Below are 144,179 nucleotides of genomic sequence, written 5' to 3'. Positions count from 1 at the left end.
ACAGCAAACTTGTTTAAGTTCATTCAACACCAAAGCAGAACTTCAGTTCAGCCTGCTTTGTGTATTTAGTTTCAGGGATCAATGGGAGATTGCTATTTGTGAAAACTCATGTGAATGAATGATATGTTGGCTTGCCTTTTTAAAATGACTGCAAAAACACATATTAAATTGCAGTCAATGATAATGTTTTGGAATTCATCCTACAATGGATACATACAAAGTTATCTAAGTGGGTAGAAGAAAGCCTTTACAATCCATATTGTAGCACTACAATGTAAGCTTTTAAATTATGTATTTACAGATGTAATTTCAATTACTTTACAAAACTATTTGCAGCTCAAGCATTATTTGCTGAAGAAATTTTGCCCAAAACATGAGCCAGGTTGTTCTTGTGGGTACACAAATGAGTAGGGAGGAGCAGCGGAGCGTGTGGGGAATAAGCTGCTGGGACATGGTAGGCTGTTGTATTGTGAAGCCTCAGCCCCTAGGGCACAGAGTGTGTATGGGTAGAGGAAGAAACAACAGATAACTGAATTGTTGTGAAATGTGCATTATTTAGATATTACCTAGTGAATTGCTTTCTCTTGTGTGCCATGGAATAACCTGATATAGTGAAATTATTTGCTTTAAATAAGATCTGTTTTGATCCAGTCTTCCAGCAATGTAGTATGGAGACAGCTTCAGAACATACTGTAATAATAAACACCTAAACCACATGTATTTACCTGAGAAACACTTTCACTTCAAAAGACTCATAAATGTCTCACTGTAACATTTCTGGTTTTTACTGAAAATGTGCACACACAGTAAAATAGTATTCTAAGTGGGTTCTTTGTGTTTAGGGAGAATGCCATAAAATGTTATTTTAGGTCTCATTGTTCAAGCAGAGTGATACTGTTGCTTGGTACCTATTTGTGAACTTCTCTGAAATGTCTCTCTGTGAACAAAATTAACTAAGGACTGACTTTTGACAGTTTTCTAAGAACAAAAAAGGCTAGTATTAATTATTTATTGTTTGCTATTTACCGGTCAGATTTCTTCTCGTTTAAAACACATCCATTTTTCAGTAAGGGACGTAGTCTGTTGACAGTTTGGTTCCGTGAAGGGCTTTTACAACATTTGAGAGAAAACCCGTCCACTGGCATGCTTTCCTTGCAATGTTTGCTACCCATCCACAGCTATCAGAAAAACGGTCAAAGGAATAAATCTGTGAAAAGCAGAGAGTGCCTGTAAATGGCTCCCATAGCACAATAGGGTCCAAATCCACCAAGGGCTATATTCGGATGGGTAAATGGCTTGACTAGCTCCAAAACTGTGTGCAATCCAGAAAAAGAAACAGATGTTACCACCAGAAAAGCAAAGCCTGATCAAATATGGTGGCTGGGAAGGAGAAAGGGGAGCTGGAAGCACTCCTTCCTGACACTGTGCCTGCCAAGGCCCGAGCATGCTCACATTTCACTCTTACAGCTCCCACTCCATGCTCCTTTTGTAGGGAGCTGGCTATGGCACGGCTCCACAGCCCCTCTGCTCCTCTGGGGTCCATGTGAGAGCTGCTTACTGGCAGGAGCTGGCCTGGTGTTCCCAGGTGGGAGCAGAGCCCCATGGTGGACCCTTAGACATAGTATCCTAATGACAATCTGCCAGTATGTGGCCTAGTGTGCCCAAGGATGTGCACGTCCTCTGTCCAAATGAAGAGCTTTGCCTGATCCTCTCATCTGTTCCAAAGGGTGAATCTCATGTGTCAGGTTTCTGATAACTCACTTTGATGCTGCTGCTGAGGGATGGGATGGTGGGAGGCCTGTAATGTGCTTGAGATCTGAGCTGCCAAGGACTCAAGGGAGTTTACTTAATCAGACATCTCCACCAAAATCTGCTGCAGTCAATGGAAGACTTGCATTGACTCTAGAGCTTTTTGGATCAGGTTCCAAATGATTAATTCCTCATAAACAAAGGGGGGGAAAAAAGAGATTCCACAGTCAGGCCTGGAAGAATGACAAAATTTGGTCTTATAACTGTCATACTCATTATAAACTGAGTTACATGGTTATATAGCCTCTAATTATCTTGTAATCTTCCGTGCTGTGTGAATATTAATATTTACATACCATGTGGACATGTAGTATGATTGCCGTGTGCTATAGTTCTGTGAGTACTTGCCCTTCCAAGAAATGCCTGTTCAAGAGTGGAACAAAAAAACTCATATGGGAGAATAAAGTTTAGCCTCTAGGAGCAACTTCCAAGTGCATTGCTGAAATGCCAGAGTTGAGTATGATATAAACTGCAAAAATGCAGACTGGGAGGGGGCAAGGGAGAAGATAGAAGAAGAAGATGAGAGTGGAGAAGTGAAGGACAAGGACCTTGAGTTCAGATATGTTCACGTGCAGCTTTCAACTGAAAATTTTTAATATAGCCAGGTTTAACTATGTGCTGTTAAAACAGTGAGGGCATGGCCAGACAGAGGAAAGCCTAACAGGTAGGACATTCAGCAAGAAGAAGAGGGTATATGCATTGTCTGCTGCCAGCTTTATGCCTGTATTTTATATTACACAATTGACATGTCCTTAATTCAGCTGCTGTGTGCATTGATCCCAGACTTGTGGGATTCCTAGGAAAGGAAGCAAAGGTGCTCACTTTTGCTGTTGGTGAACGAGAGATTGTATTAGAAGGTACTGAGCTGTTGCCTGCTTAGGTAACATGAGTGTACTACCAGCAAGGGCTCTGCTGCCCCCGGTGTGCAAAGCCAGTGTGCCAAATGCATCTTGTCTATGTATAAGGGACAGTTGTTACTAGATGCAGCACAGCAGCAGGATTGAACATGGCCTGAAGGACGTTCGTTATAGTCTGAGTCCTCATGTGTGACTGAGCAGAGAAGGTCAAAGATGGGCAGGAGAAACTCACCTCTCCTCTCTTAGTCTTTCATGGATCACAGGTCGTATCAGAGTTAAAATGTGAGGTAGGGTCATTCATAAGTGAATCAGTAAAGATCCAGCTGCCAACATCTACCTGAAACTCATACAGATGCAATCACTGTTTTTACATTAGGGAACTGAGGACATGAATTGTGTTATGAGGAAACACAGCACCTTGTATTGGCATCACATCTAGAGGAAGTGGCAAGGGAAGAGAGATCCATGCAGACATGACATTGCAGCTAAGACAGTGCTATGGGAAGCAGGTTAACACAGAAAGCCTCTTGTGGAAATCAAGCGGCATTTCCTTCCAGAACAGGAGTTCCCAATGTTCAATTTTTTTGGCCACTGGAGGCCCACAAAGCCTTTTATGGGTAGTCTGTGAAGGGTTTTCAGCTGTGGATGTTTGTGATGGAACCAGCAGATCATTGGTTTCACAGTCTCTTCCACCCTCCCTGGGACTGGAGCCAATTACACCATGAACTGACCAGCTTGGAGCTGTCAGTCAGCAGATGATGTCAGTCAGCAATGTCCTGTATTATATATAACGGACCCTGGATAAAATGCAACACATTTCCAAGAAATAGAAAATTTCTTGTCCAGAAATCCAAGGCTGACCTATCTGATTGAGCACCCTTTAAAAGAAATATTCAGAAATCCCAGTATAGAGGGTTGGGCAGAACAAGTGCATGATGAGGCGGAAAGGAAAGCTCAGACTCAATGCTACCACATTAAAAATGCTTGTTTGGGGCTACCAGGATAAAAACTTCTGACTGAGCAATCTTAAAAAGGTAAAGACAGTAGTAATTTTACATGGTGGGCCTGTTGTGTAGGATTTGCACTGTCAATCAGAAAAAGCCTTTTTGCTCCGTGCATATTGCCCAGGACAGAGAACAAATGAACCAGAGATACCATGGCAGTTGTATGTGCCATGCCAGAGAAAGCTAGTTAGTGACATTTGTCCATAGTATTTCCTATCACCTTGTTGTGGTTTAACCCCAGCCAGCAGCTCAGCACCACGCAGCCACTTGCTCACTCCTGCCACGTTGGGATGGGGGAGAGAATCGAAGAGTGAAAGTGAAAAAACTCGTGGGTTGAGATAAAGACAGTTTAATAGGTAATGCAAAAGCCGCACATGCAAGCAAAGCAGGACAAGGAATTCATTCCCCACTTCCCATGGGCAGGCAGGTGTTCAGCCAACTCCAGGAGAGCAGGGTTCCATCGCACCTAACGGTGACTTGGGAAGACAAATGCCATCACTCCAAACGTCCCCCCCTTCCTTCTTCTTCCCCCAGCTTTATATGCTGAGCACAACATCATATGGTATGGAATATCCCTTTTGTCAGTTGGGGTCAGCTGTCCCAGCTGTGTCCCCTCCCAACTCCTCTGCACCCCCAGCCCACTCGCTGGAAAGGGGAGCTGAAAAGGCCTTGGCTCTGTGTAAGCACTGCTCAGCACTAATGAAAACATGCCTGTGTTATCCACACTACCCCCAAATCCAGAACATAGCTCCATGCCAGCTGCTGTGAAGAACATTAACTCTCCCAGCCAAAAACCGCACACACCTTAATGATATCGTGACTACTGCACATTTACTCGTTTGCTTAAGGCTTCTCTGTGTGGTTATCTTTGAGCCTGATCGATGGCTTGGGACCACATCTCTCATCATCAGGTGTTGTTGCTCTGAAGTTAGCATACAAACTAAGCTCTGACTGAGTCCATTCAGGTCCAGGTGCAGCCTGAGCACAGGCCATTTTTCCATAGTAGCAGTCGACGTAAAATGCCCAGAAGCAGGAGAGATTTGATTCCTACACTTCTATGCCAAGGCAGGGAACACTGTGGTGACTAAAAGTATTGGCAGGGATCTTCCAGCCTTTTGGTTAGCCCTTCTCAGCTGCGACACAGTGGCTCATGTGAGCACTTTGATTCATGGCTGAGCGGAACATGGTCACTTCTGTTGCCTGTTGATTTGAAACTGTTCCACTTTCTTCTCAAGTGGGCTGAGTGCTCACATGGCAGTTATTTCATTTTAGCTGGGAATCAGTAATGGACAGCTGGAACATAACATAGACAGCTGAGCTGACTTGCAAGTGAGCCTGTGGTTTGCCACTGTGTGTGAGCACCTTGCAATTAACATAGCGGTTGAACAGAGAGCTTAGATACTCTTCAGAGGCCTGACAGGCTTTTGGTTCCCTGGGAGGTGAGAACTTTCTGAGGTGCCTGAAAACATGACCTGGCTCAAGGCAAGAGGTTTGAGTCGTGAATAGTCAGTGGGTCTGATGTCTGGCCTCCTCCCAGGCCAGTGTGAATGTGCCCTTATTAGTGGGGTTTGACAGGAATCCAGCCCAGTCTCTGCTCTCTGGTCTGACTCTCTAGCATGAAAAGCACAGCTGCAGAAGAGCAGAATGGGTAAAAGGGATGGACAAGTGCTGACCTGTTAGTGAATAACGTTCTTGCTGTGTTCCCAGGCTCTTTTCTCTGTCCATGACAAGCAAAATAAAAGATATGGATAGCCAGAATATGAGTGGCTAATTCACACCTAATTGCTATGTTTAAAGCTAGAACATTGCTTAGGATATGCAGACTCTGGTTGACTGGAGACATAGTCGTGTTTCCCTTTGTTTCAGTTATAGCACATGGTATCCTGATTCTACAGTTAGAGAGGAGGCAAGAGATCATGCTATGTTGGCCAACGTACATGAAGTTTTATGCCGTAAATGTTTCCAGTTGCAACACTGAATGCCTCCCATCCCCTGTTCTCGTAGCTCTTGCAAGCAATCTGGAAATATCTGCAGTAAAACTATCCATGACCAGTGTTGTCCTAAGCCACCTACAGCCTCACGGTTGTGAATAAAACTCCAAGGCACAACGGGGTGAGCACCCTGGGGAGAGAAATCTTTGTGGGCAAGGGATCCTCTCTTCAAGGTGGTCTGGGGGTGCCTTTCAAAATGCGGTGGAGGAATGTCAGTTTTCTGGTTCCAAATGCTGCACTGCTGTTTTCTATCATTGGTAAAGGCAGATTCATTTTTACTCTAGAGGGTGGGCTTCCATTATTTTAATTGTAACAGTTCACATGCTGCACAGTTTTATTTTTAACATATGTTCCCCAGTATATCACTCGGAATGAATTACACTCCTTTAAAAAGTCATTTGACCCCGTACAGGATATTTCTTTTTATACTGGTTGTTTGGAAATGTTGACGCTCAAATGATCACGAGTATCCTTTGAAGTGAACACTGGCCTGGAGATCAATCGCTGAAATTAGCACCTTGGTTGTTTTTGCTTTAGTCTGTCTGCTTGAGGTCTCTGTAACACGCGAGTTGATTGTTTTACAGCTTGGAGGTTATCTTTGACATCTAAGGGGCAAAGCACTTCATTTTCTCCTCTTCCCCATTGGGGTTTGGAAGTAGAGAAGCTCTCAGTCTTGAGAGTCTCCAAAATGTCCCTATTTGACAAATTGGATTACAGCAATTTTGATTCAAACAACCAGAACAGATATTTTGGTCTTGTGCAGACAATGCAACATGGAGGAGTATCTGAAGCACCAAGGTTGTAGGTTATTTGCCACACAGTATCACTAGTAGGTTGCACTAGAAGTTGATGTAAGGGAAAGATCTAGTGAGTTTGAATGCCTCTGTGTTAGATTGGCTAACATGAGGCACCAGCAAGGCTGCTATTTTCAGGCAACACCTTAAGCCCTGGAAATCAGACCTCTTTATGGAGTCTCAAGGCACCAACAGTCATTAGTCACTTAAAAAAAATCCTGACTCTTGTTTGGATAAGGCTTAAAGGATATGCAAGGTTATTTTCTTTCTTGGTCTGTGCTCTCAGAATAGAATATGCTCCTGAGGAGCTTAATCTTATGGAAAAGCAAAGCGTTTGCTGGGTTGCAGATCGTTACTCAGACAATTCATACAAATCTTTTTGGGAAGCCAAGAAGGAATTTCACCTCCCCCAAACATTTCTCCCCTTTTGCTAAGAATATTTGCACATCTTGCCTATGTTTGTACAAGAAGAGATAAGACACACATACCTCACTGTGAAATATACATCAAGGAACTTTAGGTGTGATTTACTTCCTGAATATATAACACAATATTCCACAAGCTACATCCATTATCTCATGCTCTGAGATGATGGCAACCTGTGCACATCAAAAATGTTCATCAATAAACCTTTATTGGGAATGCAGCAGGGGAGCTGCATACAGCAGCTACAGCATTTACCACAAATCATTCTCCATGAGGTCTGAAGCCCAAAATAAAATCTGAACAGGCCATCAAAGAAAGGGGCAACTTTACCTGGGTTGAGATAGCAGGAGGGAGTGCAAATTATTCATCTAAAGTAGTATGAGAGGTTTTAAATTTCTGCTAAAGCTTCTGGAGTTTCTTGGTTTTGTCAACATCCACTTTAGTTTTTCTGTAATTGTGATGCATTGTGTCCTTGGCAACCACTAAGGAAATAAGACTCATGACTCACTCTTGCAAAGGGCTCTGATAGAGGAAGAGACTTTCTACTATGAACTGACACTGGGTTTTTTGGAGGGGAGTTTTGTAAACCTGCTTGCCATCTTTACTTCCTGGGCTTAGTGCACTACTGGAGGAAGAAGGTCATCATACTGTTGTGAAAAAAAAGTCCTGAACTGATGCTGATGTGGCCAGCTTGGGCAAAGCCAGAATTTTGAGATTCTGGTCCAGGATGTGTAATTAATCACTGGAACCCACTTCCTCGAGTTGTCACAGAAGCAAAATAAACTTCATGATCTGAAACAATTATGTTAGTTGAGATTACATAGAAATTTTGAAAGGGAAATAAGATCTCAGATGTCAATGAAGTGCCAGTCCTTAAATGGATAAGGAAGGAGCTTTTCCTGTGGTTGTGTCTCAGTAGAACGGCTTTCTTGCATTCATATGGTGGCTCTGGTCACCATTGGAAACAAGATGTGAGCAGGATGATTCACAAAGGCAAAACCTTTCCCATGTGTTGCACTGCTGTGTTTATACATAGGCTATACAAGATGTAGTGGTGGTTTGGTTTCGTTGTACAAAACCTTTGTGCAGGACCCAGCTCACTAACACCAGGCCAAAGCTCAAGAAATCTTTAATTTAGCAGTTTCCAAAAAATAAGGGAAATGATTCTCAGGTTTCAAACTTTCTGAACTGCTCTTTGATTGTTAATTGACTTTGGTGGGACTAAAACCAGGCAAACATTCAAAAATTTTGCGGAATAAGGGTCTGAGGAACGTTAAACTACCAGCTGGTTCTAATTTGAATTACTGTCTTAGTTAGTCACTCAGTTAATTTTGGCACATCTAAAAGGTGTCCTCATTTGGAGTAAACTTTCTCTTTCTTTTGACTGGCCTCTGTTTCTCAGTCCTCCTCCACAATTTAGTCTATTCTTCAAACAGCAGTACTAGCACAAGAATGAAGAGTGCTCTGCTCTTGTCAAGAGTGAACTCTCTATAATTTTCCTCCCTTCCTGAATCATCTGCTGGAAGGATGCAAATCTAGGAAGTTATTTTTAAAATATTATCTCTGTGATGGAATATGGCATCTTTGATGTGAGTGACCCATTAAAAAAAATACATTCTGCTGGTAAATTTTAAGCCTCTCATTAATGTTTAATTGTGACTTCATGATGCAGATGTCAATACATTTTATTTTTACTTAAATGTCATAGATGGTTTAGAGTTAGAAAAGTAGCTGACATTTCAATGGTCACATCTAAGTGTTCTGGAAGAATAAGGCTCCAATATTTTATTCTGCCACTGTGCGAGACGGTGGTGTAACTTATGGGTCCTGTTCCTTGAAACTCCGCGTGTACCCGTCATTCATGGGGCCAGCATGGGAAGATGTTCCCTCATAATGGGAGAGCCTGTGCCTTGTTCTCTCACTACCCTGGTGAAAATCCTATGTGATTCTTTCCGAGTTCATTTTAATTTTTGTTTCTTATGAGCACTCATATGTCCCTGAAATATTCAGAAGACAATGAAATAAATGGGATTTGTTCTGGAGCTGGGTGAAGCTATTCAGAAGACAAGGTGTAGGAGAGATAAAGCTAGCCTCTAGCAGTTTTCCTGAACTTTGTCTTAAAAAATCATAGCACATCATGGATCTATGATCTTCAGTAAAGTCATGATGACCATATGTGAGCTTCTGCTTAGCACATGTCACAGAATTTAACCAATCCCTTTTTGTCTTAAGCATGCAACTTCTGTTTCAGCCCAGGTGTACATGTCTGAAGGACCCTGGTGAAAAACTTTGAGTAGCATAGAATTCATTATTCCTACACAAGTTGTTCAGAGGGTTAATTTCAACTGCTGTTTTGGCTAAACTCCCATAGTTAATTTGGAGGAGATATTTTTGTATTATTAGGTATGCGTGAACAGTAGGCTGAGGGACCATGGCAGAGTTTCCAGTACTGTGTGGTCTTTCCTGTGTTGCCTGACCTGATAGACTGTTTCGAAGCCACTCAGTAAATTCTCTAGGTGAAATATATGGTTACAATTCATTACTAGGCTGAGTTCAGACAAGTAAATGGAACTGCACTATGAATAAATTTTACCCATTGTTTAGGTTTTAAAAACTTTACTCTTCTTTTGATTGAGCACAAAGTTCACAAGGTTGTGGCAGCTCCAGAAAGAGCAGAGCCTGAGGTTTCTTACATTGTCAAGTGCCAAGGATCCTGCAGTTGGGAGACAGCTTAATAATATATATGTTTTCCAAAAATCCATTTGTTAACTCGTTTATCATCAGTTGATCTCTACTCCAATTTGACTGAGTCTTAACTGAAACTCTTTCCTAATGTTCCCTTATCTCCATCAGCTTTGGACTTTTAGCCTTATGTGGCCAAATTTAAACAGAGAGGCTCAAAAGGAAAATAGTTTAGTTAGTAGATTAAGTTAACATGCAAGAGGAGGAGGAAGCTGTCATTTTATTTTCTATTTTTAATTTATAGTCATATCCTCAAGAATAAAACCTAGGTTTCACCAATAAACTCATCTGGAATACATGTGTAAGCAGTTAAAAAAGAATGCTGGACTTTGGTAGCACATCTGTCCTAAATAGTCAAGCTACAGACTGGGAGTTGCTTTTTATTTCTTTCACTACAAAACCTTTCATATGAGAGTCTAAAAAAAAAAAAAAAAAAAAAAAGAAAAAAGAAATATTCAAAGTTTTTACCCTTAAAAATGAATTAAACTTCTATTGTAACTTGTGGTCCCAAAAGCTAGAGGAACAGTCAGAATATAAATCATATTAAACCTCCTTTTCCCTCTGGTCACAGTGACAGCATGTTTTCCACAAAGTCACCTCCAAATGCACCATTTGAAGTAAAACTGTGTTCACCAGATACTTGGGTATTGGGAGTTGCCCTACAGAATTTCAAGTAAATGATGGTCCCCCCTTTTTTTTTCTGATAAGTTTATTATTTTTATATACCTAAAAGAATAAAATGTTCTTGATCCTGGGATAAGAATGAACCTAATAGTGTAGACTAGGCATCCACATTGAAAGACAACTTTAGTGAAAGATTGTATTTCTTTTGTCCTTTCTTACTCCAGTGGATTTTAATTGACCCAGCTCTGTGCAAGCTGCAATGTATTCTGATGGATTGTTAATGAAAAAGTAAGTTTTTATGAAGACATATGATAGTTCTCTTTGGATTACTGCTAATACTTGATAGTTAATGCTTTCTATTTCTAGTAATCTTTCCAGTGTTTTTATAGTATGTGTTTTCTAATGCTGGCTTTGGTCATGTCCCCCAGTAAGCAGGTATTACAATAGGAAATTTCTCTAGTTTGGGGCAGGAGAGATTGTACTTTTCATATGATTTTAGAAACTTTTATCCACAAAAATAAAATTACATTGACAATTCTGAAAAAATGAACATGCAACTCATATGGAATTCATTCACTTAAAAATGTATTAAAATATTGATAAACTTGAGCCAGCTCCATATAAACGCTGGTTTAGGGCCTGACCAAACTCCCTGTGGCTCACTGAGCCACTGATTTTCCTTCGTACCTGTTTCCTTTGTCCCGGTGTGCCACCATGTTTTGGGAACAGCAGAGATGTTTTGGAGGCTCTTCCATTCTGCTTGTTGTGAAGCCAGTTTTTAGTACAGCTATCTGAATATTGCAAGTGCTTATATCAACACAGCCTGTCAGGTCCCTGTGTTGGAAGACGAATGAGAAGGAAGTGACTCTGCCTTTACCTTGTTCTTTGTAAAAATGCAGAAGATTGCCACTGTGCTTCCCACGAGGTGGGTGAGGCCAGGTATTCTTTGTAATGGAGCAAAAGTATTGAAATGGCTAAAACCTTTAGAGCATGAACGCTGAAGGCACATGTGAGACAACAGTTACCTCTGTGCTTTTAGCTCTGCTAAGTGTAATTTTAAAGACTTTGGCTTTGATGAATACTGACTTTAATGAAGGTTTCCCTCTAACACGGGTTTTGTATTAGGGATGTCTTGGCTGTCATTAAAATCTCAATACCATGCTATAAAGACTTGGGTATAATTTCCTAACATCTGATAGCAGCCACCTGATCTCTACATACTGCTGATCATTCGTCCCCACTGAGACAACTTTTATCATTGCCATCTCTAACGTTTCTTCTCAAGACTGAATACTTTGCAGGCTGCGTCAAACATCAAGTAGTTTAAAGGCAAATACCGGTGGTTACGTAGCAGGTACAGTGCCTTTCAAGCCTCTACAGGTTCTACTTGTGCTCAGCATCAAACAAATCAGACTCTGTTATGCATATTGCTACAAGTACATGAACATTTTTGGACAGGATACTTAACAGGAATGTATTTGTCAACAGGTTCTCTCTCTTGTTTTAGTTACAAGAAAGCTAAGAAAGCCTTTCTTCTTTTCTTTCTTTTCTTTTTTTTTTTTTTTTTTTTTTTTTTTAATGGGACAAAACAACATGAGAAGTCACCCTTTCAAACATCTGCTTGTCTAGATAAACATCTCTGTGACTCAGGCTGCTGCTGCTTCCCTGTCTGCTGAGCCTTTGCTGCCACCCACCGTGGGTTGTGGAGGAGAAGCTCCAGGCTGTGGTCAGCTGGAAGTCTTTTGTATCCGTTCTCCAGATAAATTGCAAATGAATCACCAAACGATGGGATTTACTCAGTATGCAGAATTTTGCAATGAGAGAATTGTTTTTCTATAAACAAGTAAATCCTGAAATCTTTTAAAGGGTTATTTGCATTCAGAAGGGTTGCCAGATAATACTGCTTAAATCCTGTAGAAACACAATCTGAAACCTGTTAAACTGAGCTTGAATGATGATCTCTGGAAACACAGAGTAACTGAGGCCAGCTTTTTCTTACATTAGTCTCTGAAATAGCGTAGGCACATTTGAAAAAGTCATCCTGTGTTAAACTTCCATCAGTTGTCCCTGCTCCATGGAGAGCTGATATAAATCACCACTCTTTGCTGTGATGGGACCCAGGACTTTTCCAACTTGAACCATCACATTTGAGTAATGACTGTCAATCATTCATGACCGATAGTACTTGGACAATTACAGTACTTAATTATTAACCCAGTGGTTGACCTCAGCCAGTTCCTCAAAAGCAGCGCCTTGTTTGTTACTGGCAGGATGCTGCCTGCACCCAGCAGTGGCGGGAGGCAGCCATCACCCTGCCTGCAGTGAGGCTGGGTGAGCTGCCGGGCTGGGGCCAGGCTGCTGCACTGCTCCTGTGGGCATCACTCTCATGAGCAGGTCTCTTCAGAGCTGTTCTCATGGCAGCTTTCCCAAACAGTAAATTCCTCTGATATAAAACAGTGCCGTGCAAATTTTTTTATCCTGTGTCACTAGTACATGCCAAAACAGTGTTAGTGATGAATCAGTTAACAAAATCCTTCACCCTGTCTTTTTAGTGTCCCATCTTCCATGTAATGTTTGGTTATATGGGCTTTTTAAAGGCTCCAGTGATAACTCTCATGAGCAAAGACTTGTGAGCAGCCTTAGATATGTGTAGGCAAGAGAAGGTCACTGACATGCTGGGAAAATCCGCCATCTCTTCACAGAGGGCAGTCCAAAAATAGCATGCTAACTGGTCTGTATTAACTCTTTAATGTCCTCATCCTTTCTCTTGTGCGTGTGCTTGGACTGCCTATTTCAGGTGAGTGGACATCCCGTTTTCCCTTTCAGTATCTCAGAAACGTGTGATCTGTTGCGTCATGGATTTTAGTGTGTTTAGTCATGCACTGAAGTGCAACACTTGATAAAGAGCCATCACAGACATTACTGGGGGAAGACAGGCTCTGAAATATTCATGCTTAGAGTTCAAACACCCTCATCACAATAAGCTGTGGTCAGAGTCCTCCAGTGCCCAGAAACAGAACAAGGAGAGGAGAGCAGGGACCTGTGTCTCCTTCTCTCTCCCAGAGGACTGCTGGGTAAAGGCTGGGCCTTTGGGCAATCTCTCTTGTCCTCCTAATGTCTTGCACACCCATAGCTAGGAGCGAGGAACAGCAGTAGAGCTGCACACCATGAAGGTCCTGCTGGGAGGTGACAGTACACAACAAACATCCTGTTGAGGCTGGCACAGCTCCATGCTTTGACGGGGGTTCACTATAGGCAAAAGGAGATGCTCCAGGCTGTGCAAGGCAGGAGAGTCATATTGCAGGCCTTTCTCAGAATGATCAGCAGGCACTTGGTTCTGCCTCATGGTGCCTTGCTGGGCTGCTCCGCAAATGGTAAATGGCTTCTCTGAGGGCTAGTCCTAGGGGAAGCTGTCCAAATACAGCAGACCCAATCTAGACTCCAAGGCTGTGCTACGTCTAGCTGATAATTCATGTGTCTGGCACTGCTGATGGTCCATACCTGTGGTCAGTCTGTCTTTTATTTTCAGTATGAAAGTATTTTCCCATCAAAGATGCTGAGACAGCTTGGAGGAAGCAAAACCTTTTTCTCCCGACTCCTTTGAGGGTACAAGGGAAATGCCAAGCTCTGCTATGAGTTATGTCATTTTAGATATGATGCACAGATTTCTGGCTGCTTCCTCTTGTGAAACTCTTCCATTTGCCATTAGAATGACATAGGGCTGGGAGCCCCAAATTTCTTCTTGATGGGAGCAGGTACTTTGATTTGTAGGTGAAGGGAATAGTAAAACCAAAGTATTACAAGGTAGTACTAAGATCACAGGTTAAACTTTTCTGACAAAAGTTGATGGGAAAGTTTACCAATCATTCTAGCTGCATCCTCTTCAGCCTCTGCAGTGCAAAGCAATAAAAAGGACATGATCCACAAGGAAAGCACTTGATCATGCATTTCTCAGATTGCTGCTAACAACAGTTTTATTAAACAACAGATACATCTTGCAGCACAAGCCATTCCTGTGCAAGCTGAACTGAGAGTATGAAGGTCACTTATGTGAAAAATGCGTGGTAAATACTTATTGATAAGTTGCAGGCAACCACAGAGAAGAGCGAAAAGCTTTATGTGCTACTAGCATAAAACAGAGTTTTCAATCCAGTGACAGCATTAGCCGTTTTGAAACACCTCAGGGTCAATCCTCTGCGTCCTCATATGCCCAGGATTCATGTGTCTCTCTCCATCTGGTTCTTCTCTCAAAACAGTTTCATATTGTTCTACTGACTGCAGTGCATATATCTCCCTGCTCAGATCTCCATGAAAGTAGAACTGAATCAAAACTTCAAGATGAACCTAGTAAAGTTTTGCTCATTTGAAAATGAGCATTTTAAAGGGAGTTAGGCAAAAAGTTTGGGCAAAGAGGAAAACATTAGTAGGGCAGAGAAAAATGAATAGTTGTTTCTAGGATTCAGAATTAAGTTAGTACTGAGAAAGGTAAAATTACATCCTTAAAAATGATGCAGAGCATAAAAGCAAGTGCTTGTGGTTTACAAGCTCTAGGCAGTGAAAGGGGAGAAGGGAAGTGATTTATCTAGGATTGCTAGTGGGCTTCTGGCTGTGATCAGTGAAAATGAGCTACTATTGATCATTTTAAAAGCTGGATGGCTTTTTGGATATGTTAACCCAGCGATTGACGTACCATATGAGTGGTATGCGAGTGACAGTTTGCTGATTCCAGTCCTGGCTGTGTGTGTGACATGGTCTCTCACTGCCTTTTTACCTTTGGTCCACTGGAGTTGTTTGATCTAGATTAAAATGTGGTGTAGAGCTTATGGAGAGTTTAAGACCTGTCATATAACAGGACAACAGGAAATAGAAAGGTGCCATAAAAGCCAGTGTAATCTGTATTATGTTGGTCTACTATACCTGGGGAGTATTTGGATACAGCTCTACTGTACTGTGTTCACATACATAGACAGGGGATGCTGAATTCTGATGTTTACAATAAAAGGCTTTTTGTCCCAATGAGGAACCACCAAAATTCTGCCCAAGAGTCAGAATCTCTTGTTGTCTCCTGGCTGAAACTCAATTTTTGGGTTTTAAGGGATGAGCCCCCAGGGCCAGATCACCAGCCATGGCATTGCTATTTTACCTGTGGATGGGCAGAGTTGGCATCTCCAGGCAGGGGTGATCAAACCTTGAGGAGCAGAGGATGTGGGCTTTGATGTGTTGAAGGAGGGCACCAGAGCTGTCCTTCCTTGAGAATCAGACCACCACAAGTCTGAGCAAGAGTTGCTTTCTACCAGCTGGGTTATTAATAATTGGTGATATGTAGTTGAGTGCACTGTTTGGATCTCTCCTCCCTTTCTTCAGCTATCTGTTTTTACTGAAGGGGTGCTTATCCTCTATCAGCCCTTTGGTGCTTGTCTGCCTGTTCCTGTCTTCCAGACGGTAAGGAGCCACTCACAACTGTTGTCTTTCACTCTCTTTGAGGAGTTCTCCTTTTCCTCAAGAGAGGGCACATCCCTGTCCTACAAAGAAATGGTGGTACATAGGACACGCGCACAGGGCCGTCACGGTGTCACAGAACAGACCCTCGTGTTTGTTCATCCTTTTTTGTAATAAAGCAAATTCTGTTTGACTCTTGTAGCAGTGGTGCTTGTGTTCTCATTGCCTCCCACTTCAGCATAGCAATTCTCGGTTGGGTACAGCATCAGATTGCAGCGGGGCTAGCATGTGGTAGCAAGAATGATGCTGGGGGGCCTGAAGGAGGGAGAGCATTGCTCTAATTTTAAATCACTGAATTGGCAGCTTCATCTTAGATCAGCTTACCCAGACTCAAAGGATATCGCTATGATCTATTTAACTGAAATTAACTTCTAGTGATATGAGGCAATTACATTCCAAAATCAGCGGTGAACTTCTGTTAATCAGTCCTCGTTTGACACTGTCCCTAGGTTTAAGAGCATTACTTTCAATCTGTGAGAGCAGGTTTTTAAACCCAGCTTTGGAACTTCCTGAGTCCCAGCCAACTTGTGGGCAGCTGACTGTGTGTTGCACAGTTTTTAGTTGAATGTACTCTGCCATGAGATGGTTTTGCAAAGCAGGCTGAACCTGGCTTGTGGATGAGCTCACCTGGCTCCTGGGCACTCTTGTCCTCAGGACATAAGAGTACGGTAAGAAGCCCCCTTGTGTGTCCTCTTCTTGTATGCAGTGGCATCACCCGCTTCCCACAATCTCTTCCCTGTGTAGTGCCAGCACTAGCATGGCTTCCACAGTCCTGCCGTGAAAGAAGGCAGGAAGAGACTGGGAGAGGCCAGTTCCAGACCAATTTCTGGAAAAGGGCTAAATCAGCCATCAAAGCAATTCATGCTCATGGGTCATGAAGGAGGACAGAAATAGGAAGTCACCTTGTTGACATCTTCATTTAACAATGACTTATGGACACAGGAGAGGCAACAGCTATTGAATGGCAACAGCAGATGCCAAGTTAGGTTACTTTGCTGTCTGAATAGGTTAAACCCAGTGGCTATCTTCAGAGGGCGGTAGAGTGTCCTAGAAAAACAATATGTGGAGGAGAAGAGTAAGCAGCTCCTCTTTTCAGCCCACACGCTTTCCCACAAGCCTCTGTAAAGAGACCTTCCTGAAGAATGACCTTTAGAAATGAGGAAAACTGGTCATTTAGAATCTCAAGGGTTTTAGAAATCAGCCAAACTTATTGATATTTAACTATATCTAAATATCCAGAAGCTCTGTGTTTGAGCAGTCATCTGTGGACACATGTGATTTGGGACCCACGTGCTGGTGTCCACATGGCCTCCTGTTGTATTGTAATGGTTTTCCAGACTGGCAATTCTTCTAAAGGTACTTTTGGATTGAAGCTATGTTTACCTTTCCTAATGGTCACATTGCTGTGCTCCTTTTCTTTCTTTTAATATTCTGCGACAATCTACAAACTTTAAGGTTTCTTTATGTGGCCTTAGAGTCTGTGTAGAAGATTTCTTGTTGCATCTTGTTTTCTGATTCTAATCAGTGGTGTTTCTTAAACTGTATTTGTTGAGGGCTTAGTGCAACAAACTCTACATTCAAGTAAAGATCCTGCAAGACTATCAGGGAAGGTAAGTGGGAGGAGAAGTTAAGTATTGACTATTTAAACTTAAGCACAGCTGAGCTGCTAGGCCATCTCCAGTTCACCTCCGTGCCTAACACGTTCACTGTCACCATCAGACCTTACAGGTAATGGCGGTGGTCAGTGCTTTGCAGGGTTGTCTCTAGGCTGCTTCAAAACACTCACTCTTCTCTTTCAAGTGTCCTTGGAAGTGCCCCTACAAAGTGGGTCTGAGCAAATCTGCTTCTGCTTGTGTCATCTTGAGTCCAGGTTCAGATTGTGTCCAGAAGCAGCCAAGCATTTTGTGTGCCTCAGCCCATATATAGAGGAAACAGCTTACTGAAGTCAAGACCAATAACCAGACCTTTGTATTTCTGCTGAAATAGAAATGATGTGGGAAAAGATCAGGCATTGTTTATTCAGGGCAGAGAAAAGATCCTGTTATGGCTGAGACATAAGGCAGCAGGATATATACATCTGAATGTAATGCTACTAAGGTGCTTGTAGAAACTCAGAGCTGCCAAGCATCCTGATTGTATTCTAGTGCCTAAACCTGAGTGGAAAAGTACCTCTGTGCTTTAATGACCTTTCCTGGGGTCATGTTCTAGTCCCATTCATTTGTGGATTGAATCCTTTTTTTTCTTTCTCTCTTCAGCAAATACTTAAACATTAAGTTCATTGTGAGTCTTGGATGAATTTCTGTACCCTTCTCAATGCCCTCTGCAGCACTCCCACCTCTTTTCCCTGTCTCCTGATGCTGACCTGCTACATACCTTATTTTATGAGCTCTCAAATAATGCCTGTTTCGGGCTGCCTGCTGATGTTCCCCATAAAAAAAGCTTTAAGAATCACAAGAGCCTGGGTAAATATAGTAGTACTATTGCTCTGGTAGGACTCGGCTCCTGTGTTCTCAGCCCAGTTTGCTCATTGACTCATTGGATGAGCTTGGAGAAAGTGTACTTGAACAGGGGTCAGGCTGGTGACTAACTCATCCCAGCCTTGTAGTGATAAAAGAAGGGCTTTTGTGTCAAAGACACCCCCACCATGGGCCTATTCAGCTCTTTTCAGTGCTCGTTGGACTTTACTCTGAGTTTTCTTTGAAGAAAACAATGCCATCTTTTATGGACGAGAGGAGCAGAGTTTGTCAGAACAGAGTGATATAACAGAGAGGCTTCCATCTGCCAAAGATTCAATCCAACATTGATGGGAAAATCTAAATGAAACTCCTCCAAATGTTACTGATTGATGTTGTAATATTATTTGAAACCAGAAATATCTGCATGTTCATCTCTGTTCCTGTTCATAAAAGACTACCCCAAAAGCTCACATCTCTTACCCTCAATTATGAGAGAAATATCTAGTAGCTCTTTTCTATGCCATATTTTGATAGTAAGCTTGGGGAGTGCTTGCATTGGAAAACTGCCCAGAGAGCATTTTATTGGTCACATTCAATTTTAAAATGGTTTATATCTCCCTAAATCCCAGGTTTACAGTATTTAATATTACTAATGGGATGGTAAGACTGCCAAGCATTTGTCAGCATAGAGATATCAGAATGGAAACAGTAAAATGACACATTAATCTTTGAGCCCTCAATGTGTCGCCACAGAAACACCCCCTGCCCATTATCCAGCTGTTATGAAAATACCAAATTCTTAATAACAGACACATTGGAAGAGAGGTAGAAGTGCTGGGGAATGAATATTGCAGCTGGCTCAAACCTCCCTTGTTCAGCTTCAGTCACAACCAGTTTGGTCTTGCAGGCAGCGCTGCCTGCCTCCCATGGAGACAGGTCATTGCCAGGCTGATATTTAAAAGGCAAGATAAGAGATAGTTTTTCTGTTGCTGGTTTTTTTTTTGTGGTTTTTTTTTTGTTTGTTTGTTTTTTGTTTTTTAAATAAAGCCACATTAAGTACTCTTATGCAGGACATTTGGTATGCAATGATAGCAGAGCTCCCACTGGCTTCACTGGCACTAAGTGAAACTCTCAGGGAGCTGACATTTATTGCAAACACTGGTTACAGTTTTAAGGGTGAGCAGGGGACCAAATCGCAGGCTACCCATGATTTGCAGGGCTATGATTTTGCAGCTAATACCACTTCTAGGCTTGGTCCCCTCCCTGTCGCTCCAGGTTCTGACAATACCTGTAACCTATTCTCCAGGGTATGAATTCCAAAATTGAGAAACTGCGCATTTGAAATTCATGACTGACATCTTTAGCATCAGCAGCTTTTGCACCTGAGCCTGTATGAGCCTACATTCTCCTGCCTCTCAAACTGCTTCCCACGGGCTTTATTGGGTAAACAAAGTTTAGTTAAACTGTCACCTCATTAAACAGCCTGCTCCTCTCTGGATGGTAAAGGAACTGGAACTGAATAATACAGGTGTGAAGGTGCTTCTTTCTTTTACTACAAGGAAAAATAATTGGTCTCTTTGTAATAAGCAAATCCTAAGGAATTTTCTTCCCTTATGACTGAGGAGGTGGAAAATTTGTCTGCCACCAAATCTTTTTGGATATATTGGGGTGATAACCTTTCCTTAGAAAGAAGGCCCCTCTGGCACATTCTCTGGCATACTCAGGAACAGGCAGTCCAACCTGAGTAGCTCAACAGTTTTTGGCTCCGTTTACTCTTCAAACTAACCTCTAGTGAAGGAGAAGAAACGACCAGGAACTGCACTGGAAAGAGTAGTGCACCATGCAGGCTGATGGCTCTGGGTGGAAGCAGCATCTTATCCATAGGTTATGATACCAGTATTTTCCAGAGGCTCCTAATGAGCAATGAAACTGCTGCTTTATTACATGTCTTCATGCAAGTTGTGATAATTTGATTTGTGGAATAAGCAATGGGGTAAAACAGAGATTGTCTCTTTTAATCCAAATGTTTTCAGAAATAGAGAGCAAAGGAAGGTATATGTGGGGTTTTTCTGCTTTAATATGTAGCCCTGCATTTTTCTGAGGAGTACACACATGCACTTTCCCTGATGAGCAAGGGATTTGATGTTAACTGGTACATATTCAAGCTTACAGTTCTTTGGCATCTCTCTCTAATAGCACTGTTGGCCCATCTCTTCCAGAATCAGATCCCACACACAAAAGTGTGTTTAAGTCAAACTTTCTCTGTGAGACACTTATTTTAAGCTCCACAGAGGCTTTGCAGGTGTTTCAGAAATAACCAGAGCTCACATAGCTGCAGGGAAAATAAAAAGCTCTGTTTATTCACTTAGTGATCTGGCTGCATGTGTCATCCACGATGTCAGACAAAAAGTCAACACCTCTGTTTAACTCATGTTTCCACTTTCCACAGGCCTGATATCCTTAAGTACAACTGATACTTGCTGCATATCTTACGCAGAGTCAGGAAGCATGTCTGAAAATCACAGCACCAGTTCTGTAAGAGATATAACCGTTCATTCAGTACCTGTGCATTAACTCTGCCAGTTGGGGGCTATCTCACACAAGCATGTGTACAGATAGTAATGATCCGTTGGGTGCATTTTAGAATTAAAAAAAAAGCCCCAATTACCAACCTTGTAGATTCTTTGATGTTACTTGCCCAGAGCATTTTATTCAACCAGAATAAACACTGTGCTGGGATGATGACCTAAAGGAGCACACTGCAGGGGAAATCATTAATGCCCACACATTTGTTCTGTTGGGCACCATGGACTAAGAATTAAAAGTCATCTGTGGTGATGCATGTGCACTTTGCAGGGATTAGCCCATCTGTATCTTTCCATTTTTTAGTAAAATGCCAGCTACATGAGTGTTTCAGCGCTTATGATGATTACTGTATTGTGCATCTGCTATAACTAATGAAGCAAGGAATTTCCAAAGTTCAAACACTTTCTTCATTTCCTAAAGCTCAAAGCTAGAACACTTCTGGGAACTGAATGCAAATTTCTGAATTGAATTAGGAGGTAAATTGGATTATGAGGGGTTTTTTCATGTTCTAAGAAACGAAAGTTAAATGTCCTACCACAGTAAGACTAGACACAGTAACACATAGTAATAATTCAGAACTAGATAAACAAAAGGCTTGATTTATATTTATTTTTGGATGCACAGAATGAGTCAGAGCCTCATCTTCTCACTGAAATGAATGGAGTTTTGTTTGGTTTTTTTTATACTGTGGATATGACACCTGTTTTTCTCTCAAATAATCCAGTCCATTCTTATATATATATATTTTTATGATAAGGATTAAGCTTGCGTTCTAACCATACATCCCTGTCTCTAGCTGAGGACTAAGCTGCTATTGCCAGGTCTGTAGACAGCCAGTTTGTTTTCCTGACCTGATCACCTTTTCTAACATAAGCTAACTGCTGAGGCTGACTGCAGCAAGGCATCCATTTCAGCAGAGGGCTGGTCTAGGCGGGGAAGATTCTGTGTATTGAGGTAGTGTGTGATTTACGTTGCATTCCTGCTCTACATTAGCTGTCCATGGAAATGTGCTCAGTGAGCAGATGGTATGGGGAACAACTCCACTCTGAAAGTGCCAAACATATCTGGCTTTGAAAGCAAAGGAATTTCCTTGTGTTGGCAACTGCAGGGTTGCACTAGGACTGATCTTTTTCTTGTTAAGAAAAAAGTAACTGTTCCCTGTCGCAGCACCCTAAAGCAAACCCTTACCGATCCATCAGCTGATCATTCCTCTGTGGTGTCCAATAATAGCTAGTATGGCCCAAAGATGCCAGACTCTATGGCTGCTTGGCGGTTTTCATGATAAAATTCCTAGTCCAGAAAATCTCCTAGTCCTAAATCACTCTTAGGAAAGTTTAGATTTTGGGATTGCTCCAGCTCTTAAGGGAAGGCAGTGTCCCAGAGAGCTGAGGCTTAGACCAAGCTGGGTTGGACAAGTTCAAAGGAGCACCTTGCACTCCTGCACAGAGGAAGTCATGTCAGCCACTGTAATTGTAGTAATGTGATCCTCCCTGGTTAATTCTGTCTTGCAGAGGTGCAGAGTTCAGCCACAGCTGGATATAAAGAGATTTTGCCTGCACATAGCATTTGAAAGTTTAGGAACAGTTGCTGAATAAAAGACATCCCCAAATACTTTGTTTTTCTCCAGTGAGTAAAGCAGTTTCAGTAATCATCAGAGGTAACTTCCTGATGTCCTCAACTCCTCTCTGCTTTCTCATCTACCATCAGCTTTCAGCTTTCCTTTCCCTATCCACATTTCGCCTATGGCCAGCGCTAGAAAACCTGCATGCTTGTCTTGGAATGGTGGAACCACAGCCTAAAGTTTCTGAAGGTAAAATCTGCTCATTTTAGAAGCTCATAGAGTTTCATATTCCTTTCCCTTCCAATAGAGTGGTGCAAAGTATGATACAGCATGAATGAAGCTTCACAAAAAATGTAATCACTATCTTACAGTATTCACTTTTCTGAAATATAAGTCCTAACTGAAGAGAATCCTGCAAACTTCTTCTATAGGAATATATTCTTAATAATGTGAATTTTCCACTTAGGTTCAGCAGTGCCTCCAATGGCGGCCAGCACAAAGCCAAGTAGTAACGCATTTCTGGGTCATGCCCTAATGTTGAGAACAAGTTTACCCTACATTTGGGAACATCTGGAATGATGTGGTGAGACTGTCACAGTACTCCCATGTCTCTAAGGAAATAGCTTTTCCAGTTCTCTTGGCAGAAGGAGTATCTGAAGGGTCTTAAGGCAAGGAGCTGTGTGCCTGTGGCGCAGCTTCATCTTCCTTAGTGGTGTCTCCCCACCACAACTTTACTCTGCCCTGGCAAGCAAGAGCATAGCAATTTTGAACAATGTTTCATAAAGCAGCCTTTGAAGTCCTGAGACAGCTTGAGAAGAAAATCAGGATTTACAAGACCTAAGTAGGACCCAGAAAGGAGATTGGCCATGGCTTCTTCAGCCTTGCAGGCATTGTTGCAGAGAACTTGTTGATCTGCGTTTCCATGCTTGTGGTGCACACGTTTTTAATAGTCTAGGTTGCATTATAGACTGGACATCTGAACTAAGGCCCAGACTGGCAAGTCTGACTGCATAACAACAGACATGCCCCAGTTCCAGAGGGCACATTGTCCTGTGTTTGGAGGTGGCTGCCATGTCTCTGCAGACCACCTCAGTAGCAGGCTGCCATGTGGGCAGAACAGCTGGTTGTGGGTGGCAGTATCATTTACCCACTGCCACCGGGATGGAGTCACCACACCATACAGTGAACAGTGTCAGTAGCAGTTGTCTGCCCAAGATTATGATCCACACAGGCATGGGGTTAAGAGCAGATTGCTGGTCACAGCCACCTGAGTCCGTAAACTGCTCAAATGTGAGTGATACTGTGCTAGGAAATGGGCTACTGGTTCTACTTCTCTCTAAAAATATTTGCATTCAGTATGCTTCACATAGCACCACAGAATAGAAGTTGGTAGTGATGAAGAAACCTAAGGAGATGCTTTTAACATGCTAATAAATACATATATATCCTGAAGAGGAAATAAAAGGAATTTCAGGGCCAGCACAGATTGCTCTGCAAACATCTTAAAAAAACCAAACCTGAAAATATTTTCCATATAAAAATCTTTAAAGATGGAAGGGAATAAATTAAATACATCTTTCCCGCAGGCAGGACCTCTGTTGCATGTTTTTCAGCACAGTGCAATCTTCTATTGACTGCAGATGTAAAAGCAGAGCTGGTGGCTGGGATGTACGCAAGCTCAGGAGCTGTACGGGTCAGGCATAGAGGTAGCCCAAGGGCAAGTGACAGCAAGAAGCGGCAGTGCTGCCTGGTAGCTGCAGCTCCTCGATGTGGGCATCACCACTGTAACTCCAGGACCACATGACCAGGGATTTTTGTGAGGCCAAATCTCCTGTTTGTACAACTTTGCTGAAGATCTTGGTTTAGCTAGATCTGTCAACATGTAAACACATCCTAGCATCTCTCAGAGTGCTGGGGGCACTTTTTCAATTTGGATCCTATAAATGTAACCCATCGAGTGATGGTCACTGGGAAAAGCTGACATTTAGCAATCAGCCTACATGTGTTTACTATGAACATCAACTGAAATGTTACAAGTACAGGATGTTGTAGTACCAACTTGCTTTTCTTCTGCAGGGAACCTCTAACTAACATCTTGGGTCCAACAGTATGTGACTGTTTCATGAGGAACCGTGTGATAAGACACAAACCGATCCTTCTAAAGTTTTATATGGAATTTAAAGGTGTCTGTGCATAACTCTGGTATAACTTTCATTATCCTTGAGTAGTACAAAACCAATTTCAGTTCACAGGTTTAACTTAACTGAACTTTCCATGATCATTTATGGAGGAATAACTTTGACAGGTGAATTCAACTTTGCTTTATTCCATTTTTATAAAGAGATCAGCCCCTAAATTGCTTTTCATAGGAGCTTAATTTTGCAAGGGGCCAAGAATGTCTGGCAGGCTACTGAATGTGATCAACTCTGTATTTTAACTATAAGTTTCCAGGACGTAGACAATACCTTGCAGAATTGATTTCAAAATGAATCTTATCAGGGAACACAGCATGTTGTCTCTCAACCTGTAATTTATGTGAATTTTTGCTACTTTCAGTGAACAGAAGGATGCTCAGAACTTTCCAGCATTGAACATTAAAGAAGATCTGGACAATCCTGTCAAAAGTGTTTCATTATAAAAGTCCTTCTCTATTAGAGGTTAAGGACACCAAGTAAATTGCGGAACTGACCCTGAACATGGAATTATTTCATAGATTCTTAATAGAGAAACTTAAAAGCCTTGATTACTGCAAAAACTGTTTCAAATGTGAATTTATTTAAATGCATTTGTTCCTGAAGGTCAGCAAAGGGAAAAGAACAGTATGTCCATTAATGATATCTCTCAGATATGGTTTCTGCTGTTGATTTTTGCCTCATCTGGATACTGTGCCTTGTATTACATGGCTGGTTACTGGTGCCGATACAGGCATCTGCAAAGACAGTCACAGGGTTAAATGCTACCTTTGGATAAATAGACTGAAAACAAAGACAGTGACAGAACCATTTGACCTTCAGCAGAGCTTCTTTGGTTAAGCTAAAAGACTTTAGCTCATTTATTTGAGGTAGGTAGTAGGGCCTGAGGGTAACTACAAAATCAGTGCCAGCTATCAGCAGAATGAACATTGCCATTTAAATGTTCTGTTTGAACCTACCTTTAAATTCTGGCCCAGGTGAAAAGCAGGCATGCTATCTCAGTATTCATGGCTTAACAGCAGCAGAAATGCAGGTAATGCACAGAAACCTGTCAGTCATGCCATATATTGCAATAGTTGGTCAGTTTTGAAGGCTTTGGGATTCCTGAGAACTATCAAAAGTGAAGTGCTTCAGACTCCAAACCGCTGTTCTTCTTCTCCATTTATCGTATATGCAGAGGGTGAAATTTGGAACTGATGCAACTCTCCTGATTTTTTTTGGGCCGAGATAAACTTTGCCCTTTTAACTCTTGTTTTTCTTTCCAAACTGTGTAGTTTTTTATTACAAGGAAAACATACTTGCTCTGCACCTCTTCGTGTCACCATTTTGACATACCAACCCCTTCTTTTCTCTCCAAGCAGTCTCTGGAGAGCCTGGAAGAGCGTAACAGCTCATTGACTTGCAATGTGATTAATCCTTGGATTAGTCAAAATATGATGCAAACAGATCCTGACCCAGTGCTGAATGCTGTTCTTGCCTGTGCATGCAGTGTTAGGTACCTTACAACTGTCTCAAATTGATCAGTACATCCGGATTTTGTAACCTCATTTTGTAACTGTTCCCCTCTCTTTAATTCCATCCTGTGAAGTTCTGAGGATATGTAACAAGAAGCCACCCAGTTACTATTCCCTGCAGCTATCTGCCAGTGTCACCTGCTTCTCTGGCATCATCATGCAAGCATGCACTGCCACACTCCCTGCTGGAATCTCAGCTCGCGGGTTGAGATTCACACCATCACTCAGCCTGATGAGAGTGTTGACTTCTGGAGCCAGAGCTGTGTTTGGGAGCACATAAAAGCACCGGAGTCCCCTACGTCTTGGCAGGACTTCAAGGACTATCCCAATGAAGAGATCTTGACAGCATAGCTGTAAACTCCACAGGCCCCAAGGGCTCAAACACCATGATATTTATGCTGCAGACTGGATTGCCAAGATAGTATCGCTGTTATGCAGACATTGGTCTCTGGGTAAGAAGTAGCATTTCTCACACCTGTTAATTGGCATTTGAAAAAATTGAGACTGACTGGAGTGGGCAGTGTTGCTGAGAAAGACAATGCATGCAAAGGCTGTATCCGGTGTTTCTTCTGTTCTCTGTTCAAAAGAGAACTCTGCATGGGTACCACAAATATTTGTGAAAGCTAGTATTAACTGAAGGAATTACATACTGCATTATTGACATTCCTGATATATTTAGGATTGTGTTTTTACACTCCTTTCAGTCTTTAATACAACATCAATCTCTGAAAAAAGGTAAGAAGTCCAGAGCTCTTAAATTAGGAACAGGTTTAGGAAACACCTAATTGTATGATAAACTACTGAGAGATTACATGCAGGCTTTCAAATTAAGCATGATCCTTCATACTTTGCTCAGTTCTATCCCTGACGGAAATACTATATCTAAGGTAGGTTCCCTACAACGTTTCACCAGACTGGTCTGATTGGAGTAGTATTTTTGTGTTAGAAGGCAGTAACTAGAACATTAAAGAAAGAGAGGTGAAGCTGGAGATGTTTTGGCAGGTAGTGCTTCTGGCACTTCAGGCAGTGTGAGGTAAGTCCAGCAGCACTGAAATTAGTTCATGAAGTCAAGTGTTGACAGCAGATTTCAGACACAACCTATTGAAGTGAATAGGGCAATTAACACCTTTGATAACTAGTTTTTAAGTTCACTTGTGGGGAAAACCCCTTAAGAACTTACAAAGACATCATTGCATTACTCAGCTCTGATCATCAGTATCTTTTCCTGAGAATTGCAAGGGTTATATATTAAGATAACATTTAAAAAACATTGGACCATAAAAGGCATAATTCTATGACCCAGACAGACCACTCCATAAGCAGAAAAACAGAACAAAATACACAAAATCCTCCTGGTAATTTTAAACTCTATTTTACTGGTCTAAAGACCCAATTTTCTTTCTGAACAAATTCATTTTAGTTTGGAACAATTCCATTCATTTCAAACCAGTTATAATGAAAATAAAGTCTGTGTCAGTAATATGAGAGTCTTGACCATGGGAAGTCAAGCTCCAAACCATCTTGAAATTATTCAGCCTTATGTAAAATATCTGGAAAGTGCTCCCATCTAATAGTCAGCAGCAGTTCAGCAGATTCTTAGGAAAAATTTCTTCTAATGAATGTAAGAAAAATGAGAACAAAGGGTAAAACTTTTCCAAGTAGCTGAAAACAGGCATCCTAAAACTTAACATCTGCAACAATTCTGTATTAATGCTCCTGCACAGATTTTATCCTAGTTTTGTCTCTCTTTCTATTAAGAGTGGAGAAAACAGCACTCCAGGCTAAACTGTTGTTGTGCTTGTTCACCCCTCCATCCCCATTCTGGATGTGCCCTCGGACTTGTTGCTTTTTTTGACTGTTTTATTTCAGGGTCTACCTTTCTACTTTTCTCACATTACCTTATTTTATCATACTATTTGGCTTCTCCCAGCTCATGTAGCCTTCTGCCTTTTGAGGGAACGTCTCTAGCATTTGAAACCAGCACAACCACATCCTCCCTGTTAAGTAAAAAAGCTTCGGAAAGAGACTTTGGGGAGGAAAAAAAAAAGACACCCCCCAAAAAAAAAAAAAAAAAAAAAAAAGCGGGAACACTGAGATGAGGCGGGGGCCAGGGAAGGACCGAGCAAGCCCAGGAGGGCACCGCGGGCCAGCGGCCCCCTCTGGCGGCCACCGCATCGCTCGCCCCCGGCCCCGGGGCTCGCAGCTCCCGTACGGCGGGTCCCTGCGAAGAAGGAGGCATGCCCACGGGAAGCCCAGCACCGAACCGCTTCTGCACGCTTCGTGGAGCTGCCGCGGACCTCGGTCTCTCGGTGTTACAAAGCTGCGCGGGCGTCAAAGCTGCTGACGCGGTTCTTTTTGTTTCTTCACTGTAAGAATTTTCGGTTGTCAAACTCATTTTCCATTTCTTTGTTAAATCCGGCACTTATCCTGTGTTATATAAGCAGCTTGAAAAAATGTTGGCTGCCTCAATGGCCGAATGCCTGACATCAGAATTTGAAGTGCAAAAACGTTTACATGATGCTAGCCTACTATTTCAGCTAGCGCTATTTTAAACTTATAAATCCCCATCTATTGACTGAATATTCTTGCCATAGCACACTTGTGTAGATTTTTACATAGAGAGGAAGTGCTGAAAGTGCCTCTGGTCAAAGCTAGCTGTACTCAGTGCAACCTAAATTCTGAATGTCAATTAGAATTTCTTAGGCTGCTCATCAGAAATTGCTGCAGTTTGTGTTGGGCCAAAACGTGGGATAGTGACCACTGAAAACATTGACCTCCATCTGAATGTTTGCCCCACTTTGTCAGGTTATATGTCAACATGAGTGTTTTCAGCCTTTTCTGATAGATGGAACCTCTCACTTGCAGCTTAAACCCACTGACAAAAGGGCTGCTTTCCTTAGTGGTCTTTCAATGAACTGCAGGTCTGAACTGCTGCACTTGCTGTGATTATAGCGATCATATTGTACAGATGGGTCTTACTGCTTCTCCAAAGCATATACTTTGTGAGTTTACAAGTTTTGATAGCATAGTAATGCATAAAACCATTTCAGTTTCTTCCAAAGCATTATAAGAGAGCTCTTATTTCCCGTTCTTTCTGAAGCTTTATTAGTGAGAAGTGCCCTCTGCACAGGGCTCTAGGCAAGGACCTCACCATAGTTATTTGAATTCATCTCAGGGCTGAATGTAAAATATTAGAGAGATTCCTTTAGCAGTGTTGAAATAGCATAAGTGAGCATATCTGATGCTGACCATGCATATGATATTCCCAGCAACTGACTGACATGCCTTCTAAAGATCAAATTCAGCCTTCCTTGCATGATGTAAGATAAAAATCTGGCCTAGGATTTAACTGTACCTGGTAATTAAGTTTAAAGAACAATAATGCCTCGCAAACCTCTCCAGGCCTACAGTAAGCATGTTGGAATCTTGGTTGCCATTTCTGCATACTGTTTACAATTCACATACCTCTGCAAATCCAATCCTGATCTCAAATTGCTGCTCATAAACAACATAGCAAAGATTTGATGTATGAGGGCATGTTCTGAATTCCCCTTCGCTAGCAGTAGCGTGGCTAACTTCTAGCATTAAAAAAATCCTCTTATGTCTCCTTATTACAAGCAGTGCTCCATTAACTACTTGAATACATCCCTCAGCCAATTATTTTTTGTGACTGGTGGCAAGAAGGCAGATGTAACAGGCTCTGTTCTCCTCTTCTTTTGCTAGCCGTCTGTGAGTATTTTTCACAACTGGAGGCAGGGCAGCCTCTGTTAACTGTCCCAGAATTTCTCTGGCAGTCCATCAAAGCCAGATGTTGTTAACCTTCAAAGCATGATACAAAGCTGGTCTTTCAGGCTGTGCTCTTACTTAATCTTAACGCATCAGTGTTTATTAGTGAACCTTGGTAGCACAGTGATAATTAAAAATGAGGTAAACTGTCCTGTTTCATGAATTGTATTTTTAAGGGGGAGAGGAAGGTCTTTGCAGGCCATACTGTTCAAATAAGAAAGAAATAAATTACTTGCTTGTGTTTTCTTGACTTAACAATTTAAAATATTAAGGGCTCTATCCCCAATTATTAGCTGTTCCATGAAGACAGGCAAGCATCCCAACACATATGTTACCCTGGGGAACTCAAGAAATTTTGCAGAAATGAAGTTTGAGCTGATTCTGAAAGAGCAGTGTTTGAAGAGAGATTTAGGGGCAGGAGAACTGGGAGAGGAGAATTGTGCAAGGTCAAGAACAGAAAAAAGTCTCTCTCATTTTACCTTGCTCTCATTTATCTGTGTTTAACCTGATGTATGTTTTATGAGCTCACTGAAATCAGGGGAAAGGCTCCTGTCCTGAGCTGGGATTGTTTCCTATGATCATTGATTTACTGGTAAGTTATTTCTAAGAGACAAGGGATGGGGGCCTTAAAAGAACCGGAGATGTTACATATGCAATCAGACAGGAATACCCATCTTAAATGTAGCCTGGTCTCAGGGCTGTAGAAGCTGGTTGTCATTTGCTCTCTATTCTTGGATTGTTATGTCCCCAAGGGTGGGTTTGCTCTTGCTTGGGGCAGCTGCTGCAGATGAGGGGTGATACAAAAGAGTGTGACAGAATAGAAAGCATAGCGGACGTCAGTCTGGTCTCTGTGCCACCACTGCAAAACGGCCTTCATGTTATTTCTTCCTCACAAGAGTGATGCTGTAGAGGCGAGACTTTTTCATCTTCATTGTGTCTTTCATGTTCATGTCAAACTCATTTTAGCATAATGGACATAAAGCTTAGACTTGCTTGTGCTTTGGAGGTGGGTAATTAAAAATACTTCATGCGATATGTGCATCTGGCATTTGGGAAGGATGTTGGCAGCACAGCACAGGAACCAAGCAACAACAGACTAGTGAGTCTTATTAAGTCTTATTGGAAAAGTTGGCAGAAACTGGGTTAAAAAATCAGATCTGGTAGAGATGTGGATTTACATGCCATATTAGAAGGATGGGTGTTACTTTACAGGAAGAAAATAGCACCTCAGAAATGTGTTGGAACTCTTTGAAGAAGCTCTTGGTTATGTGAGCACACGCTCATCACCCGAAGACTTTTGACAATATTTCTCAAAGTGTCAAAATCCCCCTTAATCTATGACATAATGAAATTAAAGGCCCTTCGTGGATTAATGACTGGCTAGAGGTAGAAATAAAGAGTAGAAATAAAAGTCAGTTTTTTCAGTCCTCTCGGGATCTGTCGTAGGACCTGTACTATTTGACGTATTTATAAATGATGCAGAAAAAGGGGATGAAAAGGGGATGACAAATTTTGCATGTGATAATACATTACTCAGGGCAGTAAACCCAAGAAACAGCCATGAAGTATTACTTGCCTTGCAGAAAGATCTCATGCTGTTGGTAGGCTGGAGGATACAATATCTAGTGAAATCCAGTGCTGCCAACCATGAAACAATGCATTTGGAGAAAAAAAAACAAACAGGCGCAGCGATGGATTCAGCACTAGTTATTATCTCCCAGAAAGGAGATTCGTAACATTTTTCTTTGAAAATGTCAGCTCAATTTGCAGTGGCAGTTACGCATAGGATAGTAATAGTTATTAGGAAAGAAAAAGTAAGCAGAAAAAGAAATACCATTATCCTAATACAGAAATTCGTGGTGTGAGCGTATCCTGACTACCGTTCCCAGTTCAGAACTCCTGTCGCTGAGAGGGCATAGCAGAACTAAGATATTTCGAAGGGTGGCAAAGATAAGCAAAGGTTTGCAACAACATCTCTTCAAGGATCAACTAAACAGGCAAGGATTCTGCTGCCTGCAAAAAGGATACATTAGAGGGGGGAACAGAAGAGATGGCTATAAAACTGTGAGCGAATCAGAGAAGGTATATAGAAAGAGGATCTACTCTTTTTCATAACAATACCAGAACTGGGGACCACTAAATGAAACATGGTAGTGCTAGACTTTAAGGCAAAAGGAGGTATTTCATCACAGGCCCTGATTTCCACTGTATGGAAAATATTGGCATAGATTTGTGATTGTCAAAAGTTAGCATGGATTAAACAATATTATTAATGACTTGAATGGAAGGAAATGCTGTTTGACACAAAGGTAACATTTCTAGCAGAGGAGTTTCAGAGCCAGAAACTGCTGGAGGCTGGGAGGGTACTCAGGGAAGGCCTGTAACTCTTCAGGGACTGTTTTTGGAGAGCAATGCTGAACTGGGCAAACCTGTAGCGTGACCCACTGTAGCTTACTTACATCCTTACGGGCAGGAAAAGTAGCAGTGGGAACAAAGAGGAAAAGGTGAGCGCAGAGTACAGACTGTACAGGACCCTGGTAACAGGCTGAAGTTATCAGCCCATGCTAGTATCCGGGCTGCTCTACCTTCACCGCTGTTTTTACCATGCAACAATGTGCAGGATGACAGCTAGCAGCGGGGATGCCTCTTCTACTGCACCCGTGCTGCCAGACTGCAATGGGAGAGCAGAAAGAGTTTGTGCTCTGGGAAACACACTCAAAGTAGCAGATGATTTTTCTCCTAGGCACTCGGGTGCAATTACCCTTATGTTTCTCACAACAATTCTGCTTAATGTGGTGTTTGTAGGATTATCTATCTTCTTGTATTATACTGTGTCTTAAGTTACCGAATATCCGTGACAATAGCCTTTTTTTCCACTAGATGTCTCACAAAACCAGTGATTACAGCCATTCTGCTCAACTGGCACTTCTTTCACCTACAAAAGTATTTTGTCTTTAAAATAAAGTGTTTCACTAAATATAAATGCTTTATTCATCTGTATGCTGATGCTTGAGATAGTACTGCATACTAGTAGTACTAGTTAAGATCAGTACTATCAGATAGTACTGATCTTAACATTCCAAAACACATTTATAAATCTAGATTTCAGTGGGAATTTATTGTTGCAAGCTGGACTTTCTTCAAGGATCCAAGTCAAGCAAGTTGTAAATGTCTAACTGGACCACAGGGGACATGAATGAACAAACCAGCTTAGGAGCTGGTGCTTCTCAGACTGTAACGTGATTCTGCATAGCTCACAACACAAGGGTTCTTTTCAAAGCCGGTCACATCTTGTTATTAATGGTGTTTGGGGTTTTTTGTTTCTTTTGGGGAACTGCCTTTGGAAGGAAGGCTTTTGCTTTCAAACTTCGAACCCTTCCCTCTATAAACATATATAAGATCTAATACAGAGATCCCCACATGCATACAAGTTACTCTGCTTAGGGTAGAAAGATCCGCTTATTAACTTCCACTGAGTATATGGAGATTTAGCTGCCTGAGTATCAGTATCTTTTTGTTATTCTGCCCATAGCCAAGACCTGCTGCTCCTGCTTTCAGAGAGACACAACAATGCTGGATGTACAAGCTAAAAGCCATTGCAATTATTGAATCTACAGCTAGCACAGTGCCCTGGAATTCACTTTCAGTGGTATCTAGGCAGCTAAATGTGGGAGCCCCTGCTTTAAATGTTGATAAATTACATTTACAGTGAGAAGATTATTTTTTTAATTTTTGCAGTAGGAATATTTCTTAAGAAATGCCTTCATAAGTTTGGGGGTGTGTGTGTGTGTGTTTTGTTTTTTTAATAAATGCAAAGAACCATAAAACATTTTATGTGACATCGTTTACAATACAGACCAGAGATACAGATCATACTGTTGCTAATGCACATATTCAAAAAGGTCTCTAGAGCTGTTGAGCGGAATGTTTGCCTAGAGTAGCACAGTTTTTAGAAAGATACCCAGCCTTCAGTGAAAGACTGCAAAATCCACTATGGTCCTAGGTGTGTTGTCCTGATAACTAATATGTGGGTTTCTCCACATTGAATTTGTCCAGCTTTACTTAGACGCTGGACCTGCTTATGCCTTTTCATGTTATGCTAACGACTACCACAACCAATATCAAGCGCTAGGAACAAGGTTACTGTATTTGCTCTACATGGTGATACACTTTAAGATACATCATGGTATCTGCATGGTACAAGTTTATAAAGTGATATAGGAAAGAGACTGTAGGAATCAGATTTCGATTCCTAGGAAGAAGCTTATGTTCAAGAGTCTTGACTATTACATCCTTTGAAATGATTCTCCCTCCAACTATCTGCTCAGTTAGAGCTTGAGAAAATAATATAAAAATTATTTAGCATAGCATATTTTAGTGGGAGGGGAAACCTCTGTGTTTTCACAGCTCTACCTGGCAGAGCCCTTGGTAAAGTTCAAATGAAGAGTGAGGGTTCTCTTCTCTAGTTAATGTTTCTCTGAAATCACAGTCTTTTTTGGGGATGTGGGTGGTGGTGTAAACCCAGATAACCAGATAAATCCAAATAATCCAAAATAACTGCCCAAGAACTTTTATGGCTATTACAGTGTTAAAATAGCCTAACAAAGCTTGTCTTCCCTTGTTGGTAACAAGATTCTTAGTGTTCCCTTTTTTCTACAAATCTATCACAAATTTGTCTTTCCTTTTGAGAATGAAAATACTTTCATACTTTCAGCACGTTCTCAGCAGCTGCTGCCAAAATCTGCAGTTCTTTGACTTCATACTTCTGCTTACATCATGTCTCAGGGGAGACTTTCTAGCAGGCCTGGGGTGAAAGAGGCACTAGAGACTTTGGCTGCACAATGTGTACTGAGGGGACATTTGCCATATAGTGATAAGAAAGCAGTTGAGGAAGTGGTTTAGATACTGACCTTCAAGTAAGAAGGGAGCAAAATCTGGGACAGCAGAAGGAAATTTGTCCAACTGAAGGAAGAAAAAAGCTGGTAAAACATAGTTGAGACAGGAATGGAAAGAAGATTTTCTTGAAATTGGGAAGGTTTTGAATAGACTGAAGTGAATTGGTTATTTCAGCAATATTTTAGGAAAGTGGGACAATGGCGCGAAGGGGCTTTCCTGGGCAGTAGGTCTGGCCTCCTCTGGGACACCATCTCACCTAGACCCAGCCTGGAAACTACTTTATTCTTGTCCCATGATTAGTCCTGTTGGAGGACTTGCTCAGACATTCACTCCTTTGCTGATTACTAATGCTCTTATTTTCAGATTAAATTTGCTCTGACAGTGTTTGTAACCATTTTTTTTCATGTCAGCACTGCCCTTTATTTTAAGTAACCTTTTTCTTTCCCTCATTTTTACCATCAGAATATAATCATAGACAGAAATCATTGTCAGCCATCATTTTCTTAAAGTGTTTAGTCCACTAAACTTTAGTGTAAGATAATGTCTCTCCCTTTTTTTATAGAAAATGCCTCTTCCTTAAACATTTTTTATTTAAATCTAGTACATTCATGAATGTTTGAAAACCATTGCTGATTATATGTGAAATCAGTGTAACATATTTAAAAAGAAATTAGGCTATGTTTTTGTAATTCTCCTTTAAGTATCTGTAAACATACCTGTGCTGTCAGATAGGAAACAGAGTCTATCTATCTCAGGCCTATGTAAAGCAGATTTTAAAGCTGAAATATGTTAGTCTAAGGATAGTATTTTTACCACTTGATTTTATTTATTTTACATTCTGCTCTAGTCTCTCTCTGAGCAAGTATTTTGTTTGCTGTTTTCCATCATAACAGATTGTTCTTCTCCCATTGTCTGTAGAGGACTTGCGTTTCTGTATCAGAAAAAAAAAAAAAGCCTAATGGAAGTAATATGTCAATTAGTCAACTACCTCAGTTACTGCATTTTGCATTTCAGAAGAACCTAATAGTTTCTTTTTTCTTTTTTTTTTCCCCACTGAGTTTATTTTACAGTTTGAAAACACGTTTTCTTCCAAGCTTCTCATGAAATGACGTCTGAGTAAAAAGTGCTAGGAAGACATCAAGTTTGCAGAGTTAAAAGCCTCTTTATCTTTCTTTGGTGATTTGTTGTCATTGTTGAAAAAGACCTTTTGGGGTTTTGTTCTTTTCATGAAGAGATCTAGATGAAAAAAAATAGATGCATATTATTGGTTTAATAAGTACACTCAAACCTGATCCGGTACACAGTGAAAGCAAAAGACTTCCATTAGCTTTTACGGGCCTGATTTGATGACCTTTAAACATTAGCATATCCTCCAGTGCAGCAGTTGATAAACTGCTGCTGATTGAGGCCTTTGAAAATGGAGTATGCTGGGGTTTTTGGCACTTCCAACAGGATCTCACCAAGTTAATCATTATGCACCAATATCCTTTTACACAGCTAAGAGAAGCATTTGCTCTATAGTGTATTAGTTATGTTTTTTCCCCTTGCCAGCATCTCTTTAATTGCACTCTCCCTTTCCTTTTTATTATTTATCTCTGTAATTGTATTTCAGTATGCATAACCTGTTGGGATATATATATGAAAGGCACTATAGGAAATAAAATTTTTAGCATAAAGAATTGTTTTTAAATGTTGGACATATTGGCCATTGATTTCATTTTTATTGCGCTCCAAAATCATAAGCCACTTCAACAGCAAACTCTCATATCCTTAACAGCAAATAAGCAAAGAAGAAATGAATAATACATTTTATTTATGTTGCTTCCTGCAAGTTCCATCTAAGCCCATCGGGTGAAGATTTAATTTTCATTGCACTGTGTAGCTAGCAGTCGAATATCCATAATCTAGCACAAAGTAAAAAAGATATTTGTATTGCTGCATTAAAAAAAAAAAAAAAAAAGGAAAAGTGTAGAACCATGTGCCTGTTGAATAAGGCCCTTCTTTTTGTTTTTGAGTTCAACTTTTACCCAGAGATTCCCACCATGGACAAGTATGATGAGTTATATGTTCCAGTGGAGGTGGGTGAAATTATGTTTTATTTAGGCATCTAAAGAAATGGTTTTGGATAGACAGAACATTAATTTAGGTATCCAACTTAACTAGCTTTGGCAATGAGGGTTAATGTGACTTCTTTGCAGATGAAACACAAGTGTTAGAACAGCCTCCTGCTTACTCCTACCACAGTCATCAAACACGTGTACCACATAAGCCTTAAGATTTCAATTTGAGTGTCTTGCCAGCACTCAGATGGCTATCTGGATGTTAGTAAAATGATGTATCATTCTCCAGCACACTCCCTTTCCAATCCATCCTTCTTTTCCATGGCTCGTTTCCTCCATTCTTGCTAGCAGAACTAGCCAGGGATAATTTGAGCTGTTTGTTTTAACATATATGGTCCTGTCTAGCTGAAAAGCAGATTTGAGGGGTTATTATCAAAATAGTTACACAGTTTTAAAGGAGTAACAAGACAGAAAAATGAACAGGCATAGCATCAGGATAACAAACTGAAGCAATGTTGTGGCAGCTGTTCAGGCAGTAGAACTCTTCCACTAAGCTACAGCCAAATGCTTACATTAACCCAAATGCTTATATTCACATTTTCCAGTGCCTGTTTTGCCTTGAATTTGTCTATGCTAAGGATGGGGAACCCACTGCAACATAAGACAGATTCAGAGGTGGCCTTTGCAATGTCTAGAACCACTCTTGTGGCACAGATGGGGCAAAGGCACCACCCAGACCTAGAAGACCCCAGAGATCTGGGCTCTGCTGAATAGTTCTGACCCTGCATGGCTGAGTGGCCTTCGGAAAGTCACTTCTCTGTAGCTCAGTTTTCTCATCAGCTATGTGAGTGTAACCCCTTCCTAGCAAAACACTCTCAGCTCCACTGACGGTTTATCTAATAGCTGGGGATTGTCGATACTGTAATGCAGCATGAGGGTGTCTCCACCATATTCTAGTGATGTTGCAGGTAGACACTGCATGTAAAACAGTGTCAAAGACACTCACCAACAGCTTAATGTTGAAACTGATCTGAGGGAATTTTCTTCTACAGCCAAGTGAGAGCAAGTAGAAAGGCTCTTCTAAACACCATATAATGCATGCAATGATTCCCTTTCTTTCAAAGGATTGACTTTGTGTCTGTCACCTCTGATGCTGACAAGACAGAGCTGAACTCTTGGTAGCCAGGCCCCCTGGTACCCAAGGAAGGTTGGTGTCATTACACTGAAGTTTTCTTCCATGGTTGCCACTAACACCCAGGAAGAACAATACAGGAGACCTCTTGCAGTCCTATGAGCCTCTACCCTGGGGGCCCTTCGGAACTCTTTTTGTCCCACAACACCCCAACATGATTTTTCCTCCCACACCTAGTGGGATGAAGTAAGGGCTGTCACAAAATGCAAGGGTAGCTCATATGCTTCATTACTACAGTTTCCAGCTATTTTTATCAGTTACCTTCAGTCATGTTTATAAGCTTTCCTTCTTACTGCAAAGGCTAGGAACTTACTTATTTTCAATGGAAGCTGCACTGCTGGATTATCTCCTGAGTCTGGTACACGAGGCTGTCAGTGTGGGATTGTAATGTTTATAATATGGGTTGAATCAGATACTCTTGAAAGATAAATGAAGATCAGATGAATTGGTAGTTAATTTGGGGGCAAGAAATTTCAGTGAGTTCTGTTTTTACTGGTATGGATCCTCCTCCACCTGTGATCATTCCTTGATAAGCTTAATCACTCTTTCAAAGGTTCCTTCTTGTTCACCACAATTAGTGATATTAAACACCTTACCCCCATTTTTAAATAAATTCAAAGCTCAGATCTTGCTTCATGGCTTCTCTATCTTTGTGCTCTGCTGTTCCTCTGATCTCCCAATGCCTTCCCCAGCCCATCACTGTGGTCAGCTGCTGTCTTTCCCTCATCTCTCACAGAAGAATGACTTCTGCATGCTTAATCAGTATTGAACTGCACTAGGCGAGTGCCTTCTCTGCACTGGACATGCTGTTCACAAAAAAGGAAATTAAAAATCTGAATTCTTCTAAATCTTCCCGTGCATCTCCTCCTTGGAAGGGGGTGAACTTTGCATCTCATACAGGACTCTGCCAACCACCAGCTCTTAAGCTGGAGATTTATTGCCAGGTTCCCTTGCTGACATACATGTTTCCCTTGAATGTTGTAGGAGAAGTTAGGATACAGCTTTGCTGGTCAAGCAGTGATATTGAACAACAATAGCACTATACATGATCAGAAGTATTTTTCCAACCAGCAGCTCTTGGCAGCACAATGCACCCTCTCATCAGGCGATGCCTATGGATGTGCAGAATACAAAGTCAGACTGTGTGCAGGAGCTGTTTAACAGAACAACGCTATGCACTTTACCAACTATAGGCGACAGCGGAAAGGGGAGCAGGGCATGGCAAGTCAGACTGAGAACAAAACTTAGTTCTTAGATACAGAGTCCAAATCTCCTAACAGCTAAGCTCGTCATGCAAAGACCCGTTCAGTAAGAGCAGTCCCCCCAAAAATGCATTACAGGAAGTGTTCTGTCACAGAAGGAATATGTGTCTATCCTATTTACCATGTGGCAAATTGGATACAGCACAGCTTTCGACCCTTTCGCAGTAGGGAGGTCCTGTGCTACAGGAGAAAGGATCGTCAAGTAATGCCTGTGCAGAGATTTCTGAGAAATCAGCTCTGGAGTGATGGAAGGTTTTAGAGCTGCTCAGAAATGCCTTTCTCAGCAAAGGCGATCGATCCATGGGATGTGCAGGGGTGTAATGTAATGCCCATATTTGACAACAGGCTTCCACGCATACCCCACAGAAATCTCTTTTGCCTCTACACCAGTGCTACATAAACTGTGTGAGAAAGGAGAAGTATTTGTGAGTCTCCTTGTTTTTTCTCTAAGTCTGGGCAGAAGCCTGCGACTGAAGACCTCAGAGGCACCATTCTTCATAACAAATGCACTTAAATTCCTATTATAATCTGATGATTCACTTCCACATGACAGTCTAGTAGATCCCATGCTCCTCCGATTTCTCCCAAAGCTGGACTAGTTATCCAAATGGCCCAAGGTGGGAGGTGATGTGCAGAGTGGTTGTGAGATGTCTTCTTCTGATGACAGCAGCACATCCAGCTGGGTGCTGCAGGGGTTTCTCTGCCCTGCGAGGCTGCATTGTGGTGAAGAGGTGATAACGCATCACTGTGTCCTATCTCCTCCATAGGGAGTAAATGAGATGAGTACCTACAGGGGAATTTATGTGAGATGATAACCAAGACACTGCAATTCCCTCACCAGGAAGCGACCCTCCTGGGCAGACAAGCCTCTTCACAGTGTGATCTTAAACCAGTGCAGTGAAATGTGTGCTTGGGACTGCTTTGCTTTAAACGAGCTGCGTCTGCTGTCCCGGTAAGAATGCTGTAACTGCTTGCATGGAACAAGCCTATCCAGACTGAAATACAAGTGTTCACACAGAAATTTGCTTGAGCTTGGCTGAAGAGGGTCTGTGTGTGGACAAGCCTGGGTAGTAAGGGACCCCTCTTGCGAATCCTGGTACACTGTGGCTGTGCAGTGTCTTTGCTGAGCTGTAACAGCTGGTGTCCTCCGGGCAGAAGATGGAAGAGCCACATCTCCTGTGTGTCAAAAATCCCACTGGGACTCCCAGCGTGTGAAAGAAACTTCCATTTCCATATGCTGGGCTTTACATACAGGTTTTTCTTTGTTGCTCATCATTACAATGCAGAAACAGCTGCACACAGCAACAAATTCAGCCTCCCAGCATCTGTGTACAGGAGGGCAGGACCCTTCTGCTGCAGTACAGGGATGCAGCCCCAGGCTCATGCCCTGCATCTTTAGGAGAACAGCAGGGAGAGGAGAGAGAGCAGATGTTTCCCCAAGTACTGAAGCTGCTTTTCACATACATTTTCCAGTAGTAACATTACCTGTTAGCTTAGTGTATTTAAATTACTAGAAATTCAGAGAAGGTAACAATGATGTACTCACAAAGACATTGACCAAAAAGAGGGTGAGTCAGCTAGAGCTAGCGCTGCTAATGCAGGAAAGTGCTTTCATCCTTTACTGCTATCGTACAATGCGGACTTGTGCGTGTGTCCGTATTTTTAACAGCTTGGGGGTAGAATAGAACTAACTTCATTCCCTTGAAGAAAAATATTAACCATCTGTGACAGAAACTATATGTTCAGCAATTGCATTCCACATCTATTTTCTTTGCTTTTTAAATTATTTACACAATTACACCACCCACAGCTTCATGGCCCTTTGCACTCAATGAAAAAGTTTCTCTGTGGATAGGATCCACTCTTTTGTCTCTGTCTCACCTACTGTATGAAGGAATTGGAGAACCTAGTATATAAAATACAGTGTAATAACAAAAGAAATGACAGTCGATGGTATGAGAAAGATGAGATTTATATGGCATGAATACCTCAGAGCAAAGAAGAAAAAAGTTCATTCCTGGGGACGGGGAGGTAAAACAGAGAAACAGAGAATAAGTGCTCTAATAAAATGTAGAAATAGATCATATTCCTAGGCTTGCTCTTCTTATTAGTTCCTAATAAGAAAATACATTTTTCTAGTGATTTAAATCCAGGCACAACATTAGTTTCTTTTCACTGATGAATTCACAGTTCGATGGCCTGAATTTAAAAGAATCGTGGAATCTGCATATCCCATGTCATCAGCTTGTGAATCAGGTGGTGTTCAAACACTCAGCTGAACCACACTGGTAAGGTGAAAATATAAAGGCAATGAACCTGAGGCTGCACCTTACCTTTAATCTAAATCTGTGTTTGTCTGTTAGGTTGGAGAAACAATTTTTAACTTCATGCTGTGTAATAGAAATGATAGAAGGGAAAAAAAGAAATAACAAGAATACAAATTTTAACATGAAATCTAACCGTATGTTACAGAAACAATAAGTAAGGGTTCTTGAACTGTAAAATATCCTTACAGTTCACTCTTTAGCGGATTTCTGTAAAACCAAAGAACAAGAAAATATTTACATTCTCTCTCTGGGAATTTCCTTGTTGCATTAAATAAAATTAAGACAAATGAGTAACATGATTTTGAGTCTTGAAAGTTTTCCAAGGTTTGCAACAATACCATCAAATTTTAGACTGTTACTGATAAATCTGTCCTCTGAAGGGTATGTGTTTGCCTCTAGTTGCTACCAACCCTACTCTAGATATGCTACTTTGGACTGAAACATTCTATTTTAAATTGATATTTCCTTGCACAGTGATATTTAAATGACAATCTGAGTTAAAACAGCAATTCGAAACTAAGCATTGACATTTTGAAATTAATCACTTTGGTTAGTTTCAACATGTTGTTTTGGAAAATTGAATTATTTTGTCAAAATTTATATTTTCCCAGGGGTGGATGGGACTCTTTAGATTAGAGAATGCAGGAGACTTTTCTCCTACACTAATTCATCTACTTGACTTTGGAATTTGAGAGTGAAGCTGAAGCAGGTCTTTGAAAGAAAACTGAGTGGCTAGAAAGAAGAATAAACTCCAGTGTATCTCTCCATCTGCACAATATTATTTCATATTGCACATTTTCTGCATTTTGCAAAGCTTATCAGAGCAGGAATGGAAGTAGACTATACATCTATGCAGTTGTTAAGCATAAACGTATCTTGATTTCTGCCACAGTGCAAACAAGAATCAAAACAGTTTTGTCCAGTTGACTCTAAGATTTAACGAACAGGGCTTCTACCCATGTCCCGGGGAGGTAGCTTAAAACACTCACTCTAGCATATAATTTTTTTCTAAATACTTCTCAAGAAAGTACTAGGAGCTTCTGCTGCTCTGTAGCATGTTCCAGGATGCTGCAGTTGTAGCTGTGTCACTCATCTTCTCAGAGCACTGATGTCTAACACGTTTCAGCTCTTTCTTCAAGACCATCACTTCCCTGCGCTGAGTCTCATTTTCTGCAAGTTTTCTTGATGTGAAAAAAACTCATGCTCTGGACAAACTCAGCCCCCTTGTGCTGAATCCAAATCTGATACTAATCTTGCTAAGATTAGCCAGAGCTGTGCTATGGTTAAACTCACTTCCCAGCCTCAGTGCTGACAGTTAGACACTAGGATTATCCATGTAGTAAGGACTGCACAAAGGCTGACTGTTTAAAAAGTAAATAAATAAATGGCAGGCTAACTCAGCCCTTCCCAAACTACACTGTCCTGTGTCTCACCTCTTCCTAGTCTTGCCCTGGCAGAAATATGCAGGTAGCCATCAAACTTGGCTTTCCAGCCTGCTCCAGTGTCCTCCCCACCACACTGCGCCAGGATCTGCACTGGGCTTGGACCCCAGCAAAAACAACATATGATCTTGCTCATTCCTCTCCTGCCCCCTAAACCTGAACATGATGATAGGAAAGCACAATCTGTCTCCACATGGTACCCTCTGCAGTGCTTCACTGTCTGCTACAGCCAAGAAGCCAGTACTGACTCTCTGGTGCACAGAAGAACCCAGATTTCCCATGGGATCATGTGCCTTTTCCCTTCAGGTGCTAGCTTGCAAGCTTTGGACTGTCACAGCATGAAATCACAAGTCTGGAACCTTATTTTGATTTTTTATTAGTAGCTGGTTGATGCTAGTAGCCAAGTAGAAAATAAGACTTATCCTGGAATACAGTGAAAAGCAAATGGAATTGACAGGTGCTGCAGATACCCTGCATTAGCTTCTCATTTTCTCAGGGAATGGGAGAAGGTTCATTTCTCAGAACTTTGCTGTCATCTTGCCCTGTGAGCAAACACAGAGTGAGTGCAGCTACATCCAGCTGTACAAGTGCCAGACAGAGCACTCCGGCTTATGGGGCTCCCTTGCCCAGGCTCCATACAGCACTTGGACATCCCCTTCCTTCATTGCTCATTCTCTCTCAGTGATTTTGTGATAGCACAAACACCTCCTTGTGAAGCCATAATGTCTCCTGACTTGCCGGTAAGCACTAAGTTGTACTGGATAAGGGAGAACCCATCACTTGTACAACCCTTCACTTCCCACCCCAGGCTTCAAAGTTGTGTGTGTGTGGTTGGTATTATGGTACTGCCTCTCCTCACACTGAAAAGGTGGGGTAACCTCAGGAATGTAAGTTTGTACATGGATGTCATGTTTGAAGATTTATTTTTTTTAGTAGAGCCTGTAGCAATAGGACAAGGGGCAGTGGTTTTAAGCTAAAAGAGGGTAGATTCAGACTAGATGTAAGGAAGACATTTTTTACAATGAGGGTGGTGAAACACTGAACAGGTTGCCCAGAGAGATGGTGGATGCCCCATCTCTGGAAACATTCAAGGTCAGGTTGGACAGGGCTCTACTTGAAGATGTCCCTGCTCATTGCAAGAAGGTAGGACTGGACGACCTTTACAGGTCCCTTCCGACCCAAACCATTCGATGATTCTATGATTTTTACCAGGCAAATTCTTTTAAGATACATATTTTCTGGTTCCAATGTAAACCACCATAACACTCACCTTTATAACATCAGGTGAGACTGCCACAGCCATTGCTGGGCTACAAGGAGGTATAAACAGGACTGGAGAGGTTTCTCCTGACTCCCCTGAATGGCTGTCCTCAAAATGGGACTGGGAATGCAGGAGGACTATGAACGTTCAGAAATAATGTTATTGGCTTGAAAATCATGTAAAAGATACCCAGAAAAAATATCCCCCAAATCAATTTGCTTCCCACTCTTTACCTTTTGCTGTTGGATTCCTCAGGATTTGGGCAGAACCCCAGCAAGTATGTTTTAAAATAAAATCCTTAATTCTTCACTTGATCATGTAATTCTGGGACCCAAAACTTTACAGTGCATGTGAACAAGCTGTGTAAGCTGACAAACACACAAGGGGTACTTCATTAAAAATAGGAAAATCCTTCCCTCCTCTCCAGGCCAGTCAGCAGTGGAATTGGGACTCAGCCTTGGGTAATGAGTTGGTCTCCAGTTTGTTCCTGAAGCAGCACAGCTGTCTTGTGCTCTCTACCCAGGAAAGAGCGATAGTAAAAGAGTAGACCAGAAAATAATGTATTAAGAGTGCTGTAAGGTGAAAGCATGAGGAATGTTGGAAAAGGCTCCCACAAAGAGTCTGTTGCCTCTCTACCTGTACAGTACCTACAGTGTAGACTACCATTGAGCCTTTCACCGTACCAAAGTGGTCCTGTCTTGGGTGGTTAATGCCCGCCCTCCTCTCCTGAACATGCCACTCTCTCTTCCCATCCAGATCAATATCAGGTCAACTGCTGCTCTCCCCAGCAAGCAGAAAAAAATCACTTCAAAATCTTTCACGGAAAGTGAGGAAAATATTAATTCACTGCACTGCATGTATTCCTTTTCCTTGCTGAAATATGTATTAAGTCCAGACCTCAAATCACTTTGATACTCAGGCTTCATGGTGATCCCAAATAGTTCCTTTAAAAATTGAGGAATCCAGAGGTCCTATAGCTTTTCAAGAGAACCGTAGTTCTGAGCTGGCTCCTTTACCTTCATCTTTGACTTCCTATCTTTAGCACTCTCCCTAGTCTTGTTCCATGTCCTCTGACCTTCCATACCCTGCACATTTACAGACTTGGCTCTAGTTTTTCCCCCTGGAGTTTGCTCTTCACTGGTCCTGCTCCATCTGGCACTCACTTCCTCTATCAAGATGCATCCTCCTTTTGAATGTGCCTCTCAAATCTTCCTGTTTGCAGTTATGCTAAACCCATTTAAGGACTGTATCCATGTACTTTCATCTTTGCCTGGCAAACAAAGTAGATTTTATCTTCTCTGTTAATTTGTTTTCTCTTTTATCCTCTGCATTTGTACAGTTTATCTGCTTATAGGCAAGGCTGTGCTAAACTCTTGGTCTCTGACCAAGCATTTTCTGACTCTCTGGATGATAAAACTGTATTATTATGTTGTGAATGCTAGTACCACTTTCTTGCACACAATGCTTACTAATATTTTATTTTGTTCTTTCTTCCTAGTGATTCATGTTGGGTATGCAATTACCTTGATTATGCATGGACCATGCACATGGTTAATTGAATACCTGTGTGCACCATTTTGGCAACTGCACAATATTAATCTTGCTTTAAAATGATGGCTTTCACTATTTGATAGATTAACTCGTTACACTGAAGATGATGTTATTCAGTCAGTAGAAGTTATCCATTTTACATGTCCACCAACTGGCAATATGTCCATTTCTACCAAACAGTAGTTACTGAGCTACGCAGACTTCCAAGGGAAGAAATAGAGATCTGGGTCATTTGGGCGAGGTCAAGGACATCTCATAGACCAAATACACAAAATTTGCAAGAGTCTGTGTCTAGGCAAAGTCATGGTTCTCCCTTGTTCTGGGGAGAAAGGGAGGAACAATACAGTCACCTTTGGTATAGAGGCCTTTCTGCTCAGCACTTACTTCAGTTCAAAGGGGAAAAGTTTAGCTGTGGTGTCCCACCTCTGCCCATCCTTTTTCTGCCCAGCTGCATGGGAGGCAAAGCAACCATCACAGGGAGTAATTTTGTATCTCAGACTGGCCTGTAGTGCTTCAGGGTGGACAGCATCAGCTATACCTACCTGATAGTGCCAGACTGAGGGAGGGGGAGAACTATAACATCCCTTTTAGTTTATTTGCGCAGGTAGGACTGAGTGGGAATTTTCAGTCCCTTTGTTTGTGCTCTTGAAAAGGGAAATATTCTGTTTGCCTGCAGCTGTCCTTCAATTTTGCTGATTATCCATGTGCATTTTCCCTTTCTGTGCTAGTCATTTTCTGGGGGTTATTTCCTCAGAGTTTTCCAGCCTTTTGACCCTCTCCAACATCTTCCAAAGTAGAGCCTAGCTGACCCATCAAATCTAAGAAAAGAGAACAGTCGCTTAGGGCTGGATTGTGAATCTGCAATCTAAGTTGAGCTGGACAGGAGGAGCAGCATCACCTCAGGTGGAGATCAAAGCATAGACTATAGCCCTACCTCCTTCCCCGTCCCTTGTTCTGGAAAACCTCATATCTCTAGCCTATGCAATTTCCCCTTCCTCCCCCCGCCCCCCCCGCCCCCATTTGCCATCAGCCCCTGACAGTGGCTGACTTCTGCAGGAATGAGAAGAACTTGTTTTTTCTCCACTCTACCGCTGCCCATTTCCGTATGCAAGAAGGGCAGCACTTTCCTTCTCATGGTACGGGGACAATTAAAGTCTTTTTATTTCTTTTGCCCGCTAAGTTGGAACAGTGTCAATTTAGTGCTCAGACAGCGTGACACACTAGCAAACAAATAAATAAGCCCCAACGATCCCCTACAGCTTTCACAGGCCTGCACTTTAGCATTTGATTTCTGAGGCTCCAGCTGTAGCTAATTGAAAAGGTCTGTTTACATTTCATTTCTAAGTGCTCTGCATGACATACAAACTATCTTGTGTACATACAACATGGTCAGGGAATTTAAATACTTATAACATGGCTAGGGATTCATAAGTGTCTAAAGAGAAATAGAGTCTCTGAGCCCAAGACCCCAGTGCATGGTTGCATTTCTGAGTCCCATTTTTTGTTTGAAATCCTTCTTGCTCATACAAAAACAATTAGACAATTTTTTACCGCCTAAAACAATTTTGCTTTTTTGTTTTTCTAGAGTTCATAGACAATGGGTTTGCAAATAGCAAGAGAAGTGGTTACAGCATGCGATTATAACCAGAAGCTGAGCATGTCTGGAAGGATTGTCACAGCTGACACCAAATCTTTTGCACTTGAAGGTGACAGATCTGCCAGTGGGGTTCAGACGTTCGTGCTATCATAACTGCTTCAAAGTTAGGGGCCTGACTGCAGAACAGTTTACTATCGTGTGGGTGTGTTTGCAGGCAAGCTGTGGATTTTCTTGTGTGGGTTCCGGGCTTCGGCAGCAAGTGGTGCTGCAGTGCGGCTGTGAGCCACAGCCTGAAAGCCAGAGCGTTTTGGAGACATCAGAGAAGGCAGGGCACTGCCGACACCTTCTTCCTGCTGTGGCTTTTTGGGTAGACAAAATAGTAGTTAGTTAAGAAGTAAAGTCTTTGTCAAGTCAGTATCAGTTTAATAGTGAGAGGAAATGTTACAGTATTGGTTTTCAGCAGTAAATATTGATGTAATACCTCTCAAAATTAAGATGAATTATTTTAGGCTCTTAATTATGTGCCACACAGGCACTGGGCAATAGATTTGGTTAATCAAGATCTTCATGATCTGACAGGCTATGGAAGAGGGAAACATACAGCTTATCGGGCAAGGAGATTAAAAGAGTGAACCTGGAATAACTGAAATATTATTGCATGTAAAGAAGACAGTATTAGATGGATCATCATAAAATCACAGAATGGTTTGGGTTGGAAGGGACCTCAAAGACCATCTAGTTCCAACCCCCCTGCCATGGGCAGGGACACCCTCCACTAGACCACGTTGCCCAAAGCCCCATCCAACCTGGTCTTAAACACTTCCAGGGAGGGGGCATCCACAACCTCTCTGGGCAACCTGTGCCAGTGCCTCACCACCCTCACAGGGAAGAATTTCTTCCTAATATCTAATCTAAACCATTATCCCTTGTCCTATTACTCCATGCCCTGGCAAACAGTCCCTCTTCAGCTTCCTTGTAGGCCCTTTTGGGTACTGGATAGTTGTTGAGTTATTCTATGAGAGTTGTTTATGGATTTTAGGATTTAGTTGTTTAGGCCCCTTTAGGTACTGGAAGGCTGCTGTAAGGTCTCCCTGGAGCCTTCTCTTCTCCAGGCTGAACAACCCCAACTCTCTCAGCCTGTCCTCATAGGAGAGGTGCTCCAGCCCTCTCATCATCTTTGTGGCCCTCCTCTGGACTTGCTCCAGCAGCTCCGTATCTTTCCTGTGCTGAGGACCCCAGAGCTGGACACAGTACTCCAGGCTGGGTCTCATGAGAGCGGAGTAGAGGAGCAGAATCACCTCCCTCGACCTGCTGGTCACACTGCTTTTGATGCAGCCCAGGACACGGTTGGCTTTCTGGGCTGCAAGTGCACATTGCTGGGTCATGGTGAGCTTCTGGTCCACCAACACCCCCAAGTCCTTCTCCTCAGGGCTGTTCTCAATCCAAGTGGCTCTTTTAACAGAAAATAGCACGGCTTACTTTTGGAATTGGTACAGGAATAGAAACAGATCAAAGAAAAATTATTCCAAGAAAGCTACAGAACAGTATTATTGAGGAAAGAGACCTAAATATGACATGGGCAAAATGGGGTTCAATACATTTTAAATTGGCTTAATCCAAGAAGCAGTATGATGCCTCACAGACACGATACAACGGATGCAAGCTTGTATTATTTCTGTTAATAAAGTGCACCTGGAAGCCTGTAAAGATCTGAGAAGTTTTTATGGACTTAAGTTTGTTCTGTACTTCTTTCTTTTTAATTTTTTTTTTTTTAAGGTAGCCAAAGGGAGAACAAATACATATATCTCTTCTCTGTGTAACATAAACAATCAAAATATTTTGTAATGTTAAATGTCATGTTAGAATGCTTTTAATTAATAGAAAGACTTGGTCATCATTGTCTTTCACCTGGACGAGGTGAGAAAAAAACCTTGAAGATTTTGAGGAAGGGTTTGGAAAACACAAGCAACATCAACACTGGAATCTTATTTCATGAGTAGGCTGTTTGTCTCTCCTCTCCGTGCTGCTGTAAGGTAATGTGCTGGGGCCAGATCCTCTGTCACTGTAGGAGGATGTGTTTTTCTGAAGCCAATGCAGTCTCCAGGGAGCTGCCCTAACTTAAATCCAGAGGATCTGACCTAATATATTACAAAAGATAATATGATTGATGTAAAGAGGACATACGCTTATATCCTTATAGGCCATCTGTCTGTTCAGCAGCAGTGATTTTGACATCAGGAAAAAGGACTGCAAAGCAAAGACATTGGTGGCATTCGTTGCTATGGCAGGTCCAGATGAAGCCACGAGTTTAGAGTTACATAGCAAAAAATTACTCCTTTTAATAACATCCTTGGTTTCCTGCACCTGGTGGCTATGAGATTTGACTCTTTTATGTGGAGGGTCCTTTTGTGAAGAAATAATAAAAAAATATAATACTGTCACTTAGTAACTAGAATACTGAAAAATAGCCCGGTTCATTCCACTTAATTTACAGTTATTTATATGCCCTTTATCATTGCTCTGTCTTGAGTGATTCTGAACTGAAAAATGGTAGTATAAATCCAGAATAGCTCCACTAATATGGGTAGAAAGGGATAGATTACTCTGAGTATAAGCTGTTGTATTCTCATTTTTCAAGCTATGTAAAGGTCAGCATCTACTTCCTTCTCCAAAGAAGGTAATTTATCTAATTTTTGATAGAACTCATCACTTATGAGAACTTAAACGTGAAGTAGGCTACTATTCAATATAGTTAGAGCTATCATTTGTCTGGGTTTTCTTGGCCTGTCTGGAAATTTTGTCTGGACAGAATTTAAGAACTTTTGCACATTTTCTAGGATTTTTGGGTATCAGCCCTAAAGCAGCAGCAGGTCTAATTATGCTGATTAATTAATCCATATCCCATCTAGTACACATGCTCTTTATACAAGCAGAGCAGGCACTACACAATGCACACACAGATGAGTTTCTGAAAGGAGAATCTGGACAAAAACACAGCAGTACTAATGAAATTATAATATTACAGAGTACTGTAATCCAAAACAGTTTTAAAAATATGTGGCATATTGTAAGGAAGTCCCTCAAAAATGTGAAGTTCTCAATTCTTATAATACAGAATCTTAAAAAAGAAGAAACTTATTCTTTTATTTTTCCCTTTAACTCTTTGTTTTCAATATTACAGCCGATTAGTTCAGCCTTAACTTTCCCATCCTTGTTGCATCATATCTGTGCAGATATTAAGACTACATAGGAAATCCTATTAAACTGTAGCATATGCTCCTGAAGAACTAAAGAGAGCAGTTTCTAGGGGGCTGGGTCAACAGCTTCCTCTCTCTCTTGTCTTGGTAAGCCAAAGCATAATTTGCTGTTTCTTAATTTCGCCGAGGGGAGCTGCTCCGCAGCCAGCCGGCCCACAGCGGGGCAGCAGATCTCGGCACACAGGGGGTTTTCCTGAGGCCGGGAAATGCCGGGGCAGCAGAGAGACTCGCCAGGAGCTGGCAGCTCTCGGGGGACGTGCTGACCCAGCCAGCCCAGGTGTAGACAGAGACACGGCAGCCACCCCCACACCTACAAAGGGCAGCCCAAGGGAGCGCCGGCCACCAGAGCGGGAAAACAGGGCATGGCACGGCAGCTGGTGTGGATGGGCACGCAGGAAGGGCCTAGTCACTCTGCCAGCTCAAGAGGTCCCTGTCATAATGGCGGGCACTCACCTCAGAGCTAAAACCAGAGTGTTTCTACTGAGATAGCCCCTGAGGTGTGTGATGCTTCCACCCAGACAGAACTGGAAAGGAAGGAGACCCCAGTACAGATGGTAGATTGCCCAGACCCTTCTGCTGGAGTAAAGGTAAGTACCTGCAAAAGATGTGCACAGGTTGATGATCTGTTGTGTCAGATGGCCAAGTTGCAGGACAGAGTTAAAAGCCTGCACACTATTAGAGGGGCTGAGATGGAGATAGGTAAATGGTTTCAGAACTGTGCTCCTGTGATGGACACCACAGAGAATAAGGCACCTTGGACCCTGGTGACCCACAAAAGCAGGATTCTGCTCCAGTTTCCACCAACCAGCATTACAACCAAAATCAGATATGAAGCTGTAACAGCTGCAGACACCCACAAGCAAGGTCTTCAGGAAGAAACTGTACCAGCAGCACACGGTGGATACTGCAAAAGGAAGTGACAAGTGCTCCTAGTGGGTGATTCTCTGTTGAGGGACATTGAGTTGCCTATCTGCTGGCTTGACAGAGAGTCATGAGAGGTATGCTGCCTTCTGGGAGCTAAGGTCCAAGATGTTGCTGAGAGGGTGCCACAACCTGTCAAGAGCACACACTACTATCCACTGCTAATCTTTCATGTGGGCACGAACGACACTACAAGCTAAAACCTAGGTAGATTCTAGGAAGACTACAAAGCCCTGGGGGTGCAAGTCAAAAGTATGGGTGCCCAAGTTATCTTTTCTTCCATTTTACCAGGTAGAGGAAAGGGGACAGACAGAAATAGATGTATAATGCAAATCAACTTCTAGCTTTGTGGCTGGTGCCATCATGAGGGTTTTGGCTTTTATGACAACAGGATATTCTTCGATGACTATAGCCTGCTAGGAGTGGATGGTAGCTGCCTGTCTAGAAGAGGCAAGGGAATCTTCAGCAGCAGGCTGCCAGCTTGGTGAGGCAGGCTTTAAATTGAAGGACTCAGGGGGTGGGGTCCAAAGTGGCAATGCTCATGCCATCACATTAAACTGGGGAATAAGCCAGGCCAACCAGAGCGGCAACAAATGTTCCTTAGCTGCCTCCCAAGATGAGAACCAGAAGACTGACCACCTCAAGTGTATGTATGACAATGCATGCAGCCTGGGGAGCAAACAGGATGAACTGGAGCTCTGCGCCGGGTCAGAAAATTATGATATCATAGGAATAACTGAAACATGGTGGGACAAATCACACGACTGGAGGATCGTGATGGATGGCTACAGGCTGTTTCATAAAGACATGCAACGAGTAAGAGGTGGAGAAGTTGCGTTCTATGTCAAGGAGAACCTTGAACGTACAGAAGTCAACTATGGCAATTGTGCAAGCCCTATTGAATGTCTCTGGGTCAACAGGGGGTTGTCTCCAAGGGGATCTTACAGTAAGCATCTCCTACTGACCTCCAAACCAGGACAATAAAGCTGATGAAGCAATATTTGGGTCACTTCAGCAAGCTTCAGGTCAAGAGAATCTGGTTCTTATGGGTGACTTTGACTACCTAGAAAATTGTTGGAAGAACAGTACAGCAGCTCACATGTCATCCATCAAGTTCCTGGAATACATAGAGGACTGTTTCCTCATACAAATGTTAGATGTGCCAATCAGAAATGAGGCACTGTTGGACTTGGTACTCACATGCCAAGAAAACCTGGCTTGTAATATCTCAGTTAGTAATAGCGTTGGCTGCAGTGATTACAATATTGTGGAGTTTGGGATCTTGCTGAGCACGCTGAAGGTTACTACTAAGACAAAGTTTTTAGATTTTAGAAGAGCAAACTTCATCTCGCTCAGAGCTCAGTTGGGAGCGATTCCGTGGGAATCTTCCATGGAGGATAAAGGAGCTAGCGAGTGCTGGGAGTTTTTCAAGAATGCTCTCCTGGAAGCACAAAAACAGTTCACCCCTTTTAAGGGGAAGTAAGTGGAGCAAGAGACCCCCTTGGCTTAACTGTGAGCTTCTGAGTCTGCTCAAAACCAAAAGGGAAGCATACCAGAGACAGAAAAGCAAAAGAATACCTGTTGAGAACTATAAGGGCATTGCCAGGGCATGTAGAGATGCAGTTAGAAAAGCAAAAGCTCAGCTCAAATTGAAATGGGCCAGAGGTGTCAAAAACTACAAGAAACAGTTCTTCAGGTATGTAAACAACAAGCATAAACAGAAGCATAATATTGGCCCACTGTTAAACAGGAGAGGTGAAATAGTCAACAACAATGCTAAAAAGGCAGAGGTTCTCAACACTTTCTTCACCTCTGTCTTTACCAGCACTGTTGTGCCTCAGGCTTTGGGAACAAAAATCCAGGTCGATGCAAACATGGCCCCACCCTCAGTGAAGGAAAAGACGGTATGCGAACTATTAGAGGAGCTTGACCCTTACACATCTATGGACCCTGACAATATCCACCCGAGGGTGTTAAGAGGGCTGGCTGACATCATTGCAAGGCTGGTCTCTATAATCTTTGAGAAGTCGTGGAGATCAGGGCATGTCTCAGAAGACTGGAAGAAGGCTAATGTCACACTCGTCTACAAGAAGGGATTAAAAGAGGATCCAGGAAATTATAGGCGCATCAGTCTTACTTCAGTCCCTGGGAAAGTTATGGAACAAATCCTCCTGGGGGCCAGCACAAATCAAATGAAGAACATGACTGTGAAAAGTCAGCATGGATTCAAATTCTGCATAACAAACCTGATCACCTTCTACAACAAAGTAACCTGCTCAGCTGGGCAAGCAGTGGACATTGTCTACCTGGATTTCTCAAAGGCTTTTGACACGGTTCCCCACAGCCTCCTCCTAGACAAACTGAAGCATTATGGTCTAGACAAGTAGTCCGTGTGGCGGGTGGGGAACTGGCTGACAGGCTGCACCCAGAGTGGGGTGGTAAATAGCCCTTTTTCGTACTGGCAACCTTTCACAAGTGGGCTCCTCCAGGGATTGATGCTGAGCCCAACACTGTTTAGTAGCTTCAAAAGTGATCTGGATGATGGGATCAAGGGCACCCCAATGAAGTTTGTGGATGACACCAAACTGAGTGGGGAAGTAGACACTTTGGAAGGGAAACCCACCCTGAAGGGAGACTTGGATAGGCTGGAAGAGTGGGCTAACAAGAACCTTATGAAGTTCAGCAAGGGCAAGTATAAGGTTTTGCACCTGGGAAAATGTAATCCAGGAGTGCAGCATAGACTGGCATCCACCTGGCTGGAAAGCAGCTCTGTGGAGAGGCACATGGGGGTCCTGGTGGACAGCAAGATCAATATGAGTGAACAGTGTGCTGCAGCAGCAAAGAAAGCCAACAGGATGCTTGGTTGCATCAACAATGGCATCACCAGCAGAGACAAAGAAGTTATTATCCCACTCTACTCAGTGGTTGTCAGGCTACACCTAGAATACTGTGTTCAGTTTTGATCCCCACTATACAAAAAAAGATCTGGACAGGCTGGAGAGGATCCAGAGGAGGATCCAGGATGATCAAAGGACTGGGAAGCCTCCCCTATGAGGCAAGGCTGAGAGAATTGGGTTTGTTCAGCCTTGAGAAAAGAAGGCTTAGGGGACACCTCATCACCATGTTCCAGTACTTAAGGTGTCTACAAAGAAGATGGAGACTTCCTTTTTACAAGGAGTCACATGGAAAAGACGAGGGCTAATAGGTGCAAATTACTCCTGGGGAGATTCCAGTTGGACTCCAGAGGAAAATTTTTCATAATGAGAACAATCAGCCATTGGAATAATGTCCCCAGGGAAGTGGTGGATTCCCCAACATTGGACACTTAAGATGCGGCTGGACAGGGTGCTGAGCCATCTTATTTAGACAGTGCTTTTGTCTAGACGTAGCTTTTGCCAAGAAAGATTGAACCAGATGATCCTTGAGGTCCCTTCCAAGCTGGTATTCTATGATTCTATGAACTTTGTTACTGGAAAGTAAATTTGATCGGTACTTCTTCCAGTGTCCACATGAGATTTCTAGACTTACAACACAGTTTTACTAGTTGCTGTGTTGAGAACAGTGTAGTTCAGAGACCTTCATATTGTTCAGTAGCTGAATAGAAAGTCCTACATATGTGCATAGATCAGAATACAGGAAAGGCAGTTTCCAACTATAGCAGCCTACCTTTATGCCTTGAGTTATCCTGCTTTAACAGGGTGAGTTGGACTAGATGATCTCCAGAGGTTCCTTCCAACCGTTCACCGTTCACTGTTCTGTGATTCTGTGATTCTGTGAGTTCAGCTGCAATAGGAATAGAATGGTTGCAGCTTCATGTAGCCCCAGGCAGAGAGGTGCTATAAATTATGCTGTCCTGGTTTCAGTTGAGATATAGTTATTTTTCTTTCTAGTAGCTGGTATATTGCTGTGTTTTGGATTTAGTATGGGAATACTGTTGATAACACAGTGATGTTTTAGTTGTTGCTGGGTAGTTGTAGTGTCTACACTAAGTCAAGGACTTTTCAGCTTCCCACGCCCTGCCATGTGCACAAGAAGCTGGGAGAGCTCAGCCAGGACAGCTGACACAGACTGGCCAGAGGGATATTCCCCACCGTGTAATGTCATGATTTGTATTTAACTAGGGAAGCGAACCGGAAGGTGGGATCGCTGCTTGGAAACAGATTGGGCATTGGGTTGGGTTTTTTTTCCCTATTGCATGTGGTGAACAATTGCATTTGTGCATCACTTGGTTTACTATTGTTATCGTTATTACTATTATTATTCTCTTCCTTTGTTACCCTATTAAACTGTATTTATCTCAACCTACGAGGTGGTTTTTTTCCATTCTCTTCCCCATCCTGTTGTGGGGGGGACGAGTGAGCGAGTGGCTGTGTGGTGCTTAGTTACCAACTGGAGTTAAACCACGACATATGCCTAAACCCCTCAACATTCACCTGACAAATGCTAAGTCCACTAAAGTCACTAAAAGTCTTTCTGTTGACTTCACCAGCTTTGGATCAAGCCCAGTATGGCAATTGTATTAATCATGTTTGCAGAACTATGTGCTCCAAGTTAAAAAACATGTATCTTATTCATATTAGATCAATAACAACAAACACTAAGTCAGATAAGGGAAGAGCTCACTTTCAAATTACAAGCTGAATATACCTTTCTTTTCACTTTCTCTGACAGAAGATAAATCAGCAGGCCCATGGTAAGGGGATAGCTAGCTCATCATGTCCCTCTTCATATCCTCACTAGATGAGGAGGTCTTCATCTACACTTGGTGGTATTATGCTCTGCTGTGCTAGACGGGGATGGGCAGCAGGTTGATACTGGGAGGAGACTGCATGGTCCTCTGCAGGAATTTCATACGTAACTTTGAATCCAAAACCACTCCCTCACAGTGACTTCACCCCTGTGGTTGGGATGCCATGTTTCTCAGCAGTGGGTAGCAGAGAAGTGAAGGGCAAGGTGGTCAGCATTGAAAGTGAGGTGTTAATATGTGGACAATGAGCTCAAGATGGGGAGGGGGGGCAGTAGCACACTGTCCTACACTCCACCCACCCCACAGCATGATGGGAACATTGAGTGGAAAAGCACACATCAAAACTGATCCTTGGCATTACTCAACTGTGCTATAAAACATCTGGCCTTCAATTTCAAAGTGAAAGGAAATTGAGGTGCACGGACAGGCCAGAGGGCAGCACAGCTAACCAATACTTGAGGTAGCTTTAAATACCCGAGCATGGATATCACGTGATGTGTGTGTACACCTGCCCTGCCTGGAAACCAGTGACCACCTTCAAAGTTATGATTAAATTAACAGAATGGTACCCTCATCTTCTGAAACTGCATTACAGACCAGCACAGTTTTCCTTGTAGTGTCTTGCGACCTGTCAAAACAGTTGAGACCTGAAATATGAATCCACTATATAGTCATTATAAATAAAAGCAAAGCTGGATAATGATTTTTCCTAGTCCACAAAATCTGCTGCTCTACGACTACTCAAAAATTCATTTGGTCTTGTGCTCTCTGGGAAACAAAGAGTGTCCCAGTTCCCATATATAAACAGCCTAGGCATTTCATGTGCTGACAGTTGCCTCCAAACAATGACGCTTAATAACCACAGATGAACTTCATAGAATCATAGAATCATAGAATGGTTTGGCTTGGAAGGGACCTTAAAGATCATCTAGTTCCAACCCCCCTGCTGCAGGCAGGGACATCCTCCACTAGACCACGTTGCCCAAAGCCTCATCGAACCTGGTCTTAAACACTTCCAGGGATGGGGCTTCCACAACCCCTCTGGGTAACCTGTTCCAGTGCCTCACCACTCTAACAGCAAAGAATTTCTTTCTAACATCTAATCTAAATCGACCCTCCTTTGGCTTAAACCCATTACCCCTTGTCCTGTCACTACACTCCCTCATAAACAGTCCCTCTCCAGCTTTCCTGTAGGCCCCTTCAGGTACTGGAAGGATGCTCTAAGGTCTCCCTGGAGCCTTCTTTTTTCCAGGTTGAACAAGCCCAACTCTCTCAGCCTGTCCTCAGATCAGCTTTGTGGCCCTCCTCTGGACTCTCTCCAACAGCTCCATGTCTCTCCTGTACTGGGGCCCCCAGAGCCGGACACAGTACTCCAGGTGGGGTCTCACCAGAGCAGAGTAGAGGGGCAGGATCACCTCCCTCGACCTGCTGGTCACACCTCTTTTGATGCAGCCCAGGACACGGTTGGCTTTCTGGGCTGCAAGCGCACACTGCCGGCTCATGTTGAACTTCTCATCGATCAATACCCCCAAGTCCTTCTCCTCAGGGCTGCTTTAAATCCATTCCTCGCCCAGCCTGTAGTTGTGCTTGGGATTGTACCAACCCACACGCAGGACCTTGCACTCGGCCTTGTGGAACTTCATGTGGTTCACACGGGCTCACCTCTCCAGCGTGTCAGGGTCCCTCTGGATGGCATCCCTTCCCTCCAGTGTGTCGACCACACCACACAGCTTGGTGTTGTCAGCAGATTTGCTGAGGGTGTACTCGATCCCACTGTCCATGTCACTAACAAAGATGTTAAACAGCACTGGTCCCAGTACGGACCCCTGAGGAACACCACTCGTCGCTGTTCTCCACTTGGACATTGAGCTGTTGACCACAGCATTTGAGTGCGACTATCCAGCCAATTCCTTATCCACCGAGTGGTCCATCCATCGAATATATGTCTCTCCAATTTAGAGACAAGGATGTCGTGTGGGACAGTGTCAAATGCCTTGCACAAGTCCAGGTAGATGATGTCAGTTGCTATTCCCTTGTCCACCGATGCTGTAACCCCATCATAGAAGGCCACCAAATTTGTCAGGCATGATTTGCCCTTAGTGAAGCCGTGTTGGCTGTCACCAATCACCTCCTTATTTTCCATGTGCCTGAGCATAGTTTTCAGGAGTATCTGCTCCTTAATCTTGCCAGGCACGGAGGTGAGACTGACCAGCCTGTAGTTCCCTGGGTCTTCCTTTTTACTCTTCTTAGAAATGGGTGTTATGTTTCCCCTTTTCCAGTTGGTGGGAACTTCACTGGACTGCCAGGACTTTTCAAATATGATGGAGAGTGGCCTGGCCACTTCATCCGCCAGTTCCCTCAAGAGCAGTGGATGCATCTCATCAGGTCCCATGGACTTGTGCACCTGCAGGTTCCTTAGATATTCTTGAACCTGATCTTCTCCTACAATGGGTGGTTTTTCATTCTCCCAGTCCCTGCCTTTGCCTTCTGTGACCTGGGCAGTGTGGCTCAAGCATTTGCCAGTCAAGACTGAGGCAAAGAAGTCATTGAGTACCTCAGCCTTCTCCATATCCTGGGTAACCAGGTCACCCGTTTCATTCCAGAGGGGACCCACATTTTCCCTTGTCCTCCTTTTATCACTGACATACCTATAGAAGCTTTTCTTGTTGTCCTTGACATCCCTGGCCAGATTTATTTCTATCAGGGCTTTGGCTTTCCTAACCTGCTCCCTGGCTGCTCAGACAGTTTCTCTGTATTCCTCTTGTCCCCTAAGAATTTGGTGGAACTTCGGTATTACCCTATGCAGGTGAAGCAAAGGGAAATTGCTATATCGTGTAAAACAATTTTCAGCCCAAAGAATAAGAATCATGGTTTTATGATAAAATGAGTCCCTTACTAACCCACTTGTTTCTTATCTATGCAAGCAGGGGGCTTTTCTGATGACAAGAAAGAGGTAAGATTATTTCAAGTTAGACTTATAAAATAAATAATGCAACTTTCTTGTGTTTTCTCAGCCAAAAATGAAAAAGTTCAAGGTTTCACAATTTCTTCATGTAATGTTATCTTGGTGCTGTCAGTATCTTAATGGTCTATTGATTGGATCTTGCTCACCACTATTTTTAAAGAAGTATTATTACTCTGTTAGGGCAAACATGAAAAACTGCTTTTAAAGATCTTTTTAAAGTTTTATGATTTTTCAAAAGCTTCTTAGAGGCTCCTCAAGCTCCCAGACAGCTGGAATTAACTCTACTGTATTCTCTCTGTGTTTCTAAGACAGTGAATTAATCTGTGGCAAGTGAAGTTTTCACTGATCTTCGGAAGGAGATAGAGGAGGAACATCTTAGATGAAACAGTGCCCAAAATTAGGTGGACACCTCTTATGTTTTACATTCATCCAAATTGGGAGACCATGGGTCTACAAGTGGGTTTTTTAATGTTAAGTCCAAGAGGTGAACTGGTATGTGGTGGAGTGTGTTGCATCCAGGGCGATCTGTTAAAAAACCGAGACTTCAAGAACATGACAGGGCTCGTACAAGGCATGTGGTGCTGACTCTGCAGTTTTCTCCTTGATCCTCTGACTTAGAAAGAAAAATTTGACTTTTTAAAACTTTTGCTATTTCTTCCAGTGCTTACATTTTCCCATGGAAGGAGCAGCAGAGACTGACTGAATGAACTAGCAGATCTTGAGGTCTTCCACTTCTCCTTCAGTGGCCTTCCCAGAAGTGTCATTCCTTCTGCAAATCCATCCTTTACCACTCTTTCCTGCAAGTGAGGAGGGTGGTGAGATTCATGGAGACTCAGGTAATTCACTGGGGCACAATGAATATAAATATTAGTGAGTAAAGGAAATAAAACTGCATGCATTCATCCTTCTCCCTGTCACTTGCGTCACAGGAGTGTCATCAACATAAGGAGGAAGTGATAAAATGGGAGCAGTATTCTCCCCTTCAGATTTCACTGTTCCCTAGCAAAGATTGATGAGAATCACATTCCTTCTACACACAGAGCAGAAACAGACAATAGTGCACGTGCCTCTAGTGTATGGGTATTCCTTCCAACAGAATGGGAATTAACAGCAAATTTGAAAAAGCCATGAATTACGGTACTTTTCATCTGTTATTTCTGCAGAATTCATCCCCTCTCCCTCTTATTCACTGTAAATAAACTATGCAGATCTAAAGATGCATAGAGCTCACTGTAAAATCTGGATGGTTTTTGGTGATCCATCTCTTCCTTCCTCATTCTGAAATCCTGATCAGGAAAGTGAAGGAAATACCCCAGGAGATTATATCATAAACAGGACCTATGTATCAGTCTGTGAGGTTAACGGATGAGAGGATGGGAAAAGCATATATATTAAATTAAATAGAAAAACAATTAAAGTCAATTTTTGAAGTAATTTTTTTGATAGCAGCAGAAAGACTGAAATGGGGAAACGAATATGAAGATGGTGCCCTGAACTCCTCAAAGCACTGTAGATCATTCATTTTTCATAAACTGAAAAGAAAGAAGAAAAGAGGCCTATATTGGGCAATACATCATTTCCTCAACACCTCCCACACTTGCAAATACTGATTATGTAATATTTAGTGCAAGCAAGTTTTATGAGTGTCTAAAGCAACACTTATGTTTGTAAAAGAGCTGATTTCTTCCTTCTGCTGCTTTTCATTACATTTACCGTAGGTACAAAGTCTGGCAAGAATTGACTTGTTAACAAGAAGAGAAGAACGTGCTCCATTAAATCACCGAGAATAAAAATGGCAGATATTGACCTATCTGAGATGAGATGGTGAGAGGTGAGAGAGATGCATAACAATATACTTAGATTCTTAGGTAAGAATTTTTTGGTATTTGGGTCTTTGTGCTTCTGTTGTTTCTTTGTAAGCTAAATAAAGGACAATGTAAAGAATTCTCTGAGCTCAAAACAGTATCTCCACCTTACCAAAACCTAGTCAAAGAAGACAAAAGGAGAAGGAAAACAAAGTTATTAAAACTGGAATCTATAAATCCATAAACAACTCTCATAGAATAACTCAACAACATTCCAGTAACTAAAGGCCTACAAGGAAGCTGAAGAGGGACTGTTTACAAGGGAGCATAGTGACAGGACAAGGCGTAATGGGTTTAAACTTAAAAAGGGTAGGTTTAGATTAGATATTAGGAAGAAATTCTTCCCTGTGAGGGTGGTGAGGCACTGGCACAGGTTGCCCAGAGAGGTTGTGGATGCCCCCTCCCTGGAAGTGTTTAAGACCAGGTTGGATGGGGCTTTGGGCAACGTGGTCTAGTGGAGGGTGTCCCTGCCCATGGCAGGGGAGTTGGAACTAGATGGTCTTTGAGGTCCCTTCCAACCCAAACCATTCTGTGATTTTATGATGATCCATCTAATACTGTCTTCTTTACATGCAATAATATTTCAGTTATTCCAGGTTCACTCTTTTAACCTCCTTGCCCAATAAGCTGTATGTTTCCCTCTTCCATAGCCTGTCAGATCATGATCTTTAAGGTTCCTTCCAACACAAACCATTCTATGATTCTATAATTCTATGAACTTTCTCATAAACCCTGAGTGTAAGGTTTGGATTTTAGAGCTACCACTCATGTTGCCAGCCCTATTTCCAAGTGGCTTCTTGTGCTTATGAATCTGCCCATCCTGAGGTTAAATTTACTCAGATTGAGTGATCTTTGGAGCTTACCTTGGGTATTTAAATATCCAAAGGGTGGATGTCAAGAGGATGGGGCCAGACTCTTTCCAGTGGTGCCCAGTGACAGGACAAGGGGCAACAGGCACAAACTGGAACACAGGAATTTCCACCTGAGTATGAGGAAAAACTTCTTTACTCTGAGGGTGATCGAGCATTGGGACAGGCTGCCCAGAGAGGTTGTGGAGTCTCCTTCTCTGGAGATATTCAAAACCTGCCTGCACGTGATCCTGTGCAACCTGCTCTAGGTGATCCTGCTTTAGCAGGGGGGTTGGACTAGATGATCTCCAGAGGTCCCTTCCAACCCCTACCATTCTGTGATCTGTAGCAGACTGTCATCCTAATCCATGACCAAAGAAGTGCTGTAAAATTATATGCAATACAAGTAAGAATTAGTACTATTTACAAAAAAGAAGCTTGAAGGATAAAATTTTAGTATTTGAACACATAGACTACACCATCCATTTTGGAGTGCTGGCACAAAAGAATGATTGTGCTCACTGCTAATCACATTTATTTAAAATTTTAAACAAAGTAATAAAGTTGGCCCACAAATGGAAGACAGGAACATTAAATGTTTATCCAGTATAATCCTATTGTTTTAACAGTATAATGTATACTAATTCTTAATTATAAATATACTACTGATGCTTGGCAAAGTCTCATACTGTGACTAAGAAAAATCTATAGTGTGCTAGGAAAGAGCACTTTATAACATTATAAATACTAATGTGGCATAAAAAAGTGGAAATGATGAGGGCAAAAGAGCGAGACAACAATGAAGAGCGCACTGGTTTATACTGACTAGGTGACTGCAGGGCTATGGCTATTATTTATCTGGTTGCTCATAATCCTCCCATTCTTCCTTTTTGTTCTCAGCATTTACTTGTTGCATGCTTGAAAGTTTTGGGCACAACAAGAATTTCTATGTTATCTGTCTCTGTGTGTAGAACGACCAGTCATGACTGGGGTTTGTAAGTCCTGATACAATACAAGTAATGGTGAATGTAATTAATGAAAATAGCCTGGAATACAGGAGGAAGCAGAGAGATTGACAGACAGAGCTGACAGCATAAAGAAAGAAGACTGTAAAGACTCTCATCTGATGCAGATGTGGTCAGTAGAGGTTCTTCTTTCTAGCACAGTTGTCGCTTGCAGATATACGGACCGGTCATGTTTATTGACTTCCTGGCTATGCCACAGCCAATCCGTATGAGACACAATGTAGGAGAGATACTATGAGTCCTTGGTAAGTATAATGGGCTTAAACTGTCAGTTTGGTGAATAAATATATGGCAAATATTTATTGATGTGGCAAGACAGAAAACTGATGCTGCTTTGTTTTTGTATATTTTCAGCATTTAATACGTGTAAATGTGTAGTATGTCTCTGATGTATAGTTTTTTCTATATTAAAATATGAGTACATGACAGGCAGAGTTTGTTTTATTTTTTTTTTCTTCAAGTGAATTAAATCTAGGCTCCATAGACTGTCTGATGGAAAACAGGGAGAGGACAAGAGCCTTGAAGGCTCAGTTCAGACCCAGATCTAAATTAAGTAGATGGTGTCAGAAGTTAAGAACCTAATAGGATAAACTCATCCCTTCACCATTTCAAGGTAGTTTAAATTTACATTAACCTTTATGTGTTTCCTAATAATATGCTAAGGAAGAAACCCTACCAACTCTGCAGGGGAACTAATTTCCATGACCCTTGCTCCTTGAATTTGCTGGGAAGCCTGAATTCCTTCCTGACCTGTTCAGATGTATGCTGGCTGTAGGGCCACTTTTTCATGTGGATAAACCAACTCTAAGTAGATGTTGTAGACATCTCTGGTGCCCTAGGCACAAAAATACTCTTAAATACTCTCAATTACTGTCCTGTGTGCAATCAGAAACAGGTCTGTCCAAGACACTCTACTCAGTTAAGCCAGAGGGAAACGGAAGAGTATGCAGAAGAGTTCTGACTGTAGATGGCATATTGGAATATGCAATCCATGCACAACTATGACATTTTGAAGTGATAAATGAAATAATAAATGAAAACAGCCATTATATTGCAAGGTAATTAATTATTTGAGTTTTTACCAGTTATGCAATCATTTATTATAATGATTAGTAGAAGCAACAAATATGTACATTCATGAAACATTACTGTTTTCTAATTAAATTATAAGATACAAATTATTGTGATTTGTTTGTTAGTGCTATAAAATGAAATGTGACCTGCTAAAATAAACTTTGCTGGTTTTAAGGGACATTTACATTTATAGAATCATGGAAAATCCTAGGATGGTTTGAGTTGGAAGGGACCTCAAAGATCACCTAGTTCCAGCCCCACTGCCATGGGCAGGGACACCCTCCACTAGACCATGTTGCCCAAAGCCCCATCCAGCCAGGCCTTGAACACTTCCAGGGAGGGGACATCCACAACTTCTCTGGGCAACCTGTGCCAGTGCCTCACCACCCTCACAGGATATTAGGAAGAATTTCTTCCTAATATCTAATCTAAATCTACCCTCTTTTAGTTTAAACCCATTACGCCTTGTCCTGTCACTACACTCCCTTGTAAACAGTCCCTCTCCAGCCTCCTTGTAAGCTCCTTTAGTTACTGGAATGTTGTTGAGTTATTCTATGAGAGTTGTTTATGGATTTATAGATTCCAGTTTTAATAACTTTGTTTTCCTTCTCCTTTTGTCTTCTTTGACTAGGTTTTGGTAAGGTGGAAAAATTATTGTTTTGAGCTCACAGAGTTCATGGGCTTTGTCCCATGGTAATCTACCAAGTAGATCCCCGAAGACGCCAAAGTCTGCTCTCCTGAAGTCCAGGGTAATGAGCTTGCTGTGCACCCTCCTCGCTGCCCTGAGGGTCTTGAACTCCACCATTTTCATGGCTGCCCTTGAGCTTCACATTCCCCACCAGCCCCTCCCTGTTGGTGAGAATAAGGCCCAGCATGGCACCTCTTCTCATTGGCTCCTGTATCGCTTGGAGAAGGAAGTTATCATCAATGCATTCCAGGAACCTCCTGCATTGCTTATGCTGTGCTGTGTTGTCCCTCCAACAGATATCGGGGTAGTTGAAGTCCCCCATGAGGAGTAGGGCTTGTAAAGGTGAGGCTGCTCCTTTCTGTCTATAGAGAGCCTCATCCACTTGGTCTTCCTGGTCAGGTGGCCTGTAGCAGACGAGTACTATAGTGTCCCCTGTCCCTGCCCTCCCTTTAATCCTGACCTGTAAGCTCTTGGTTGGCTCCTCACCCATCCCCAGGTGGAGCTCCATGCACTGCAGTTGGTCACTGACATAGAAGGTGACACCCCCCTGTCACCTGCCCTGCCTGTCCTTCCTAAAGAGCCTGTATCCTTCCATCCCAACACTCCAGTCATAGGAGCCATCCCACCACGTCTCTCATAATGCCAGTGAGATCATAGCCCTGCAGACATGCGCACGTCTCCAACTCCTCTTGTTTATTCCCCATGCTACATGTGTTTGCCTGGTGTTATTTAAGCTGGGCCCCTGATGAAGCTGACTGGCTGGAGTGGCTGGAATTCCTTTGTGCTGCACTTCAGGTGCTCTCCTGCTGACCTGTGCTCCTTCTCCCGGCTCTAGGCATCTATTGCTGGCACTGGCATCAGACTGGTAGGAGTGGGATGGTTTGAGGTTCCCCACCCCCGGCAACTGTAGGTTAAAGCCCTCTTCACCAGCTTGGCAAGCCTATGACTGAAGATGCTCTTCCCTTTCTCTGACAGATCGACCCCATCAGCTCCCAGCTGACCAGGTTTCTCAAAGTGACTCCCATGGTCTAAGTAGCTGAACCCCTGGCTGTGGCACCAGTCCTGTAACCATTTGTTGCCCCACCAGATTCAACTGGCCCTTTCAAACCCCTGTTTATGAGGTTTGTATTTGAAAACTGGTAAGTTAATAGTCCTTCTATTTTCCATAAATTTATGAATTACTAAGGATATTAAAAAGTTCTGCTCTTGTATATAATTTGATATATCACATATATAGATTGGTATAACTCATAGTGTCTCACATTGGAATTAATATCAGGATGGTAAAATAGGTAGAATGACCTTGGTATACTAAGAGGACCTTAAAAAGTCAAAAGTTTATGCACTTCTTTCAAGAGGAACCTATGAAAAAATCTTGACAAAAATACATAGTGGATTATGGATGAATTGACACAATGCCACATATTCAGAATTCATCTTTTAAAAAGTTGCAGATTATTATGGAAAAAAAGAGGGAGAACAACACGTTTTTGAGGCTTTAGTTAAAGAGAGAAAAATCCGTTCTTCATAATTTTGAAAATGTACAGATTCCTAATTTCCTAAATTGAGTCCTATACTGTCATCCTAATACAAAATATAAAGGTGTAAAGTATACCGTGTCATTATAGACGCCTCCATTTTTATACTTCTACCTCAAAAGACTTCTTCACTGGTTTTCTTTTAACCTTATTCTGGATTAAATGTGTCCACATATGAAGCTACTCTGGAAAATGCTGTAAATTCACATGCTCCTTTTATCCCAAACATCTTTCAAGTGACAAGCCCCAGGGCAAAGACATGGCTTTTTTCCCCACCATGAATCACAGTGGAAAAGCCTGCTAACCCCACTGGCCAGACTCCTACGGTCTCCAGTCTCTCCATCTGCTCACTTAACAGCCCACAGAGAAAGGCTTCCTCACTTCTACCAAGCAGCAGGGGTAAACATCCTGCTTTAGCTCCTTTAACAGCAAACTGCTTCCTCAGTGATTTACTGTAAAATCAGGTGTTGAAAATAATTGTAGGGATCTCTTTTTTGTAATAACAGTCTAGATATCTGCTAAAAACACTTTGTTTCATCATGAGACTTGATGTCCCAACTGTGAAGTTTAGCCAAAAAAAGGAAGTCATGTTATGCTGGACCTCCAAAACCTGAAAGGGAGGCTATGGCCATGTTCAAACACTTGGTGCCTTACATTCATTCTATTTTTATCCAATGCTTTGTCAAAGAAAAGGGGTGGCTTTTGATTTCAGCACTTGCAAATCACATGTGACATACCAATGTAATGCAGTTGCAAGCTGAATCAAGTCAAGCCTTCTGGATGTACTGCTTTTAGAGGGGTCTGGGTACACAGAGGTATGAGACAGTGTTTCTCCTGCCTGCCCAGGACATCATTCCTTGCATTCCTGTTCCTGTATGCACAGAGGGAGGCTATGTGTTGCCTCTTAGAGAAGAGATATGAGGGAAAAACTCTGTGCTCTGTGTTATATCCCTTTGCTTCCCAGAGTAAAAAACTATGTGGACTGGAGCCCAATTATCTCCCATAGATACAGTATGGGAGAAAGAATGGAATATTTGACCTGAACACAGGTCTACTATATCCAAATTCATGTGGCTGGCTTAGAGTCTTCCCCGATGGAGTATGTTCAGCAGATAATGATGGAAAACTGCCTCCATCACCACTAGACTGCTGGGCTTATGGACTTCTAAAAGATTGTCTCAGTCCTTACCAACAACTATATACGACCACTGGTGAACCAGGCACATGATGGAGAGTTTACAGATGTATGTATGCTTGATGTCAAAAAAAAAAATCTCATCACTGGCATAGACATGGCTCCAAGACTGAATCTAATCACAGACCACTGATCGAAGCCGAATCCAGACAAAAGAAGTTTCAGGTGAGGACAAGGAGAAGCATCTGGATGAATATGCAGCCACGGTTTGTCATTAGTAACAACTGTGCTCCTCTGCATAGCAGAGTCCTCCACGATAAAGGTAATTTTTTCATCTGTAAGAAGATGATGTACCTCAGAAGCTGGTCTGAGAGTGGCAAATGAATCCCTCCCAAAACTCACGACTGTCAGAAATATGTGGCACACTTCACTCCTCTTGCCTTCTCCTAGATCAATGAATGGCAGGGCATACATTTATCTTTTAAACCTAATTCTAAGTTTTATTTCTAGACACTCCACTAAAATGCTTCTCCCTCTGGAGAGAGGCTGCAATAACAAATGTGTGCCAAGTGTTATGTTAATCTGTATGCTACTGGAAGACAACTGGGGACTATGCCAATGAGAAGAGTATAAATACCTTACTAGTGAGAAAGCCACTGGGATTCATTCTGTTATTTAGGGGCACTTCAACGAGATTGCAGTATATTCCCGTTGTTGGTAGGATTTTCAAGAAGAGCACCTGTCCATGCACCCAGAACTGAATATCCCACTCTATCCTAGCAGAACACAGGTTTCCAGCTTGCATGGTTGCAGAGATAATCTTCCAAAACCTTAATTAAAATTACAAAATCTGACTGAATCTTACAACTGCTTGAAACTCAGCAGTCTGAACTTTTGTGATCCAATCAATTTGGCCTCAGTATGTCCAACCACTACTTAATCACAGATTACTTTTCACAGATAGGCGTACGTAAGAAAGTAGACAAACCACAACAATGGCCAATATGAGTGCTGCCAGAAAAGAAAGTTAGAGGAAAGAATATACTAGAGAGACAGGGAGGGAGGGAGGGAGGGAGGGAAGGAAGGAAGGAAGGAAGGAAGCAGATCAAGGAAGAAGAAAAGCAGAAGTAGTAATGTATCTGATGACAGCACGTTGTACAAATAACAATTGCTTGGAGCATATATAAAGGACAGACTTAGATTTCTTTGCCCCTTGCTGTGATCTTTCTGCCATCTTTTTCTGACGAGTGAGCAGTCCCATGTGACTTGTGCGCAAATGTGGAATCCAGAGTTCCTTCTCTGCCTTCTGAACTGCAGTTACACAATGCATTGCATTCCTTGATCCCACTGGGAATTCCTGCCATGGGCCCTGCACTGCTCCCACACGTATTGCAGTTCCTCCAGCTCTGCAAAGGCAGGCTGATAAGGGTGTGAGAGAGACACCACTGACATCTGAAGTACTCTGACAGAACTATTGTGGGCATCACTCTGAAACTCGCTTGCTGCCCTTTCTAAGGGGACCAGGTTTCTGTCTCCTTACCTTGATGCTGAGGGACGCAAGGGCTATCCTCCCCACCATCTCCTGTGAGGACTTCGACTTCCCCCTCTGACTTCTTCCTGAGGTACTTGCAGTACTTTTATGGGATATGGGCTCCAACTCCCTTCCTCTGATCTTCCGTCCAAAAGGACTTCATCACCATTTCCTTGTCTTCTCTTGTACTCTGAAAGGGTACAGCTTTCCTTATTTTCCTGTCTCAGCATTGTTCCTGTGGAGAAACAGATTTTCTTCTGATCTCCTCCTGGTTTTTTCCCCATATGTCATCAAATTACAGCCTGGAACTCATTGAACAGAGTATCAGTGTTACGAATTTAATAAAATTCAAAAAGGGACTGTATAAACATACATAATTTATATGGACATCAAAACTACTCAAAGTTATCAAAGTGAGCAGCAAAACAAACAAACGAAGCTCATTTCGAAAACAAAATCCACACAAACCCTCAAGACATAACAGCTCTGATGTTTCAGGGTTTAAACTGATCTCCAACTAACAGATTAGGATGAGACCTAAAGCAGAGGGCATATAATCCTACATCTGCCTAATACGAAGTTTCTTGCACCTTCCTCTGTCTGTTAAATTTCAAAGACAGGGTACTGGACCAAACAGATTTGGTCTTTTGTCCCACCAATGCTATACTGCTCTGAAGGGATGTTTTAGACTCCTTATTGCTCATTCCTTCCTGTCTTTTCGTGGGATGCTCAATCTCTGCAGCTTCCCCTTGCCTTCCTTCCCCAGCCCTCCCCATCCCCTCTAATCTCCACCCGGGTTTCGGTATTAGTCTGAGTGGCTGGATAGGTCTCAGCCTCCGTCTGTGGGGATTAAACTTAATTTATCCTCTTAATTCAGCAACAATTTCCTCACTGAATCCTCTCCCTAGATTCGCCTTTGCCCCAGCACTTGGCTGCCGCTTCAGCCCCGTCCCTCCTAGGGAAACCAGGGAAAAAAGGAAAACACCATGAACCCCAAGTGTCAACGCCCATGACCCCTGAGGAGAGGAGCGGCCGAGTTGCGGTCCTGCAGGACGGGAGGGACCTGAGGACATCCCCTTGCGCAGTGGGAGGGCAGGGATGAGCAGGGGGTCCCCGCCGAAGAAGGGGTGACACATCGCCCCACGGTGTCCGGGGCGGTCCCGGGTGTTCACCCCGCGGGCAGGGCCGGCCCGCCAAGGGGGCACGGCCCGCAGTGGGGACACCCGACAGGGCACGCCCCGACCCCTCGGTCAGGGCCCGGCCGGGGGCTGCGGCCCGACGGCCCGCGGGGGAGGTGCCAAGCCGTGCCCAGCGCCGCCGTGGCCGCCCCACGGGCGGTGATAATCCCATCAAAGGGCCGGACCCAACCTCCTCCCCTCTTGCCTTCCTTCCCTCCCCCGTCCTCGCTCGGCGCGAATACAAGCCTCGCCGCTCCGCTCCGCGCCGGCCCCAGCCCCGCTGCCCGCCCGGCTGCTGCCCAGAGGGGACGCGCGGCGGCGGCGCCCCTCGCCCGCGGCCACCGGCCCCCATCTCCGCTGCTCGGGCGGCGGCGGGGGGAACGCGGCGCACATGGAGGTGCCGGGTCGCTGCCACCGCCGCTGCCACTGCCTCGCCTCGCTGCTGCTCCTGGCTTCGTGCATCGGGTGCGCGGTGCCGCCGCGGAGGAGCATTCCCCGCCGGCAAGGTAGGGCGGGCGGCGGTGCCCGGCGGGTGCGGGGGGCTGTTCCCCGGGTGGGGAGACAGATGCCCTTTCAGTGCCGCGCTTGCACCAAGCAAAGTTTCGCGTCGCTTGAAAACTGGCGTTTGCCGCAGCGGGTTGAGACTCCAGCGGGGCCGTGGGGGGGGGGGGGGGGGGGGAGCTCCGCCGGCCGGGCAGCCGTGGCGGGACAGTGCCCGCCGCCGGACGCTTCTCGGGCGGCTGCTGGCGCTTGGGATGAGGTCGCGGCGCTGCCGTGTGAAATCAGCTCCTCCGTGAGCTCCGGACGGACCGAGCCCCTAACGAGGGCTGCCGGGGTGCCCCGGAGGGGCGGGCGCCGCTCCCCGCCTTTCCCTGCAAGCCCCTGCTTTGTCCTCCCACCCGCGGGTGGGAGAGGGTGCCCGGGGAAGCAATGAAGTTGCGGAATCGGCGTGCAATCCATTTTCTCTGGCGTTTTGCACCCGATGCCGATTGGTTCGCTCAAGTTACAGACCAAGACCCGACTGCTGCTGCTGCGGAAGGAATTGACAAAAATTTTATCCCTTTTCCCTGGAGCCTGTAACCTGCGATGCTGCGTGAGCAGGGTTAGGAGCCAGGTGAACCTCTTGTACCAGTCAGGTTTTCTGATGGCAAGGCTGTGCTTTGGCTGTGACATTTATGTGTGTGGTAGCAAATAATGTAAGACATAGAGTAGTAAATGTGGAAGAAAAATGGCTAGGGAAGCAATAATTTCAGCAAAAAATGTGGTTGTTCTTTACCAAGCATAATGTGGGGTGCTTCAAGGTCCTGCTTCTGTCTGAAGGTTACCTGTGACTTGCAGGAGAGTTCCCACGGCTGTTGCAGGGTTTTGCATGTTGATCAAGGTGGTATGTGGTCCTTAATGGTTGAAAGTTAAAAAGCAGCTTTTACAGCCCTTGCAGTCCGCAGCATATGAAAGCGTAAGGTAAAATGTAAACAGTGAGATGGGACACAGAGCATGGAGAAGTTTTACATTCTGCAAAAACTACGATGCTAAGAGAAAATACTGATGCCCAGCACTGTCTCAAACACTGGAACTATCCTGGAGTCTTTGATGCCAACACTGATTTTTATCACGGAGTTCACCACAATCAGATCAATGGAAAACATAACAAGTTTAATAAATTCTGCTTCAGCTCACAAAGTGTTTGCAGCTTCAGACCCTTTTTGTATACATCCCACGGTGTTACAAGATTTGTATTGCTGTTTTTTAGAATCAGTATTGTGCACTCTGTTGCTCTTGTGAGAAAAAAACAAATGCCTGTACAGTTGGAAACTTAATACTTAAATACAGGCTGAGCTTAAAGCCCTTATGAACAGATGGCTAATTTTACTGGTCTGACCTTGTCTCTTAGGGATCTAGTCCCATGATCCTTGGTTATCATAATAGCTGCCATTAAGTACTTGAGGAAATTAGGCAGACAGTAGTTGTGAATGAGATGATTAGTAGCTTGTGTTAAAATACTAGATATATGAATTTGGGGATGGAAATGCGTATACATTTTTAAAGATTCCTCTACCATACCAGCATACTTGTTTCACCTAATGATGGTAGAATGACAGACCTAGGGGAAATGTCTTTCTGTGCATTAAATTAAAACAGTTCAAAGCTTGGAAACAAATTGTTTGTAGTATTGTGGAGGGGATGGATTAATATGCTAACATTATGTTTACCTTACTTTTGTTAGCTACATAATTTATGTTCACTTTTTTATAACTTATGTTATTTCAGGTTCACTGATTCAGTCATTCCTTTTCTACTTCTTTTGCTGTATAAGAAGTAGCCAGTTTTATATGGGAACAATTTTTTCAAAATCTGTGCAAACATTTGAAAATCCACTTGTAGCAAGAATTGAAGAGGGAATTCCCTAGGCAGTTTATGTGCAGCAGTATGTGATTTAAATCCCATCTGCATTTTGCCAAGGGCTATTGAAATTTCGGTCTTCCAAGAATCCCGTGGCTGGGTCCCTACTGTGAAATGTTGCTGTCAAAACACTGAGAACAGGTATATTTCCACATAGGTCACATCTCTGCCTTGTTCTGCAGCATATCACATGCTGGGTGGATTAAGAGCGGAAAGGAACTCTCATTTACTCACACATCCAAAAGTGGTGGTTGAAGAAGAGATAAGATAGTCAAAAAGTTCTTTAAGATTTTTTTTTTTTTTATATTGCCCTTTTAATAGCAATAGAAGTGAGACTTGTACAGGAATTGTAACCTAGGTGAAAGCAAAAGGTTGTATTGAGAGAGAAGTGATAAAACCAGTTCATCTTCAATAACAGGAGCTGACTGGGAGGTTCTGTGGGTCAAAAGGAAAAAAAAGATAGTCAAATGCATGGCCATTTTTCCAAGTTTTTCATTTAGGGCTAACCTTACAAGGATCAATTCTGTAATCCCAAGAAAGCAGCTGAATGAGAAATCTGTCTGTGAAGCTAAAAATAAAGTATATAGTAAAATGGCCACAAACACAACTTCTTAAACTTCAGGGAAAAAAAGCTGTTGTACTCAAATTCGAAACATCCTGATGACTGCTTAACTCGTTTGAACATTTATTTACGGTTACATGATACATTTGCTGGAGACAAGGAAATAGGATGACAGACACTTTGGGAAGAGCTTAAAACAAATCCTTAGACACTGTGTGGTGGATAGCGTAGTTAGGAACAGATTAGGCTGGGATTCTCTAAATCTTGTACTCCCAGAAGTTGGCACTCATGCTGCTGCTTTCACGTTGTTTTCTTCCCTTTGCCTTCTGCAGAGACACAGATTTCCACCGCTTCTGTTTCAAGTTTCAGTCAACTGGTTGAAGGCTGGAAAGCCTAAACCTAGCCCCCAATGTGTAATACTACTACTAATATAAACACAGTAATATTGAATTTTAATGGTTCTGTGATTTTAAAGGATTATAGGGGAAAGAGCCAACCACGTAGCTGATTTCCCATGGATGTTCATGGCATGAAGTTGTTGCACTATATTGCATTGTTACTTTGTTAGTAACGGAGTGTAAAGTTCTAATGCCCTGTAGAATGTTAGAACTGTTGAGTTTGCCTGCACGGAGAAAATAAAATATTAATATCTGATGCTTAGGAATCTTATTTTTATTATTTTGTTTTTATTATGCTTGCCAACTAATACAAAGAATTGGTCTTGTATTATATCTATTTCCCAGATGGCCCTAACAGTAGACATCACTGGCTTTGTGAGTAAATTCTGGAGGAATCAGACCAGTTAAAGTCTGAAGAGTTTGCAAGAGTGTAGTGCTCAATACCAGGGCCAGATTTTCAAAAGAGCCCAGATCCCTGGTCAGCACTACAGTATATTACTTTTTTTTCCAAAGAACTTGGCACTGCGATACTTGAATTCTTTAGAAAATCTGGCTATAATAAGAGCTGCTGGATATGGAACACTTTTGAAACTCTAGCTCTATTTAGGTATCAAAATAGGCCGAACTACTCTGAAAATCAGACCTACATATATGGAAAATGTAGCAGTCTTTGAGAAAGAAGGTGCTTATTTGAGTTCTAAAATATTACAATTTTTTTTGGAACAACAATAGAATGAGTTGTAATTCACTGTCATAATAAATCCCACATGTAAAATGTGCAAGGGTGAGGTTGATCTGCTGCTGAATGTGAAGTGTCTGAGAAAAGGAATGAGTCTGAAGCTGAATGATTCCTAACACGAGGGCTGCAGAGCTGGCAGAGACGGTGTGTATCTGTGAGCTAAAACTAATAAAGAAGATGTGAATAATTTATTTGGGGGAAGATTAATATCATTCTTTTATTGTTTCAGACGTAGGTCAAAACACAGGCTATCAAACCACACTGTTCTATGTCTTCAACGCCAATAGAATCAGCCTAGCACTAATTATATATGTATTTGCCGTTTATCACGTGTGGGTGTAAGTTGTGTCACAACGTTGTGTGACATTTTCATTTTGATTGGACTTGCTTTCATACCTCTGGGGTCCATGCTCTGGTAAATCCTGCCAGCACTCATCAAACCCATCACCACCTCGCGCAGATATGAGCATTCCCCAATATCCTCTGGGGCAGCAACAGGAATGCACTGAATTATTGCACTTGAGCATGTTACTTAGTATGTCACTGTTAATCACGCATTTTGAAGTATGTTTTCCAATTCTAGTTAGTCTTACAGCAAAATGTGTTGTGTCCTTTCCATCCTGAAATCGCTATCTTCCTCTATAAAAGAAAACTTGGGAAATGTTTCTTGGGCACCATTTTGCCAATACCCCCTCTAAAGCTACTATACAGACTTCCACCAGTGTTCAGAAAGGTAAAAATAGCCAAGAGATTTTTTAAAATTGGTGGAACTATCCCTATACCAGATACTGAGGTTCCCAGTGATGCTCTGGAGAAGAGGGGTTGTTTCAGAGTTAAGGCACTAGAATGAGCCTTGGGAAATCTTTTTGTCCTGAGGCTGTCACAGACTTGCTTTGAGGGTTTGCCAGTCCTTCCCAGGACAGATTTTCAGTTTTCAAAATGGGGTTAGAGTGGTTTTGTGCTTTTATCCGTGTCCAACCATGCTGCATTAGACAGTAATAGGACTTCTGTAGAGTGCCCAGCACAGCTGTACCCCAATTTTAGTCAAGGCTGCTAAATGTTACCTTAGTAATGATACATGGGTTAATGCCTCCATATCTTCCAGCGTGTCTTGCAGAAAAAGCTCCCTCTTTTTCTCTGGCAGATGCACAGTGTCACTGGACTAGGCAGGACACAGCACTGTGTACTGTGTACAGCTCGTTAGGAGTGAGCACATCCGATGATCCGATTCACCTTCTTAATGGCAGGGATTCTGAGTGTCAGTCACCTAAAAGACATCCAGAGGAGCAGGAGAGTACCCTGTTGTCTTAAAATGGAAAGTTTCAGTGGATGAGTTCTCTTTGGTGCCCCACAGTCTCATCAATTAGCTGACAGCATACTTGGGAATTTCCCGTTCCTCAGATCATGCTTATGTTGGAACTCAACCTTATACCTGATTCTGATTATATCCCTTTAATGTGGTCTTACTGAAATAAAAGAAAAAAAAAAGGTGCCTAGCATTGTTGCTTCATGATGGAGACTCAAAACAGGACTTACAGGACCTTTTCTCAGCTTTTCCACCACAATGAAGTGAAACACTAAAATAAATGGTTATAGAAAGTTTTTCTCATATTAAAAAGTTATTAAAATATATAAAAGATGCCTGTAATCTCAGTACATTACCATGAAGGGGCCTTTGCAGACTTTATTATTTCATATATTAAAGAGTGTACAATCATATATTTATCAGTGAATGTGCAACAGTGGTCTGTGATCATGTAATAAAAGGCTTTCTAAACCACAGGCACACAGGAGACTATGTTAGCTATGTGATATTGAATAAAATCTCCTAATGGTTTTCTGTGCAAACAAATGATCTATCAAAAAAACCCCACAAATCAAAGCCAAAAACCTGTTCTTCATAATTAATTCCAACTGAAAGGAAATACTTTTGGGTAAGAACAGGCAAGATTTTATTTCCTTTTATTTTTTATTTTTAGTGAAGATGCTTACACATGAAACCCAAATTTATTTCATACAATGTGAACATCCAAACCACAACAAAAGATCAACATTGTTTTTTCAGACTTTTCAGAGTTGCTGAGCTGAGAACAAGCACAGCCGAATTCATCTTTGAAAGTAACTGCTTCAGGAGGGCATAAGCCACTGAAAATTGTAGGCTTAGTGGGGGGAGCTCCATCACAACCAGGTAACTAACTCAAAACTAGGTAATGATGTGGTGTGTGATGATCCATAAAACTGTCCAGGTGAGAAGTGTATTGTGTGAAATACACCAATTTCACACCAGTTCTTCTACTGAGAGCACTGTAACTACACCCAGGAGTAAGGAAAGCTACTCAGGATTTTGGCCTCCAATGAAAGAGAAATCTGCACAATACTGACCCAGGAAACCTCTTATTCAAAAGGAAAAGGACAGCTATAAGGCTGTGGAAGAATCCTTTTCTTCTGTTAGTGACTTGCTGGCCATGTAATCGGATGGTCAAAATACACCAGCTTTGTTTTCTTAAAAAGCTCTTTCATTCAAGTATTGCCAAAAGTTATCCTGGGTCATTTTTAAGATAAACCACATGCAGGTGCTAACATATTTTGCACCTGACTTTCTCGGTGTATCACCAAGTGGTGATGGGGTGTCTTTCCACTTATATATATATTAACCTTGTAGTTAATACACACTTTCTAAATAACAGTGCAGATAACAGTTGTGTTAAAAGAAGTTCTTCTAAGAAGTGGGCACTGAGTGGTTCTGAGTTTCCCTGTGGAAACAGTCAGACTGGTGTAACTCACACAGAACGCTCTCTGAGGCTGGAAGAATCCCAAACCAGATTATTCTTCACACCTCTCTCAATTTTCAAAGTAATTTAAAATTGCTGGCACCTGTGAAAATGATGGTACAGTCAAATATCAACACCTGTGTACATTTGGAACTTGCAATTTGAATCATCTTTCTAAAATAAGGGAAAATAAGCATGTTGTGAATGTTGAGCATGCTGCGTTCAAATACAGAAATCATTCCGATTCTTCTGATGTGTCAGAGGCATTATTGCACGTATAAAGTTTTAAATGAAGACTGGCTTTTTGTTGCTCAAAAATCTGAAAAAAATCCTAAGGGCAAAGATTACAGAGAATTTCACTCAAGTTAAATTCTTTCATGCATGAGAAATTTCAAATAGAAGATCATTTTAGGAAAAAAACATGAACAAAACCTGTCAGACTGCAAATGATGGAAAGTAAGTGTCTAGGACCAAAACTTTTGTGGTATAATTAGAGATAGCAGAAACCAGAATTTGCTACCTGGAACAGAAATGAGTCCTCTGTTTCATATTCTGCTTTCTAGATAATCACAGGAGAAGGCAACATGATTCTAAAAATATGCAGGCTTTTTATGAAGTTGACTGTTTACAGAGATGGTGGCCTTGCAGCTGGTACTCCAGCCATACACAGAGACCAATGTCCTGCTGGCATTTTTAGTTCCCATTCTCGTTCCATGACATTCCTGTTCCCACATGAACCTGTTGCGTGCAGGTTGCCACTGTTCTCATCTTCATTGAATAGTCTAATGGCAGCACTATGGTATGGTGAAGTATACAGTCAAGAATTGCAGCTCTCTCCATATATGTGCTAAAGGACTAAGTAGGCTCAGATAAGAGCCTTCAAACCATTTATGTCTGTGGACTCATCAGAGGATGAAAGAAGAAACCTGCAGAATATAAGGTGTTCTTCCAGTCGCTTCTGGACAAAGGACTAGACAGCACCTAAAATGGGCAGAAAGAAGAAAAGAGCCATTTGAACCAGCTGATGCCAAGAGAAAGGCATGGCTTGCATGGTGAGGCAGCCCTGGTAGGGGCTGGGGCCAAAGGGTTGGACTCTGCAAGCTGCAGAAGCCAATGTGATGGTGGAGCAGGGAACGCTTTCAGAGGATTAAAGAGTATTAGATACTAGCTTTGTGGACATCGTAACGGTGCCTAGGTCATTCGCTGTTTGTTCCCTTATGTATTTGGTCTTTATGCTGAGATATATTTCCATGTCTTACTGTCTCTTGCAGTGAAGAAGGTTTCATCCCTCCCAGTCATTCTTCCAGCTTTCACGTCCTGCTTCTTGTTACTGGCTCTTTGGATACACTGCCATATGCCATACTAAATTAGTGCAGGGATTCAGGTTTAAAAAACACATCTATTTTAGTCACTTAATAGAGACAAAAAATTTCCTCTGTGATTTTTGCTGACACTGCTGGTGAATGGAGAGACTTGCTTACTGCAGAAGATAGTGAAATTATCCTGTTTCTTATGGAGGAACTGAGTCGGAGAAGAATTTCCTGCTCCTTGAGAAGATGCCAGATTTCCTCCCTGACTGATTTAATAAAATCACAGTTGCAATTGAGCTGGTTTCTCCAGTCGTCTTAGGATCACTGTGCAGCGGCATCCTTGGTGGATGTACCCTTGCAGCAAAAAGGTCAGCAGCATCCTGGGCTGCATTAGAAGTGTTGCCAGCAGGTCGAGGGAGGTGATCCTTCCTCTCTACTGAGCACTGGTGAGACACATCTGGAGTACTGGGTCCAGTTCTGGGCTGCTCAGTACAAGAGGAGACATGGACGTACTGGAATGAGTCCGGCAAAGGACCACAGAGATGGTTAAAGAACTGGAGCATCTCTGTTACGAAGAGAGGCTGAGAGGAACAGTTCAGCCTGGACAGTAAAAGACTCGGGGATCTGAACGATGTATATAAATATCTGATGGGGGGATTAATGACGATGGAGCCAGGCTCTTCTCAGTGGTGCTCTGTGACAGCACTGGAGGCAATGGGCACCAACTGAAACACAGGAAATTCCATTTAAACGTAAGGAAAAACTTTTTTTACTGTGAGAGTGACTGAACACCAACCTGCTGCAGCTGAGCCTGCTTTGAGCAGGGGTTTGGACTAGGTCATCTCCAGAGGTGTCTTCCAACCTCACCCTCTCTGTGATTTTGCAAAGTGTCACAAGTATCTCTTGAAAATGTCTGTTTCAGCTCTCGTGTTTAGCTTCCTTCGAGCTGTCCTCCATCCTGTCATAGAGGGAAAACACCAACTGCACCAACTGCTCTGTTTTCTACAGAGAAGCGTGTGTTTACTTCAGTTGAGATCAATACAAAGATGTTCGGTGGGAGGTTGCTACCATTCAAGGTGGCGTAGCCATATGAGGCCTGTGCCGTAACCTCGGGGATAACCAACCCACACATTTATTCATGTGGTACTCTGTGGGGCATGACCAGATTGTTTGTGTCTGCCAATAATGAGCTTCAAAACAATTACTCAGGACTTGTAGGGATTGTGGAAACCCAAGATGCTCCGTGTCCTGTCCTTACCCTGCACATTTGTTGCTTGTCACATGGTCAGCTTTGTCCTCTTTACACTTTAATGTTTTTTTGTGTGTGTGTCCGTAATGCATGTATGATTGTCAGGTTTCTCTATCTGACCACTTTTCCAGAAGCTCCCCTGCAATTTTGTTTCTTATACCAATGAAACTATTTCTTTAACAGCTCAGTTTTGTATTGTGTAGCAGTGAGAGAGAAATCTGTAGTTGATATAAGCAAAGAAATTAAGACGCATCAAGGAGAACATTTTTCAAGTAGCATGAGCAATTCTGCCACGGTTCCCATTGTAGATAATAAGCTTTGGATAGCAAACACCTGAAAAATATACCAATAAGTGATACTGATTGTTGGGAAAACAAATTTGCAAGTTATTTATTTGACATTTTTACAGTTTAACTGCCCTTTTTATTTATTTTTTTATATATATAATCTGTATAATGAAGCTGTATTTTTAATAATAAATGCAAAGTCTTTCATATGTGGTTCTCTTATGTATTTTACCCATGTTATAAACGCTCAGAAAATTTAGCAGGCTGTTATCTTTAGTTTTATGATTTCATTTCAGAACAGTAATAGCCTGCTTAGTAGAGTTTATTTTCATCAATAATGCCTAAGACTCAAGTTATGAGTGGACACTCTCTGTTATGAGACCATGCTTTAAGCACTGTGCAGTCAACTTTGTTAGTATTTTCCTGTTTCTGTTTCTGATAGTGTTTGGAGTGCCATGTTTTCTGGAGCTCCTCCGATATCCGTGCTTCCTAGTACCTCAGATGCGTAATCTACCAGAGAAAAGAGAACAACACTTTTTTTTTTTTTTCCTGGTGGAAGTGGGTTGAATTCTCTTAGATGACACCAAAATCAGTGGAAAAGGGGAGGGAGAAGCCCTGGGGTAGGAAGGTGGAGGGAAATGCCTGGAGGCAGAAGGATGGAGAAATGGGAATGTGGCAGGGCAGGAGAAGGTGTGAGACCTTGCCCTTGCCACTGGCAGTGACCTGCTGCTTTTGCTCAGTGGTAGGATGAAACTGCACCTCTAGATGACTCGATTTTCCTTGGGCGCAGAGTTTCCCCTGCGGCTCACTGGATCTGTCTCACCCGGGCAGCACGTGCAAACCTGCGGGGGTGCCTGGCTGGCAAGCCGCTGCTGCTGCTGCCCATCAGCTGAGTGGCTTTTGAATTGATTGCAGTTCCCAGTGTGGTCCCAGTACAGAAAGCCACGGAGGGAGACGGGGTTGGAGGGGATGCCAGGGGATGCAATTGGCATGATGGTTCTCACCCAGCCCGTCGTAGTGATTATTAAAGTCTATTGCACAGACATGCTATCATGCTGTTGCTTGATTTCAGCTACTTTCTAATGCTTAATTTAAACCTCCCAGACACATTTTTTTAAAGTTATTTGAAAACTGATGAAGCAGTTGATGAGAAGGCAGGCAGCAGCAGGGCAGGCAGAGCCCTGGCAGCAGGCAGGACCAGCAGCAGGCAAGGCCAACCACAGCCCACGGGCTGCTGTATGCATCCGCAGGGACAAGGCAGATCTGAGCCCAGCCAGGAAATCCCAAGCCAGGAAAAATGTTGAGCTTTGCATTCAAGCAGACAGTAGGCTGGAGCAGGGAGAGGTGAGCCTCAGTGCTTCCCACTCTCCGGGAGTAGGGACCTGGCTACCATTTTCCTCTGCCAGGCCAAGGTTCTGCGGAGACATCAGGACTTAGGGCAGCCATGCGTCAGCACTGGGGGTTTGACAGCCGAAGCACAAGCCTGCTTTTAGGGGCGCAAGCACTAGATTTTGGCCCAGGCTTCCAGGAATGCACCTCAGGTTATGTAGGTGGAGTGTCTTGGTGGGACTTTTTACAGGCTTCTATACTACATTTGTACTGGAAGCAGAAAGCGCTTCCCTTAGGAGAAATACTTCACCGAGTTATCTCAGATGCAGGTACAGTGTATGCATCTGTGTTAGTCAGACTGGCCTTTGGTCAGTAATTATTAAAAACATAAGCCTGTAAGAGTTATCCAGAGATTGCCAAGTCTGTTCCTCTTGACAAAGGCACAACAGGTATAAACTAGACCTTTGCTCAGAGATAATGGTGCCCCTTGATTTTAGTAACCTTCGGCACCAGGAATTCCCCAAAAGCAGTTCGAGGGCATAACCATCCACAGCTAGAAGTATTTTTCTTTAAAAATATATTTAAAAATCAGTTTCTGCTTTTCCTTCTCACAGCTGGAAGTCACTGTGCACTGTGCAGAACTCCCCTCCTCTCTCTTTCCCTTCTCTGCCTTCCCGGGAGCACAGCCTTGCTCCAGGGAGGAGTGTGGGGAGGGGAGTGGGGCTTCCCATGTCTACCCTTCTCCTCCATGATCTGCAGGGCCAAGGCAAAGCAGGAAAAGCCGCGACAAAGTCGCCACTGACATTGTGCCTGTTTGTTTTTAATGAGATTCGCTGTGTTGCACTGTGGCTTAAGTTCTGAGCTTTGCCTCCTTCATTCCTCTTCCTTGGGCTATAAATACCCTGACGGCTGTCACCTTAGATGTACCTGGGGCAGACAGCAGATGCTATATACTGCCTCGGAAAAACATCACGTGGGTCCAAGACTGCTATTATTATAATGTGGAGGTTTTTGTGGGTTTTTTAATTACAATATTTTTAAGGCACTGACTGAGATCAGGTTAGTCTCTCCAAAGGTTTGTGCACCATGGTCTGGGTCAAAAACCGTGATGCCTCCGTAGTGTCATACTACCTGTAGTCTCTGCGCCAGTGCTCACTGTGGCAGTGTGCAGGCGATCCCGTGGATTTCCTCTTGTCGGGATCCGTGCACTGGCAGTGGTAGGTGACTCATTCGGAGCAAAAACTGTCAAGATGTCTCCATTTTTTTGATGTTTTCCATGTTGATGTCGCTACTCAGAGTGCAGGATCAGGAGAAAGCAGCTGACATTTTCCAGTTTCATGTCATCATCCTTTGTAGTTGTTGCAGCTGGGAGATTCTTGCTCTCTTATGTACCACTGCTGGGCAGTGGGAGCTGGAAAATACTTCAAAGAGATTAAAAGATAGCACATTTTTTTTTCATTTAGGATTTCCTGACCTTTTTTCAATTTGTCATGCTGTCTTCATTTCACCGTGGTGTTTGCATGATCTCGTTCAGTCTGTAAAAAGAAGGGAAACAACAGACACTATTGCTGTTTATTGTTTTACAAATGAGAATTTCACCAATATTTCAGTGATAGAGTGAATCGGCCATAACACACTTTGTTTCCCCTCTAGGAATGGACAGACTTTTTTCTTGAAAATAGCTTTTTCAATGATAAAATGCCATTTCAATAAAACTCTGGCATTTTTGATGAATTAGTCAACTGAATTAAGTAATGTTTGAAATGAAAGAAATCCAAAGGAACTTCTCTTTCTGGAAAATGTTTTCTTCTGAAAACTTCAGTTTAGAGTTAGTTTGAATTGTCTTTCATGAGTTTTTTTATTCCTATTTCCTCATATTGTGACATGTTAGTATTGACAGCTGACACTTCACCAACAAATTTCTCTTGTTTCATGGGACACAAATAGGAGACACATTAACCTGGAAAATGAGGAGTCCTACAGTCAGTATCTCTTAGTGATTACCTACAGAGGTTTAGTAAAATAATGAAATGGTTATCTCATTTTTTTGGCCTATGCCCTATCATTAATAGTAGTACAGAATATGTAGTGTAAAGATTTTAATTTTCCAAACCACAAACTAGTAACGATGAAATTAACCATCTGTTTTCCCTTAAATGAATTACCATATTATTGCATGTGGATTGTATCAGTGAATTATTTGTATATTATTTCAGGACCTGTAAGTACCTGTGACTACCTGCATACCTTGAAACAGCATAAACATCTAAAAAGGAAAGAGAATATGAAATGCAAAATACAATTAAAATTCTAAAAGAAAATTTTCCAACCCAAATCCTTTCAGATTCATGAATATTTTTAAAAATACTGTTTTCAGACAGTATTATTTTCATCTAATTTAAAATCAAAATAAATTTTGAAATTTCCTCTAAAATAGTAGTATGAACTATGACAAGCTTTATCCAATTTATCCAAAGCACTTCAGATATGAAGCTTGTGCATATAAGAAATGTGTTTGTTATGAAGTTGTATTTTTTTCTCATAACTGTTCATCACTGTAGTAAGATTTTGGGGTCACTTCATGACTGGAAGGAAGGAAGAACTTGCCTGTGTCTGCATGAGCAGTTTTCTTGCAGTAGCTGGAGTAGAGCACCCTGCTGAAGTGGTTGCTCCTGAACTCTGCACGAGGCCAGCATGTTAGGCTGGGAGCAGTGGGTGGATTAATTTGAAGTGTTCCCATTAGGCAGCCAAGGTAACTCTGCTTAAAATCGCAAGCGTAGATGTGGAAGTGACATCTCAGCTGGTGTGTTCAGTGATGGCTAGGAGCATCCCGAGACACTGGTACATCATTGACTGGCCCAGGCTGGGGACCGTTCCCAGGAGGCACTTTGCCTGTGGCCACCCTGATGGCAGCCAGTGGGGGTTAATTTATGGGTGGAGGCTGTTGTGTGCGGAAGTGGGAGCCACAATGGAAAAGACACTTGTATCGACGGGAGAAGTTTTTTTATCATTTTTCATTTGACTTGCTTTTGTGAAGCAAAAATTTAAATAATGGTAATTATTTAAAAATGGTGAAATTAACTGCATCCTAGGGAGAGGGCTCATATATTCTTCAGCTCACGTGGAGAGCTTGCTTGGTGACTTCTTCACTGGCTTAGCAGTTTTTGTGTATTTTCAGAAGTACAGAACCAAAGAGGTCTATAAACAAGAAACAAAATAGCTGTAAGCAGAAAAATAAATACAGCATTGTCAGCTCAATATTGTTTATCTACAGCTGAATCCTCATTAACTTCTTGTATTTGATATATTTTTACAATGTATAGTCATAATACGTGCAAGAGTGCTCCCCCTTGATTACTGGCTTCTTTGCATGGGGCCAAAATCCATTGCTTCCATTACCAGTTTCATCAAAGCATATTGGACAATATGGAATTTTCTGTGCCTGACAGACAAGAAAGGAGAATGACTGTGTTTGTACAAAATATGTTTAATTTTACTTTTTATATAAATTGTTTCTTTGTTCTTTATGATCAGAGCTGATCTCCATGCCTTCTTAGGTATTCACCAGAGCTAACTGCAGAGGACATTTGCGGGTGGGATCATCACTGAGGCAGATCTTCAGAGTATGTACAAGTAGTAGATATATTGCACCTCCTTTGTCTGCAGGTTCCAACCTGCAGAGGGGAGCAGGCTCCGCTGTGGTTGTGCACTGTGCATGATGCTACCAGATTAACGGAGATTTCATGCTGAATTTTGAAAAGAGAGGTGTTTCTGACCTGAATTGTAGGAGGAACTACAAATACCCAAGGAGTTTACCTTTGAAAATTATTTTTATTTTTTGTAGTCTAAACATGACCTTTGACATAAAAACATAAATGTTTAGACAAGTTTTTAGTGTGCCTAATACATAATGTAAAATCTTGCAAAATACCTCGAACGCACATTTATCTCAAAACAGTTTGTTAGTAAAACAGTGATATATATTGCAACAGTTGTGATCAGCTGACAAACCGCTTTGATACTGTGCTGCAGCACGACTGTTTCAAAGCCATGACATCTCCTGCATCTCAGTGGCATAAACACTGCTTGTGTCAGATTGCACAGTCACTTTGTCATGGTTGCAAAGGGAAAGTTCAGTCCAAAAATGGACATTTTTTACTTCCTGCCAAGTTGCGTGAAATTCAGACTCTGGCAACCAGAAGAGACTCTGAATCCCCTGATGCACATCAGTACGCTGCAAGATCAGGAGCGGTGACAGCAGAGGGCTGTGGGGACCACCATGATGCATGAGATGCTCCTCTCTGCCTTGTCCTCTATCCTCCCCAAGAAATAACTCTGTGCATGGGGCAGGGCTGGACCAGGCTTTCCTTTTCCTCTTGGCTCCCGTTTTAAACAGGAGGCAGCACCACGTGCCTACTTGTCGCGTGGTTTTGTCATGGGGAGGACAGGATGCAGCGGCACGGTGAGCAGAAGATGCTGCACACTCCCCAAACCACCGTTTGACTGCTGAGCGGTCTGAGGCTGCTCGCAAAGGCAGCGCTAGGTGCTAGGTTCCCAAGCACACCTCCTGCCACCGTCTTTGTTGCTGAATTCCCTGACTTCTAGGGAGAATTAAACAAGGAGGATAGAAATATAGACCTCTGTGGCTCCTTGCACTCATTTTCCCTGGCTTAAGTTTGTATTTACTCCTCCATTGACAATTTAGAGGCCGGTGTAACTGAGGTCAGTATTTGGCTCTCTGTGTCTCTTTCATCATCTGCAAACTGGAGATAGTAGTGTTTAGTATGGCTGTGTGAATAATTCATGGCATGGCTCCTTATTAAACAGATGTTTCTTCTCTGTTTGTAGATAGTCAGCAAATGGATTGCACTTTTTTCAAATTTATTTGTTGTCCAAATTATTCACCAAATACTTTCTGTAAATAATTTTATTGGCCTATTGTGCACTTAGAATATGAATTGGAAGGCTGCCTTATATGAGTATCTGTCATTGCTGGTTAAAATTTTTTATTTCGGCAACTATGTCCTCACCAAACTTGTCTCACAGAGCCTGAGAAAATAATACAAGGATGGCACAAATATGTTAAGAGTGAACGTTTAGGGAAGTATTCTTTTTCCTTTACTGCTGATGCAGCTCTAATACTAATCTGCCTCACTGGGTGTTATGAAGATTGGAAATGTGTTTTCTGAATATGAAATACTGCTTAAGCAGACAGGGATACCCCAGCCCTGGCTGCTCTTCCCTGTCTCTTCTTTCGGTAGCAGGTGTTACGTGGCAGTGTATGGTCCAGCTACTGGTGAACACAGGGTTTGATGTGAGCACGAGAGGAGGTACCCTGCTGTGCTCAGAGCCCCTGAATCAAGCAGACATCCATGAGACTAATAGAATGGGTGAGGGCCCAGAGAGCAAGTAGCACGGCATGGTTTGGCTCTTATCCATATGGCTGAACTCCCTTCCTTCCCAAAAGATGTCTGTACTGACTTACAGATATGGTCTGTGAGCTGTGCTATTCTCCAGAGCTTTCCAGGTAGGCTTTCCTGGGAGTCTGGACCTTTGCCGCAGACTGTACAGACAGTATGGATGTGTGGATGTCCCTGTATTTGGGTCCTAGTTTCTGGCATCTCAGGAATAAAAGCCTGCTGGTTGCTCAACTGCATTGCCCAAAGACTGGGTGGTTATTTGTTTACTTGAAGATCCATTTAGGATGTGCTCAGCTGCTCCCCATGCCCCTTCCCTGGCAGCTAGGGGAAGGGACATGCTGGTGGTGTCCCTGGAAAGGGGCTGGGAGGGGATTGGAGCTCCCTGTTTATCCTCTGGGAAACATGACAGGCTGGGAGGGGAACTGGGAATCCAGCTGTTGGCTTGTGTTTACAGAGTAGGAGCCTGTCAGGGCAGACTGTAATTGTTGTGTGTGCTCCCATTAATTCAGATTAGATCATTGCAGGGGATGAGGACAGTTCATGCAGGTAGACCCCAAGTATGTTTTCTGTCTCTAATGTTTAATTGTAACAATGTCATGTTACAGCTACATGAACTTCTCGGGGATGTTCTAATAGTGCGTTAGTCTTCAGAATATCTTTCAAGTGGAATGGATAAGCGAGATCCTTGGGGTGCGTAGAAAATACAGACCTCTAGCATACAATAGGTAGTCCCTTTTTCTGAAGGTGTATTAGTTTTCTTATCCCCTGCTGTGTTGTTTCAATAATAAAAGGGAAAAAAATACGAAGTTCTTGGTGAGGAGCCCATCAGATGCAGTTCCTGTACAGCCTTGCCCAGGAGACAGTCTGCTGGGAATTTTTTGGAGTAAAAATGGCTGAAGCCGCTTCAGTCACAGTAACTGAATGGTGAAAGAAGTTAGGGTCTCCTAAACCTCATTTATATATTTCTCTTTTCATGATTGCATCTAGTACTGCCCAGGATTTCTTTTAGCATTGAAGAGAAATAGATAAAAGGGCCAGGAAATCAAAGTCATTGGTGTTAACCAAGAGGTGTGGACCCTGACTGGCCACACTTGCTCACTCAAATTAAGAAACATAAGCCAAAAAGTTTCCTAACAGTGGGAAAACACAGGGTCAGTTTGAAAAGGACCAGAATATCAGTTCTGCTCTTGTTTTAAATACTCACGTGTTGGTGCTGATTGACACTGTGCAGAGTTTGTAAACTGTTAAGTTTTGTATTTAGCTTCAAATCAAATATGTTGGTGGAAGTGACAAATGTAGTGATGTAGGCTTGCTTCACATCTAGAAATAACCTGTACAGTAGCTTGTTTTCACTTGATATTTTGTCAGAGCTACTGGGAAAAAAGGGGGGAGTAAAAAGGTTTCCTTAGCCTTTACTAAAAATTTTCATAGGTAAGGGCATGCAAAAGACTAAGTATAATAAAACTGTTGCCTTGAAAAAAAAAGAAGTTGTTTTTAAAGTGTCTGAATCAGTTCTCTGTTACAGTTGTTTGTTAAGTGGGTTTTATTTCAAGAGCACTGATGATGGTGGTTTGGGGAAGTTATGTTAAAAATCTTGTCAGGATTAGAGCAGACACACTCCTCCACCTGCCTCTTTCTCAAGCAATAAATGCGGTTGATAACATGTTACTAGAGATGTGGATCTCAGGGTTTCCTTCTTCAGCCTTTTTTATTTGCTGTAGTTGAATTAGCCATTGTACTGAAATACCAGCCACCAAAAGAAAGTGACAGATAAGTGCTGTCAGACCAGTATAGCCATATAAAAATGCCCTCCTCCCACTGCAGCTGGTGAGAGACAGGGCTGATCATGGCAGCACTGAAAGTGTGATGGCGAGAGATCCCATCACCATAGCCTGCATCCGGAGAGGGGCAGGTGGGAGCTGAGGGGTCCTTTGTGCTCTCCTCATCAGGCTAAACTTGCTTCTTACTTAAATCATTGCCCTTCCTATCCATAGCTGTCATGAAGGAATTGAGTTTGCAGAGGCCAGTGGTGAATGGGGGACCTCTTGGCCTGTACCAAAGCAGAAAAGGGCTGAATACGAGGCACGTTTTGGGTTTGGTTTGGTTTTCCTCACACCAGCATGCTTCTGCGAAGCCTGGGGAAGGCAGTGATGGTGAGGCTGAAGGTGTCCATGAGGTGTCCTGAGTTGATCAACAGCTCCTTGCCACTGAGAGAGGCGATGTCCACCTTTGCCCCCTTCCTCCTGGTATCCCACCGCTGCCTTGGAGGGCAGAGTTGGAGAGGGAAAAGGGGCACCCCAGTCAAATCTGAGTAGTGGATTATGTTTGACAGTTTGGAACAAGGGCAGTGCACATCTATTCTTCTTCAAAACCATACCTGCTGAGTGGTTAAAGGAGAAGTTTTATGTCCTATGGCTTCTTATACAATGTCATTTTGCTTTGAGCAGATAGGCTGGGGCCTCCTCTTGACATACTGCTGGATTCACTGAACTGCACAGCATTCAGCGTGCAATGGAGGATGCCAAAGCAGCATGCGAGCACCATCACGGGATATACGGTAAGCGATCCTCTATGCTCCTAGTAGAGGCTTGCAGTACCCTACATGGTCTCAGACTACGCACATGGCATGGCGAAGGAAGCAGGAGAGCCCACGCTCATAGCAGATTGTGCCATTACCCAGAACGCAGTCAAGGGACAGTGGGCTGGAATGGATTAAGCTGTAACTTTAAGAAACAAGCAGTTCATGTTTCAGAAACAGGCTATGATGGGAATTTGGGTTGGATGCCAAGGGCCTGTAGTGGATATAGATTGCTTTTCTGTTGCGGTTTTCATGCAAGGGTCTCGGTGCTCTCTGCAGCTGATAAAACAGCAGAGTGGAGCAGGTCCATATTACACTGTGCAGGTGAGGGGAGATCCATGTTGATTTCAGGGCTGTTGAGATCCTTAGACTCATACTTCCAGCCTAGGGATTGCTTTAGCAGGAATAGCTTTTCCAAACTACACCTCCGAACCTTCCCAGAGTGGCAGCAGGTACAGGGGAAGGAGAGTTTCATGGTTTCTCTTCCCCGATAGATACTGTACTGCATGGCATCCATGGGAGCCCAGCCACAGCCATAAATATGAAAAGACACTTCTTTTTTTATGCCTTCCTAAGCCTGTGGTGAATTTTCCTTAAAGAAGTCGGGTGATTTTCCTGTTTTATCCAACAATTTTGTAGGGGAGGCTCTAACCCTCTCCAAGCCTCAGCCATGCTACCTTCTGCCTGTTGGGCAAAGTGTAGTGGCTAGCTTAAATGTGGTACTGTGTTTTAGAGTGCAGGCAGAAAACCAATGAGCACTAATCTGCCACTTATACATGTTTATTAGGTATTGCTTTAACAGATGTTCCATGGCAATGGAACTTGGTCCCAAAATGGAAGTTAGTCAGCAGGGAATTAGCATCAAAGATGTGGGATATCTACTAGAAATGGTTGGTTTCTCCTTTAACAACAGCAACAAAAAATAGCAGTTGTTTTTGTTAGCATTTTCTGTGGAAGGATTTGAAATTTCCAGAAAAAATAATCCAAAATTCAGTTTTATGTAAAAAGGTGGGAAGCAGAAAACTTCTGATTACTTTTATTATTAATGTATGCTAAAAGAGTGAGAAAATTCCCTGAAACAGGTATCTCTGGTACACACGCCACTTCATCCTATGATCTTGTAAATGATATTAATGCAGCCCAGCTGCAGGACTGTTTTTATTGTTATGAAAGTGCTTGTTGTCTAGGACACCAAGAATCACTTGCTGCGTCCAGAGCCTGCCTTAGCCAGGCTGTGTGTTGTTGGGTCTGTTCTTCTGTGTGAAAACAGAGGTGCAGTAAGTGGCTTTTCTATGGGTCGTGATGTTTTTCAAACAGTTGCAATACTTTGTAGACACAAATCATAAATAGTTTTCACTGTTCGTGCCGTACATCAAGCATCCAAGCCCCAGTTTATTTTTAAGCCTTGAGCTCATGTGTGGCATGCTGGTAAAACCAATGACAAACAGCATTGATAGTGCTAAATCTTCAGCTGTCCAAGCTGACCACGGCCAAATGATGCATAATTAAAGTTGTCAGTTCAAGTCTTCCCCGAAAGCTAGACTGTGTTTCACCTCAGTTCAGCATATACACTGTAAGATGGTGTCCTTTGGTCATACTGACAACTTGTAAGAAATATGAAGGCAATGTTAGAGGGCATTACCTTTTCATGCTTTTGAAAAGGTAGGGGATCATAGGCTCAATGCTGTCCACAGTGTGATAACAATGCACTTTTTAAGTCATTCTGAAGCATTGCGTTACAGCTATAAGCAGCTTGACTATATCTTCTTTCCAAGGTCTTTTACTCAGAGGTTGAAGATGACAAAGCAGTTAAACAGCTCTCACACGATGTTCCCCTGAGTTTGGATATGCTTAGCATGGTGAGTAGTTTTTTTCGTCAACAGTCAGAGCACCAGAGAGGAGCTTGCAAATGGGAACTTGCAACTGTCTACTTGCTGCTGGTTTGTGAATTAGGCTGACGATCCAAGCCCCATACCCAATACTTTGGGTATTGAGCAAAAGGAAATCACAATTTTTTTCTGTAATCCGGGTGGTGTGATACATTTTTGTTCCTTGTTGTCTGACTAGTTTAGCATGTAAAACTATTGGGACTTGCTTGCGTCTTCCTTGTACTGACCTTTGGCATGTACTAAAATAGAACTTTTAGTTTTTAATATGCATTTTCTGTGCACTTCCACATATGGAAGGGGAATTGCATGATTCTATGCACAATCAGAGTTGCAATATCAGTGTATGTGCATTGCAGTGTCTGACAGGTAAGTGAGTGAGTTAAAGGATACACAGCTTTCAGTGTGTTTTTGTCTCTAAGACTGTGGCCTCCTGAAATACAGAATTTCAAGTTTAATACTGCTGCTTTAGTTGCAGTTGTGCCAGTCCATCTCCTAGAAGATTCCCTCAACTTCTGTTTTTTTTGTTCTTGAAAGCACTACTTTTCCTCCTTGCTTCCCATATTGCCCCTTTCCTTTAGTTCTGTTTTTCCTTTTATTGCTCCTTTGCTTTCTTACTGTGCTTTATTTCACTCTCCCTTTCTCTTTCCCCTTTCCCTTTTTCTGTCCAATTTCCCCTCCCTTTTCCATTCACGAATGACCAGCACCCATCCTCTTCTGCTGCATGGCTGAGCAATTAGTGCTGACATGAAAGCAATTCCTCCATGCTTCTGGATGGTTTTAATACTGTCTGCTTTTAAAGGGTATTCTCAAAACATGCTGGTGCTTCTTCAGTGCGGAGAAGCTGGTTTTTTTCAGTTCAGCAAGGCAGATTTTCCAGCCTCTGCTTGGGCAAAGAGTGAAGGGGTATTACAGGCTGGGTGCTGTGAGGGGTGCACTTTAATACTGCACTGCAAAGGGCAGTCCGTCCACAAGACAGCAACATTACCAGCACAGGAATCAAAGGCTTACATGTGCGCACAGAGGGGCGTTAACAGGCTTTCCAGTGTTTATTTGGTGATGCTTCTTCACAATTCAGTTTTTTCCTCCTTTCTCTTCAGCTCGTTTTCATTCTCCTTTATTTCCTCACCCCCTCTTCCTTCAGCCTCCCCACCTGATGTTCGATGAAATGCATTTGCTGATATCTCCTGATCCTTGCTGGGCAGTGCTCGGAAACCTTCCCTGTGAGAAGCATGAGTGAGGGGGATGCTCAGATTTCCTGCAGTTTTCTGTCACTTGGTTGTCAGATCTGAGTCCTGCAGGTTTCTGGGATCATGGTGAATGAAAGACTATCATTGCCATGATATATTATTTCTTTATTTATGCATTATTTTCTCCCTTCTGATCTTTATCTCTGCATTCCTCACTTGCTTTTTTTTTTCCCAAAAAACATTCTTGCTAGTAGTGCCAACAAAGATCAAACAGAACTTTTTTTTTTTTTTAATCTTAATCCTGACACAGTAATTCTTACTCACTGGGAGAACAGTCTATCCCAGTACTCACACAGATGACTAACAGGCACAGACTACTATAGGTTGCAGCATTAGCCTTGTTTTAATTCCCTGAACTGTTATTTATGTGGTTTTGCCATCAGTTTTTAGAATGTTACTTCATTAACAAGTCCTATTTTGCTTATTCCTAGGGTCAACTTGAAGGACAAGCAGTTTTTGTAAGTATTGCTTCAGATGAAACTTGGTTGCAGCTGTGATTTAAAATGAAATAATTGAAGGTTCCTGACCTGGTCTTTCCACAGATTCACACACAAAAGTTGATCTCAAATGCCGAGTCTACTTAGCACTTACACAGGATCTTTTGTAGTCAAAATGTGGCAAATAGTAGTGAAAGCTCAAAATCCAGAGGTGAAGAAGGTGGACACATGCAGGTACAGGAGGTCCCTTTTCAGCAATGGATAAACTTTTCTCTCAGTCATCTAACCTATTTATGGATGTCTTGTTTTAATCAAGTAAACTTGTGTAAAAAATGAGCTATATCCGGGCAGTGAGGACTTACAGGGGACAGGGAGAGTCGGGTAGTCAGACACGCAGTGGCAGGGAAGAACAAAGTCCGGCAGTGGGAGAGGAGACGGAGAGGGCAAAACCTGAGCCAGGCCAGCGAGAGCCGAGGAGGAGGAGCGCGGGAAGAGGCCAGCCATGCAACGCCCAGGAGGGGGTGGGAGACTAATAACTAGTATAAAACAGTTTTGAAAGAAATACCAGCCCTCTTAATGGCTTTGCAGCTGGTGAATTATTTAGAGTAATTATTTCCAGTCCTGCACTTAGTCTAGTCTGGTTCCTATGAGCAGTGAACAAATTTGGTTTATTTTGGGGGGGGGAAGCAAGCAGGAGGTGCTCAGGTTTGGGTAGGATAAGGGCAGTGATTTCAGTGTTTAACTGAAATCCCTAACATCAACAACCTCTTGCAAAATTTTTTTTTCTGAGAGCTGTTCTAGGAATGGAGAAATCCCACAAAGTTGGTGGATCTTGCACAACTGTCATGGTCTGAATTAAGGGAAGTTTGGTGGGACTGTAGGAAACTGATGTCCGGATGACACCTCAGGATGCACTTGAACCAGGACTATCTGGTTTGATCCCAGCTGAGCTGAGTCTGGACTATGGCAGTTCAGAATTGAGGTTCCATGCTGGGGCCCTTTTTTCTGCTTGATAAAAATAACACTTCTGAGGGGTACTTGTGGAGCAGTGTGACTGACTGGGATTAATCAGCTCCCAGCTGTCATTAATCCTCAGGAAGTGGTGTTCTCACTGAAATGCTTTCTGTTATATTCATACTGAACTCAACAGAAATCTGCAATAGTTTTGTGGTTAAGTCTGCATAGTTCATGTTTCCGTCACTGAGCCTCCTCTCCTGGTGCCGGGTACAACCCTGCTGCTTTCTCAGAGAGTTTTCTGGACTGTGCAAGACTGTCATAGCAAGAGCTGAACTGGGTCGCTTGTTTCTGTGTGTGCGTGTGTGCACGTGCCTGTGTGTTAGCAAAGTGGATGAGGTATTATAGCTGTATTGTGTCATCTTGTAATAGAGAACTCCTAAGTGAAAGCAGCAAGGAGAAGTGCAGATGCAGTACAATGTAATAAGGCAGTTGTTCTACAGGGCATAATATTTGTGAAGTTGAGAACAAATATTTAAAAAAGAAGAAAAAAAGCAAGAAAAACTAGCAGGCTTTAAAGGTGGGAAGTTTTAGGTCAGGCGCAGAGCCTTAGAGAACAACGGTGCTCCCTATCAAATCACCAAATTCACCAGTACAAAATGGGGAGTCACCAGCTGAGACCAGCAGTGGAGGGAAGAATTTTCGGGGGATCAAGTGTCATTAAACCCAGCTTGGTTTCTGCAGCTGGGCTGTAATCCAGGGTTTGATGGGGTTTTGGATTAAAAAAAAACAAAACAGAAAACAGGTTTTCTTTGGAAAATAATTTGTAATCCAGGTTTCTGTGAGGCGACTCACTGCGCAGCCTCACAAACAGTTTCAACACACTTGGAGGGAAGGCAAGCTGTGTGGCAGGGCAGGGAGGGACACGCAGTTCCTATGTATACCTGACTCCTCTACCACAGAAAAGGCATCACATTGCTTCACCCCATTCAAGAATGTGAGATTGTAATGAAAATACCAAATGTCATTTTGCAGGGTTTTAGCAAGAGTATTGTGTAAGACAAGAAAGTGAGGCTGGTGCCTCATAAAGCCTCACCGGCAATGTAATGTCCAGTTTGGGGTATCCTGCTTCAAAATACAGAGGCAATCTGAGTGGAAAGAAAGACTACAAGAATGATGAGGAGCTAACTCTTCCACATGCCACCTAAATTCCTTATCTGTGAGGCCACTGTGTCTCTTCCAGGATGGAGAAAACTTGGGTTTAAGACCCTCCTTCTAAATACAATTAAAAAAAGAGGTAGAATATGTACTCCCAGGCCCCTGGACAGTGGGGTACAAGTAAACGTGTTTCTTCTCCAGAATCGTATGTGACAGTGTTCTGATGTGAGGTGGGTATTCCCTGAGATTGCCACGAGTCAGGGTAGCTTGATGATGTCCTGAATCTTTACCTGTTCACTAATGTCTTGATCCTAGAAGATTAGAAGATACTTGATCTCAAAGGTACTTACTATATGTCCAGCTGTTGTGTTCATGGAGAGGACATTGCCAGAAGAAAGAAGCAGATAGCCAGGAGAGCACCTTGCTGAGGTTTTGAGGGTACACACGTTGAACTTAAATACCTAAGTAGACATTAGGACTTTGATCTTGATTGGCTTTGTAGTCAATGAGATTCATTCTTTTTAGTTTATTGTAGACTTGAGTCTGGACATAATAATATGAGGCAAGTACATCGATATCCCACTCTCTGCAGAGGCCAAGTTCCTGCGTAGTGTGAAAACAATACAAATTTTTTCTCATAAGAATGGATATAAAGAGGGATCCTGGCAGGAACAAATGCACACAGTTTAAATACGGATGGACGGTGTGTATGGCATGGAGGATGGAATGGCAGGAGCAGGATCGTCAGTATTGTCATTGGGAGGAGGTGCTGACTTTTCAGATCACATTTTGAAAGATCCCAGGCACTTCAGCTATAAGACTGAAAGACCCAGATAAATCTTTTGCTGTGACTGTTCTTGCTGCCTCTCTCTGGGCAGTTTCTTTTCCAGCATTGTTATCATCTCTCTCAGATGAATCCAATTCATTCAAGCAGATCAAGGGTGAATGATGGAAAAACAGGATAATGGTCAGGTGGCCCATGTTAATAGGAAATCAGTGATGGGGCTCCAAAACCGCGACTAGAGAAATGACAGATGGCAGGGTGTTGCCGAACAATGTTGTAGTAATAACATAAGTTCCCCAAGGAATAGAGAGGGAGATTTTTGTCCAAAAGACCATCATAAGGAAATTTAGCAGTTAATAAAATTTTGGGAATGTTTACTATTTTACTGCAACTGGAAATGCAGATTTAAAGTCTGTTCCAGCGTGAAGAGAAAGGACATCTCTGCATTTTCACATGTAGTATGAATAATGTTTTTAATATCAGAGAATGAAAAACAGCAGAATCACTGTAAAAGAGTTTTTTATCAGTGCTTTTTTCCACACCAAAACAGTCTGTGGTGTAGAACCTGGTATGTCTGTTTACTTGTATGTGCTGTCAAAATTTGTAAATCTGGGATTTGCATCTCTCTACAGATGGGGTACAGGTAAAGAATACTGAATTTCTATATGCATGTACACGTGCTCCATTAAAGACCAGATCTAAATGTCTGAAACTGATCCATGCTATGTGCACCAGCTAGTGATAACACGTAATTTTTTGGTGATGTTTGCTAATTTCTGGGAGATTTGAGCAGGCTGCACTGAACAGTAGTACTCAGCAGCACAAGCTCTTCACGTGGAGGTTGGCATCGCCTCCCTTGCAGTAGCTGTCTGTGGGTTAATCTTTCTGTGTTTGTGGCAGAAGGACAAATAAGGGAAATGCTCGCTTCATGTCAAGACTGATAGCTAGGCTAGGAAAATTGTGAGAGGCAATGGGACTGGTCTCTGCTCCGTGAGAAATTAAAGAACATCAGTTCACAGTGCAGCAACTTGCTTCATTCTCAGGAGCTTCTACAGTCTATGGATTTAAAAGAAAAACAAAGCAAAAAACAGATTAAAAAAAAGAAAAGAAAATGCACCAGACTGATGCTGAATGCCAGCAATTGGCTCAAGGGAGGGAATAGTATGTGACTTTGACTTCACCAGCCAAAAAAAGGCGGACGGCAAATGCAAACGATCTGCAACCTTGTGAGTTATGCTGAGAAATGGGTCCAGGTCACCCCTGCGGATTCCCCAGGGCGAAGCTGCAGCTTGAGAGGAAACACATGGTGCTGTTTGTGTTTGTTGCTTCTGAGCTGGGCTGGGGACAATCCTCCTAGGAGCCTGCATGGAAAATGCCGTGTAAGATCCCCAAATCCCAGATCACAGCACCCTCCCCAGTTACATGGAAAAGCTTTCACGATGTTCTTGTCTTGCCTTCTCTTGACTCTGGTAGGAAGTTGTTATCGGTGATCTAAAGCCAGGCACTCCACACCGCGTTAGCGTGGGAGCATACGGCTGGGCAGGGAAAGGACGACCCAGCATGCCCAGAGACGTGACAACCTTATCCCAAGGTAATGCTGCGTACGTGGCTTTCGATTGCAAAACTAGCGGGGCACATGCCTGTAACACAGCAGGTCACTCGCACCGGAATCCCTGTCATGTGCACTATTGTAATATTTAACTATTATTTTTCCACAAGTGTGGGGTTTTAGAGGGGCAACAGGTGGGAGGAGAAGCCTATGAATTTGATCCCCAAATCTGTGGGTGTTGGGTTATTGTGTGTATTATCCTGTCTGCTTTAATGCTGTTCCTTTGCATTTTTTCTGGCTTAGATAAGTGCATGCCCCCTGCACCGCCCTATCAGCCTCAGGTCGTGGTAGTTTCTGATTCAGAAGTTGCGTTATCCTGGAAGCCTGGAGCGAGCGAAGGAAGTTCTCCCATCCAGTACTACACAGTGGAGTTTATCAGGCAAGTTTGCCAGTGGAGTCTGTATTCAGTCTTTGTGCACTGCAAGTTTGGGATTTTTTTAACCTAAACTGCACTGTTAAACTGCATACAGATTTTTCTCACAATTTGTTTACTTACGGTGTATAGTAGACTTAGTTTTCCTCTCAATGTGTGTTGAATTACTGTGAAAATTTAAAGACAAAACCAGAAATAATATAATTTCTTATAAAATCACCAATAAGTCATACTTTCTGATTGAAGAAAATAAGGTCTAATTTGATCCGTTCCCTGTAATAAAGGCCTAGGTGAATAAAGTTTTAAGTTCCTCCTGTCGTCAAACGCCATTGAACCATGCTGAGAAACGAGTGTTTGGCAGAGCAGTTCCCCTGAGCAGGAGCACCCTGGGCTGCTGTAGGAAATAATCCAGGGATTCCAAACTCAGTATGTCAGCAAGTTTTATCTGAAAGAAGTCTTTTGGGTCTTGAGCTTGCAGAACTCAGACTTACTTTGTTATCCTAATGCTAATCAAGTTTACATGAAATGTTGGCCTTTCTGTTTAAAGTTTTTTGGGGAAGGTGAGGTGTTGGTGGGTTTTTTTTTTCTTCTTTTATGTTGAACTCTCTAAAATTTGAAGTAATGGAACCAAACTGTGAAACGTTGCCAATCAAGTTGCTTTTATAAGATGCATATGAAGGGTCAGGAGGAGGTGGTTGTATCTGCATGCACAAACAAATATTCATACCTGACTGTTCATATGTTTGTGTAAGCTAATATCTGCATACAAAGCTATTTATTTTCATTTGCTTGCCCCTATGTTTACCCTTACAGTGAATGCAAAATTCAGCCTTTGGAAGTTTAATCCTTTGGGTAGACACTTGCTGACAGGTTTTAGTTCAGGTTCCTGAATAAGAACTGAGAATTGCTTCTTTAACTATTCTGAGCTGTAAAGGTAAAAAAATTATTCTTCAGAAAAACCCACTCATTTTTTAAAAAGAATTGTTGCTGTTAGACAGAAAGAACTATTGGTTTTCAGTGCTCAAAGTATGGTTACAATCTAGAAGATCCTGATATAATGAAAAGAATTCCCAGGCTGAAAACCTACTTGTGAACTTATGTTGCTCTTTGTGTTTGAATCAAAATATCCCATATTTAGTGGGAAGCCATCCAATGTTCGTTACACTGGGAGGCAGGACATGAGGACTGAAGATACGTTATGCCATCATGTGAACTCTGCTGTAGCATTACCATGAAATTTCTCCATCATCTATTTTTTGAACACAATCATTAACTGAGCCTTTCTGTCTTCTCCCCACCTCTTCTGTCTCATTTGCTTGGTGGATGGAGAAGGGATTTTGTTGGGGAAGGGTTCTGATTGAACGCATTTCTGCTGCCTCTGTGCTTTGGTGGGACAGTGGAGCCTGCAAGTTTATGTACGCCTCTTCATAGCACCAGGGGCCTGCTAATGGAAGAAGAAGTGGGCACTATCATCTCCATCTGATGCACTGAAAGTGCACCCTTGAATGTTTTTGCTCAGCCAGGGAGTGGAAAGCTGCCTTCACAGTTTAAGTCGAAAGATGCGAGTAATTGAAATTTCAGTGTTTCGTTGGTTTTAGACTTTGGGAAAGAATTTTCTAACAGCACAATGGTTTGATTACAATGTTTAGTTTGAGGTTTAAAGCTGAGCTGGGAGTGTATTTGTTAATTTTGGGATTATGCTCTCTTAGACTTGGAAGCTTGATTATATATTTGGAGAAAGTTCAATGAGCCATAAGCCCTAATTGCAGTTAGAGGTAAAGATTTAACTTTAAGCTTCATTGTCTGTTGCTCCATATAGTTTTAATTACTATAAAATGTATTAACATGAATTAAAGCTGTTAAATTAAACCACTGTAAAAGCAAAACAAAACAGTGCAAGTAAATTTAGAATTAAGTCTTCTTATGTCGAAGAAATACAATATTATCCTGTGCTTTTGCAAAATTAATGACTTTCTTATGCAAATCTGTAATTTCTTTTGGGGGCAGCACAAACATCTAAAAACCATGACATTGTTTAAATCATTTTAGTTCCCTTAGAACTAACTTTATGACTTTAACCCTAGAAAAAAAATGCTAGGAGACTGAGATGAGGGAAAAACAGTCTTTTCATTTGCTCAACTGCGATACTGGGGATTAAAACCTCATGAAAATTCAATACATTAATTGTTTGCACATGTCAAAATCTGATCAGAACCAGAGCTAACCTACAGTCCGTTTGTACTTGCAGTCTAAATTTGGGCCTTTATTTAGACATTTGCATGTGTTTCCCATGGGACCTTTTGGTTCACCCTAGGCAGTGGAGGGCTGCAGGTGGTTTCAGATGCAGGAGGAGCTGGGCTAACTCAGGCTCTGCTCTGCTGTTGACTATAAGAGGATGCTAGGGAGACCAGAATCCCAGCTTGGCTAAATGCTGCAAATCAGGAGGGCAAGTGTAAGTCTCACTGCTCACTGCACAGCCCATAGGGACTGTGCAAAAGAACGTGTTAAAACCAAAGTACCTAATGGTGTCTATGGAAGCTTGTGTAAATAGTCTAATAGCATACATTTATGCTGAGAAATATTTTATGGCAAATGGCATTCTTATGAAAGCCTCTAAAGTGAGACCCTGGACATAGACATACTAGTTTGGGTGTTTTCCCTAAAGGTACTATAAAAATTAATTATCGAAAATGTCTTGGCTATTTTCACTTGAATACTCCAAATACTCACATTTTTAATCTGTTGAATGCCTACCCAATCTTCTAAACTTGGAGACTAACTTACCCAAATTTTTATAGTCAGCTAGCTTTGACAGAACCAAAAGTGTTTCAGCAGTATCCCCTGAAAGGATTAGGTCACTTTCTTTTCATCTCCTTGGTACGTAGATGGAGTTAACAGCTTTCAATATTAATCTTGACGTTCTGGGGAAATTTTTCAGTATCTCGATAATGACGTGAAACTTCTGCTGCAATGAACTAGGCAAGTTTTGTCAATACAACTGGGGAGATTTATCAGTATACAGATGTTAGGGTGGAGCCGATTCAGCATAGCATTGTGGGCAGATTTCTTGATTAGTTTGAAGCCTTCCCCCCCCCCCAAAAAAGGTGTGTCCCTGAACCCATTCTGTGCTGATCTGTCCCTGGTGCTGCATTGAACTGGGCAGTCATATTTGCTTCTGTTTGCAAAGAACCTGAAAACAGACCTGACCAAGGAGACACCTCCTAGTGCCCAGCAAAAATACCTTTAATACTGTTGTCCTGATTAATGGATGAAAAGATACATCTGCTTCAACAATTACATCACTGTTGGTGAGGGTTAAATCCTTCAAAAAGTAATTAATGAAGAAAGAGGAGTGGAAGATGTAGAAATTAGGGAGGAAGTGCTGAACCATGTTAGATAGTATCAGAAGAATATTTAACAAAAGAATGAGGTTAGAAAATTGCCTGCTTTTCCTTTCCTCAAAGTTGACCTGGCGTATTGGTTGATCTATTTTGTAGAAACTGTCACAATAAAGCTAAATAATAATAATTACTAAACCAAATATCCTATAGTACATTATTTTCTACAATTATTATTTTCCATAGTGAATAAGAATGTATTGTAGTTGTCACCACATTTATAGGAATATTTTTTTAAAATCGTAGAGATGAATTTGCCACTCGAGATGAGTACAAACACGGCACAAAAGAACAATCAAAGACCTTAGAAAAATTGGATTGCTAGCAGGTGCTTCACTCTGTTAAATCATTTCCAGGTGATTTTAAGATGAAGTTTAAGGGAGAATAAAATTGCTATTCTCTGCATCAGAAAGATTTCCTTTCTTAAATTGAATCAGCCCCCAGATTACAATGCAAAGCAATAACCCAAATGTTTTGGGTATGTTTGGGGCAGAATTCTGCCCTTGGTTTAAATCCATCCAGTCCTATTGACTTTACCTATATATTTATTATCTTAAAAACACTCTGACTTTGTCACTGGCCAGATTCTTACTGCATGGCATTTCTGTGTTGGAGGTGCAGACCTGTAACTTCAAGAGCAGAAAATGCCCATGGCAGTTGTCTGATTTCCCTGTGCACAGATTCAATGTCTGGAGCAGCCCTGCGAGGTCTCGGCCAGAAACAGAGACCGCTGTGCCAGTCCAGCAAATGTAGCGCTGCAAAGAGATGGGGAAAAATGGCATCAAAATGAGCCCTTCTGGTATAAAAGTTGACACAGACTGAAATTTGGTGCAAAAAAAGGACCATGAAGACAGTTTTTAACAAAATGTTACCAGCTTAGAAAACATGGGAGCTGGCTGGTCCGGGATGCAGTCACCAGCTGCGTTTGTTGTGTTCCTCTCCCCATCTGTTTGCCATTTTTTATATCTTGTACCGATTTGTTCACACAGGGAATGTTCTGGAGAAGTAGCAAAGGTCAAGTGATAAATCTTGCTCTTTCCCTCTCCTTCAGCTGCAGATGCTTACACGTTTGCAGGCATTTCCTTTAGTATTCACTTCTGCGGAAGGAAGTCTTGTGAGACACAGTCAGTGAAGACTAGCCTATGATTTGTGTTATCTTCTATATCTTCATAAGGTGCAATACTTCCCTTTGGGTCCCTTCATCAGAGGTGTGTTGTTTCCATTTGGGCGCAGACATTGGCAGAGTCTGTTGCAGAGAGACTGTGAGACTGCTCTTGAGCTAGCAGGAATTCCTTGGGCTAGAATTGGAGCCAAAAAAAGATGTGTACAGGAAAATTGAAAACACTACTAAGTGAGCATGTGGAAGGAAGCGATGTTAACAGCTTTCATTTGGAAAACACTATACATTTTCATTTTGGCACAGGCATCAAAAGCTCAGAGAAGGGAAACAATGAAAGAGTAGCCAAAATAAGTGCCCTCCTGTCTACCAGGAAATGGTGGTGGAGGGTGACTTAAGATGGTCTGTTTAGTTGTTATTACATCTTATGCATTTGTCTGATTATTTTTTTTTTATTTTTAGCAGGACAATGAAATATTTGCACCCTGTGTGCCATTGCACACAGGAGCCAGGCAGCTGGGAGCTGCTGCTTTGTCACTGCATTTGCCCTGCTGGCACAAATCAATGAAACCTCAGTGATTAAAAAAATCTTGTATTGACTGGTAAAAGAAAACATGCATTAACTTTGGCATTTCTTTCCAGCTGCAAATAAACAAATACAAAATGCCTGCCTTGTGCTATAATTTTCATTGGAAGACTGTTGGAGACATTTGCAGCTAGTCCTATGTAAACATCGGTAGATTGAGGGAGCACTTGGAGGTTATTTCCTGTAATAAATATCACAAGGACGTCTCAGAAAAGGACACTGGAATAATTTTTCTCTGAAAGTCATTTCTGTCCCTACTTTACTTTCATAGGCTTCAATTTTAATATTTTGAGTGGCCTAGACTTAACTTTTTTTTTTTTCCCCATTTATTTACCTTCTCGTTTGGTTCTCTCTTTGATAAGAAGAGACCACTTTTAGAGAAAGCAGAAATGATATGAAAGCCTAAGAATACTCTCTCAAAGTATTTGAAGTAGCCTTCCCCTTTTTGAGGTCCCTCTACATATGAACTTAAACTTTTGAGACCAAACTGCCATATGAATTGTTGTACTGATTGCAGATGGATTATAATGGCACTTATAGCAAGCATTTATTGACAGCTGGTTTCCAGTATGAATCAGGAGTTAACCAGGCATTGTCCAAAGGCAGACATGGTAATTTTGTTGCACAATAGAATCATAGAATCACAGAATAGTTTGGGTTGGAAGGGACCTCAAAGATCATCTTGTTCCACCCCACCTGCCATGGGCAGGGACACCTTCCACTAGACCAGGTTGCCCAAAGCCCCATCCAACCTGGCCTTGAACACTTCCAGGGATGGGGCACCCACAGCTTCTCTGGGCAACCTGTGCCAGTGCCTCACCACCCTCACAGGGAAGAATTTCTTCCTAATATCTAATCTAAATCTACATATCTAGACCAGGTTTTCTGCATTATTATTCTGGCTTTTTTTTTTTTTTTTTTTTTCCTGAAGACAAGACTTGGGACTCAGATTTTCAGTAACCTGACTGCCTGGGAGATCAAATATTAGATTCTCATCCTGCTAATGCTTGTATATGTTTGAAAGGGCTTAGTGACATTAGAGCACAAACTCTTGGAAATAAATCAGGATCCTTCCCTCTATTGTGAAGTATTGCTTTATACAGCCAAATAGAGGATTTGGTATTGTGGGTGATATACCTCCATGTTAAAATTGTGAACCCAAAATCCATGAAAACAGATAACCGAACTTGATTTGTCAAACTGTCCTCTAAATAACATCCTTGGCTTTATAAGCAAAATCTGAATATTGGTTTTGTATCACTGTATAGTTTTGATATCACAGGCTTTGCAGCTTAGTAATAGTTGCACGGTCTGACCCCTTAAGAGTGAAAGATTTCAGTGGTGATGTAGCAGGCTTATATCTCATTTATTTTGTTTATTTCCCAGGAAAGTTTAAAGGCAATTAATTTACACAGACAGCTTTAATTATTTATGATCTTGGCTTTGTTTGATCCTGAAGGCCAGACCTTGACAGCAACTGGACGATAATAAGAGAGCAGATCCAGATGGAGTCCATGGTTCTCAAAGGACTGCTCCCAAACACCAAGTATCAGTTTGCTGTCCGAGCAGCAAACTCCTACGGATCCAGCCCTGCCAGTGCACCGAGCGATATCATCCGAACATTCAGTGAGTAGAACCACCTTTTTGTAATTAAAGCTTTATAAAAATAAAGTATCCCTGTAAATAAAGTGTATCTGGAGTAGCCTGTGGAGGGCTGCGGGTGGAAAGAGTCACTCTCCAAGCACAGGCACCCCCAGTCTGGCACCTTTCCGTGGAGCTTGCAGCATCCTGTGAAAGTCAAGCCACAAGCACAGATTTTAAAAGCTCCAAGCAGAAGCTCTCATGCCATTTTGCTGCTCTGGAGGTCATCGTCAGATATTTTTGGATCGCTACTTACTGACTTTTGCGCTGGCTTCATGCAGAACCGATAAGGGAATATCATGGGGAAAAATGGGAGAGACAAGTCTATTGTTCATCTTTTCTTTCTGTTCTTTGAAACTCAACTGTATATATTACATTTATAATTTAAACAACTCTGAAAGACCAAAGCAAATCTATATGATTTTCTGAGGAGTAAGGCTCATAAACTATTATGTACAATCATGAAAATAATGATATAAAGAAGTAAACATCCCATTTTGATCAGCAAAAATATTAGGTGAAAATGCATTCAGATATACTTAAATAATCACAACTTGTTAATTATTGTATTCAAATTTGTGTAGCAATGTAGGCCATGCACATTGCAATAAGGGGTAGGTGCTGTGCACATCTCCTGATGGCCTTCCTTGGGATATAATCCGCTGTCAGTGCTAGTGTCTCTGTGGGCTGACTTTGAGGTATTGTTGCTCCTCATCACCCCCAAAGTCATAGCTGTATGTGCGATTCCCAACCAGGCAGACACAGAGCACACTGGAAATTGTACAAATCACGTCTCACACAGCAAAAAACCCCAGTGTCCCAAAGAGAGTCAATGCAGGGAGCAGAGCCTGGGCTGGCAGGGTATGGGGATGAACTCAGTTATATCCTTAACGTGCCAAACTTTTTGTCATGTTTAACAGGCCTCAGTACTTTTAAGTTCCAGTTTTGAAGGCATTTATAGGAGATAGAATACCACAGAAGAAAATGCCTGGATATAATTTTAACAGATTAATGAACTATAAAAAAGAGTAACGAAACTGACTTTGTTTTCTTTTCTCACCTGCATGCTCAATTGCAAATGATCTTTAATTAACTGGTAGAAAATGAGCAACTGATATTCAGGTAGGACTGTGAGCTCTGCAAGAAGTATTTGCATGCTGCAGAAATGTGGACCACATCCTTAGTGATCCACCAATTGAAGCCGCTAAGGATTTATTTCTAAATTGCCTCCCTACCTTGGAATCCTTTGTTTTCATTGACTCTTGTATGGCATTTCCATTCTTTTTTCCCTTCTGTCATAAATTCAGTCCCTTGAACAGTTTGCATGAGGTTTGTTATGAGTGCTGAACTAGTAAGTTTAACTTCTGAAGCAAATGTTTGTGAAAACCACAAAGGTGCAGCGTGCTCTGGGGTTCCTTGGTCCCTGGATCCTCAAAGCTCAGCTCCTGCTGCCTCAGGCATGCTTGTGTGCTCGTTGGTATCCTGTTTATCTTTGGCTGCATTCTTTGGTCAGAAAAGATAAAGCATTTAGCTCTGTTAATAAGAGTGGAATAGTCTTCATGCTATGCTTATTACTGCAGTAGTCTAGGAAAGGCACTTTGCCTTTGGAAACTTCCTGTTCTGCAGAGACCTATCAAGATGTCTATGGATTTTTGTCAGTAGAGTTTGGAATCAGATTCATGCCTTGTGTATGTAAACACTGATTTCTGGAGAGGTTCACGGGGGCATGACTCTGTGCCTGGATCAAATCTGCAAAGTGAATGTATTCTGCATGTTGCACTGAATGGGCTCAAAAACTCTGCGCAGGTCCATGCAGGCACATGGGTGCTGCTGTGGCCGAGAGGCTGGTCTTCCTGCACCAGCGGGGCTGGGAGTGCTTGGGGGACACCCTCATGAGCGGGCAGATCTCCTGCAGCTTGGGGCCATGTCACGTCCGTGCAGGCTCCAGCCCTAACCAGGGCACTTGTATTTAGGGCTACTTTAGCAAACTCTGGGTCCTTTGGCAACTGCAAGTGTGGCTCCTTTGCCAGTCTGCTCTTCAGTTTCCAGGGTGGATTTTGCAAATAGGCTTAAAACTGCAAACAGCCACTATCCATGAAAGCCTGTGTTATCTTGTGGATATCTGCCTTGATAACAACCAGCTTTTTGCAGAGCAAGGACTGCTGTTCAAAGGCAGTGCCTTTAGAAATAAGTTCTGTGGCTTTCTGGAAGCAGGAATATAGCAGCTCTCACGTGGCTTTAGTGATGATATCTGTGCAAGAAACTGGTTTGATGTTAACCAAATACACAAGTACATTCTGCATTAGTAGAAAAGCTAAACTTCTATTGTGAAAAAATATTCTTGATTAAAGCTGTGCATAGCCTGAACATTTATTTTCCCCCAAAACACTAAAAAACCCTGAACAGTGATTTAAACCATTGAAAAATGTAACAAGAAAAAAATCTATGCTAAGCATGAGGGCAACCACGTAAAACTCACTGCTAGTTCACATTTTGTACCTGCAGGTACCTTCCCCATCTAGTAGCCAGAAAGCCAATAGTTACCTTCTTTGGCTCAGTTAATCATTTGCTTCAGTTGCTCAGGTATAGACATTCGGAGGTCCTCTATGTCCTGTGGTTTTCAGCTGTCACTGAAGGAAGGCGTGTGCCTCCCGTGCATCTCCCAGACACCTGACAGTGCTCTGGGGGTGTCTCAGGTAGCGTAATGCATCTCAGATGACACCAGATGCCTGACTCTCTCAAAGTGCCAGCAGAGACCTCTTAGTCACCTACGGTGGCTGGAAAGGTGTCAGACAGTTGGCATGTCTGAAACTGAAATCTTTGCTCTTCAGGGTGCACATTGCAGGAATTACTACTTTCATTGTTACCATGGTTCCTCCTCCCATGTAAACAGTGAAACATGCCACAAATATTTGATGCTATTTTCTGACTGCCTGTATATTCCTCAGAAGCACCTGAAATATCTCAGGAAGCTGGCAGAAGTCCATACAATAGCTGGCTCCTTTGCATTACACTTATTCCATGAGTGCTGGCACTAAGGTCCTTAGTGTGTTTGGATTTTAAAAATTTGTAGCTTTATGCTTGTGTATCCTGGATTTTATGCTTGTTTTGAAATAGTATTTTTCTGATGCTTATTTTATCTGAAGAGCAAATTCCCAGCATTACCTCAAATGCAGGGGACCTTCAGGGTCCGTGTTGCATTGCACAGAATCTCTTGCAGTTCTTCCAAGCGGACTGAGACAGAGATGAGTCCTGCAGACACTGAGTCCGCGCTACCTGGGAATGTTTTCTGCTGTTTTTTATCTCATTCTTATGTGTAATTCTCTCACTTTGTTTTCAAAGGCAGTTGGCTTTGCAGTACTCTCGACTGCATTGTTTCAGATCAGCATAGGACACGGCTGGCTTTGTTTACTAAAATGTTCATCTGAAGAGTTGCTGACTGTATCACCTAATGTGACAGATCTCCCAAGGCCTGTGCAAGTGGAACATGCGGCCTTGATTATAAGGAGTTACCCCCTTACCTAGTAAAAAATACATGTTTGCTTTATGTTACATTGGTCCATTTTCAGGGAGAAAAGAGAGGGCAAGTTTCCCCAAGGGTTCTCATTTATTTGTGATTTGTTTTCTTTTTTTTTTTTTTCCTAGAAGGAAAAGATGTAATAAATAAATTTTTGTTGCCTTTCTTAACTACAGATGCAGGTTGTGGGTATTTCACTTACATGGTTGTTTTTTTGCTATATCAAATCTTTCAAAGTGTCATGGACAATTTACTTGAAAACAAAAGATTTCACATTTCAAGTTTAGTAACAACAAAATACACTGTCCCAAAGACTCAAACAAACAGAGTGTCATCACCTGCATCGCTGAAAATACCCTTCATCTCCTGGGGAAACAGATGGGGTTTGCACTGTGCCTGGAAGGTCACCAGCCTTGGGCTTTGCCAGACCAACAGAGGAAGCGTCTTCTGTTAAAAATACCCTCCTGCTTGTCTCCACGGCAAACGCGACAGAAGTGGCTGCTTAATCCGGGTACATCCTTTCCTCTGGTCCTGGCCATCACCGCCAGGCTCATACGGAGCAAAGCACTGGCGCAGGTGCTTAAATATTCTGCATGGTGCTTGAATGTGTCTGCTGAGTCTCGAGCAGAGGAAAAGGACAGTCCCTCGGGCCCAAACCTTGATGTAAATGATGGTGATGTGTCCTGGAGATAGCAAATGGAGAAGGTTTTCCACAGAATCCTTTCCTGCAGATCTCCAAAATCTTTACAAAGGCAGTGTTCGACAGGGACAAAAAGCAAGAGACAGGCCAAGCGATATGCAGTGCCTCACTGTGAGTCACTGACAAAAATAAAGTCAGATTAAAATGCCCCCAATGTATTTTGGATTTAAACCTGTGAGGAGTTCTGCATGAAGGCGATCGGTCTGTTAACACTTCCATTCAATCTGCCCACGTTGCGGTGCCTGGTGATCTACCTCCTACGCTCTCCTGTGTCTCCTGATCAGTACGCTGGTGGCCACCTAATGGGCAAATAAAAGTTTGTGTGGCTCCCGGTTTGAGAAAGATGTCTTTGGTATAACTTAATCCCTGATTATTTGGAAAGAAGCTGTCTAAAGTTCATGACCCTCCACAGGTGTTCCAAGTAATTATGAAACAGGATTATAGGACCTCGTAGAGGGTCTGAAATAGGCTTCATCTCCTTGTACACTGAAACACTGGTTTAATGAATTATAGCACACTTATATTCTCTGTAGTCATTGTTTTGGTATTTACTTACCACTTTGCTTAATTGTCCCTGATTTGCCACTCATTATCAGATGAGCTCTCCACCACAGCAACATAATGCTCTTAAGAGATGGGCTTGTGTGGGGATTTCTCTGCAAAAAAAGACCTGTTAGCTTCTCTGCTGTTTGTTTTGTAGTTTTATTACATCACATCACATGTGAGTATCACGTCACATCCAGTGAGCAAACACCAAATGTAGGGCAGAGCAAGGCAACTGAGAAGCCAGTGGGCTGTTAGATGATCTCATCATTTGTGTGTATACTTACCTGGGTAAATTCAGGCATAGTCAGAAGAGAGTACATCTCCATGACTTCATTGCTTCTGGGTGCGTTATGTGTTACCAAAACTGGTCACAGGTCAGCAGGTAATGTAGTATGAGCTGGCTGAAACTCAGACAGAGCGAGAGGGGAGCAAAAGCAGGGATTTGGGGCTGTGCTAAAGATCTGTGGATATTAGGACACCTTCTGAAAGTACACTTTTCCTGGTAATGCCAAACTTACACCCTGAAGGTCTTTGAAGAAGGGCCTCAAAGCAGTCTTTTCTACCAGTCACAATAAGCTGCACCTTCTTTGCCCTCTCCAGGCTGTAAATGTTGTCCCAGTTCAATAAGGTGAAAGGAATGATTGTCTGGTTTAAAATAGTGGGTACATTTTGTGTCCCCAGGTCGTCTGTTGGAAAAGTGTGGAACATTTTAGTCTGCCACATGAAAGAGGCACACCTTCTGCTTGGGGAACTGCTTGTTTCTCCTAAGTTACCAGATCTCATTGCAGCTGGTGGTTATTGGTGTAGTTTAGTAGTAACTCCATTCAAATCAGGAGAGTTACACTTCGGTAAAACTGGCATGGCATTAAAATCATGTCTATACATGTAAGCAATTGTGCATATCTGAATGTGAATTCAAGACATAACATTTTTCTATGTGTTAATATGAAGATACTTCATTCTCTGTATTGCTTCATTCCTGCTCCTTATTGAATCTAAATCCCGTTAAGCCAATAGAAAGTTTGCTTGAGAAGAGAAAAAATGTGGCAGAATTTGGACTACAACAGATGTTTATTTTGTAACGTGTAACCTCTAAATCAGGAAAATGAGTTTGTGTATCACAGCTTGTTTGAATACAGATTAAATTGTTTTCCCTGACACATGATTATGATTTTTTCCTTTCTTTTTCCCCGTTTAGCTTTATGGTTTTTGTTACTCTTAGGTAAATGACAGTTTCATCTGTTAGAAGAACTGAATTAGTTCTGAAGTAGTTTCAGACACACAGTATAAAGGCAACAAGTAATATTACAGATCTGACTTAAAAGCAACAGTATTCCACTGAACTGAAAATTGCTGCATCTGCTGGGAGCTGAATTAGTGCTAGACTCTGCTTAATTTGTATAAGTTCTGTTAAACTGTAAGCCATGTTTATAATGTTTGTGTTTGAGGTTTTGCACATTGAAATTCATTTGTAGAAATGCATGTCTTACAAAATCACTGTTGCCAAAGAAGGAGACTCTGATGCAGTGATGGATGGAAGAGGTCAACCTTGCAGTCGGATTGGGTGATTGTTATAGGTCCCTTCTAACGGAACTATTCTATTCTATTCTATTCTGTTCTGTTCTGTTCTGTTCTATTCTATTCTATTCTATTCTATTCTATTCTATTCTATTCTATTCTATTCTATTCTATTCTATTCTATTCTATTCTTCCTACCTGGAGTAAAATTATACTGTGATGATGATTAACCTGAGTGACTGTACAATTGAATACTAGGAGTAAGATGTTTTGCCCACATTTTGATAATACCTATTGTTTTCCATAATGAATGCAGGATTGGGACCAGTTCGTAAGTGTACGGTCTGTTTTTCCAACAGTAACCTTTGCTGTGCATTTACAGTCGCTAGCAGAGATAATCTGGATATAGTTTGTCCAGTTGGCCTCATCTCATTACCAGTCACAAAGCTGTGAGTTCTCTGCTTAGCTCAGTTGGTAGAACTCTGTGCTGAATAATTCTGTTTATTATGCAGTTAAATTGCATTATTTACAGACTATTAGTTATACATGTTAGAGTGGAAAGTTTTATACACATTCTCTCCCGGCCTAGCATGTTGTTTTGGTTGCAAATGAGTATTACTTCTACTCATTTACCTCTGATTTTTCTGTATGCTGATGTGACATGTAAAGGCCATTGATAAGTAACTCCCACAGACTGTACGGTGGGCGGCCGATTAGCCGGCCAGGGCACACATTCATATCTGGTGCACATATGCTTGATTTCATAACTGTCTGCCAGGATTTCTGGGTTGCAGTCACAGCAAAGGAAGAGAGTAAAAGTGCTCTCCTGCCTGAATCAGGTCAGTCATGTTTGTACATGTTTTTCCCAGGTGCTAAGCTGCATTTTGAAAAATAGCCTAAAAACACACTTAGGATGCTAATTTCAGGAGCATTGGAGCCTGTGGAGGCAGATAAAGTCCTAAGCAGAGTGTGCCAGAAAAGCCCTACCTAGAAGCATCTCTTTTGCTGTTCCAGTTATTTGGTTGCCAGTAGAGCAGATACAGGTCTGTGTATTTATAAAAAGTAAAAGTTTGATCTAAAACCAATAAAGTTATTAAAATGTTGTCCACGCTGGAAAAGTTCAGAGCCGTTGTCCTGGAAGATTGATGGATAAAAGTAATTTTGCAGTGGGAGAACTGATCTTTGCCTGCTTTCTTTGGGAATCACAGTTAGTGACTAAATAAAGGTATTAACTTTCTTTAAGTTGCATGTATATCACTTGGACAGTGTCCCCCACCTTCAGGCTGACGGTTGCATTGTTTGTACAGGATGAACATTAACACCACTTTAGATTTCAGTGTGGCAAATCAACAGGTGATAAGATCTAAGTTGCTGTGTGTAAAAAGAAAAAAAGAAGTGAACCAAATATGCCAATTGTGTCTTTTTAGGCTCTGAGGAGCTAGGAAGTGGAAGCTATGGGCATCAGTACATCACAGACACAGCGACTAGTGATGATGATGGATTTGATATTGATGACTCAGACTACGACATTTACATAGAAGAGGTAAATTTCAAGATTCCACTTGGGCATTTGTGTTTTCTTCATAATCTCAATACTTTAAAGTGTCTGATCTTGTCAGGAAGTTTAATACCTGATACTATATGCTCAGATATAATCATATGGTTGTTTCTTTTTCTTTGGTGAGGATGAGTTTGTAACCTCAGATCTGTATCATGGAGGGTATTCATTTTATTTCTACATAACATTTTAGATTTTACTGAATTTGTGTTTATTTCTTTCCAGCTCAGACCTCTTCCTGCTATCAAAGGAGGCAACAGAAAATTTCTGGTCGAAACTAAGGTTACGCCAGGGTCTAGTTCCAGGCTCCTGTCACGGGTCCTTACAACCACGTCTGAAGCCACTACTTCCACTCCCACCACCACACGGCCTTCAACCACAGCAAGAGCGACTACAGCTCGGGCAGCGAGGAGGGGCGGCACGTCTTCTGCAACGCGCCTCTTTGATCTCTCCTGTGATGAGGCCATCTGTTCTGCAGACAGCTTTTGCGTCAATGACTACGACCAGGGTGGCTCACGCTGCCACTGCAACTTGGGGAAAGGAGGAGAGACATGTGCGGAAGGTAGGTTTCTGCATGCCCACTGCTGCTGGCTTCTCTTTGCCTGAGGCAAGGAGCAGCTTCGTGATGAACCAACCAAAGTGCTCTTTGAGAATAGCCAACTGGGCTTAAAGGATCCCTAAGGACAGCAGCAGCTTCCATGATGCAGTTCAGACATCAGCCCCTTTGCTTCTCTTGCTTCAACTAGGTGTGAAGAAGTTATTCTTTAATAAAGCTGAACACAGACCCTGTGCAAAGGTGCAAAGGGGAGGTTAATCCTCCTTCCCCCACCTAGGAGTGGGAGGGTGGTGGAGCCAGGTATGTTTGTAAGCCCCCAAGCCTACAGAGTCCAGCCATGCCATCCACAGCTTCCACCAGGGACATTCAGCCCCTCTTTGAACATTGCCTTTTGCCTAAAGCTGAAGCCCTGAACCACCCACATTTCCAGCGTGGTCCATTGGATGATGCTGATCCTGCAGCAGGCATGTGAGACAGACCCCCTTTGTAAAACCATCTCCAGAGTAGGCTTTCCCCATGGTCTGTAGGGCAGAAGTGCTGGAGTACTAGCCCCAGCACTCATGTCAGGCAGCCTGGGGCAAGGGAGGAACAAAACCCCCTCCCCAATTCAGAAAGCATAACCTGAAGCCTGAGTCAATGTAAGGAGGTGTGGTTGTCCCAGTCAGGATCTGCCACGCATCCTTTAGCCTCTCTGCAGGGCAGCTGAGCCAGGGCAAGAGGTCACTGAGCTGCAGGAAGCCATCCTGCTGCTCCCTTCCCTTGCCACCTTCCTGTCCTTTCTCTCTGCAGACCTAACCTCACCCTTTCACTGGGTCTGATGTTGAGTTGATCACCTGGTGAGCCAGTCCAGCTTGCTTATCAGGCCATAAGCAGGTCACTTCCCCCCCCCCCCCCCCGGGGTTGTTTTTCTTCTGGTTTGGTAACCAAGCAATCAGATGAATGCCAGAGCTTGTGCAAAGAAAGTGTCCTGTTGCCTGTACTGATGCTGTCCCACCAGCTAAAAAAGAGCTGGTCCATCCCTCTGCATGCTGATCTGATCTGCCAATGCCCTGCCACACCGCCGCGCATCAGGGACACATATTTCTTCTGCAGGCTTGCGTTAGACATTCATGATGCAGTGTTGTGTATTGGGGCTACAGACACTGAGGGGGTTTGATCTTCTCCTCTCGGTGCTGGAGTAAAGAGGGCTTGTTCTGAAAACAATCTGTTGTGACTCAGCCACATGGGACAGCTGCAGATGTGATTTTTGGCCTTGATCAAGTATGAAGAGAATTTATTTAAAATGACATAGCTGTATACAGCTTGTAGAGTGGGTTTGTTAACGTCAGTCCAAACCCACCATTTTTCACAAGGGAATGTGTTATTCCCTGGTAAGCAGTAGCATCATGTACCAATATTGCCTTGTATTGAATTTCTCCACAGCAGCCAATATTGTTAAATAGTATATTAATCTGAATGAAAACAGACGTTTCTTTACAATCAACAGCTGCATGGCGCTCTAGTCCAGTCAGTTCTGCTTGTGATCAGGGCATGATTTAATTGCTGTCTGCTGTGGTTGCGTTCAGGTTTATAGCAGTGATTCTCTTCACCTCAGCCTAAAATGTATGCCTTGCAAACAAAAAAGTGGAGAGAACTATATTCAGATCCAAATATGCAAGAAAAATTCACTCATTATTCAAATAGCAAAGAGGAATAGGACTCCTTCCTTCCTTCCTTCCTTCCTTCCTTCCTTCCTTCCTTCCTTCCTTCCTTCCTTCCTCATTAGACTTAAATCCACTGCAAAAATAAGAATTCAGGCCTGAAATTGTATCTGTCCTAAGTGCTTCTTAGGAAAATGAGCTGCACAGGTAGCAGTAAGACATCTCTTTGATTTTCTTTTTCTATGCTGGAGCCGGGATGGTCCTCTAACATAAGACAGCAAGGGATGAGGACTGATAATGCCAGCTGACAAGAGCAATGCAAAGGGCCACTGTTGTAGCCAGGGATGGAGAGATGCCTGCAAGGACCCTCTTCTCCCCAACACTCCCTTTACTTCTGCCCTGAGCTGACTAAAGGGAAGCGCTGGAAGCTGCTGGACTCCTAGGAGCCATCCAAGAATTCTGCAGATGCTGGACGCTGCAGCTATGGAGTGGCACTGACTAATGCGGTGTGGAGTCTGGCCACATTTTCTGCATATGTTTTTATAATCCTACAAAGCAGAAAACTACTTTGTTGCCTCTGTGTTAAATGAATTCTTAAAAGGAGATAAATATAAAGTAGATGGGTTCGTTCTTCTGTAACAAGAATGAAAATCTGGAGAAATTTCCACTGAAACCGACGATTAAACTGTTGAGCAGTATTTGGCCCTCGGTATCCTGTTTCTTTCCAAGTTCACTAGGTCCTTGGGAATAAAGGAATTAGTTGTGAAAGGTGGTGGGAGGACAAGACAATAGGTTAACTGATTGTTGACTGCTGCCAACTAATGGTTGTCTCTGGAGGAACTCTGTCTTGCATTTTCACCTGATGTTATCTAGTGCTGAATGTGTATATTGATTTTTCTGTCGGAGAAAACTGCTAAATAACATGCTTCTGCATTTGCTTTTCAGATATTGTTATCCAGTATCCTCAGTTCTCTGGCCATTCATACATTACGTTTGAACCACTGAAAAACTCATATCAGACATTTCAAATTACCCTTGAATTCAGGGTAAGTTTAAGCAATTCCAATCTCACAAAGTAGCTTAAAATTTTATTTGCTTAATCTGCTGCTGTGGACAGTAATAACTTAGCTTCAGTATAGCTTATAACATAATTGTGCTGAGCCTGTACATAACCTTCATCTCTAAAGATCTGGCTTCACATTCAATGAACGCAATTCGAGTTGGTAAACTGAGCTAAAATATTTGCATCCATTATTGGTGGTCAGTGCATGTGAGAGTCCCTGGGACTAGTAACACTGGCGTTGCAGACTGGTGGCAATGTACATTGGCAAGGTTATAGCTGCCACGTGAATGAGCTACAGGCTGAAGCACACCTGGACGTTTTGTGAATTAGAGTTTGGAAGTGGCATGTATTATCTTTAAGAAACTGTGATCTTGTTCTTTCACTGACCGAAATATTGCCCTGTATCTAGAGTTTCTTTCCTACCCTGCAGGATTTGAGTGGGCACCTCTGACGTTTGGCACACTGGCTATTTATGCATGCAAGATACTGGACTACTTAAACTACAGGCCTGAAGTGGTGGGATATATCCCACAGTGACATGTGTTAATGCTGTCTGTGTGTTACGGACAGAGCTGGTAGGGCTGCCCATAGGGAGGATGCACCCCTGCTCCCACGTAAGGCAGATTCGCCAGCCTCACAGCCTACGTACGAGACTGTCACTAGAGCAGCAACAAGCTGTTGCCTCGCATGGTGATCTAACACTTGTCTGGCAATTCGTCAGCTTAAATTGCAGGGTGGCTGTGAAAAGCTACGGTGTCAGCTGCTATGCACATACAGAGAAATCCTGCCTGCACAGGTTGTTCTGCTTGACAAGTGTGAGGCTCACTGAACATGTGAAGCAGGGTGTGTGTGTTCATGTGCTGTAAGTCTCATGTGTCTACACATAGAAAACTTGCTAGGACATCCTTGCTAGACTTTGTGCTCAGAGGTCTCATATGGGACGTGTCTGACAGTCTTTAATACTTTCAGGCTTGCTTTTAGGTCTAGTAGTGCCATACTGTAGGTAGAGGAGATGTTCTTAAACCATTTAAGCAGGAAGGCAATATTTTTCTAGGATCTTCAAATGCAGGATTCAAAATTGATCAACCAATTTCTGATTCTGCAAGTTAAAAACCCTGCTGGAAAAATGCTGTCCCTTTTCTGGAGAAAAGTCCCTCAGTGCTGCTTGCATTTATCTGTTACTGTGAGCCTTAGACTTTGATTTTTCATATTGATGCTGTGATTGCAGGCTGAATCAGAAGATGGTTTGCTGCTATACTGTGGAGAAAATGAACACGGTCGTGGTGATTTTATGTCACTGGCAATCATCCGACGTAGCATCCAGTTCAGGTAAAATCTCCACCCTAAATCCGAAGTAAAGAGAAGGGGCCATTGCTGCCTCCTGGGACTGCTGTATGTGATGAGTATCTGCTGTGTCTTTGACTTCTGACCCATGCAGTGCACAAAACAGGCACTATTGCTTCATTTAATGGTTCTTCGATATTTTTTTCTCTCATCCTTTTGTGCATGGACATGTGGCCTGTTGAACTCTTTTTACTCACACCTTGGTGTAAAGGCAAAATGATCAGTTTTCTTCAAGGCATTAGTGCAGCGCTTGTTGCTGTGTTATCAGAAATGGCAGTGAGCCACTGCTTTTGCTAAACTTATGCTACATCGAGCTGTGCGTAGTCACTGGTTTTGCTTCACAGCAAAAGGACCTGCAGATAACGTAGCAAAATAAAGTATTTAATGTCAGCAAGTGGCCTGGAAGTTCATCTTATAACCCTTGTTTAGATGAGAGTTGTAGGCTTTTAAAATGAAGATGGAGGGGCTTTCTTGCAGTCCCATATATAATGAAGCACGTGAAAGAGTATCTCAAGGATCCCCTTACCTGGGAGAGTGAGTCCTTTGAAAGTTGGGAATAACAAAGTGGGTGATGTGCCTTAGTTGTGTTTCTCTTTAACTGCACTGAAGAGCAATCAGAGAAAATGGTACGTTTTGCACACATTCAGCACCAGAGACTGTCCTGGAGGTCTCCTTATCAATCAGTACTGAGTTTCATATAGAATTGCAGAATTATTAGTGTAGCACTGCCTTTCACCAGGGAGCTAGAAAAATTCCCAAGAGAAATTGCTGTGATAGCAGGAACTCAGGTTGTAATACTTTCCATCCTGAAACAGTTTTGGCTGTTGGCAAGCTTTGCAGTGCACTTGGTACGTTCAGAGAATGCAAAATCTTCTCTGCGGGAGAAGGACAGATAATGAAGTTTGAAAGAGATCATATGTAGACCTTCTGTCTAATTTTCCTTTGGTCTGCTAATATGCAGTGTGAAACAGAGAGGTTCCCAGGAGCAAAGGGAATATTTGGAGTCTAAAAATTACTTTCAGTTATTTGATTAATGTAAGATTGTCACCTTGCCCTCTGTCTCACACTCCCAGGTTCAACTGTGGCACTGGAGTTGCAGTCATAACAAGTGAAAACAAAATCAGGCAGGGCAACTGGCACAGTGTCACATTGTTCAGAGATGGTATGAATGGCTGGCTTAGGATGGACAATGATGCTCCAGTGACAGGAAAATCTCAGGTAGGTAATCCTGCACCTGCACCTTGACCTTGGGCTCTCTCAAGGTTATGATGACATTTTTTCTTGCTAACAGAAGTCAGATCAGATTTAAAAGGTAAGTTTTTATTTATCAGTGTTGGGGCATTTAGTGAAACAGGATCAATGTACAGATTACTCATCCGCATATGTAGTTTACAAATCACATCATAGATAAATATCCCAGTGCTGAATCCCATCATAGTTTACCTGTTGTCCTCCATGCTTGCTCTGCCACCCTCCTGCTACAATTTGCTAGTCTCAGATACAGGCTGCTGTTAAAAGTTTGCCAGGTTTTACAGCTGCTGTCCATGATTGCTTTCATTTTCAAGCCTCAGAGAGCTGCTCTGCTTTCTCAGCCAGAAAAATTAGATGCATATGTGTATATGTATATATATTTATGTATAATATCCATATAGCCACACAAGGTTTGTGTACAGAGTATAATTACGTGTATGACATAGACACAGATTTAAGCACAGTAATGGAAATAGACATTCTGCATTGACTTTTGTTAACACCAACAATTTCATGTGAGGCCACCAGCGTAAAATATAGTAGAGGAAGTTGTCTTGACTTCGCATCTGTTGCCAGGCCAGAAAACAGAAGTGAAATTAGGGCACAGAAAAAAAAGATAGTTGCAAATTGTTACCAATGTCTTTCCCCTTCCCTTTGATAGCCACTATTAGCATGCCATCCCTAGAACTGAAAAAAAGCAACTTCAGACATCTTATTACTTTACACTTCCACGTGCAGGCACTGAAGGAAAAAAATGCTGTGCATTGAGTTCTTATCAGCTGGAGATGACGGAGGAAAGGATTTCAATGCCTGTCACGTGTTGCTAGGTGTTACCAATGCTGTGAGGCAAAGCAAAGGGCAAATGTGAATCAGTAGAGATATGTCCAGTAGAGACTAATGCCATTGCACAGCGCTTCGGTAGGATGGCATCTGCCTATGCAGGGCTATGATCATCCATAGCCAAGAAAGATGAAGTTGAAGGCGAAAAGGTGCAACAAAGGGCTAGTAGGAGGATTACGGTTCAGAGAGTCTATTACAAGAAGAGTTTGACTGTGGGGACACATTTTTTTCTAGCTGCAGCTACAACAAAAAAAAGTTAATTGCTCCAGGTGCTGCTCTCCACCAGAACTTGCTGCTCCCATAGTATTGTTGCTCCATTGATCTCCTCCTTAGCCCTTCCTAGTTAGAATGACCTGGATTAAGTCATGAGGTCAGCAGAGTGGTAGTCTTTGCCACTGACCTGGTTCATTTTGACTTGGACAGCCTATAGAGTGCCTACAAGAGAGGTGGAGCTTGGCAGACCAAGGGGGGCAGGACCATCAAAGGGGACAGGAGATGGCAAGTGGTTGGAGGTGGCTGGAAAGCTGTGTGCCCACAGTCCTGGCATATGTGTACCATGAAATCCTGTGGACATATGAACTCTCTTTAGCCGCAGGCTCCACCAGAATTATTTTTCCCTGCTGAAACTGAGATTTGGTGCGTTTCGGCAGTGCACTGTGCAGCGAACACCTGTAGACTCAATAACCTGGCATATTTAGCCTGACAAAATACACTTATGGGATTATAATTTATTGTTATAAACACAGTGGAAGCAGGGCAGGGGTGAAAAATCCAGAAAGATTTTAGGCTAAAGGTCAGTGCAGTCAGAAGAACACATTGGTAAAAGCTGGCCATGAATAAATGTGGGAATTTTGAATGTTTTCTTCTAAAGGGCAGTGAGGTTTTGAAACAACCTTTGAGAAGGAGCCAAAAGACTTATATTCTGATCACTTTATGGAAGGAATTATGACTCAGGAGTTTGATTCAATGGTCCAAAAAGTTCTGTTTAGGGTTTTTTTTGTTCCTTCCTGTGCACTGTAGCAGTGCTAATAAACTTATATGTGTACATTTCCATAAGCAGGTTAATGCAAAAAAAAAAAAAAAAAAAGAAAAAAAAAAGATGGGGAGTAAATTTAGCACTGGCAAAGTGAGCAGAACCCTACTGAAGTCATAATTTTATCAGCTTTTGCTTTGTCTTTGTTTTTACTGTTGTTTTTTGTCATTTCATTATTATTCAACGCATTAAGCACTTGCTGGGTTCTGTCCAAAAGGCAATATCACATTGGTCTGGGTCCCCCAGCACTTAGATTTTAGAAGACAAACACTTTTGGCAAAAGTAAAGGAAGTAAAGGAAGAAATTACAGCAAAAGACAGATCACAATCCCTCCTCAGAACATAGTGATTTTTAAGTTTTTTATTGTCCTGTTAGTAGTCCATGTTGTCATGATGGATGTGGGTGCAAAAAGTAATGTTTGGAATGGTAGACTGATTGGAGGAATGACTAATGGAAAGGAATTACCAATGAGCAACCTACATATCCCCTGACACAATCCATTGTGGAGAAAAAAAAAATTGATTATACCCAGTGTGGCTTAATTAGTTTTCCTGTGTTGTGTCTGTTCTACATCATGTCATGCTCTGTTTTCCCTTCAGGGCCAATACAGTAAAATTACGTTCCGGACTCCCTTCTACGTTGGCGGTGCCCCCAGCGTGTACTGGCTGGTCAGAGCCACAGGCACCAACCGTGGGTTTCAGGGCTGTGTCCAGTTGCTCAGCATCAACGGAAAGATAATTGATATGAGACCCTGGCCATTAGGGAAAGCTCTCAGTGGTGCTGATGTTGGTAAGTGTAATGGCATGGGGTCTTTAATCAGTGATGAACCAGGGGTTACTTTTTGCCTGTTGAAAACAGTTGAGCAATGGTCCAGGTTTGAGAATGGAAGGCGCGGTCTCTGTTTTTGGCATGGTATTTCTCTGTGTCTTTGCACATTGTTTTTTCTGGGTCTATAGTAGGAGTGTTTATCACACTGTGTAAGTAAACAGTGCTGTTTAGTATATCACAACCCCTTGTGGACACAGTTATCCTGCACCATAAGTAGTCAAACATTTCTCATGGGCAAACAGGAACCTCAGTGTTGCCGATATAATTACGTCTGCACCAGTATTTCTGCCAGCATCTCTCAGGATGCCTCTTCATTCTCCTGACTGACAGAGTCATATCATCAGAAATCAATAGTATGTACACCGTGTTTGTATTTAAAACACTGCAGACCCAACAAAATGTGTTTTGCCTAAAGGCATCGTTGCACTTGTCCAAAGCAACGCAAGGATCTTTCAGAACCACAGCAGTGCTGTGGCCATTACAGAGGGCTTTTCCCCATTAAACCCCATTACTGCTGGGGCAAATAGGCTTTCCTGTCAACCATCCACTGTTTTCATTTCCAGAGTCACAGTATGTTTTAAAAATACCATGGAATAAATTCTTTCAACAGCTTTATGAAGTGATATCATAACTTTATCTCCCCTTCAGATAAAAAAAAATGGAGAAGTAGGGAAGTTAGTTAACCAGTCCTGTTTATTTATTCATCTTTATTTAATCCATGTAACGGGCACTTGAAAAAAAAAAGGGTAAAAAAAATCCTCGCTTTAGTGACCTCCCATTCTCAACAGTTTAAGAGTAAACCCAAGTCAGAAAGCAAGTAGTAAAGGCAGGAAATAGATCCCGTATCACTGAACTCTCTGTGCCATGCTTCAAACACAAAGTCATCTTTCTTCTCTTCTATAGCTGTGCATTTGGCATCCCAAGAAGGAAGTGATTAATGAGAAACTTCCTAACAATTGCTCTGTATTCTCTAGATACCATGACCAAACTTCTGTGCAATACAGGGGGAGAAGAGAGTGGCCCAGGAAACAGATGCTGAAAAGAATAAGACTTCAGAAGCAAAGAGTAATTTCACGATAGAGTGAGAATCTATGGAATTTAGATAGATAGATAGATGAAGGCCCTGCTGAAGATCTGTGAGCCCTAATCTCTATTGCCTTTTGGGTTGCAGCTAACTTCATTCCCACCCATGAATGCTCCAGATACTACTACATTAACAATCAACATCAGCGAAAACAAATGCTGGGTTCTGCCATGCGTGACTCAAAACTGAGTGATAGAGCCTTACTGTCCTTACGTGACTGCACACACTTAAATGAAACTGTACCAGGAGAAACTTGCAAACAATATGCCATATAAATTAAGCTTAAAATAAATAAATTGCAAGTGACCTCTACTAGTGTTTAGGGATGGTTTTTGCTAGCCAGTCTTTTGTTTCTTTCCTGTTGGCATAGCGAGGGGTGCTGTGGTACATGGACCACAGATTGAGGGTGGGGAGGAGAGAAGTCCATCCTGCCCCTGCGCCGTCTCTGTTGGCTGCAGCAGAAGTCCCACCAGACCGTGAGCTATGGGGCTGACAGGGGAGGCAGCTCGTGGTTCGGAGCAGGCACGACAGGACCCTGTAGTCCCCCTGCAGCTTCCATCCTTGCTCACCTGCCACTGCAGCCAAGCAGATGCAGCCATCAGACCTGTGGTTTGCCTTTTCGGTGTAGTCACCTGTGCTGGCCCGAAGGCTGTGACAGCAGAGTGATCAGGATGAACCAGTACATCAGCCATTTACATCTGCATACTTCTCTGTGCTTTGCTTTCTGACTGTGGGATGGGAAGTCAAGCTGTAAAGCTGGTGCTGTACTAACACCAGTACCTGGTCTGGAAATCATCTTTATGGTTTACATCAGTGTGCTATATTTAAACAAAACAAAAAGGGCATATCCCCTTCTTGCAGTAGTTTTGCAAGACTTCTTTCAGTCATCTCAGTTAACAAAACTGTTCTCCTGTGTTTATTGTCATGTCTGCCACACGACACCTGTGTCATCTCAGAGGTGATATTTCAGTGTGCCTCAAAATATGTGCAGTTCTTAGTTTGTCATAACCACTTTGCCCTTCCAAATGACGTGCTTACACTTGTACACCACAAATGTCTTATTTGGGCTTTCTTAATGTACAAGATCAGTTTGTTACTATCAATGAGGGGAGAATTATTTAATCGGAAACTAAAATAAAGTAGAAAGTAAACAAGAACTTCATCAGATGACCATTGCATAATCTAACTTTATAGATATCAGTTTTAAGAAGTAAATAAGTAAATTATTTGTTCTATAGCAATTTCAGCCTAATTCCAGCAAGAAGAAATCATCCCCTTGTTATTATAGTTGATCTGCCAGCATAGTAGAAATGCTTCTGTAAAAGCCCATGTGCTGATGATATGGATCCCTTTTAGTGCAGACAAGAGGCCTGACAACCTCATTTTAGTTAATAAGATTAGTTGATGATGATTAACACCTTCCATGCTTAGCATGGCATGAATTTACAGTGAACAAAGAAGCACTTAAGGTAATTGAAATTAAACAAGTCACAGTGCTTGTAAACAGTCTGGAGAGCTTCCTATTTTATGAGAAAATAAAGATAGGAACAAGAGCAGAAGAAAAGGAATCCAGGGAATGATTGAAAGCTACAACTGTCATGGTTTGTTTGTAAGGGCTAATTTTTGCTGTTTTTAAGACTTCTTGCTGGTCTGGTACTAAAAAAAAGTGCTAAAGATCAAGTTACCTTGTCTAAATTGCACACCATTTGACAAATTGAGAAAGAATCTAGACAGGAGAGAAAATTGTATTGGTTAGTAGCAATGATCAACAGCCAAATAAATCTTCTTTGACAAACTTCTCTGATAAATCAATGTTCGGGCTCTGTGTTTAGGTGAGTGTAGCAGTGGCATCTGTGACGAGGCGTCCTGCATCAACAGCGGTACCTGTACTGCAAGCAAAGCAGATTCATACATTTGCCTTTGCCCTCTTGGATTTAAAGGCCATCATTGTGAAGAAGGTGAGAGGATGCTGGGCTGCTTATATTTCTTTGTACATGTTATATAATGTTCAATGTGTTTTCCACATAGTGACATCCAAGGAGGTCTCATGCTATTACACCGACAGAAAAGAGTACTTGTTACTCATCTTTTTAAAATCACATAGTGAAACTCTCCCTCACCATTCACTTTGGAGCTACATCCAGCTCCTACACAATCAGTGATTCTCAAACCGCTTTGCTTATTTAAACTAACTATAATTAAGCATCTCAAACTTACTTTTCAGAAGTTAAAATAATGTACCACTCCACAGCCACGCATTAACTCTAAAAAAATCCCCACTTTTCTCCTAAAAGCAGTGTCAGTTGTATAATCTGAAATGTAAAAGACCCAATATCAATTTCCTGCTGAAATCACAGAGATACAAACAAATAGTCAAATACATACAGCATTATTTTCTGTGCTGCAGAACTTTTCATGCCAGCACTCATTGTGTGCATACTTGCTACTTTGAAAAACACTGTGGTGAATCATTAAGGAAAAGGAGCCCAAAGCTTTATAATACAAATACATCCTTGGAAAAGGAAGGCATAAAGGAGGGAAGCAGTGTTGACTAGGATAAAAAAAAAAAAAAAATAATTTGGAAGATGAAATTTTTAGGTTGTTTTTCTTAATGTTAACTTTAACTACCTAACAAAGGGAACTGATACTGGTTGGTAGGAGTCAATCCCTTACCTTTGAGCCTCAAGTGACCTGCTTGTGTATTCTGGATTTCCAGCACTCACCTTGGCCATACCTCAGTTCAACGAGTCCTTAAGGTCATTTGCTAGCACACCCTGGCCCTTGGAACCACAGAATTACCTTTCCTTCATGGAGTTTGAGATGACATTTCGTCCAGATTTAGAGACTGGTGTCCTTTTGTACAGCTACGACACAAACAGCAAGGACTTCCTCTCCATTAACATGGTGGCTGGTTACGTGGAGTTCAGGTTCGACTGTGGCTCAGGAACGGCTGTTATCAGGTAAACAGCGTTGCTTGTGTTTCCTTTCCAACAGTGCCACAGTGCTGATCCAGGAAAGGAGTGAAAGAGAAATAAGCTATAATGAGGTATGGGAGCCTGTCAGTGTCTAGTGCCTACTTCTTCTGAGGAAGCACAGAAACACTAGAACTGTATTCAAGGGGACAGGATTTTCTTCCTACAAAAGTTTATGTTTCCAAGCTTCATTATCAGTGTTACCATGTCATGCCTCCACCTTACTGCAGATGTTACTTCTGTTTCTGTATGGTATTGCAGAAATTCCCTTGCCTCCATGACATTGTGCCACAGCTAATTAGGGGGAATCTATAAATATTTTATGCATATAATTTCTAGCCACAGGAGTGTACAATATTGGCACTTTTGTGAGCATCCTCCTCATTGGTCTCTAGTTCTGGGCAGTAAGTACCAGACCGGAGCTGTCACAAGAACATACACCTCCAGGTCCCTCTTTCCTCATAGTGCTGGGTTTTGGGCGATCTGAGGCTAATATCCAATTTACATAACTTAAGCAGTCTAAAAGATAAATATATGGTTTAAACGAGTCACCCAGGCTCCTAGACAAAGACAGACCTTCTGGGAATGATTCATTGCATCCTAAAACTAATGTCCAGGATAGGAGCAATGAAATGCCTCAAAAATGGCTGCTCTCCGTCTGTGTAGCGGAGCGCTCCATCTCCAGACAGCTGTTCCCTGGGCTCTTCTGAAAAGGCAATGGGCCGAACAGAGACGCTCAGAACCTTGGATGTGGTCCAAGAGGCTGCCGGTTTGACTAGGCTAACCTAATATTTAGAAATAATCTATATAAAGCTTATGCAAAATGTGTACACTGCCTGCAAGTCTTGCATACCATATGCTCCATGTGGATGGACATCAAGAATTTTGGCTATACTCTGATTAGGGAAAATGTACTGATTTTCCACTGAATGAGGACTCAAGCAAACAAACACCTTCAGATGACAAAGTGAGAGTTGAAATTTCAAGGGAGCAAATGCAAAATAATGCACAACCCTAACAACACACAGCTGTGGCAATACAGTTAGTGTTGTCAGACAGAGAAGGATCCTGGAGTCATCATGGGTAGTTCTGTGAAAGCAACAGCTAACTGCTTAGAGACAAATACAGAAATATAAGTACAATGCAGAGAATCATTAGGAGTGGAATAAGGAACAATGCTTCTGCAAAAATCCACAATGCACCCTGTCTTGAAAACTTGCTGTCGTTCTGGTAACTTCATTTCAGAAGAAATTAGAAAAATTTAAAAAGAAGAGTAGTGTTGATATCCGGGGCAGGGAAAGAAACAGCTTCCACAAATACAGCAGGATCTTCCATCTGAAAAAGAAAGAGCTTGGTGGAAGTATGTTAAAGTTTTTTAAGTTGTGAATGACATGGAGATAAACAAGGAATGATTATTTTTTATTTTTTCAATATGGAAGAATTAGAAGGAGCCCAGTGAAACTGCAAACAAAAAAATAGCAAAGAAAGAAAATAACAGGTTTTTTTTTTCAGACAGCACACAAGTAAGTTGTGGAAACTAATTGTCACAGCATGTCACAAATGCCAGAACTATAAATAGGTTAAAAAAAAATAATTAGAAAAATTTGAAGAAAGCTCCATTGAGGGAGATCAAACACAATTGTACGGATGCAGCCTCTGACGCAGGAAATTGCTAAATGACAAGTTGCCAGAAACTGGGAGGATATATCAAGAGAAGAATTACTCCATACTTGCCCTGTTCTTTTTCTCTTGTGGAAAAGTGGCAGAAATAGCTAATGTTGGCGACCTTTGCTCAAACCCAAAATAGCCCTTCTTACAACAGCCTTCAATCTTTTTCTGATTACAGCCATCTAATTCCTATTACTGGCAATCATAAAAGTAGACAACATTTCCCCCCCCCCCCCCCCCAAGAATACTATGACAGTTCAAAACACCTTGGACTAAAGTTTAACCAAGATGTAGGCTGTAAAATGTGGCAAGAGCCACAAGCGTGTGCCTGGGAGTGGAAATTGCCCCTTTCTATAGGAAAGCCGAAGAGCGAGCAGGACGCCAGCTAGCACCTGGCTCACGGGCGTTGGGGAGAAGGGGTGCACTGAGGTAGGTGGGAAGTGGGGGAGGCTTATGGCACTGGCAGGCTTCATTGAAAGTTGTCAGGATGTCCTCTTCAGCTCCTTTTTCTAGATAACATGTGCAACTCACACCCTGTCATCAGCCCTGTCAGTGATTAAATAAAATAAATAGATTCCCAGTTTTTCATGCCTGCTTAGCCAATATCTACTTAAAAGTCTGCCTTGATCTTCATCATACCACTTCACGCCCACTCCTTGTCCTAAACGGGGCTATAATTCTGATCGTCCTGAGTATCTCTTCCATAAGACCAGGCTGTCAGATATGATAATACCATCAGAACAAAATTATCATGTCTTTAAGGGTGCGGCAAGCTCATTTAGGTTTGTCAGCAGCAGCAGCAGGAAAGCTGACGTTAGTGAAGCTTGTTTCTTTTCCTGAAGCATCCTGGGATGGAAGCAGCATGGTGTGTGCAGGGGACTCAGGAGGGAGCAGGGATGCTGCGTGGACAGATGGATGCAGAACCTGAGCTATTTACCAAGATGTCTTAGAGGAGAATTTGTTATCCCCTGGGATTTCCCTTGGCCAGGCATTTGCAGGATCAAGATCTTCATCATTTGGGGTATTTTTTAAGGTTTGGTTTCTGTGGGGAAAAGTAATCCTTAACCCCACAGCACATGAAGAACTAAAAGTGTTCAAATGCCTGCAGGTAGCATTACCAAACTCATGTTGGTTTCAAAAGGCCTGTGAATGCAAGAAATAGCTTGCAACTCTGAAGTGATGACTCTGCAAGGTTTAATCATCCCTAATTGTAATTAAATCTAGTGGAGCAGGAGGGTTAGCGTGATGATGACCTAATCAGCAGAGGAGATAAAATTGCCACTTATTGGGTAGCCAAACTTGTCTGGTTCCTTTATATGTATATATCGACTTCTTCAAGGTGATTAAATTCTGTTACCTCTTGATTTATCCAAGGTAGTTAAACTCTAAATGCTACTACATAAGAAAAAGGACAACTGAATGGCATTGTTCAATATTTTTTTATGGAGGTTCTCTGAACCAAGTGTTCGAGTAATATTCCCAGTGTTGTGCAAATAGTTGAAAATGGGCTTTGAGAAAATTTGGAGGAGCACAATAGATACAACACAAAGATTTCAAAGCTCATGTTGATTGTTCAGGAAAAAAAGAAAATAAAGAAATTGTTATTTTCACATTTTCAAAATTATATACCTTTTTTAATCAGCATTTGGATCACTTGATTATTTCAAATCACATTTTTTTCAGTTCTTTCATTTTTAAATGTATGTTTTTTTCGTTTTTAAATATAAGTAGCCTAAAACCTGAAAACATTATTTCACCCCAAACAGTTTTGTGTGTTTTCATTGAAAGCTAGAAAATTTTCAAGTGTCCTCGTTAACATGGTTTCTGATTTTTCCAGCTTGACCAGTGAATCAAACGCAAGTTTTCATTGCTCCTGGAGATATGCTGCGAGCTAACATTTAGATGTAAAATGCTTTAACCAGTGTAGTAAAAATGAAAACAAGATACAAAGTTCTGTAGAACTTCTAAAGGGGAATATGGTTTTGCCCTTTATGCAGGCTGCTATTCATATTAGTGCTGAACTAATAAAGATTGTAAGAACAGTTTTAAAATGCTTCCTTTGAGACTGGTGAATACTTTGCACAACTGGGGATTATTGTTCCTAGCCAGGATCTCATCACGTCATTAGGACTGTATTTTGGTTATTTCCCCTTAATGTACAGCAGCCAGGCTGCATGTGTTGTGTGTGTGTGTAGATGTCAGTGTAACAGGCTGCATAAATAGAGCTGATAAGCCAACACAAAGTAGTTCTGTTTTAAAAGAGGACGAAGAATGTGAGACTAGACTAACCATTAAGGGGAAAGCTTTATCTTCAGGCTTATGTCATTGTGAAATGAGGATGTACAGCTGAGACAAAAATTTGCCTTTATGCATTATAAATGACTGAGCAAAAACATTAGCTCAGAGATAGATGAAATGCATGCTGATAATAGAAATGTTTCATTTATAAATAAAAGCAGAGAGCTTGTTATTTGCTGTAGGAACATGGTCTTATTTGCTTTTGCTGATGGGGCTCAGAAATTATTTTATCTCCTTACGAAGAAAGAACCATAGTGATTTATTTTAATTTTTATGTAGAAAATCATCCCAGAGCGCTTGACTTTTTAACATAACAACAATATTTGAAAATATCAGAAAGGCAAAAGTGTAAAATAATTGAAAGTTTTCTTCCCCTTAAAACAGGAGTGAAGAACCTGTCAGTCTGGGTCAATGGCATGAGTTGCGAGTGTCTCGCACAGCGAAGAACGGTATCCTACAAGTGGACAAACAAAAGCCAGTGGAAGGGACGGCAGAGGTGAGCATATGGCACAGCTTGTCATGAATGCAGCTGTTAGACTATAAAATGATTGCATAGTAAATTACACAGGCTGCTCTCAAAGCTCTTATAAGCTCAAAATTATACACATTGAGGCAACATTTTTTTAAGACCAAAATTGGAAATTTGCACATGAAGTCTTTCCTCTGAGGACAGGGATCCTTGTAAAGGCACAACCTGACCTGCCCTTGCCATGTAACTGGACTCACATTTTTATGTTTGGTTCATGCTTGTTCTTGAGGTTCTTTTCTTGGTACTTACTGGTTGTGGCTAAGTCTGTTGAACAACGTGTGCACTATGAAATGTGTCATCTGGAGAAGGATGATGAAAATTATGTGCACAAAGTCCTGGTTTTACCACTCTCTGAATATTGTGCTGGAAAGGTAGGCCAAAAGAGAATTTTTTCTTTGTCTTCTTGCAAAAGAAATTTTCAAGACAGAGTAAGGGCTGGAATACTCAGACAGTTGATGACTTACATTTTATTCTTCCCTCAACAAGACCTCATAGTAACTTGGTAATAAGGTGAAATTTTGCTTGTACTGAGCAGGGTATTCAGTCTAAGCGCTCAAAGGGATACACAGAGGAACTTTATTATCGCAAGAACCTGAGGCTAGAACTGCTTAGAAAATGTCTTTTATTCTTTCCTAGTGGAAAGTGTTGCCAGAAAACCAGACTCCAGATCCTGTTAGTAGAAGAATATTCAGATTTTTCTGCAAACTGGGAAACTACTTAAAGCTTAGATTTTTAATTTTTTTTAAATGCAAATAAATTGAAATTCCAGTTGTCTCCCAGATTGAGTGGGAAACATTCAAACGGAGCAGTTGAGACTTCTTTAGATAGATGGGTCAAGATGAAGACTCCCAGTTTTTTCCTCTAAGTGCTGCAGTGCAGCTGCAAAAGGAGGTTGGCTGGGAGCTGCCAACAAAGAAATCACGGGAGCTTCTGCAGGACTGGAATTACACAGTTATCCTGTCCTTAGCTGATAAACATCTTCCAGTTCACTCCAGGACACTCACTAGTCGCATCAGGTATCTTGAACAACTGCTTCTGGTAGCTAATGCAAACTCAATGTTTCTTTCATTTAACCTCATAACTGGATTATCTTTTTAGGTACTGGAAGCATTAAATGAGTCTCCGTTGCATGGACTTTGCTGTGATTTTAACTTATGAACCGCATTCTGATTCTAGATTTACATCAATGTACCTCAAATCACTGCAAACAGACCTAGATGTGCAGTCAGAAATCATAATGAATCAGTCTCCTTTCTTCCTTCAGTATTCCCATTTTGAAATACTTGAAATTTTTCAGCTAGTTCTGATTAGGATAGAGCGCAGTCGGAAGAGAGTGCCCTACAGTGGGCTTTCTTGAGAGAATTGTGCAAAGAAATGTAATTAGCAGAAGTAAAGAAGCATTAAAGTAAGCTATAACTTCTAATGTAGGCTAATCTGAAGATACAAGTATGATTCCAGCTACTGTAATAAAATGTCATTCTTCTGTTTCTTGCAGGGGGCTTTCACGCAGATTAAGTGCAGCTCTGAAATATTTATTGGTGGAGTCCCTAGTTATGATGCTGTGAAGAAGAACTCTGGGATCCTCAGACCCTTCAGCGGGAGCATCCAGAAGGTATGTGCCCAGAGACACACACTGGAGCCATTTATTTCCATCTCATCCCGTGCGCACTTTAGGTGGACACCTGCCCTTATACCACTGACAATATTTAAAGTAATCCAAGATTTCACCTCAGGAGCTCACCACAAAGTGCTTAAACACATATTTCACAGTGAAAAGTCATTCTAACTTTAATAGCCAGTATTACCACTGCCAGACTCCCTATTAATTTCTATACTGTACTACTAAATGAGCAGAAGTCATACAGGATCGAGTTCGGAATGATGCACAAAGCTCTGTGAAGATTAGAGCCCTCAGAGTGCCCTGTAGCATCTTATATAAATAAAAGAACAGAAAAAATGCTCAAATACTTCAAAGTGTGCACACTGAGGCAGCTAAATGTCTGATGTAACCACTACCGCAAGGTGCAAAAAAGAAGGTGCAAATTAAAGTGAATCCCAGTCCAGCTAGCGTATTCTTTACCACACAGCAGTTGCATACGCCACTGCCTTCCCCATCTTACAATTTTATATGGGGCACATGATCAGAGATCTTTTTCATTGTTCAAAATTCAAGAATGAAATTCAACAAATTCAAACTGAACTAATATTTGCTCTCCCTAGGCATACTTAAAATAATTTAGATAAAGCTGAAAGGTTGGCCCTGAATCTTCAGAATTTTAAATGAGTGAATTACTATATCAGATTTACTTAACAAATGAAAAACTCTAATAGTGCATCTCATAACTATTGATCAAGGACGGAATGGTAATTGCAATTCAGTGTAAATGGTTTCATCACTTGGTCCAACATTTTTCACTATCTTTGACAGCTGTCTAGGGGAAAACATGAAGTCCAAGAAAATTGGGGGAGTGTGTAAGAGTGATGGGAACAGGTCAGTTACACAAACATCACTGGAAAGATGGGCTAGACTAAATACAGTGCGTTTTGAAGTACAAGACAGGGAGCCTAGGAGCAATTAACAGAGGCCACACTTACAAGGTGAGGGGTTGTACCCTAGAGTGCAGAGGCACTGGTAAGGATTGGGAAATGCAGAGTGTGAGCCCTTACTTCTGTGCTGTACTTAAGGAGGTGGGTTTGCCTTCTCAGAGGCCTGAATGGGATGTCAAGGAAAGGTATTGCCTGACTTTTGGGCACAGGGAGACTGCTAGTTGACTGCTGTGTTTACATATGGTAGGATTTTGGAGAACTGTGTAGAAGTAAAGCTACAAACATCACGGAGTACTGGAAAACATGCTGTGCATAGAAAGACCTAAGATTTCAAATCTATCATCTAGTTTACTCAGATAAGGTTAAGCGATGACTTTACTGTGGTCTGCTAGTTCCTACATGAGGGTGAGATTTGAGTACCTGGCTCTGAGGTGATGCAGAAAATGGCATGATGAAAAATAATGGCTGGAAATTGAAGAAAAGATTAAGCCCAGAAATAAGAGACACGTTGTTAAGAGTGAGGGCTTGTTAACCTCTGGAACAATGTAGCCAGAAATTAGAAAGAAGCTGAAAAGGTAGGGAAGTCTTCACTGGTCTATCTTTACAACAGAACTGGACGTTTTTCTGATGTTGAAGTTGTTTAGTTCTGTTTCAAACAGAGTATATATGCTTGATAGAACCCCTTGTCCCAGTAGGACCCCCTAAGGTGCATCATCTGAGTTAAGCAGCAGCCAGAGTAACTATTACCATTCTCATTTTTGACCTTAAAATCTATTTGCTTGTGAAAATGGCCTTCTTATTTTGATGTAGCTGAGATCAGAAGCCGTACCCACATGTAATCTCTCTGCCAAGATACCAGCTGAGATTATACAAATGTCAGTTTTTAGTGGAGAACATGTGTTGCTGGCACATTGGAAAAATCACAACATTTAACAATTTCTCTTCAGTTTATGTACAAACAGTTTTGTGAAATCATTAATTATGTTTTTCATCCATCTTAACTGTAGCTTCTTTCAGGCAAGATGAGATACTAGAAAGCAATAGAAAATATGAAAAATAAGCCATTCTGCTTAGTATTTCTGTTGTCAACGCTCATCTCCTGGGGGGTTTCCTGATCTCAGAAATGCTATTCCTCAGCACTGCTCATCTAATTTTACTGTCCTAGCTCATGGCTTAGCTACAAAGCATGAACTAGCAGTGTTCAGACACGAGACTGGTAAATCCCACAGAGCTTCACCCCATATGAGGGTTGCCTAAGGCTGTGTCACAAAACAGAAAAGAAATTGATCTGCAGTGGGTCAGGGTGAGCAACGGAATGAGTAGGACCTCTGCAACTGGAAAACACACATTACAAGAAATAGTTTTTGGCCAAGTTTTAACGGTTATGTTTCTCTGAAGTCTTCTAGAGAAGCCTTCTGACAAGCAGTACAATACTGGGAATTTGGAAGATTTTAGCATGTGTTTTCCTTCCTATATTATTTATTTTATTTTTTTTTAACACATAGATTATCTTGAATGACTGGACAATTGATATGAAACAGGATTTCACTTTTGGAATCAACCTGGTGAATACTGCCCACCCCTGCGTGAGCTCACCATGTGCAAATGGAGGCACCTGTGTTCCCAAGAAGGACAGCTATGAATGTGACTGTCCCCTGGGCTTCGATGGGCACCATTGCCAAAAAGGTAACGGCTCCATTTCCATCCAGAGATCTGGAGTTGATCACAAAAATAAGAGAGATTTAGCACCTACAACTGCAGTGGTATATATCCCTTGAAACAGAAACTCTGGAGGCCAGAACTCCCCTTGCATCTACGCACATTCCATGTACTCAGGGAAGAATTCATTTTGTTATTCAGGAACACAGTAACTGTTATCCCAGCACAGAGCTATGATCCATAGATAGCAGCCTGGCATCTGGTTGCTTGTGGTGGCCAACACTGAACATTTCATACACCTCCCTAATTATGCAGTGCTATACAAAGGGGAAATTCCTGCCAATGTCCTCCAGCCAGTGATTGTTATGTCCTGAAGCATGAGCATTGATAACCCTTGTAATTTTATCCTCCCTAGGACTCACAACAAACGCTATTCACATATACAGAAAGGTCTAGTCCTTTTTTAAACACTGACTACTCTGATGGTAATTTAACCATCTGCACAAACCCTACCTTGGTACGGCAATGGAGACCACCAAGGAGAGAAGTCTGCCAAGATGCACGTTATTCTTCTTTCCTCAGAGCCACTGTAATAGTTCAAACCTTAGATTCAGGAAAGTGTTCAGATTGCATGAAGCGTTAAAAAAAGGTGCTTCGGGTTATTCCACTAGATGGAGATGTTTCCTTTCTGTCAGGCTTGATCTTGAAAAATTCCTAAGGGAAGGTTTTGTAACGTAACAAACTCAATTGAAAAGAGCTGACTGACGCTATTGTCTTCACCCACTCCTTCATTTCTCACAGGCACAAACTTCAAAGTTAAAAGTAGTGGTTTTGCTGAAATTGTGATGACTAGATTGGCCTTTTCTTCCATAAAAGAAATCTTAGAACAAAAACATTTTATTAAAATACAATACAAGAAACCTCTTTGCTTACGTTGTCGTGGTCTAACTAATAGCTGGAGCAACGTCATTTATCCTGACTTCTCTGTGGGGAGGAGGGAGAATTGCGATTTTGGCTTTCTAGGTATGTGGAGGGTGCTAAGCTCCTGACTTCAAGTACTGAGGTCTCCAGGGGGAGTCAAGGCAAGTGAATGCTTTGCAGCTTGGGTGTGTGACTGCCTGCCTGTTCGGTGAGCTCCTGTGCATTGCTCGGACCATGGCTCCTCACCGCTCCTCTGCTTCTGACCTGTGCTAAGCCCTGAGAGCAGTGATCCTGCTGTCTGTGGCTGCTCTTCAGGTGCCTCTCAACCCCCCTGCACTTGTGCAACCTCAGCTACCACTGAAAATCCAAGTTTTTGCTGGTGGATGTGCAGAGAGCATGGAGGCCCCTCTTGAACCTCAGTCCACGACAACCTTGATGAACCTGAAGCATATTTCTCAAAATAATCCTGAATGCACATGTGTGTCTGCTTCTATTTCAGAATGGGTTTTTGTTTAGTGCGCTCAGCTGGTATGTGAGAGGCTGAAGGTGCAGTCTCCATCCTGCTTGCTGGTGGGCTGCTGTAACCCCACTGCCTAAAAACCAGGGGAGGGTTTGTGAGGGACTGTGCCTCATTCTCCAAAATTATATATGCCGCTTAAAAAAACGCAACTTAAATGATGTTGGTATGAGGTGTATGAGATATTGATTCATACCGTAATGGATCATTGACCAAGTATTCAACAGAATTTCTACTGGCATTGCTGCGTTTTATATCTTCTGTCCAAGCTGTGGGGAGTGTTAAAGGTATTTTTATACTTAATTGTAAGTTGGAGTAGAACAGAAAACTGTTGCTTTCCCCTGGTTAGAGCTGATCCCTGGGTAAACCATGGTGAGTCACTGGGATTTGAAAACAAGGACTAGCTGGTCCTACCTGTCTGCATCTTTGTGTGTTTTGAGTAGGCAAATATAAATTCTTTGGGCAAAACAATAACAAAAAAGTGCTGCCTTCATAGATGATGAGTTGCTTGTGCAAATGGGGAGCAGGGATCATGCATTTGCAGAAAGGTAGGCATGAAATTGGACAAAGAGAGATTTTTATGCTATGGAAAAATAAAATGACAATGTTCTTGTTTTGTTTTGTGCTGACTCACTGCAGAGTGTGGAAGTTACTGCCTAAACAGTAAGTACTGCAAATGATGTGAAAACTGCTCTGTCATTGTGCATCTGTGTCTGCTCTAGCAGGCTGGATGCTGGGTTTCCATTAAGCCTGGCAAGCTTCTGTCAATAATCCAAAGTATTTTCTAGGGTTATATAGTACTTCCTTAAACCTTGTCCTGTTGATATTTTAAACTGCATCCAGAGCACCTGCTCAGTGCAGAGAGCTGTAGAGCTGCTCCCTGTATTCACAAAGCAGCAGGGCCAGGTGGCTGTCCGAGTGCTTGGTAGGGATAGGTGCTGCAGTTCAGAGCTCACTCTCACTTGTCATGAGAGCTCTGGTGCTGCTCTCCCAAGTCATGATGAGCAGGCAGTGAAGATGCTTAGTCCTGGATCTCCTTAGTGGCCCTGTTCCCTTCCAGTTACAAAGATCCTGTACGCGTCAAGGGTAGTCCTAAAATTTACTTGGTTTTCTGCGGTTGAATTCACTGCAGCAAGTGAATTGCATACAGAAGAGCAATCAGAGATAAATGCCCATCAAGCTCCATAGACGAAATGAGAGTCCTAGAGCAAGGGCCAGGGCTGCTGCATGGCACGGGTACCTTCCCGTGCCGAAGGCAAGAGCAGTGAGGCGCTGGTGCCGGTGTGGGATGTGACCGGGCAGGAAGAAGGGCTCCTTTCACACTCTGCTCCCATCTGCCATGGTTAGAGACTGTCCAATGCAGAAAGCGTCAGACCTGGTGAGGAATGTCTGGCCAAGTGTAACACGTCTTTTGCAATCTTCCAACAACACTGGCAGGCTGCAGGCTGTGGACCGCCTGTGGTGGTTTCTTTAGACACATTAGGCAGTTTTCCTGATTTCACTACAGATGAAAACAGGCATTCGTCACTATCTAAAATTCTCAGTCTTGGCACTTAGAGCTAAATTTCATATTGCTGTTGTTGGCTGCCAGACTACAGCAATTGTTGCATATCTGTGTTACAGTGAGCTCTTAAAGCCCAGCCGGCCTCTGCATTGCTTAAAGAAAGCAAGCATCCATGCCCTGAAAAGCTTGAAATTTATATAGATGAGGTTATCTGTGGGTTGAAGGGATTACCTCTCAGGAAGAAAACAGGATGAAAGCAGCTGTTTTAAGGAATTTATAGAACTAGATTATATTAATGTGGCAGTCAGTTAGGAGACATCAGCAGCAAACTGTAGGATGTTCACTCGAAAGAAAATCTGTTCAGGCCAGTGCTCATAGCCTACCGAAGGCTGTGTATCAGGGGTGTTCAGTGATTTATATCAAACATCTGAGTTATTTCACCAAAGTCTTCTCCACGGGCAGCAGTACACCAGCTCCAGGACCGGTTGCAATGCCGTCCCAGCAGCTGTACACCACAGCTGTACCAGGGGCTGTCCCTACAGAAATGGGAGGTGCGGTGTGTGGGACACTGGTGAGCTCCCAGCAAAACACCCTCCAAGGCAGCTCTGCAGCATGTTGAATGCACACACCAAGAGGCTTTGCAGCCTCTGTCGTACAGCCTTTTAACGTAGTCTCAGTGAAGACCTGAAGTGATTAGGGGCGCTCTGTATGTCCTCCTCAGAGATAGCGTCCCCCGACACTGCACCCCAGAGGTGAGCCCTGAGCAGATGGCAGCGGCTCTGTGCAGTGTCACATACACAAAAGCTGAAAATGGGGAGCTCTCAGGTTGCCTGTGCTGCCTCCCGGCCTCACTTTGCAGGGGTGAGAGGTCCCCACACATGCTCTGCACATGGTGCGCCATTAGGAGCAGGGGAGAAGTTTCTTAGACTAAGAACAAAGAGTGGTTAATGCATAAGCTTTGGCAGGAGGGTGGCTTGAACCACACAGAGAATCAAGGAATGTGGAAACAGGGATAAAAATAAAATTTGCAATGTTATCCTCCTACTTCTTGTTTTCCTGTGCTAACATTTATGGTGGAGCAATACATTAGGCCCATGACATGAAGGCTGTAAGTAGAGAGACTGTCAGCAGTTTAAACTACATCAACTACTGCTGCTACATTTAGGTATGAGCTGGCGGTGCCTTTTTGCAAACCCATATGAGTTCAGCTCAGTTCTGTGCCGCCAGCAGGTACCTGCCAATGTGGGAGTGAATCAATAAACAGTCTTGCCTCTTTTTTTTTTCTCCTTCCATTTCACTATCAGCTAACTGACACTCGTCTTAATTTTTTTATTTACTTTTCAGCCATTACAGAAGCAATTGAAATCCCACAGTTTATTGGTCGCAGTTACCTCACATATGATAATCCAGATATCCTGAAAAGGTAATGTATCTCCTGTGAACATAAATATTCTGTTTGCTAACCATTATAATGCCAGGAGCCTCACGTGGGAGGATGTTGTATATTTAAGCGTCTTAAGCTGTATTTGCCATATTTCTAAATTTCAGGAAAAAAAATACTCTTTCTATGCATATGCTTATGGCTCAGTTTGTTGCAATATCTGAGCATCTTGCAGCCTGTAGAGAAACAGTATGCACAGCGTATGTCTGGCATGGAGAGGGACGGGTATGAGCATTCTGAGAGCAAAGAACGGACATACAGAGCCTGTGTGTGTAAAGAGACCAATGATGTTAACTCCTGCTTTAGCCTAAAAATTAGGTCCTCAAACTTCTTTTTGGCTGCTCTGTATCTTAGAAGATGCCCAAATTCCAGCAAATTGTGGGTTATTTCAACAAATTCCTCCATCCGCCTTTGTTTCAGCCACTGGCTAGAGGAGGCTTTGCAAATGTCCTCACCTGCAGCTCAGTGCCTCTCACCTCCCAGGACTTTCTGATTTGCCCTTCTTATGTGTCTTCCACTGATTACTGAGGGCACCAAATATACTGGATGTTCTCAAAATTTGCTTGTTGGACTGGATTTCACACTAGGCTTGGAGAGAAAAAGGATATTTGTGTGGAATAACCAAGTAGCTATTGTGTTTGGGATTCTGGAGGGTCAAGTTCAATTCCCCCACTCTGAAATGCTAGGAATGGGGATGTGAACAAGAGCCCCTCACACACCAGCATGTAGGCAAGTTGCAAGACAGTAACCTGCAAGACCAGTGGAGAAGAAATACTGCATCATCTTTTATGTTTTTTTTGAAAGAAGACCATCCCAGTTCGATATTTTACTATTATTTCCTCCTTCTAGGGTCTCAGGATCAAGAACAAATGTGTTCATGAGGTTTAAAACCACAATGAAGGAAGGTCTTTTGATGTGGAGGGGAGACAGTCCCATGCGACCTAACAGTGATTTCATTTCTCTAGGCCTTCAAGAAGGAGCATTAATATTCAGGTAAACTTTGTCTCCCTCGTTTGTGTTGCATGCAGTACACTCAGGGCTCGAAGGAATTGCCGTAACAGATCCAGTGCACTTGTTCTTTGATGTAGTGCAAGACAATTACATCCTCAAGGTTTTGTTCAGTGATGGATTCCATTATTGTCTGGGAAGGGATGTGAGTTGAAGAGGTAATGTGCTGCAAGCTTTGCATCATTTCTGCTTGCTCCCTCCCAGTTTTTAAACCAGCTTTTTTTAATGTGATTTTCTAAAAGTCACCTTATGAGGATATGAGTACTGTCAGTAAATCCCCAAAGGCCTCTTGAAGCACTTGCCGTGTCAGTTAAGCGGAGCAGGTGTAGGGTTTGCAGAGAGAGAGCAGGGGTCAAGGAAAGACTCCGCAGGCTCACTCTTCACCAGAGAGTGCACATGGGAGCAGGGCTCCCACCCTCTCAAAACCCAAAACACTGTGGCACAAACAGAGCTGTCTCCAGGCTTCTTTACCACCACCATGAACAGAAGCACTTATTTAAGAAGCCAGTAATATTACTGTCAAATATCTGAAATTGAGGAGTGTTGGGAACTGTTGGGCTGAACTCATGTTCTCTCTCCAGAATTGCTTTCTCTCTTGCGGATGCTTAGGCAGACTCTGTGCAACTTTTTGCATGGTGCTTTTTTGGGACTCCTGTCTTTTTTTGGGACTCCTGTCTTTTGAAAGCCTTATCTTTCCTCATGATCCCCTTTTAGGTTGTGTAGGACAAATATTGAAACAGCAAACTACAAATGCCATCACAATTATGGATCACTGTTGATTAAATGACAGAGATTTTGTTAATCATTTAAGCTAATTTGAAGCTATCTTTTACTTGACTTACGTGGTTGTTGTTTGCTTCCGTGGGCACATAGACAAGTTGCACGTTTCCATTTAGATTAATTTTTTTTAAGCTTTTTTTTTCCTGTGATTTTCTGAGCTTAACTTTGCAAAAACTCTTGGTTCCCTCATTGTTTTATAAACAAGAAACTGACTCTGCAGAAATGGTGCATTTTTAAAATGTCTTTGGGAGAGCCTGTCTTTCCAAGATGCATGGTAGTAACTGGCCCCTCTATTTTGTCTGGTTTTTAGGCACAGTCCGTTTTTATTAGGGTTGTTGCTATCCCCCAGAGAGGAAGATACACAAAGGATTTAGACTGAAACAGCTGAATTTTATTGAAATATCTGTATCTTCCACATGTATTTGGGAAGGTGAAAAATTAGGATCTCAAATGAAAACTCACTAGTTTGGTAGAGGCTGAAGGCTCAGGCTAATTCATCCTGCTTATTTAGGCAGCTGAGAACCCCGTACCTCACTCTGTTCTGGCATCTACTTCCCCTTTGTGAAGGTAGGCCCAAATTTCTGGGACCTACAAATTAAGAAGCCTGAAGTGTACATGTGATGGGGACACTATGTCTGCTGAGTAATTTTAGTAGCAGCAAACACAAAGAAATAATCAGAGCTGCAGCTGAAGCAGGGAACTTCATGATTATCTCTGCATTTATTTATTAGGCTTCATCCTTTCTAACATCACAGGTCTTCCCTATAATTCAGATGATTTCTAGATCTGTTATAGGTTGCATGCTTATTTGCTCTCGTAATAGTTTATTTATTAACCATGTTTGCGAGCTTCCACTACTCTCTCGGTTAGGCCAAAGGTCTGTAGGTCACTGACCTTCATAACCTCCTATTTTGGGGAGGAACTGCCATGCAAAAGGTCCCCTTCTTGCTTCTATGGCATGGTGGTTATGGTACCCACTCTGGCCGGGGCAGGAAGGAGTTTTGCCTGTGGCCCCGTGAGCCTGACTTTGCAAAATAAGTGCATTGCTGCTGGGCTTCCAAAGGACTCCACCGGGACCTCCATAATCTGAGCTGTGAGCGGAGCTCTGGGGGCTGAGCAGGTGGGGCACAGAGTAAAGACATCCGAGCGATTGGGCAGGCAGTTGGTCTTTGCAAGGGAAGCAGCACACACTTTAATTTTTTTTTTTTTTTAATTGTAGCTACAATTTGGGCAGCGGCATTGCTTCCATCGCGGTGAATGGCTCTTTCAGTGACGGCCGGTGGCACAGAGTCAAGGCTGTTCGGTAAGTGGCCACACTTCATCTGGGAGGCGTTTTGGAGCCACCCTGCCATTAAAGGTGCTGGCTGGTGTGTCTGGATGCTGGTCGGGTGTGAATCACTGCACTCTGTGCTCTCACATCGCTTAGGAGTTGAACTGTTAGCAGCTTGGCTGTTTCAGGATGATGTACACAAAGATTATTGTATTAGAGGTGACAGTGCCAACTCAGCACAGCTAAGGCAGGCTGCCAAAGTCACGCAGGGCTATTCTGGGGCTGTGACAGACATTCTATTAAACCCATACCATTTGGGTTAAGAGTATTTTTCTTTAATGTCTGCATTTTGAAATTCCCTAGTGAGCATTTTGTGGGCTGGCACAAGCACTGGAGCACGGACAGTGTATGCCTACTTTTTCTATTTGGAGGAGGTGCAGACATCTTGCAGTGTATATATAACTCATATTTATAACTCATTACCTCATGGGACGCAAGCGTGCCCAGCAGGGAAAGCACACGTTCCTCTCTTCATGAGATGTTGGTTCCCTGGAAATTGCAGGCTGAGGTTAGCACAACTTGTTACCAAATTCAAAGAGAACAGGAGCCCATCAAGTGGCTCTTCTGTCTATGCAGTTATTGACCGTATAGAAAATGGAAGTGGCCTAAAAGCTCTAGTAAGAAACAAACCTGCTTATAAGTATGTTTTATCTTAGGTTGCCTATTTCTTCCCTTCTGTTGAAACTTCTGGTGTTTACTTTTTATATTACATCTGATGTTTAAGAACACATCAGAACCTGTCCATCGTTCCCTCTCAACCAGCTGTGCAATTTACTTCTTTCTCATTTTTTTCTCCTTTGCAAATGTGTCCCACACCCTTTGCCAGTCTCTGACATCTTAGTCCCTGGAAAGAAAACACCCTGAAAGGTCTGGATTGCCATAGGACACTGCTGACTGTGAGGGTCCCCAACATCAGTCCCAAGCCTTCGCCGTAAACCCTGCCAAGCACTGAGTTGCTGTGGTCTCCTGGCAAGGGGGAGATGCTGCTGCTCCTCCTCCCACCTGGTTGTAGGCTGGATGCATGAGAGTCGTTTATTTTTCATTTCAGGGATGGACAGTCTGGCAAAGTAACCTTGGACGATTATGGTGCCAGGACCGGTAAATCCCCTGGGAAGATGAGGCAGCTAAACATCAATGGAGATCTCTATGTAGGTGAGTGCTCACTGTTCACATTTATGGCCCAGATGCATTTTAGTGTTTGTAAGGTCGGCTGTAAGGCAGGGCATCCCAGCTCTGACCATCTCAAGGTGAAGGCTTCACACGGCAGCCTCTGGTCCTCCACAGCCTTTTTTTTTTTTTTTGTGGGGAGGCTTCTCTGGGTGGGATGAGGGGGATGGGTATGAGAAGGGACCAGCACCATGGGGTGCTCCGTGGTACCCCCAGCAGGTACACAGAGAAACAGCGAGTGGCAGCTGCAAACCCTGCAGCTTAGTGGAAATTTGGGCACCAGCTTATTCAGCTTTTACTGATGCCACAATTTCTGCAATAAATAATTAGCATCCTAGTTTATTATCTCCTGCTTATCCCCTCCTGTACTTTCAAGTGCTTAGAGACTGTATGTAAAAAACCCACACGGTAACCAGTGAATTAAATTTCACTTCTGAGGTGGGCTAGGAAGGCTAATGGAGTTGTTGGGTGTGCAGTCTGCCAAGCAGGAGCAGACACTCTTGTTGGTGAAGAGTTTCTCATTGCGTCCTTTCTTCCAGGTGGCATGAAGGAAATAGCCCTGCACACGAACAGGCAGTACCTGCGGGGCCTGGTGGGCTGCATCTCCCACCTCACGCTTTCAACCGACTACCACATCTCGCTGGTGGAGGATGCCACCGACGGGAAGAACATCAACATGTGTGGGACCAAGTGACAAGAGAGGAATCCCAGTGCCGAAGACCCGTTGTGTGCTTGCGTGTGTGGCTGAGTGTGAGCTGGCTCCACAGCCCTCCATGGCCAGCCCATGTTCACCATCCAGGAAGGTGACAGAGCCAAAGGGACCCTCCCCCCCCGCCCCCCCCCCACCCCCCAAAAAAAAAGAACATTTTCCCCTCTCCTTTCCTTTCCTGACCAAACCGAGTGTTTTGTGTAGGAGCTGTCCCCTCTGCCCGTTACGTGTTTAGTGAACACCAAAGGTTGTGCATCGGTGCAAACAGCAATGTATGATGTTACAAGTAGCTCAATGACTGTGTTGTGGTCCTTAGGTTATCTTTTGTAATATCAGAGAAGCATTCTTGAAACACCTGCATCCATCCCACCCTGCAGTGGTACAATGACTGTGCTGTTCAACAAATACACCGTCGGGCAGTGTATCTGCATTCAAATGTATGTCCTGGAACAAGCAATACTCCTTACCGCTCTCTGATTTAGCTAAATTATGTTTCATCCTGTGTAAATAACAGCTACAGTGACTGGTTTCAAAATACTGTTGTTTGTTGAGGAGGAAAGTTCTTAAAGTCTACTTTTTTATTACAAGCAACAAAATCAATGAACCAATTTTGTAGAAGTAATTTTATATTTGTATATTTTTTATAGCAGCAGACCTGCTTACCTGTTGTAGCTTTTAACATTTAGATGTACTATACAATTAGCTCTTTGCACACTTTCCTAAAAATAGCAAAGTGACCTGTGGTTTCAATCTGTTATATGGGAAGCTTAATGTCTGTATTATACAGTTTTGGTGGAGATATTTGTGTGTTATGACCAGTTTTAAATCTGACTCTTTTTGTTTTGTAAATTTTGACAGTTTAAAATTGTACATGATGAAGCTTTCCTGGCTTAAACAGATTAAAAGATTAGGAAAAAAAGACCAAATGCTTGCTACTGTGGTATGATAAATAATGTTATTTTTTTCCTGAAAAATGGGAAAAGGGATGTGCAAGAGTCCTTGGTGGGTCACAGTCCTCTTAAAATAAAATGTTTTCTAGGCACTGGACCAACACTTATGCAACCTTGATTGCCAAACTGTAATTTAAGCAGGCGAAAGGAGTGCTGTCGAGACACTAAGGAAATGGTCCAGAATTTCATAGTTTGGAGATTTTTCTTCTTTAACTCTTTGTTTGAAGCTGATCAGTGAGCAATCGGTGGGGACAAGAGAGACCC

General features: G+C 42.4%; 1 protein-coding gene across 1 annotated transcript; it reads left to right on the top strand.

Annotated features, from left to right (window-relative positions):
• The first annotated feature begins 70,399 nt into the window (after nucleotides 1-70,399).
• On the top strand, nucleotides 70,400-143,891 carry EGFLAM (EGF like, fibronectin type III and laminin G domains). Its single transcript, XM_075740432.1, has 23 exons — nucleotides 70,400-70,707; nucleotides 89,114-89,223; nucleotides 91,020-91,103; nucleotides 92,812-92,838; nucleotides 97,187-97,304; nucleotides 97,566-97,701; nucleotides 104,256-104,422; nucleotides 112,146-112,261; nucleotides 112,502-112,838; nucleotides 115,418-115,518; nucleotides 116,764-116,864; nucleotides 117,953-118,097; nucleotides 120,603-120,792; nucleotides 123,748-123,873; nucleotides 124,632-124,875; nucleotides 129,238-129,349; nucleotides 130,878-130,994; nucleotides 133,435-133,615; nucleotides 137,875-137,953; nucleotides 138,821-138,964; nucleotides 140,979-141,062; nucleotides 142,138-142,241; nucleotides 142,796-143,891. The coding sequence occupies exons 1-23, from the start codon at nucleotides 70,593-70,595 to the stop codon at nucleotides 142,948-142,950; spliced, it is 3,093 nt and encodes a 1,030-aa protein (XP_075596547.1). The 5' UTR covers nucleotides 70,400-70,592; the 3' UTR covers nucleotides 142,951-143,891.
• The last annotated feature ends 288 nt before the right edge of the window (nucleotides 143,892-144,179 follow it).

This window comes from Balearica regulorum, chromosome Z (assembly GCF_011004875.1).
Source record: "Balearica regulorum gibbericeps isolate bBalReg1 chromosome Z, bBalReg1.pri, whole genome shotgun sequence".
In the NCBI taxonomy this organism is placed as follows: domain Eukaryota; kingdom Metazoa; phylum Chordata; class Aves; order Gruiformes; family Gruidae; genus Balearica; species Balearica regulorum.
This window is presented reverse-complemented; position numbering and strand designations above follow the sequence as displayed.

Bases quoted from the DNA above. Each gene is read 5' to 3' on its own strand.
- EGFLAM (XM_075740432.1), top strand. From the start codon at position 70,593: ATGGAGGTGCCGGGTCGCTGCCACCGCCGCTGCCACTGCCTCGCCTCG. The intron at 118,098-120,602 runs GTAGGTAATCCT...TTTTCCCTTCAG, and splicing joins CAGTGACAGGAAAATCTCAG to GGCCAATACAGTAAAATTAC. The intron at 138,965-140,978 runs GTAAACTTTGTC...TTTTAATTGTAG, and splicing joins GAAGGAGCATTAATATTCAG to CTACAATTTGGGCAGCGGCA.